The sequence below is a fragment of the Salarias fasciatus genome, chromosome 18 (assembly GCF_902148845.1).
Source record: "Salarias fasciatus chromosome 18, fSalaFa1.1, whole genome shotgun sequence".
Lineage (NCBI taxonomy): Eukaryota > Metazoa > Chordata > Actinopteri > Blenniiformes > Blenniidae > Salarias > Salarias fasciatus.
In genome coordinates this window covers 12,233,512-12,377,690 of record NC_043762.1, presented here as the reverse complement: position 1 = coordinate 12,377,690, position 144,179 = coordinate 12,233,512, and the positions used below count along the sequence as shown (strand labels likewise).

At 43.3% G+C, this 144,179-nt stretch overlaps 1 protein-coding gene across 1 annotated transcript; it reads right to left on the bottom strand.

Moving 5' to 3' along the window:
* Positions 1-32,367: 32,367 nt before the first annotated feature.
* cdh2 (cadherin 2, type 1, N-cadherin (neuronal)) lies at positions 32,368-113,340 on the bottom strand. Its single transcript, XM_030115289.1, has 16 exons — positions 113,240-113,340; positions 111,415-111,523; positions 61,018-61,229; positions 56,561-56,728; positions 55,193-55,348; positions 53,944-54,088; positions 52,878-53,050; positions 50,999-51,136; positions 50,486-50,671; positions 48,740-48,993; positions 47,770-47,912; positions 46,531-46,764; positions 44,611-44,844; positions 44,218-44,357; positions 37,895-38,059; positions 32,368-33,718 (listed from the first exon to the last, which is right to left on the bottom strand). The coding sequence occupies exons 1-16, from the start codon at positions 113,294-113,296 to the stop codon at positions 33,512-33,514; spliced, it is 2,721 nt and encodes a 906-aa protein (XP_029971149.1). The 5' UTR covers positions 113,297-113,340; the 3' UTR covers positions 32,368-33,511.
* Between the last annotated feature and the right edge of the window lie 30,839 nt (positions 113,341-144,179).

Below are 144,179 nucleotides of genomic sequence, written 5' to 3'. Positions count from 1 at the left end.
GACTCATCCGACTCTGAATCACGGAGCTAATGGAGAGATGGCCCAGCGGGATACGGAGGGGAGAGAATGTTGTTGGAGGTTACTGCGGCACCTGAACGCTGGGACGGGAAGCATAATGGCGGATTTATTTATGGTTTTAATGTATCGGAGAGCAGCTCATTTGTCTGTCAGCGTGTACACTTGACTGGAGAGGATGAAGATTAGCCCTGGAGCCAATGTGACCTTTCCGTCTGCCATTCCTCTTCCCTCCTGGCTCAATCTTACACTCGGCTTTGGTGATTTTTTTTCCCTCCTCAGACTGTGCACACAGTGACCATGAACTGGGATTAGTGAGGGTCTGAGGCAGCCTTGCTTCTTGATCTCGTGCCTTGGATTAGCACATTTGGAGTTTGTCTAAAGGAACATGCTCATAGCTGCTGTTTACTTCACCAAACTTGAAAAAAAAACAAACTTTTTTTTTTTTTTTTTTTTTTTTTAAATCAGGATATCACACATAAGAAAAAAAAACAACATGTAAGAAGCAACAACCTCTCCTCCTTCAGTATAATCCTATTGCTAACTTGGAGTAGCATTACTGTTTCTAACCTGAGATCACATTGTGAAAGATTTCACATGCATTAAAAAATAGAGCACACGAAAGAGGTTAGCTGCTGGCTTATGATTTCAAATGAACAATGGAAGTTTGCTCAGTATTAGCTTGAAGGTGAAAATAAACCAGTAATACTGTAATACTGGCTGTTGGCATCATGCAAAATGCATCAGTGTTTACACTTAAAGCTCGTGTCGGGAGTTTCCGTTCGTTTCCAACGTATGTATCATTTTTTTAACAGAGCTTAAATGTGTCAGTCTGGTTCTATACTATAATATAATATTAGCATAAAGCAATATAAAAAATTTGTTATGAGCCCCGCCTTCGTCTCATAGACCCCCATGTTATCCGAAAAAGCGCCGGTTAGTGTCAGCCAATAGATTTCGAGCTTCCGCCTTGTCGTGCCGTCAATCAACATGTGCACGCAGCCAGAGAGCACGCGCACTCGCCCAGGCAGAGGTGAGTTAGCTACGCAGCAGCCGCCCCGCTTACCTCGGATATATCCATGGTCTGCTGACCATCCACCGTAAACAGCTAAACATGTAGGATGCTGTAGGAGTCGGAGGCAGGTAATGCGCGTGCACAATTAAATGGGCGTGGCTTGGTTGCTCATGAAAGCAGAGGGAGGGCGGAACCTCGAGACATTGGATTAAAAAAAACGCTCTCTTTCAAAACTCCGGACAGGAGCTTTAAGTGAAGATCCCTAATAAATCAAAATGCTGCTCAGTGATTTATTGACAGCAAGATTAAAACTGACTTAAATTTTATTTCTGTCATGCCAAGTGCAGCAGTCATGTCAAGTAGTTTAAACAAAGAAAAAAACATCAATTCAATATGAGCAATAATAGTGGAAAAAAATTCCCTTTTAACAGGTAGAAACCTGCAGAACCAGTGGTTGAGACTTTCTGCAGAACCAGACTCAGAGGTGGAGACTTTCAGTTTTTCTGGATGGTGGTTAGATAATACAAAGAAAAATGGCACCGTCCTGTATTTTTTCTTGATTTTTACCTTTTACATGAACAATTTGGTTTTGCAATCAAAACTGATCAATGTCAAGTCAAAGGTCAATATACTAAAGCAAAAGAATGGCACACAAAAATGATAAAGTGCAAAGCACCCAAATGCATTGAAAATTATGTTTTTCTTTACCATTTGCTCTTAAATCTGGCTTACAGTCCCACCTGTTCAAATCCAGTTGTTCTTATATGACCACTTGAATAAAAGAGAGTGTCATCAGCATAAAGATGGATTTTTGCATTTGGGTCCTTCCCCTGGACTGTAAGGTGATGTAGTGGCTAGCACTCTCATGCCACTGTGCGAATTTTCACAGCTTGAATCGTTGAAAGAGGCTTCTCTGGGAAGAATTCCAATGTTCAAGAAAAACAAGGGTTGTGCCGATTGTTATCCAAAAGTATATTGTCAAGGGAAAGAATGCACAGTAGTTTTCTCTTTCTCGTTTTCTTTTCTTGAAATGCACAGCTCTCAATGTCTGAGTTAAAAAGGAAGTTTTCACAGCTTTTTTCAGAGTACTGCACACCAGAACTGCAGCCACAGTCAATGGTTTTTTTTATTGTTGATCCACTGCACGCGTGCTAACACACCAACACTCATGATGGAGCATTCAGTTCCATTCCTTGCTGTTCAGTCTGATAAATTCAACAGCGCTTCTGCAATAAAGTGTAAAAAAAAAACCCAACAAAGATGGTTTGAAGGAGCCTGACTCGCAAAACTGCAGCATTTGTGGCATTTCTGTGTGTTTCCCAAAATGGTTTTAAAACAGCACTGTCGGAATGCTGTGAAACCTTCCTGAAACAAAAAACAGAAAAATGCTGTTTCCATTCATAGCCTGTGATGGCAGGTCGGCCACTGTTTGTGCTTAAAAATACTTAAATTCGACTTAAATTATGATATGCTGAATTTGAAGGAATTTAAAAAAAAAAAAAAAACATTCACCGAGGTAAAAAAACAAAAAAAACAAAAAAACCCTGCAACTGTTAAATTTGAGGGGAAAGAACTTTAAGCAAAAGAAAGAATCTTCAAGAAGTGGATTGAGATTTTTTTCTTTTCATAACTTCTCAGTGAAATGAAGACAGAGATGACAGCATGTGGACGGCTGTAATCATCAGCAGTAATGAAATGTGTCCATCAAAGAAAGAACACAACAAAAATGTCCTCGACAATCCAATCCCCAAAAAATAAAGTAAATCTTTCATTAACACGGAGAGAGGAATCGGCTCTGATTGTCACATCAGACTACGGAATCTGTGAATCTACACCCAGACATCATCAGATCTGACAGAGCACCACTACATACATATTTTTATTGGTTATATCTTTTTTAGGTCAACTTTCACATCTTGTTTACATCATTTTTTTCTTTTTTCTAAGGGCATGCCAACCACTGATCCACCACGCCGCCCTCAATATATCAGTGTGTACATAATACTTTAGGAAGACTCTTTAAAAGATAAATATTTCATTAGTGCCTTGACAGGCATCACAATCAGGGGCCAAAACAAATTCAGAGCACAAAAACCTTCTTGACCAAATGTTTGTAAAGATTAGCCGCAGTCCAACCGGCGGATTAATTATTTTTGATTGCACATTTATTAGCAGTTCTGTCTCGCAGAAATTTTTGCCTCTTGTTTGGCGAACGAAGGCCCCCCCAAAACCACCCCATTGTTGATTTCCATTTTCTCCATGCTACCAGAGTTCAGGACAACACTGCTGGCACTGGAATGATTGGAGGGAAAAAAGCGAGCTGTGACAGGCTTGAGCAAACAATCTCAGCATGATCAAAGCTGCTGAGTGGAAGAGAACACTGTGTACAATGATCGGGGAGAAGAAGGAGGAGGAGGAGGAGGAGGAGGGCGCTGTAGTGAAACGGATCACCTCGACACAAAGTTTCTCTGACACTGCACTTCACGGGATGGAGTCGGGGGTGCAGTTACAATCCATTAATCATTACTGCTATACTAACGTCAGGCAATAGCTTTGTAGCCCATACACCGACTCGTAGTTGAACTTTACAGCCAGTGGAGATGTAATACTTGTTCCTATTAAACCCCAGCCTTCATTTCTTCGGTGATTGCGTCTGAGCCGCGATGCCCGGCAACTAAGAAAAACACCTGTCGGCGAGTGCGCGGTGCGGCCGCCGCCGTACGTCGTAATCAAACTGACAGGGTAAGTACCTCCACTCGGCATCACGTTCGCCATCTCCCTCTCTCCTGTACATAATTACCACATCTCTCCCCTGGAGTGAGCATTACCGGTAGGAGCTGCCTCCCCGTAGAGGGAGATCGACATGTGACACCAACCACCATCATTACGCACTGAGTGGAGGCAAAGATCAGCAGACGACTCCCACCTCATGGAAGCACATCGGGATGAAGAGTAAAACCCTTTAATGAAGGTGGTGGAATTAAACAGAGGCTGTGACTGGTTGTCAGATGCTCACTGTTGGATGATATAAGCATTCCTACTTATTATCGTTCAGTGTTATACTGTATATGTATGTGTTGGGTAAGTAAATAATAACTGATCAGTAAGTCAGTAGCAGTCATGAAAAATTCTCAGACTCGATAGCGCCTCATTAATTCAGATCCACTTGACTCCTGACAGCAATAAACATGTCCGATTGTAAGTAACATGAACATGTTTTTGGTTTGGAGTAACTAGTGCAAACAGTTGTAACAATACCATTTTTCTTCTTACCTTCAGTAAGCCTGTTTATTTCACCTTATCAGTGATTGGCTGATGAAAATATCAATCATGTCTGGGTCACGCCCACTCCACATTGTGAAAATCTGCAGTGAAAAATACTTCAATGATTCCTTAAAAGAGAATAATTCATTTGATGGATATTTTGTGGAATTCTTTGCGAGCTGATTAAAAATGGATGCTAAAATGTCTTTAATGTAAATTCCTCTTGACGGTTAGTGTAATTAAAGTGGAGTAACTCATCTGGTTTGAACAGCCAAATAACACCAAGCTGCCAGCTCATTCTCCAACACGTGTAATTTTTTATTTCTCTCAGTTTTCAATATTTTTTTCATGACAGTACCGAGTATTTATCTGCCTGAAAACAGTCCATGAGAAAAAAAAAAGCTAGATTGCTAGCAAGTAATCAGGAATAAAGGCAAAATCTGAAATTTTCAGTGACTTGAAGGTCATGGGGGCTTGGGGCTTTTTGATGATGACAGCAGCCACCACTTCTATTCATTACATTTCTTCCTTATTCTAATTAGTTTCATTTCAGACAATGTTAAAAAAAATGTATTGAAAGAAAATACAGAAGCTTGGCAATGGATTACTTCACTCACATCGCTCCATATTAATCTTATTTCTTCCTAATCGTTTGTTTACATCAGCAGCAATTAGCAATGGATTAAAATCTGCTTATATTTTCTTTTGCAAAGTACAGAGGCAGCAAATACATCTTCAGATATCAGAGTGAGCCTCTGTGTGAGAAATGTATTTCAGATTTTATGATAGTGTAGACTGAACCTTTCAGATGAAACTTCTACACCATCAAAAGAAAAGAGAAATGCTGTGAAAGAAAACATCTGCTTTATTGTATTAAAAGGAATGTCCATTGCTACAATTCAAGAAATGTGTATTTCAGCAAATCACTTGCTACTTCTTACATTTCATAAAGTGTCATTTAATTGTGAGATTGAATATTTCTGTGGAAAAACATCTATTCGTATGATCCTATTCAGAGAAAAACAGAGAAACTACAAGATGAATGCAACAGTCACAAAATATATCAGATCTGCAGTTCTTCCTATTGGTGCCTCCTGCTTCTGGGCCGTTGTGGGTTTGCATTAAGTATCTACACAAATTCTAATTTGAATGTGCTGCTCGGTATTTGCATTCTTATTTAAAGTGTGTGTGTGTGTGTGTGCGTGTGTGTGTGTGTGTGTGTGTGTGTGTGTGTGTGTGAGTGTGCATATACACAAGTCTTCACATATACGTGGAGGTTAATATTATGTGGACACTTCTGGGTCAGATTCTAATGTGCTCCCTCTTTGTGCAATTAAGAGGAGATGCATGTATACTGCGTCCCAATTATATTCTTCCGAATGCTCCTTGAAACACTGCTCCAATCTAGCCCTGCAACTCCCCCCCCCCCCCCCCCCCCCCCAACTTTCTCCCCCCTCCTTCCATGTCTAAGTTTGGGCGACAGGCGTCTGAAATACCTTGTCTGTAGAGCTTCTCACAATGCCCCAGATCCATCATTGCAGGGCTATTGAGGCTCATTGTGCGCATCCATTAACTGTATCTATGGTGGAACCTTACAAAGGGGGCAGCTTGAAGAGGGTCATTGGTGCGTGGGCCCCAGCCATCATAAATCTGATGCAGTCCAGGCCTGAACCTCCCCTGTGTTCCAGTAATGGTGCTCTAATCACGGATGCCATTTCCTGGGTGGGATAGAGGATGTGTGTGTGTGTGTGTAAGTGTGTTTCTGTGTGTAATGGGGGGTTGGGGGTCTTTGAAAGGCACAGGGTGCATACAACATTATTCATTTGTTTTCAAGCTCAGACCAATGGGCTCTAACTAATCGCCCGGCTTTTTGTCTTTTCTACAAAAGTGTTTCTAAAGAGTGTAAATTAGCCAAGTGCTTTAGTACACTTCCTTTGTCAAGATATTGATATTAATCATCATCTCCAGAGCAGCGCAGCCTTAATATCCATATGAATAAAATATAGGCTGTGCACATGGGATGGCCAAATCCCTACCCTGGCTCGCTTTTGAATGGAATCTCATTGTTCCTCATTATTGAAGTGGGTCAGTGCCTCTTCACCCCTCTGCTCACCTGTAGAAAAACATAGGAGTTGAGTGGGAACTGAAATATTAATGCCCCCATAAAGCAGAAGAGACCTTTTCTGCAGCCATATATCACCGTCAATATAGGTTTGTTTTGTATGTCGACTGAAAACAAGCTCGACAAAAAACACTGCGGGCACTCATTGTTTCCTCTCGGGATTTGATGACACAAAGTCCAGAAAACAGGGGCGTTTGCGTTTGGTAGGTGTTTATTTTTTTTCCCCTTACCCAAAGGAGGTGCCTGTGCTTTTAGCTGATTATGTTGTTCTTTTAAAACCGTCAGACCGATTCCTCCAATGATTCCTCCAAAGATTCCTCCCACTTGGGTGTAATGGGTGTTGGACTGTTAGAAAACTGGTTTATGTCCCTTTTTAAAGGTGCCATATTTGTAAGGAACATCTATTTGTACCACAAGTAGCAAAGTTGAATAATGCGGGCTGCCTTGTTGAGTAATTTGGCAATTCTCTGGAAACACATTCTCTCTATGCCGATGACACAAGAAAATATTTACCTCTTAAGTTTGACAGTCACTCCAGCTTCAGATTGTTTTGTTTTTTTTTTTGTTTTTGTTGGCTGAGGACAAAACCTGGGCTGATCCCAAAGTAACAATACAGATTATGTATTATTATGACTGAATGAAAACACCCAGTCATTCACATTATAAGTTCAGACAACTTTGAGATGATATTTCAATATGCGGTGTTACACATTTTAATAGTTTCTCTTTTGTTTTTGTTTGGAACACCTCACATGATCGAAAAAAGCATGATTCATTCAAATCTGGCAAGATTTAAAAATAAATAGTCCACCTTTGCAAAGAAAAAAAAGAGAACAAAGGACCTTCTACTTTTTTGTGCATACTCAAATATAGAGAAGAACAAATAATGAGTCGTAGCGTTGAAGCATGCTTTTAGCTGTGAAACAAAGTGCATGTCCTTACTTTTTTCAGTGTTTACATGATGTGAATGTTTACAGTGTCCACAGTAATAAATTCAGTGAAATTATGCTGTTCTCTGTTGATATAAACATTCATTAAATTTGGCACTGATTGCTGCCAATTATCTCAGCACTAAAGTGTTTAAAAAAACAAAACAATATGGGCTATGTAGCAAAGTCATACCCAGCAGAAACGGATAATTAGAAAATATGTATGAATAAATTCATGTCGCGAACAAAGTTCAAGAGAAATTTCATCTTTTAAGGATTGTTTTTCTCTTTCACTTCGTCAAAGCTTAAAAACTGGCGTTCATACCAAAGTCACAAATTGTTACCTTGTTTAATGTGCTTCCCTGCGCTGTGAATGCTGAGCGGTATCCCTGTAAACATTGCCATGCAGGTACAAGTGTCCCACTAATTTGCCTGCAGGGCCCTGGGAACAGCTAATTCCCCTGTGCTCTTGAACAATGTCTAAATTAGGTTATTTTGAGGAAGCCGAGCAGGATATGGACGTATTCTTTAGCAGCCGGTATCTAACAGTTTGTCCTCTGAAGATTGGGAAAATAATTTACATTTTTCCTTTTCTTTTTTTTGCTCACCTCCTTCAGCTTTGTGGGCACCTCAGTCAGAACATCTCCCTCTGGAGTCTGTGGGTGTCCTCTGAAGTGAAGTAGAAAAAAAAAAAAATAGAAGAAGCTCCTATTGGTCTTCCTACTGCATGCATCCCACTCCCACACATGCAAAGGCTCTTCTCTATTATTCTCCAATCAGTCCCTGCAAAAACCTGGCAGTCATCACAGTGTCTCGAACACAAAAGGAACGTGTCTGCCTTAATACTGTCCCTGGGTGCCCGGCGATGCAGAGCCAGTGTTGGCAAAAACAGAAGAGTGCCTCCGCTTCAGGTCCCCCCCTCCTATTCACTCGGTCCCCCTTCGTTCCTTCATATGTTGGAGGATCAAACCTCAGAGGAAGCTCCAAGTCAAGTACAGTGACAACAATGGCTTTTTTTCCCTCGACCAAACGCTGCAGGGGCGACTGGTGGAAGGCAGCCAGTCCGATTCTCACATCAATTACAGTGTTTTAGATAATAGACTGTGTCCAGTGCTTGATTTGCTTTCATGCCTTTTCGTGAAGCTCTAAATTGTTTTGGTGCAAAAACCAATAAGTAAACTAAATAACAGATAATTTATGATAAACTGCAAATTGTTTCCCTGGCAAATTATGATAATGAAATGCAGTTTCATTTGTCCCCGGTGTTTCCCCCTCTTTCATTCCAGGTCACATTTCATTTCAACGTGTGACCCGGCCAGCTAAGGCGAGCATGCAGCCTTGTTGAGCTAATTAATAGAAGTTAGTTACTGTGTCTGTGTCCTCTGCTTATTTGCATGGGCTGTCTCCAGCCCGTTGATTCAGAGTTGCATTGGCACTGCGGCTGCTCTAGCCGGAGGCTAATTGGCTGTGTCTGGTAGCAGCTGAGTGGCAGGAACAAACAAGTTCAACAGTAGGATACCAGACATGCTGCCTCCGAGCTCATTGGCCTCCACACAAAACAAAAGTGCCACAACTCATGAAAATAAGTGGTTGGGTTTCCTTTTTTTTTTTTTTTTTTTTCAATCCTTACATTATGCTGGTTGGGACTCATCAATTACTGGTAATTTGATGCCGGAGGCCACCGATTGTGGTCAAATGCTGTGCTGTCAACTTTGACACAGAGGATGTTTGTCCGATTCAGTTTGTGTGAAAATTTCTTGTCAATGTGGAAATCCAAAAGACAATTTGTGTAACACTGCTGAGCTGCGCATGATAATGATAATAGTGGAGGGACAGAAGGTTTGCATTGGAGAAGGGAGTGTGGCAGTGGAGCAGGCCTCTGAGGTGGAGGGGGAGGGTCTTGACTATGGGGGCTTTTGTGGGTCTTTGGACTGGAGGTGTATGTGCATGTTTTGCACGACAGGAGTGAAATGATCACCAGAATGATAGTGTGTGAGGACGGCTACAGAGTTCTAGATAAACTGGAGTTTGTCAAGGACTTTTGAAGGTGAAGGGTGCAACTTATAAAAATGAAGTCTGCAGATGAGAGTCGCGGAGGGCCAGCTGAGGAAACGTCACTCATCACATATCAGTAGCACAACAGCTCTTCCACACCTGGAAACTTTTTCAGACATTGTATATCAATCTATAGCATAGACTGCACCCAGTCCAAGATTTCATGTTCATGAAGGTGAATGAGCTAAATCAGTCATCTGACAGATTCAGTGTTCCAATTTTATTGTTTAGCTTCCTTGTGCGTGTCTTTTTATTTCTGCATTGCATTTGGATATGAATAAGCATGGCTTATGTGATCCTCACACAATAATTAACCATGTTTTTAATTCAACAGTTTAGTAAATCTGCAACAGGTACTCCTATATTGTTTGCATGACATTACAAATAACTGCATATGGAAAATAATTAGTTGCACAGGAGGGTAACTCTTGTTTCACAAATTTCATTACTGTTTTAGCTTTTTTTTAGCCAATTTTAATCTTTTTAGCTGGATTTGACTGATTCTGTTTGAATCATTTTGACTTCTTTTCCATTATCTTCCAGTCATGTCAGCTACTTTAACTGTTTGACCTGTTTTTGCTCCATTCTTGACAGTTACAAAGATTTGGGCGACATTCTTTTTAAGCCAATCCTTCTAATAAGCTGTTTTAGCAGTTTTTTGCCTTGTTTTTTCTAAATAGCATTTTTTTTGCAATTTTAGACAGTGTAATCATTTAAGCTAGAAGTTTTTTGAAAATAGGACAAGTATGCAAAAAAAAAAAGTGTGATAAATATGTTTTTCAGAAAACTCCAGAGTCGGTATAGACAAACACGTTTCCCTCAAGCTCACAGGTTACAGACCCCTATTCTGCCGCCTGATGTTAGCTGGGAAATCACTGAAGTTGTTGCAGTGAGGACTTCAGGACTAATGAGGCTCCTCTTTATTAATCAAGATTTAAAATATTACGGCAACCGCCTTGGCCAGTGGTGCTGTTGGTGGGCATGACCATGAGTGTAACTATGCATTTATTATTTCACAAGAGTAATCAGTTCCCTACTGAATGAAGCAGTGTTCAATCCTGTGACCCAAAGTTAAACTGCACAAAGTATTAAAATGCTTTGAATTCAAAATGAAGGCGTATATTCCAACTGTAACCACAAGTCTTCACTCAGGACTGAAACTGTAGATCATGCTAAAGCTCAATGAGCAAGAAGGAGACAGAGAGAGAGAGAGAGAGAGGGAGAGGGAGAGAACTGCTGTAGGAGTTACTGTAACAGTGATCACACCCTACTATTCCACGACTAACATCTTACTGCCAGAAGTCATTCCAGCGTCACATTATTCTCCACAGCGGTTGTCTTTTGTGCCGATACTAATTTAATTGTGAGCTCCATACCTGCTTTAGTAGATATATGACTTGTCCTTTGTGGTAAAATGTCACTCCGCATACATGAAGGGTAAAAAAAAAAAAAAAAAAAATCACATTTTCAACAGCAAAACCAAAGAAAAGGCCATTTTAGTGAGCATCACTATATCCTCTTACTATTCAGCTGAGTGTAAGTCTGTGGAAAAAATAAACCTCATATATATTGGCTTTCTTGCTTGAACAATGTCTGTATTCTTTGGAGAAATGACTCCACTTGTTTCATATGTTGAGCACACAAACGTGTATATTAGGTTATATGTAGTGTATTTAACATCGAAAGAGATACTGAAAAGGGATTATGGGTATAATCTCTTTTGACAAAATCTCTACCAGCTCAGAAATGAGCTATTGTACAACACCGTGGATAATCTTATCTCAAACAGTGTGCACACGGTGAAATTCCTCTAACTGCACTGCAGGAATTCCATTTAATAAAACACATTGTATGCATGAGTGATCCTGAAATCATTACAAGCCAACAACCAACAGGTAGCCGTGAACATCCGTCCTTTTTATTTATTTGCTGGCCGGCTTGTTTGCATATGTATTTGGTATTTTGGTGGAGCGTTTCGTCCTGGCTCACAGAGGGGGAAGCGGGACCTGGGCTGAATGTTAATCCCAGAGGGCCGACGTGCACGTTCGGAGGAGCGCTGAATAACACTCGGGCGGATCACCGGCCATCTATCACTGTTGTGGGACTGTTGGGCACAACCTTATCAAGGACAACAGTCATGTTTACACATTGGAAATTACCTCAGATGAATATCTGATGGCTCTCTCCGGTGTGTTATGCCACACGCCTCACTGATAATAAAGTGTGTCCGCGATATATATTACACCTGACAAAATAGTTTCTTCGTCACGAGGTGACGGCACGAGGAGATGCCAACATCAGGCTGCATTAGAAATGTTCTGAGATGTGTCAGCAGTCCCTAGCAAATATGTATTCTGACTCCGACGTCCCTTCATAACTCCAAATCAATGAACTGGACTTTACATACGTTGCACAGTTCCTACAGGTTGATACAATTAAAAGGACTTCACAGGCGATAAGAGGATGAAACAAGTGAGAACAAGAGGAAACAGAAAGTTTTCCAATTAACCTGATCCACCTGAACACGCTCAGTCAAGTCCTTATCAGACGTGTCAGGGAGTACCATCCATAGGGAAAATCTCACTTTCAGGTGAGAAACAACCACCAGCCTTGTGTTTACAGGACGACCTGCTCTCACAACAACCTCCCCATGGGCCCGAGTTACTACGATCCTGAATAAAATGGGCCGAGTTGCACTCAAGCAAACAGATCAGGTGCTTCTTCCGATTGATCAATTGAGATTAACACGAGGAGTAAACATGTAAACAGGAGTGTTTTAAATGAAGGTGTTAACTGCATAGGCTGCTCACACAAAGCCATCTGCTGGACATGGTGTCGTTTCTGTGTTTGCTTGCTTATGTATACCTTTGACGAGCATAAAATCAAACATTACAAGTTGAATGTGAGAGTTATCAAACATAGTGTTACAACAAATAATTTTCAATCTGGCTTTAAAAAAAAATGAGAGAAGAGAAATTTAATTTTGGGAGATGGTCTAACACAAAAACCTGAAAAACCCAAGAAGGGCTACAACAAATAAGAAAGTCTTTATATAAAAGTTGTGGGGAGCCAGGTGAGGAAATGCTGGTCATCTTGACTAAAAGCTGAACTGAGTTGCACCTCATGGATTAAAACCATTAAAAAAAAAACAACCCTCACAGGGTGTTATTTTGCACAAAATCCTCACTGAATCCATGTGTATGGAAACAGGAAACAAGAATTAGTGATAACAACATGTTAGCTTGCATAGCTTGCGGCATGTTTTCCAGCACGACTGAGGAAAAAATAGCACACATACTCAGATTCCCTCACTTTGACACTTGTGCTCATTTGCCCTTCCTGTTGTGTTGTATTCTGCTGAAATGTCTGTTCGCGGATGTGTATGTTGGAACTTTATCTCAGTTGTTGCATCTCATTAATCCTGAACTAACTCCGTCTTCCTGAGAGCTGCATCGGAAGACGCCACACCGTAAGTAACATCAGTATTGTATCACTGCAGTCATAGAGTTCTACAGATTAAGACAGGACATGCTGAATATTGAAAGGCGTGCCAAAAGTTATTGTTCCAACAGTCTATTTACTTTTTATTCCAAACAACTAGTAGCGTGCTTCCAATACTTATAAAGATGTGTTCAGTGACTGAGAAGCGAGCCCTCATTTCCAGTGGCCTGTACAGCGCTGCTGATTTCTGAAAGCCTCGGCCGAGTGATGAAACTGTTCAATTATTTCTACGCGTCAGGACGGAGATATGAAGAGTTGCTCAGGTGAAGCAGATTCGAGGTCATGCTGTCACGTCATTGTACGATACTTTTCTCCCGCCTCTGAATAAACTCTAAATTTGTACTTTTTCTCTATCAATTCCCATTCAGTGTTGCTTGATAACGGCGAGCTCTTCTGGAGAGGCTGCTTTGCATATGAATGCTTAATGACTCGAGCCCACCCAGCTACAGCCCAGGCATTATTGGCTTTGCATAGCCAATTCATGACTAATGTGTCTTAATGACATCTCTATGGTTCCCATTTAGGACACTAATGGGCAGTAACAGATTTCAAACTGTGGTGTGTTATATTAAATTAATTATTGATCCCGGTCTCAGTGCAATTCATGTCTCCGTCCTTGGATACCTTGTTATCGATGGATTTTCAGTGATGCTGGAAAGTGTGTCTGAAGATGAAATGCATCAGACTGCGGCGCTTCAAGCCGACTCGCAAACCCGACGCGCCAACACGCTTTTATCTGTAATGATGCAATTTGTTGTCCATATTGAAATGAGGGAGATCAATGAGAAGCACACAAAGAGCTGCATTTATAATGAGTCGGCCCATTGCACGAGCACGGAAAACTCGCGTTCCATTCAGTATGAATGGTCAGCAGATTTTACAGCAGGAGGAAATTGCTCCAACAACCTCGACTGATACAAGAAAAAGTAAAGGAATTCATGATGTCTTTAAACAGGCAAAACAGTGGGCTTCACATTGGATTCAAACAGGTAAAATGCTTAATTTTTTCACCCATTTACCAGAGGTGCTCCAGGGTTTCAGTGTCTTCCTACATTCTGTCTCTTTTTTTCTCTTTCTATTCCCTCACCTCAACCGGAACAGCAGAAAGTTTCCACTCTTGAGTCTGGTTCTGCAGGTTTCTTCCTGTTTAAAGGAAGTTTTTCCCTTTCCACCATGGCATGACTCCCAGTCCGTATTCTCCTGGGACTCGGTAGTTTTATACTTGAGAATCACCACTAACTTTGAATATCTGTGTTGTCGCCATTGTTCATATTTCCAGTGCATGTGTTTTGCAGTGACATTCTAAAAACAAACAGCATATTTCTGTGTGAACTGACATCTTCTTCAAAAGGTCACCTCTTCTACATGAAACTTTCCTGAAACAAAAATACAAAAAATAACGTCTTATCACACTGAAACATTGTGTAAACTCGGCCTGAGACATGTTCACATCATTACCGGCTGCTAACAGCCATGGCTCGGACTGAGAGAGCCACTCGGGTTAATCTCACAGGAAGTATCTGGATCTCTATCAGATGGGAGTCTTGTTTCTGCGTCTGACCGGAGCCGCTTGCAGACGCCTCTACATAAAGATAATAAAGTGGTTTTGGAGTTGTGAGCTCTGTGTCTGGGCCTCCAAAGCTGTGAAGGTGATTTATCCATCCTGGCAGGCGTGCATTTCTGCTTGTTTATAAACTGAGGAGTTTATGAGGCTCTTAGTTTTGGCACTGCTGTCTTCATCTGTCTTGTACTACTACTTTTCTTGTACAGATGAAACAGTTTCTATGCGGCAGGAGATAGCAGAGCGTCTAAACATTGCATTTTTTACAGCCCGAACTCGCAGAGGGAATTTATAATACGGCGGGGAAGATAATAAAATGTATAGAAATTCAGATAACTCAGGCTAATCTTGACACTGAACCGGGTAAGTGTGGTGGCATCCTGGATTTTCATGTCGGTTTCAGTATGATGACGCGCCGCTCTGCAGGACCGGGCAGCATCTGGCCCCTCTGTCTGTTTGTTTCCTCATAATGCAATTTCTCCTGCTATAAACAAGTGGATTTGTGAGTGTGAGTGAGAGAGCGAGAGAGAGAGAGTGTGTGTGTGTGTGTGTGTGTGTGTGTGTGTGTGTGCTAAAAACACTGACGTGAACAAACACAAAAGGAGAGGAGAGAGAATATACAGTATATTCTCGAGATGACAATGTTTTGAATTGTTTGAAACTGTGGAGCTACCACAGCGTTGTGTCTCCTCCTCTCCTTCACTTAACAAGGTGCGATTACAGATAAACAGCGTGGAAAAACTTCTATTTTCATGGATGCATATGGAAAAGCAAAGCATAAACAGGGACTTGTGGATTGCAAGAGGTGTGCATTTGAGGGATCAAGAGCCGATTATAAGAAACATGCATGTGAAAAATCTGCTGTTTTCAATGTAAAATAATTGATTGCTTAATTAATTAATTTTATTCACAGATTTCCGAAAAATCTAAATATATGACCGAGAAGCAGTGTTACATGGAAAACGCAATCCACAAAGCACTCATTCTTGTAACACTCACACACTCGTTTTTGTAAAGCTCAGCACTGGTGCTGCGGTGGGTCGAGTCTGAGACTGAATGTGGGGAACTCAGAAGAGCATCTGGTTTCAAAACTCAACAAAGTCAAGTTAGTGTGACTTTGAATTCTAAATAACTGACGTTACCTCAACATTATTATTTAGCATCTGTGGAATTTAATTGTCTTTCCACCAGATCAGCTGGGTTTGAGTCCTTTCGAAGGTTTTATTCTCATGCAGACCTCCACACGAACACACTGAACCTGAGCTTCAAGCTGCTCTTTACATGGCCGGTGTTGTCATGTGTTGAACAATCTTGATGAGCAAATATTTCTGCACCTGCACAAGTAGATGGGCAATAGTAACAATATTTGCCTCCAGAGTGTCATGACTCCCAGTCCACATTCTCCTGGGACCTGGTAGTTTCTAGTTGAGAGTCAATTAAAATCCAACTTGGTCGTCCATCCAAATCAAAATGTGTGTACTCGCCTTTTTGATGCTTGTAGCCTATTGTTCTCTGAAATGTTTCCAGCGTTTGTGCTATTTGTTTCTTTTCAAAACACTGCCATGTAAACATGAATCTTTCTTGACACAAAAATGTAAAAAAATAATGTGTTTTCACTTGAAGCATTGTCATGTAGGTAGTATCTAAGAACCTGTTCGATGAAAGGTTATATAAAAACATGTACAGATATATTTTTAACACTCTCGTGTGGAAGCTGATGTACTGACATGTGCCGTGAAAAACACCTGATAAACACACAAAACATCACACAATATGGTGAAAATCACAGAAAGCAAACTCGTAAACAATACAGATTATTTTCATGTAAACAGTGGTGAAAATCCAAACTGAAATACTCCCATGAGCGTGGCGTTTTCCTCAGTCGATAACCTGCAAAACGCACGTAAAACAGAGCCAGAGCCAGAGCCAGAGCCAGAGCCTGCAATGCAGCAGGTTTTATTCAGCATGGTAGTAAATCTGGCCCCAAACTGTGTGTAGATACAGTAGGAGTGTGTGTGTGTGCTCTCACACCCCCGTCCATGTGAAAATTATGAAGAACTTATTATAGCTGCAATAAAACGTCTGCAGCTTTGTAAGCCATTTAGCTCGATAATGTATAAAATGGGCTCTGTGAAGATTCCGTAATAACTCGATGTATGTTTTTTTGTATTTTTTTCTTTTCTTTATATTGCTTCCCTCCACAGGAGACATGCAAATGAGTGAAGGACTCCAGGTTAGCAATAAGCCTCAATGTGACACTTGTGAAATCTCCCTCGGGTAAAATTGCAGCTCGGACTTCAGGCTTCTAAAGGACACACCGCTTTGTAAAAAAAAAAAAAAAAAAAAAAAGGAAAAAAAGATGCTTTCCTCTGTAAGCCGCACTGCTTTTGAAGCTCCTCTCCACTCAGAATTGAGGCTAAAGGGTCAAATCAAAGGAAGGAGGCATTTGTAAAAATCAGGATGGCCTGAAGAGAAATTAACCAGCGCCGGGTGAAAACTCATTTACCACCATGCAAATCTGTTTTACACCTTCTGAGAGCTGCCGAGGCTGCGTCACGCAACCATGAAATACCACTTTCAGCTGTTTATTATATCACAGGGATTTTGTCAATTGAATTTAAGGAAGTTTTTTTTTTTTTTTTTAAAGAGAGTTTTATTCCACTTTTTAGCCAATCACAGTGGAGTGACTTCCTTATTGTAATAGGAGACATGAAACTCGTGTCAAACAAATAAAAAGCTGATTAAAACATGCTCGAATTGACTGTGGCGCGCACTCCGGCGTTCCTCTGAATAAATAGCGGTGTTGGGTGGATGGACCCCGGCTCGGGAGGCTTTTGTAGACGGCTCGTCGCTCTCGCTCTCGGCTATCCGCTCCACAATGGAGTCAGCAGACGGGAAACTCTGGCCTTCCCAGTGGCCTCCTTTCTCCTCCATGTACACAATAATGAAACGACCCCCGCTGCACAATCAGCCGCACATTGATCTCGGGGCTGTCTGCCCTTCAGCATGTTTATGTCCCACTCCGCTCTCGGAAATATAGAACCAAACCAGAAGGGGAGCGGATTCAGTTCAGCACCATGGGCTGATTAATCAGCTTCTTTATTCCCAACCGTTTCTGACTTTATGTGTTAAAAAAAAAATAAAAAAATCAAGTCATCAGAACATATTTAATTAAACCGCACGTTTTACACGAATAAAAAAACTTTGTTTCCTGATTTTCCAGATTATGGTCACAGTTTCAAGTACAGGATACAGAACATTGTGACAACATTGGATTAAAATTAATGAACTGATTTACACAAAACGAAACACTCATGCCTGTTAAAAGATTATAAATGACTGTATAGTGGTGTAGTGGTTTGCACAGGGAAAAACCTCTGTGACTCTAAGTGCCTGTGGGTGTAAATACGAGTGTTTCTGTCTCTGGTTGACCTGTCCAGGGTGTAAGCTGCGGTCAGATCAGGAACATTTGCAACACATTAGTCGTTTTGAGGCTAAACTTCTTCGAGCTGTTTTGAAAAAAAAAAAAAAAAAACATGTTACATAATGCAAATTTATATCGAGATTGGACATAAACTCCATGGATGAACTCACAATTGTCGACTGACACTGGATATAAAGTTCAGAGGTATTACATTCGAGCAGGGTCAGTTCACCAAAGGCAAGTCAAATCAAGCAGCAGTAACAGGATCAGCAGGCAAAAAGTCATAAGAAGAAAATCTACAGAAGGTCAAAAATCACAAGAATCAAGAAACCAGAATGATAATAAAGCAATATTTAGACAATGGGATATTCATTAGTATTGTAATTAATACAAGTCTTTATATGAATCTTGTGGTTTTTCTTAAAGATAACATTTCCACTATTATTCACATTTAGCTCCTCCTCCTTAGGAAAGAAAGCTGAGAATCGACCTGCTAACCGGTCACAGAGTCATCAAAATCAAAGCAGACTGTTTGCTGTAGGATCTTAAAAATGTCTCATTGGTTTTTGTTTCAGGCGCAAATTAATTTCAACAACGTCTGAGCAGAGAAAGACTTGAGTCCTTCTTTTGAGTTCTGACGTCCCCCCACGGGGATCCCAGACCCCATGTTGGAAACCACTGCTGCGTTCCATAATCATTACTGCATCCAGTTAAAAAAAAAAAAAAGTGCTGAATTCAGCTTTAAACTGCACAGCTTCCTGTTTATGATGGTGATTTTATCGACATATTAAGAAGAGGCAGGTAGCTGGGTGTGTGTGTGTGTGTGTGTGTGTGTGTGTGTGTGTGTGTGTGTGTGTGTGTGTGTGTGTGTGTGAGATGTGTGTGTATATGTGTGATATGTGTGTGGGTGTGTGTGAGATTGAAATTATAAAGAGCTCTGAGACCACTAAGGTGAAAATACACTGTGTAAGTGCGGTCCATTTACCATTTGCGACATTACAGGACTCAGAACTATATATTTATTTAATTGGGCGCTGAAGGTGCTGGAATTAGTTCGGCCAAAGTAAAGTATTTGTTCTTTATTGGAGGGAATTATCCAGTTATTGTGCCGGTGTGACCGAGGGACCCGGAGCCTTAATGACAAGAGGGTGATGGAGTGTCAAATGTTTAAAAGCATGAATAAATCTAAAGCTCTCGAGGGATTCACTGTTTCCCGCCTTATGCTGTTCTTTTTTTTTTATTATTATGATTTCTTCCTCCCTCTTGCATATTATATTTCACAAGAGAGTAAAAAATATCAAAAAGTATTTCTCTGGAGTGAGTCGCTGCTTAATGTAATTGCTTTTCTTGAGTCATGGTGAGGTTTGTGATAAAGATGGCTGGTGTGTGTGCGCGCGCGCGTGTGCGTGTGTGAGTGTCTTTTAATGTGTGCACACTTCATGATTATTTGTGGTGCCCATCAGCGGCGAGGCGACGAGGAAGTGACACTGAGCGCTCGTGCACAGACGAGGGGGGGGGGGGGGGGGGGGGGGGGGGGGGGGGTGGTGGTCTCATGCTCGGCCGATACGCATCGCGGGAGAGAAACGGCGTCCATCATATTTGTCTCGGCGCGGCTTCCCCCACCTCCTCCCAATCCTGCGACCACAGTGTCACCGCCGTGTGCACGGACGGAGAGTGATGGCAGGCCGCGGCCTGATAAATGAGAGCTGATAAATCAGCATCGCCAACACGGGCCCCAACAATATCTGCTGAAACAGAGGGCGAGGCGTCGGAGAGATATCTGCCTGCAGTCAGCGGGAACGCAGGGGGCTGTACATCACAGGGCTGCACGTCGCTGCAAAATAAGGAAAGAGAAAGACCCGGGGAGAGCGGGGCGGCTCTCCACTGCTGAGCCAAACACAAACAAACTGATCTAATATCACAGTTTGGAGGACGAGCGTTGCTGATTGATTCCACACAAAGCCACTGGCTCGGCCCACAAATGCATTAAAGACTGCGGGGGAACTGTCCGTCATCGGCCGGCCCGCTCGCTTACTTATTCATTCCAAGGTGGCGTGCACTTGGGGGTGGCTGGCTGGAAAACCGTAAGAAATATGCTCTGCCTGCTCCGGGCCAGAAATTTCTATCGATATCCTGGATAACATCCATCTTCCCAAAGTCCACCAAAGGTCAGGAACGGCATAACTTAGAAGCTGGTTTGCATTGGATCCTGGTCTGTATTCTGCATGTTTACTGACAGCACCCCCACCGAGGCCGGATGGCTCGGTGACACTTCCACAGTCACACACACGCATTCACACACACACACACACACAAGCTGAGGATGGCTGTCTTGTAAATCTGCTGTGGTGAGGGGGTGTTGGTGAGAGCATTGTTTCACAGTCAATAAAAGTGGCCCTGGGGTGCTTGTAAGAACAGCAATCTGCAGCCATTTTCCAAGGAGAACATCTTGGGAGTCCTGGGAGGCGGGGGTTATAAGTCGAGTTCCTCCTCGGATTTGCTGTTAATATTTAAAAAAAAAAAAAAAAAATCCTAAAATAATAATCTGTCCAGCACATATTGCAGCATCTAATGGGAAAAAGATATGGAGTCAGTGGAATGCAATACGCACACACGAGCCAGATTTCACTCCAGGAGAGACAACAAAGCCCACAGTACCAGCCAACAACTGATAGCACATTCATTATTTATTTATCATTTTGTATTCCTGAGGTGTTTGCCTTCTTTCTTTCTCTATTTTTTTTTTTTTTTTTATTTGTCCATGTGCGTTTTGTACGTCAAAGACATTCACATAAAACTGGCACAAGAAACCAGTGTCATTCCCTTCCAGCTTAATTAGCTTTCGCAAATAATATCCCGCACATTTAGATTACATTACTATTTTTATCGGCTTGTCAAGCGAGCTAAAATGTGCAAATGAGATACTGTTTGGAGCAATTATTTCACCCAACCTTTTCCGGACCATATGGCAAATAAATGATGAAAATATGGCTCCTCACACAATAGTTAGTCTAATTACTGCTCAGTCAGTCAATGTCAGTGATTATGAGCCTTGAAAGACTGCGTGTTGTGCTGTAACATATTCCTGCAGCTCTCTGACAGAAGCCTTTCCACTGCATTATTCCTCCGTCTCTAACAGTACATGTCTATAAATGGCAGCTGTATGTTTTTGCTGTGGATATTGAAGGTGCTGTGCAGCAGCTGCCTTTATGTCCTGGGCTCTCTTAGATTGCCAGCGTACCTTCGGGGATAATCCATGTTGTGAAATTGAAGTGCAGCACTGGAATATCAATTCTTTTTTCTTTCTTTCTTTTTTTTTTCATTTTTTTTTTTCATTCGCCTTGCTGAGGGTTGAAAAATGAAACAGGACTTGACTGCTTGGTGGAGATGAACCCGTTGGAGCAATCTGAACATCAAGATAACAATCCAGCAGGGTGGGAGATCCTGTAGAGGAACAGAGCAGCACGCAGCCACGACCCGGACGGATATTCATCTGCTGTGCGGATCCGAGGAAAGAAGTGTGTCTTCCAGTGGAGAGAACAGGGCGAAGCTGAAGGCAGAGGGAGGCTCAGGTTAGCATGAAAAGGGCAGATGAGCTTTGTCAACCTCACAAGCTAATGAAGCTAATTCATCAACAGGGTGATGCAGGGTGCACACACACATGCACGCACACACACAGAGCAAGACCTCTGTATGGCTCTGCCCCCCCCCCCCCCCCCCACCCCCCCCCCCCCCCCCCCCCCCCCCCCCCCCCCCCCCCGCCCACACACACACACACACACACACATACACACAGATAAGGCATGTAAACACACACAGGTAATGCAAACACAGACACACACAGATAACATGTACATATACTCACATGCAGTGACATTCACTCAAAGGTACATACTCAGCCATCAAAATGTCTAAAGACATCTTCAGATGTCTTAATACCCGAAATCAAGACGTCTCAAGACATTTTTGTACATCAAGACATCTTAAGACATCTTAAGACAAAAATTTGAAGATGTCTTAAGACATGCCAAAGCAGAATATGAGATGCACCCAGACAGATTTTTGTGTCTTGAAGACACTGAGTGTCTTGAGACATCTTAAGACATATTTCCTATGTCTTAAGACATTCTCATCTTAAGATGGCTTCAGACATGGCATGTGTGTCTCAAAGACATGGTCAAGCTGTCTCGTTTCAACTGGAGCAGTATGATGATAATATTATGATAATGGTCTATTTATATTTTACTGTAAAATCTTATAACATTGTTGGAGTGTTAAATGATAATTACTTATTTTTTTTCAATCTGTATTTTGAATTATTTTTAATTTCCCAGAGAGCTCTGCATAATGGGATCAATAAGGTAAAAACAAATAATAACTTAAGTTAAAATTGTAAAACATTGCTTCAGATGATTTTTCGTGATTTTTTTTGTAACAAATATTTGAAACACGTTTTCAACAGAAGATGAGCATAAACATGAGGTGAAATTAAATTTACAAAATGTTTATTTAATAAATTATTGAATTAAATAAAGATCACAGAAAAATTTCATAGAACTCAATTTTAAATACACTACAAGACAAGTTCAATGATCTATGCAACAATATGTAGTAAAGAATATAATATTTTATCATTTAAATGAATAAATATGAATTTAAATGAATTAGGGAATGACCTAACCTTGATGTTAAGTTTCCCAGTCTGGACAGAGGCATTTTCACTCGTATGATTTAAAGCCCACTCTCCTCGGACACAGCGATTGCTTCGTGGGCTTTTGCACTTGCCAACTCAGCTCGCGCTCAACAGTGGTTGGAAAAGACGGCGCGTGCCAACTCGGTACGCGACAGTGAAGCGCACATCAAGCCCAACTGCAACAGTGTAGCAGCAGCCTGACACTATCGTGTGTACTTCGTCCTATAAATGTATCGAATTCGCTCCAACAATGTCAACCCTCATCCCATGAGAGTCAGGGAAGATGCAGAAGGTAAGTTGTATCTATCTGTCTATCTTATTTAGTTATGAGGCAAGCGGATTGTAAGAAATATTAGGATGTCTTCGGATGTCTTAAGACAAGTCAGCGTTAGCATCTAACCTTAGAACAGGGGTGTCCAACCTTTTTTGACCCAAGATCTACTTTTCAAATCGCGAATCCCTCAGGATGTACGTCGTCGGGGTGGTGGTGGTGGTGGGACAGTACAAGGGAGGAAAAAAAAAAAGACACACACACACACACACACACACACACACACACACACACAGGTACCAGGCCTAACGTTATGAGATACTCTTGTGCTGACCGTGTTGCTGGCCATCAACAACCTTGAAATCATCACAAAAATGCAAACTGCTCAGCGGCAGAATAAAAACACATGTTGAACTCATGTCTATTAGTGATGGCATCATATGATACAGCTATGTAAAACTGATATTTCTGTACAATTCAGCAGTTGATAGATTATGTTTACTGACTGCATGGCGGTAAAATAACAATCTAGCGTGTTTTTACCTTGTGCTGCAGCCTGCGGTCATACTCTCCAAATGCGCTTTTGCGCTCTTGGCCGGGCAGTTCCCACTACTAATGTGTCACGGTCAAAATAACTGACTCTCAGACCTGATTCTTTGTAGTGAATCAGAAATTGGCAATAAGATTAATTTTATGACAAAATGAATGCATAAAAATTGGCAATTATGGTGATTTTCATAAAAACACTAAACTTAAGCTATTAAGTTTTACAACCTTAAGGTAACAATGAAGAGTCGTCCGGGAGTCGAAAGAGTCAGTTCTTATCTGGGAGTTGCACTGAAAAAGCCGACTCTCTGACAAGAGCCTAACTTCCATCACTGCAAGAGCCGCTAGTGTAAGCGCAACATCACCCTTTGTCAAAATGCAGAACGCAGATTAATTTTATTGAATTTATCTTCAAGCTGTCATCAAATTGAATTTAATGGGGGAACATGGCTAAATTAATTATTTATAAAATAAAAATAGGCAATGTAGTTTTCAATTATGGAAGTTTATGGAAGTCAGATATGTGACCATCACAGACTATTTGAGAGGGTAATTTTGCACAACCATGTTATTTTTTCTTCAATGCTGCTACTGTATGTTTACACATTTAAGAACTTTTTGTTTTGTTAAGATATGGAAGGCAGAGGTGGCAAACCGGCCCAACAGCCATTGTGGCTATCATACTGGCAAGCAAATAGAGATGCTGGGCCACCCCATGATTGGTGACTGCAACCGCTTTGGGCAATACCACCACAGGGTCAAGGATATTGGTAAGTAAATTTCCCAGACATTTTATTTGCTAGGCCCCACAGATGCTTGAAGCTCACTGTTTTGATATGCATGTTGTACTTCAGTTATCGCTCACAAGAATGGTGTCAGTATCGAGAAAACAATGGTGAAGAGGGTTGCAGTGCTGGATGCCCTTTGCACACTGTCAACACCAAATGATGAAGCAGCAAACAATGCATGTGTCCATGGGCTTCCAGGCTACGCCCCTGTTTACAGGCCATCAGGATCGGTCACATTGATATCTGCTGCTGAACTTCGGCAAAGATGTGGGCTTGGTAGGATAATCTATTTCAAAATATGTTGCTAAAATATATTACTGAAATAACTGTATTGCTTGTCAACCCCCTGGGTCTCTAGGTTTCGTTATATTTAAGTGAGTGAAAAAATCTCCAGCCTCTGATTGTTTTTTAAATTGAAAATCAGTCACTTAAATTGATAACCATTTTTTTTCCACCAAATCAGTTTCATCTCTTATAAAAAAAAGGCATTTCAATGGTTAAAATCCAAAATTTTTAAGATTTTTAAATGGTATTGATCAGGGCTGAACTTGATGCAGAGATCTGAGTAAAAACAAATTAAAAAACATATTGGGTTATGTTTTTACAACAGCTCAAGCTGTGGCTTTTAAAAAGCCAAAACAGGACTTATGGATGTGTTTTAACACAGTAGTCAAGGGTTAACATATTCCTGCATGTTAGTTCAACCAACAATGTCTAAAATGATGGTAACAACATTCTTCATTTTATTCTAACTTATTTCTTTACAGGGTTACAGCTTGGAAACCAAATGCCAGAGCTATGCCGTCTGAAAGTGGCAAAAATGATGCGGCAGCCGGACCTCATGGAGAGGATGGAGGATAGAGTCCTGGCAGGGGAATAGATCTTCCTTGGACCTAAGGTATGATCCCTGTAGTTGATCATTCTCAGTCCAATACAGAAAATGCGTATTAATAAATCAGTACAATCTTTTTGTATGGAAGCATTTTTTGCTGTTATTTCCTAGGTTTGGATAAGGGGGAAGCCTGTCATCACCATCATTGACAACCCTCTTTCTGGGCAACTGGAAAGATGCACAAAACACCAGAGTGCTACACTGTCCCCACAAGAATACAAGTATGTTATCAATGTGTTTAATAGCGGAAGCAATGTATTTAATTGGGAAACCTGTATTCAGTGCATTATAGAACTGCATTTGTACCAACAACACAATAGGATTGCATATAATTTCCCAGATGCTGTGCATCCTAGATTAGGCCCTTAGACATTTATCTAAAGACATGGAATACCCCTTTTTTAATTCATCTTTTTAGCAAACCAAAGTGTGTTTAACTTGTATCATTTCATTTGCAGATTTGATATAAAGACTATAAAAGTTGGCTCATTTGTGGAGACAGCTCCCCTCAACCAAATCCATATGAATGACAGGCAACCAGTGAAAATCACCACCATATGGGCTACCATCTCAGGTAAAGTAGTTAAAAGATCGTGAATAAAATATGTAAGGAAGATTACAGAGGAACCAGGCTGTATGAACCGATAACATAATGCTTAATGCTATCGTGTTAGGTTAAATGTTTTAGTTAAAGATATTGATGTAACCCATAGCTAAATGCATGATGTTTTTTTCCCCAGATAATCCACTGGTCCTGTTTGAGGGCACCATCTTCCTGCCTCAACACAGAGAAGATCCCCTGACAGGCTGCAAAGAATTCCAAGAAGGAGGAAAACTCCTCTTCCCAACGGCAGTCATCACTGACACCCTCATCTTCCTCCACCACAAATGCTTCTGGGAACCAAATCGTCGACTAGGAATCAGGAAAAAGTCCACTGCCACCAATGAACAGTACTGTCAAATAGTTGACAAAAAAATCATCCACAATTCCAGGAACAAACAATACCTGAAGAACACATTCCTCCACTCTCATATAGAGTAAACACTCAATCAGTTCTTTGTGCTGCTAAAGCCTTGGACTGGTGCCAGTCCAAAATACAGATGTTTTTGTTGTGTCTGAATGAAGCAGTCTTTAATGTGTGCAATGTGATTTTGAGATGTATGCCCTATATGATAGGGGCTGGAATGATCGGGGGTGGAAGGGTACCAATATAAATATAATCAGTTTGTAAACATAATCATTCTGTAAATACTATGTTTTACTATTAAATGCTGAGTATGTCATACAATTTTTCATTCTTCTTTGACATTAGTAATGAAAGTTTAACTGAAAAAAAAGATAAAATGTTAAAGTCAACTGACGGAAAAGGAATAGTGAAAAGGTATACCTTAAAGGGATAGTTTTTTTGAAGTGGGTTTGTATGAGCTCCATATGGCCACAAAATACATTAGATGCAGTAAAAAGTTTAGTTTTTTCCTCTGCATTTAATGGACTTAGTGGCTGTATGGAGCTCATACAGTCGTACTTCAAAAAACTGAACTATCCCTATGGACTCTGTGCACAACTTCACCACTTCCTGAACTTCAGGAGGCTCCTTGTTTCCTGTCTTTCATGATAGGACGAGCTGATTAATGCAGGTGTGTCTGACCTCTGTAACAACTTCAGACACACCTGCATTAATCAGCTCGTCCTATCATGAAAGACAGGAAACAAGGAGCCTCCTGAAGTTCAGGAAGTGGTTGAGTTGTGAATAGAGCCTACAAGACATCTTGAGACAGAACTATTTCTAAGACATCTTGAGACATCTTAAGACATCTTCATATTTCCAAGACATCTTAAGACATCTTAAGACATCTCAAGACATCTTAAGACATCTTAAGACCCATGTCTATAGACGCGTCTTATAGACACGTCTTGACTTACCAAGACATCTCAAGACATCTCAACAAATGCGTCTTATGACACATCTTAAGACATCTTGAGACCCTTTGATGGCTCGGTATGTAATACAAACACAGACATAAATGCACCGACACACACACCTGCACATGCACATACATATACATACATACAAAGAAACACACAATCTACCATTAATCAGGCATTGTGGGAGAAAACTGGAGTACATACAAGGTGCACAAGAATAGCTTTGTTAACGTCTCTCTGTGATGTGTTTAGATAGTGTGTGGTGTTTTAGTAATGTATGTTATTATGAACAATTCTCAGAAGATAAAAATAAAGTGATTCAATCACAGCACTCTTCAAACTCATCAAAACACTGATGGACCTTTAATCATGAGTTTTTTGTTGACCAAGATAAGCAGCCACATTTCCAACCGATGAGATCAATCAGGATAATCTTGTGTTCCATCTCAGGAAACTGATGGAACCAGGTCCAGGGAAGGCTCAACCTCACTCCTTTAAAGGTGGTAAATCTCCTGAAAGTCTGTCCCTGCTTGGATGCTCAGCCCAGGCCCGTCGGAACCATAAAAAGGATTTGATGAAGCTCCTTTAAGACGTTGAGTCACTAACCACAGCTGTGCCTGCTCCGAGATCAAAGCACAGCCGGTAGTTAGCCAAAGGTTTAAGTGGCGTAAGTCCCTCTATCAGGGAAGCAGAAACTAAAGCAAACACGCTGAATGCAGACGTCTGGCTTGAGAGGCTTGCCGTGCCGAGGAAGCGATTTGGTAAAGCACGTCTAATTCAGCTGAAGCAACACTTGGAAGGTCAAACACTACGCTGGCTAACATTTTGTCCTGAAACTGTGTGTTGCTCCTGGCAAACGAAGCGCAGGCCTACTCCGAGATAAGTGATATGCAGCAGACAAGGTCTTTTCAGGAGGAGTAACTCCTCGGCTCGTGATCCAAAGTGTGTGTTCTTAAGAAATACAGGATGTGGAACTGATTAACAGGGACCAGCTCACTGATTATACCAGCTGAAAAACAGGAGGCGAGCACGGTTCGCTGCTTATTCTCTAATAGACATTCAGCGCGTTTTGTTTGACGACGACAAAGCCAAACTTGCTCCTGTCTCATTTTCTTTAATTAATAAGGCATGTCCGCACCTATTCAGCATCGTAAACATTGTCTCTGTGAGCTGCAGGTCAGAACCAAGGCTAAACGCTTTCTGACGCTCATTAACCAATGACGCTAATGTGCAAGGCAGCTGAACACACACTCACATACACAACATAACATTGGCTTATGTTTAATTCCAGCTAACTCGCTCAGAACTCAACTCTCTCTCTCTCACACGCACAAAATGTAGACTTTACATTGAGTTACATTCAATTCCAGCTCATGGACTCTAAACTCAAATGTATCAGCAATCTGCCAAATCTTAACCTCACTTTAAAACAAGTGCCCATCAAACAATGTCAACTTTTTTCCAAGCGGAGACGACATGAGCCACATGTTGATGTGTCTTGTAAGTACGCTGAATTGAATTCCATTATTCTCCAGCCATACCACTCTAAACTCGTCATGGCTTCCCTCATGGGGACGATTTGTTTGCATGAGTCTTCATTAGCATAGTACAGCAATAATTCTCCTGTTTGTGTTTCAATGCCTTCCAGTGACATTTTATTGACTTTCTTTCTTTTCCTGCTGAGTTACTCTCACCTCAGCTTACCCCGTAAATGTCTGACTCGTATTTTTGCCACCAGATAAAAGGAAAGTCACCATGTGAAGTCCCATCTACATGTGTAAGCAGATTTGAGCGACCTTGATAGTGAAACACAGATTTTGTTAAATGCCGTGGACATTGCATTTACTTAAATTCTCACTCTTCTAGTTCACTCTGAGCTCAACTAGCAGTGCAGCCTTCCAAGTCTTTATCAACAAGATTTGTTTTCTTCTTCTTGGGGACTTTCTGTCTGACCTTGCTGTAACCAGAAAGCACATCTTACTTAAAACTGATTTTCTCCTGGGTACGTTGCGTTTTCACTGATTCTGAGCACCGTTATCTTGGAAATGAACCTCTAAAACGCTATGAAACTTTTTTGTTTTCACTTTAAAATTGTATTTTTGTGTAAATGGGGATTCAGTGTAACCCAGAAAATATGTCTGCCATGTGGAAAGACTGTCCTCACAAATACTGCCAACACCTTCAAAACACACAAATGTGCTTGGTTCCTTCAGGGGGTTATTGTGTTGACTTCATTTGTTTTTTGCTAACTCTCTCTAAACTCAGCTGTCACTGTTATCCTAACAATGTTACCCTAAAACATGTTTTCACCTAAAAAAACTTATGATTGCTCTCATGGGGGCTCTTACAGTGAGTCTGAAGAACAAGAAGTCACTTACATTTATGCTTTAATGTCTTTCGGAGACATTGTATTGACTTGTCTCTAAAGCCGGCTGAACCACAACTTTCTTCGAAATGGGAATTTAATGATTATCCTCATGAGGACCACAATTTCTCTCCCCACGGTAAAATGAATCCCCATGTGTTAAGGTGCCATTAGGCTAGCCTAGAAGAACCACAGCACTCATACTGTTTTTTTTTTTTTTTTAATCCTGCATCCTTGCATGTGTCCTCGTGTAGAGTCGATGTACATCAACTCAAAGACAACAAGCTCTTATAATGTAAGGACATAAACATGTATTGTTCCCCTCAGCAGAAATAATTACACATGTACACATATTGATACAGTGTACTACCACCAAAGAAACTAAATAAAAGCCTAACCTTGAGCAAAATGTCGGCCCACGTGATAGGTCATATTGTATTGACTTCCATTGATTTCAAGTTGACTTATAGTAAATATATAGCTGCAACCTCAGTCTAAATTTAAGCCCCCTCCAAAAAAAAAAAAACACATTGACTCAAAATTTTATGGTTTTCTTTTGCTTTTCGTCCCTACAATGAGACCGTGTAAGGAGATTTGGGTCCCTGCGTCACGTACTCAACAAAACTGTTGTTGTTTTCCTCCTTTCCAGGGTCTCAGGAGACCAGATATGCAGCGAAATCCCCAGACGCACAACACACTTTTTTTTTGTTGTTGTTGTTTTTCATGCCTTCCAGGGACAATACGTTGACTTACATGGATTTGTTGATGACCTACTCTGAAAGTCATCTTTAACGGTTACGTGCCCAATCGTGAGCCTCACCATGCCCTAAGCCTAACCTTGGTTACCAATCGAAGTAGTTGCGTTTTTATTTCTAGTAGCACTGCTATATTTGAAGATGTGACTGCAGACAAGTGCTAATGCTAATGCAAATGCTAATGGTACTGTGACAGGATATGTTTTATGTTGCTATAACCAGAAGTTATTAATATTAACTAGCTATTAAACTGGTTTAGTAATTTATCTAGGTAGTTAAATAGTGTCGTCTTGCAAGCTTGAACACAACTGAAAACTCTGGTTTCTCAGTTTCCTAGGTTCCTCACTGTGACACGACAGTCCATCAGGATAGAACATACACTCACATACACTCAAGGTGTGTTTTCATGCCTTTTGGGGACATTTTATTGACTTTCATTCAATTCAGGGTCACAGGGTCATGGAGTCGATCCCAGGTGACTGCTGGAGAGTGAAGGCAGGTCACACTCTGGTCAGGTGACGACTACATCAAGCACGCACACACTCACAGGCAATTTAAAGTCACCAATTAGCCTCAAGGGCATGTTTAGTTTTTTGGTTTTTTTTAACTATGGAAGAAAAGCTGAGGGGAAAACAACCCTTTCATTGAAGTACCATCAAACTCAGCCTTGAACTTGAACCGGGGATACTTTTTTACTTGGAGAATCCGCTCATTTTTGAGTCCGGCTTTTAGAAGTGTATGAAGCTGGAAACACTGGTTCAGTATCTTTTGCTTTCAAATGAAAACTTTTGTTCTCCCCGTGTGTGCGTGGGTTCTCTCTGGGTACTCCGGCTTCCTCCCACGGTCCAAAAACATGCATGCCAGGTTAATTGGTCACCCTAAATTGTCCCGAGGTGTGAATGTGTGAGTGAATGGTTGTATGTCTCTCTCTCTCTCTCTCTCTATATATATATATATATGTCAGCCCTGCGACAGACTGGCGGCCTGTCCAGGGTCTACCCCGCCTTCGCCCACTACAGCTGGGATCGGCTCCGGCCACCCGCGACCCTGAAAGGGAGAAGCTGTAGATAATGAATGAATGAATGAATGAAAACTTTTGGACGTCTGTTCAAATGACAACAGTGCACGGTGTCACTGAAAACACAACCTCTCAAAAATAGTTTCCATGGAAACGACGGAAATCACAGCCACTGCACATGTAGACTACAGCCGAATAGTGAATTGCTGCTCAGCAGATGGACAAAAAAAAAAAAAAAAAAAAAACAATTGCAGCCTCCAGAGTGACATGAATTCGTGGCGGTACAGTTGAGGGTAGTCGAAGACTTTTTGTGAACTCATTTCCTCTCGGTGTGAATGAGGTCGTAGCCTCACCCAGAACCCTTTGCTTATTTGTACCCATACGGATGAAAACTCATGTTAATATAAGCGTATAAACAGATTTTCGTCAACCCAGCATCTCTGAATGCATACAGTCATGGTTGTTTTCATCCTTCCTGAAGCCTCGGGAGAGCAGATACTCACCGAGTCTCCAGACGCAGCTTTTTCTTCATTTCGAGGTCAGTTGAAGCCTGACCCGCCGTACTGGAGCGCACAGTGCCGCGATAGCAGACAGGTGTTGGACGGATCCGGTTTTGACCTTGACTCGGCTTTGGGACACGTAGATAGGTGACAAAATGAGCTTATTGTTTCGTCCATGTTCCCTCCAGCCACAATACATAAGCCTCCGGCTTTTACACAACGCGAGCGAACAACATGGCCTCAATGATTTATTCTCTCTTCTGGTAAAATACTGTACACCAAACTTTTTTGTTTTAAAAGCCCGGGTCCTTTGAGATAGATTACACAATTCGAAATCTAATTAAGCCTCTGCAACAATGCTGAGTTTGAGAAAAACAAAGAGGCAGTTTTAGCTCCAAAATTAGCATTTTATTTGGATGGTCGGGGTCAGAGATGTATAATTTGTGTTCCAGTACACATAGTTATCCACAAGGCTTCTAAGTCCAAAACCTTTTTTTCCAGTCTTAAAGCTGATTCGGAAAAAAAATTAGTGCCGACGTCCCCCCTGCCGCCGCCAGCCCCCCCTCCCAACCCCAACACCCCATTTTTTTTGGTACAAATTCAACAGTTGTGCTGACAAGATCACTACTTTTTTTTTTTTTTTTTTTAAATCAACGCATTTTTTCCTCCATTTTTATACAAAAAAAACTCTTAACTTCTACACATGTAATGTCACCCAGATTTTTATTTTTTTTCACTTTGTAAATAAATTTGGGAAACAACATTTCTTCTTTTTTTTTTTTGTCCTCTTCGTTGTCATGAAAAGATAAAAACATGCAAAAAACTTGAATTTGCCGTCCAAATTATACATTTACAAGTTTGGAACTTTTTGCACTTCTTCATATACTACATCAAAAAGAAAAAAAAAATATAAAGGAAAAAAAAACATTATGTACACACATCTTTTTACAGTGAAGTAAAACTTAGAAATATCAGATGACTAAGGCAAATGAAGTGTACATAGATTAGACCAAAACAGATTTTTTTGTTGTTTTTTTTTGTAAAATACTACATCACCTCAAAGAAAAAAAGAAATAAAGAAAACAAAATCTGCTACAAAAGAATGATTCATAACTCCCTTTATTTGCAACCAGCTGCATAATTTTAAATTTTTTAGTGAGAAAGTCTAGAAGTCTAGCATACTGTACAGTGCTGCTCGTAATTGTTTCTCTTCCCATCCAAGCTAACAGATGATCCTTCATTTCTTTGTGGTTTATTTAAATAATCTTTAACAAACAGGAGCATTGTGTAACCAAAAAGAAAAAAAAAAAGAAAAAAACAAAAGAAAAAAAAAACAAAAAGCATGTCGAAGCATACCAGAGTGTAACATACTTTGTCTGAAATCACTCCAAAAGTCAGTACCATTAAAGCCTTGAACATAAAACTAATCATTTAGATCCAAAAAAATGTACAAAAAGGCACATTATATCCCAGTGCTTCTGTACTGTGAAATTCAAGTGTAACTGAGCGCATTCAATACCAACAATCTGAGTGACGACAGTCCACCAAGAGTTCCCTCCCACATCCTGCAGAACCGGACATCAGCCTATGGCCTAAGCTTTCAACAAGCATATGTATGCGGAGACTACAACAATAAGCCAAGGTTGGTTGGAATTTTTTTTTTGTTTGTTTGTTTTTTTCTTTTTTTGGAAAAAAATTCGGAATCAAATGTGTTTTTCTCTTTTTTTTTTCTCTCTGTCACAGTTTCTATCACTCTCTCAGGGAATATCAGAAGCTGTCCGTGTTCGTCAACAGGAAAAAAACATCTTTCCTTCATTTATTTATTTTTTTCTCGGCGTCGTGCGTGGTGTTACAATCCGTCTGTCCCCGGTTAGTCGTCGCTCCCGCCGTACATATCCGCCAGTTTCCTGAAGCGAGGGCCCCAGTCGTTGAGGTAATCGTAGTCCTGGTCGCCCCCGCTGCTGGAGGAGTTGAGGGAGCTTAGGGAGCCGGCCGTGGATCCGCTGCCCTCGTAGTCGAACACTAGCAGGGAGTCGTAGGGAGGCGCAGTGGGGTCGTTGTCTGCTGCTTTCAGCCCCTGTGTCCAGAAAAAGACAGACAGAGAGAGAGAGAAAGAGAGAGAGAGAGGTTCAGTTAGGCTGCACAGAACAGGAAATCTTTGACGAGATGCTATTTAAAAAGAAAAAAAATATCACATCTGAGCTTTTAGGCACGGATTCTGCACAGATTGGAGCGCTTAGAGGGAGATTATTTACACGACTACTACTAGAAATCCTTTAAAGACCCCATCAAGTAGAACACAACATCTCTGTCTCAATGTAAGACAAATGCTTGTCTTGAATTTTTTTTTTTTTTTTAATTCTTTTTATTTTAATTGGGATCTGAAATCTGCTACCTCTAGTCCACAGAAAGGGAAGCACTGGCTGTTCTTGTTGAGGGTTTAAGGCCTCGTTTCCATGGCGACATTTCAGGCGAAAATGCAGTTTTGCTTCAGAAAAGTCTTGCGTTTGCTTGGCAACGTTGCGAAAACGATACCCGTTTGCATGGAAATGGCAGGAACAGCGAGTCAGTGCCGGGTCATGAGTTGTCGCAGTCGTTGCTGAGTGCAAAAAATGATATGTATGTATGTCCTGAAAAAGTACATATTTAAAGAAAACTTGGGGAAAAAAAAAAAAAAAAAACAAAACTTAAAATTCCTTGAAAAATCGTGAAGGATAAATTTTGTGGTGCTTTTAGGAATCATTGGGGGAAGTGTTGAGTTTAGAAACAAGAAATCTAAATTGGCAGAATGTTTCAAAAGTGTAGCTGTAATGCCTCGAGGCGTTTCACATCCTCGCAGACCTCCTCCTCTTGTAATGTGTGTAATCAGGGGAAGCAGAGTGCTGCTCATGCCCACCACAGTTGCAGTGAATTGGAGTGTGTTTGTGCTGCTCACTCTTTTGTATTTAACAGCACTTCTCCAGTAAAATGTACATGCAGCACACCATCATCTGCGTAGGTGGAGACATTTCTTTCAGACACTATTTTTTAAACAGATGCAACAACTAATTGAGCTGATGGGGATGGAAGACGGCCAACTAGTGGCCAAGTATGGAAACTACAGAGATCCTGTGTGTACGGCGATCGTTGTCATACGAACGGGGAAAGCAGTTTTTCCTTCACCCACCCGAGAGAACTCTGCATTGACAATAACAGACGGAGCCTCTGCCACCTACTGCTCCACACAAACAGGCTAATCTATCCTCAAACCAGTCAGTGTTCAGGAAATCAGGTTCTCGCCCCAATTAATCACTCTCTAATGTTCCTGTTAGCCCCGTCTCTGCTTCAGCCTCGATTCTTCTGATGTTTCCCCGAATGCTGGATTATCCTCCGTTTGATGAAAAGCCAAGACTGAGCATGACCAGCGGCAGCCTCAGATGAGGGGGAATCACCGCCCCCTTCTACCCCCCCACTGACCCCTCCGCCGCCCCCGCCTGCCTGACACACAGACGGCACAGCTTGGGCTCTGACACTGCGTCATCTATCATCTGGACTGCATATCTTTAATATTTCACATTTATCTAAGCAGTGCAAGTAAGCCGAGCCGAGGCCGCTATGAGTCTGTGTGTGTGTGTGTGTGTGAGTGCGTGTGTCTTTCTCGACTTGCTATCTCCAGTCTCTTACTGCTGCTGGGGGGGTGGATCTATTTTCAAGATTGTGCTTGACATTCCCAGAAATCCTCAGCGCGTCATGAGAGGTCCTTATGGATTGTTATTGATTTCCAGGCTCATTCCCTAACGGGGCTCAGGAGACTTGATGGATTGCTAATCTAGAAGTTGAGATGTGCTTTGGCCATGAACCACTTTGGATCCGCGCCTGGTTTCTCCCTCTTATCGCCACAACTGAGGACACCCGACAAATAATAAATGAATTAAAAAAAAAGAAGAAGAAGAAGAAGTGGAGCAACATAACATAGAAACAAGACCTCAGCTCATTGGAAACTTGTCAAAGATTTATAGTTTCCTCTGCGCCGCCATTATAGTGCTGAAATGCTCTCAAATAAAAAGATGGATTGAATTAAAGTGTCTGGGCACTAAGCGATTATTTTCCACTTGTTAGCTTTTGTTAAGTATTTGCTCTGGGCCGGAGTGCTGATAATTTTGTGGGAAATATGACAGATGGATCGTTCACATTACAATTACAACCATAATCGCGCTGTGGGTTATTACCCCCCTTCATCTCCGACCGGAAACCCCCCACTGGCACTTTCATAAGGTTAGTCTATCACAGGATCCAGCCTGGTAATTTGGTTATGAGCGAGGCACGGATCGAACCGCAGACAGCCGTGACTCTGTGTGAAATAAAGTCCTCACTTTTTTTCGGAGTCGCTCTGCCCTGCAGATGATAAAGAGGAGCGTAATCCAGCCCGCCGCTATCTGCGCTCGCACAACACAACTGGAAACGCGGCGAAACAATGAGCGCGGTATCTCCGGCGGCAGCGGGCCGACGTGGGTGCGGATGCGTTTCATGCGTCCGTGGGAACAGAGCAGGGGCTGACTGATGGCCGCTCCGACTGCGGGGGTTAAAGTCCTCACTCCAAACTCCAAACCCGCGCTTCATTTTCAATCCTCGTGTTTTAATTAAAAGCCCCCAAAGCTCCCGGGGCATGTACCCAACTCAGACAGCGCCCGCCCCCGCCCTCTTCTCGCTTCCCCGTCTCCCCACTCCTCTGGCTGAAGCGACTGAAACTTCCAGGCTATAAACAGACCCGACGCCGGCTGGGTGCTGCGAGCGCTTTTTCTGGGTCAGGATGCTTGGAAAATGTCTCAAAGGTCTTTCGGGAGCGCTAAAACAGGCCTGCAAAGTTTGTGTAGCCACAGATGAAGGTTCACCGTGTTACGGGAACTATTAAATCTCTCAGAGAAAAGTTAGCATGTGAGTCGAGGTACACTCGCTTCACACCTACAGGCGTCGGCACAAGCAGAGCTCTGCTCAGGAAAATCTCTGGAAATAAAGATAAATACAAGATAAACACTGTTTTTTTCCCCGATCATCTCACAGTTGGAGCGGCCATTATGAAAAACCCAAAGCTGTCCAATATCGCTTTTTACAGCAACTGTGTAATTGTAGCCGAACGTCACCATCAATTACCATGAGTCTGTTAAATCTACCACATATTCCAGGCAAGGTGTTGTCTGGGCTTCTTTTGTCTGCAGGATGACTTTGTAAATATGACCATTTTTGCAATTAAAAAAAAAATATGATTCTTGAGTTTTCTAAAGCAGTTGTCGAATCACAACAATATATACAAGAACTGACCAGAGGATGGCAGCAACACCCATTCACCCACCCGTTCAATAAATATGAACATTTTCAGAGGTTACTTGTATTTTTTGGAGTAAAACCGATATAATTTGAACTGGCTAGCCTTTTGACGCAGCTGATGATGTTAGAGCGCCATCGCTGCTGACTGTCCTGAACATCCTTGCTAGCTGTTGAAATCTGCGGTTTTAATGTGTCGGAGCGGGCTCCGTGCTGAATTTCTCCGGGCAGCAGCTGTTAGGACGAGCGCATCGAGGTGTATTCATGACTCACGGCGAGACAGAAAATGAGCGGCGCCTCGCCGAAAGGATCTGAGAGATGGATGTTCTGGGGAGCCGAGCTGAAAGAGCGAGTTCTAATCTAAAAACATGGGCGCCATCCAAAAAACTAGTGAGGACTCCATTTGTAATGCTGGTGAAACTCTTGTCTGTTGGAGCTTGTGAAAAATATATGACTGCTCTTTTCATTTTACATTCTCCCTTCATGCTGGAGTCAATGATGGCCTCAGGCAAACGAGGGCACTCCGATAGAAAGCCAATGTATTGCTCCTCTCATCTCCCATTTCTGCGCCGACACATCTATAACTTTGCTTTGGCGGAAAGTGAGGAGAAAAACAATTACATCCAAGTGAGTTAGAGTCATGTACTTTAAGGGTATTATACATGTCGGGGCTGATCTATGTGAAATGAGAAAAGTTCTCACTTTCTGTCGGGAAAAGATGAAAACAGTTTTAATAACAATTGATTCGATTTAACGTCTTTTTCTCGCACTGCGAGGCGGCGTTGTGGTGCTCAGTCATATGAGCCAAATTGTTTATTTAAGGTACAAGTTTATTATAAGAAAAAGTGTTCGGCTTGGAAATGAAACTCAAGCTACGCGGCACCATTGATCCTTTAATTTTATGAAAAAAAAAAAAAAGGAAATAAAAACAACATTTTCTCCAAGTTCCTACCTCATTGATGAAGTCTCCGATGTCTCCGGGGTGGGGGGCCGCTGACCTCATGGGGTACTGCGGCTCGGGGTGGAGGGGTCTCTCGTCTAGACGGCGGATTCCCACCGGCTTGATGGCATCGGGCTCTATCGTGTCCGGCTGCTGGAGCTGACTCAGGTCGTAATCCTGCGGAGGAACAGACAGATGGGACTTTAGCTCAGGGTGGCGTGACCAGACACCCCCCTCCCCCTCCTCAAACTGGCTGCAGTTATTCAAGAAGGTAAACACCCCCGCGTGCCGCGGACCAGCAGGAAGAAGCTCCACCGAGTTGGAGGGGAAAGATTTTTCAAAGTTGCGGCGAGGGAGAGCCGAGCGAACACGAGGGGAACTTTAATCTTCTTGTCTGTGAAGCACAAGCCCAGGGACGATTTGACACATAAAAAGAGGCGGCACCGGGGGGGTCCGAGATGAGGACCACATCACAGGCTGCTGAGTGTTTGTACTTGTGCCGTGTGTGCTGCAGGAAGGATGTGCAGGCGACTGTTTTTTTTTTGCTCTAATCAATGCCCAGACACGGGATGGTGGATATGCATAAGCCATTGCTAATCCTATTAACATTACCGAGGCAACCTGAATGGCTCGCAGTTTGTGCAAAGTCATGGGCAGGGAGGACGGAGGAGGTGGAGGAGGAAGAGAAAAAGGGAAGAGGGCGCAGCGGAGAACAGTGCTGGAGGAGGACTGGATGCTATCCGGGCTGCAGTCGCAGATATGATAGAAGAAAACGCCACTGGAGAATCACTTTGTGCCTAATAAGCGTGCATGATGGATTGTCCCTCTTTAGCAGATTTTCAGTAATCCATCCATCTCTAATGCACCCCCACCCTTTCAAAACTGTCTTTGCTCAGTTGCACAGATACCTACACACAGACGGTCGCAGGAAGAAAAAAAAAAAAAAAAAGCTGCGCATGATCCAGAGTAAAAATAAACATGTGAATTCACTTCCAACAAACGCCCTGAAAACAACTTCAATCCACATGAATCACAATCTGCAATGTGCACTGATTAGTAATTACATTACTCTCAATAAGCATTCAGGGACGAATAGAAGCTACACTCCACAATAATGCGCACGCTAACATGCTTTTAATCCACTTTTTATCCAACAATCATCTGTGAAGCCGTTTGAATTGTACAAACCTGAATGGAAGCTGCTACACAAATACCGTTTGATTGACTGCAATCAACGCAGTTCCCCCCCCCCCCGATATCGGCTTTAAAATTAAATATCTGAATCGGCACGAAAATGAAAATCTCTGCTAATATGACAGGCTGATAAAAATCCGGCGTTAATTATGCATAAACGCTCAAGAAGTAGGTCAAAATCTGCTGCGTAGACTCTTTGAAAAGCATTCCCAAGACTGGGTCTTCAGGAGAGACTTGACTTTCTCGGCGTGTTGACACAAATCTGCTCAGATACCAGCGTCAGTCGCAGATTTCCTGAGCATCGAATCGTAATGGTTTAAGAAGTTGAGCTGCACGACATCAGGTGGACATGTCAAATAAATCTGGTTGAGTATCACCAAAAAAAATACAGAAACAAACATGTATCCATTTCCTTTAAAAATAAAAGCGCATCATTTGTTTCTCATCTGAACACTGCCACCTAACAGCTAATGCTGGTACTGCAGTTTTGGTCCAAATCACAATCGGTTTACATAATAGTGCACCTTTTTGGAAACGCCTCGCAAGTCTCCATGGAAACGCTTTCTTAAACGCTGCTAACTGGATACGGCGCAGGGATAATAATATAGTTCTTCTGCACAAGAGATGGACAGAAACAACGATGGCAGCCTCTAGAGAGCCTCCAAAATGCAAAACTGATTTGTTTTCTCTTGAAGAGATGCCTAAACGGGCCATACGTCTCCAGGAAATGGACCTTAATAAAGAGTAAACGCAGAGTACAGACAGAGATTTGTGCGTATCTGTATTTGGAATGCTTCATAACGGTCATTATTCAGCTGCTGCTAAGTGGCTACAGACACAAGCAGCATCATTTCTCTTTCGGCTCATTTCAGCAATGTAATGATTTAATATTAGGTTACCAACTCACATTTGTATCAGAGAAAAGATGTCTTAATCATTGCTAGCACAAAGTGCTTCTGAAAACAAACTTTTTTTCTTTTCGGACCCTTTTTTCATTCCAAGTGAAACATAAAGCAGAGCATTCTTTCAAGAGCCAACTCCTAATATCTCCATCCATCTTGGTAAATAATCTAGTTCGTGCCACCAGGCCAGGACCAATTAATCTGGGAACAGCTTCAGCTTGAAGGCCTGTCCGGGTTGTACAGATTAAATGTGTTTGCATCAAAAGTGTGAAACATAAAACGCGTTTCCTTTCCTCCTAGTCATCACAATTCAGCGTTTTCCCACTACTAAAAGCACATGCTGGCATCACGATGATGATAACGACCAGGTTACTTGGTCTGCACCCGCCGCCTTCTCAAATCCAAACCAAATATATTGATTTTTCATTCGATTTCATGGGGAATGACGAAAGCCCCCCCCCAGGCTAGCTGGAGGAGAACGATAATCATCGCGCTTCATGCAATCACGGCTTCTTTCATCTTCGCTTGGTTTCAGCGTGACTCACATTTCACCTTGTCTCAGGTCGCAGCCGAGAGGGGTCAGGAGTCGGTGACAGTAATTGCAACAGAGCCCGATAATGGCTGAACTAAGCAGGAAGGTCTAATGACACACCGGCTCCCTTCAGGGAATCGACTCCTCACACGTTTACCGCGGCCTGGTGAAATGGCCGCCCCTGGCACTCATGACCCACATTCAAACGCGGGAGGCTGAACACGGCTTAGCCTCGCACACTTTATCTGCTGCGAGACATTCAAAGTGGAACTGAGTTTATCAGCGCGCATACGGAGAGCTACAAGGCCAAACGCACCCTCTGTGCGATGAAAGGGGATGGCTGGAGGATTAGAGCCTGTGACTGAATCAAATGTTTCATAATGCTCAACCAGACCAGATTAAGTGTGGTCTGGCATGATGTGCGGAGCTAGCACGAGCACATGTTTAGCTTAGCATGAAGACGGGAAAATGAGGGTCTTATGGGTAATTTTTATGCTTTATGACAAATGGAAGTGAGATCTAAAGCATGATGTTACTCTTCTGCTTCTTCCAAAGACAACTAAGTACTGACTCTGTGCTCTCATCTGTTTCATCATTTTACCCATGGGGGGGGGGAGTTTGGACGTATCTCACTGACTGCTCTCTGCTGGAATCGACGTATCGTAACATTTTACGCAAATAAATGCGTTATATTTTTACATGCCAGCACTAAACTTTTCCAACTTCACCCGACAAAGTTCCTTTCAGTTGATAAAGTGACGCAGACCAGGTGTCAGGCGTCGAGGCAACTCAGCATGGCCGCCATATTGGATGAGGATCCGTTTCACCTCAAACAACTCACTGATCACTATATGGCCAGTAGAGGTTAGATCAGTTTTACTGAGACATTTCTCCACCTCAGAGTTGGAAATGCTCCAGCTGTCATCGAGGAGTCTCGTTACATTCGTTCATGATCGGGATGAACTGGAAAGAACTTTCACAGACGAACTGAGGAAAGTTTTTGGAATGAAGTGCAAAGAACATTGTTTTTAATGTTATCAATTAATTGAAAATAACTCATTAAAGTAGAGTCATACAATAGAGTTTATACATTCCCTTCCTTTCTATCCTTATATAGCCTTTTGTCGTTTCTACCAGTGCTCTATAAGAGGTTAAACTGCCCCTGGAGCAAAAACAAAACTCTGTTATTAAGAGAAATCAGAGATTAAATAGTTCCTCTAAAACAAAACTTTTTTTTTTTTTTAATCTGTTTTGACGAAAGCAGGGTGCAGTTATCTGAATAACAGGGCGGGTTGTTCTCTTTCACTTATAATTTCAGATAAAAAAAAAAAGACGAAGAAAACAAATCAAAAGTGTGTCCAAGGCCTGCCTGCAGAGCTGAAGGTTAATGCGAATGAAATTATTGGGTGGTCATTTTAGAGATGACTCATCTCTACCTGTGAGCGCGTTGCGCCTTCTCAATTTGCTTTTTTTGATTTCAGCCTTTTTAAAAAGAATCTTTTTTTTTTTTTTTTTTTTTATTATTCCGCTTCTGTGTCCGGGGGAGCCCGATCAGCTGTCCGCCTGTGATGAAATGAGTGCTTCGCAAACCGGCGCGAGAGGCAGGCGCGACGAAAATCATATACTCTGAGAGCACCCAATGGTCTGACACTTCAATTTCCTCCCCCAGCAGGAGATAGGGAGGAGAACAGAGGTAGGCATTATAAAGACCACATGGCAGGGGGAGGGGGGAGGAGGAAGGGGGGTCAATTTTTTTTTTTAAAACTCCGACGCTGATGAACCCATTTTCCCCTGGCGTCCTGCCCCTTCTCAGAATGCAAGCTTGTTTTCCCCTCGATAAATCGCTGCTGCCGCTCGTTTGCCTTTCGTTATATCGCGCCACAGTTTCGTGCAACTTTGTGCATCCCGGGCGCGCACGTGTGGGCGCACTCCCCGCTGCCTAATCACTGGCAGATGTGTAATGGCTTCGCAGTCGTATTGTTACCTTAGACAGGCCTTCATTATAGCGCCACAGCAGATGCCTGTCTCTAAATGACATCGGCTCACCAATTACAAGTCTCCCAGGCTAATTTGGCAACAGCGCTGGGTCAGACCGAGGTCTCTGCTCTACCTGAGCCTGCGAAGCACTTCAGCCAGCCTGCCTGCTTTATTACAGAGCCTCTTTTTAAAAAAAAATAAAAGAAAAAAAGAAAAAAAAAAGAAATGATTTTGTTCTGCTAACAAGGGGTCATTAGGATGATTGAATTTGTGTCTGTGTGGCAGATCGGTGCAGGAGGACGCTGAGATGCGACTCCTCTGATGCCCGTGGCGTTTCCACGTGTTCGAGGGAGGGGGGGGGAACCATCTTCAATATTTCCAGAACCAATCCGATCAAAATGTGTTTGCCTTATTGATCGCAGCTTTTGGATTCCGGGCTCCTGTCTAGATTACAAAAAAAAAAAAAAAAAAAAAAAAAAAAAAAAAAAAGTCCTCTCCTCCTCCTCGTGACTAAACTTAATGCTTCAAACAAAGAAAGCAAAATGTAGAAAGATTCGAGGTGGTCCTCTTTGTCCTCGCGCCGCTCCTTCTCTGCATCGCTGTGACCTGAATCTTCGTCTCCGACAAAGACCACACACACACTCGCCTTCTGCCACCCTTTCAAGGGCAACTGTATGGCTTCATGATTTGTACGGCTGACTGTGTTCTCTTGCATTGTTCTGCATTCATGCGCGAGGAAAAAAAAAAAAAAAAAAAAAAAAAAAAACTCAAAGTTTTTCCACGAAAACAAACTAAGCCTCACCGCAAGGATTAACAAAACTGTTACCTCCCATAAATAACTTTACAAGCCAAATTCCTCACGGGGAGATGTGGAACTCCAGCAGCCTGGCAGAAATCTGTGACTTCAATTAAAAAAAGAAGTTTTTCCAGTCCTGAACCCTTTTTTCAGGAAACTTTCAACATTTCTTCCTGTGACTTTAAAACTAACGATATTACTTTAATTGAAGCAGTGCTGGATGCATTTGCATTGTGAAAACTGCTCAACTCTTCAATTTGACGCCATATTTGAAGAAACTAGTGGAAGTTACAGTTTGCTTGTTATTCAAACATGAATATTTGGCCTTTTTCTTTCAAAAAAACAAATTCACGAATGAACGGACGGTTTCATTCTGGTCACGGTTCGACACATACTGCGGGATCCGTCCACTCTGCACCACATCCGATGTCTCCAAGTTCTACAAAATATTAATACATTTGAAGTGGGAAAAGTTAAGTTCAGAAGTTTTTCAATCGTTTTCGTGTGAGGGTCGTGTGAAGGGTGAAGTATTAAATTTTGAAATTTCATTCACAATAAAGCAATAAAGCTGTTAAATTCATACCCAAAAGCACAAGGTCAAGTTTCGCGGTAAATTCATACAAATTCATAAAAATGACCTTTACTCTTATTTAATGTTTATAATTAACTTTTTAATAAGTTTTAATAGATTGGGTTGAATTAAGTATTGTATAAATAAATGATATACATTTCTATTATGTAGATTTCTATTGAAATGAAAGATGTTGTAGAACTTTCTTTTTCCAGTTATGGTTAAGTTATTGGCGTCACAGCGACGTCTTGTTTCATAACGTTAAGAAGCGGCGTTAACTGAAGTTCCTTTGTGCTTAAACAAAAGATTCTTTGTGCACTCGGGACATGATGTCCACACCAGACCGTGCTTCCCGATTCCTACCTGATCCTCCTCGCCGCCTCCCTCCTCGTCATACTTGAGGATGTTGTCTCGCACGTCGTCCTCCGGGTCGATGAGGAGCTGCTTGGCCTGACGCTCTTTATCGCGGCGCTTCATCCACACCACGAACATCAGCACGAGGACTGAACGAGAGATATGGAGGGGGAGGGAGAGAGAGAGAGAAAGAGAGAGAGTGAGTTTGTATCAGGAAATAAAAAAATAAATCTAATAACTCGCATATTTTCATTGGAGTGTAATCGGATCTGATGTTTTAGAGCTTGGGTGTGTTCCTGATCAAGGCTATCTTTCGTGGTAATCCGGCAGTAATCTAGTGATATCTCAGATCATGTTCAGCTGTCTTCATAATCCCTCTGTGCGCTGTGTGGCGACACTCACCGAGGAGGAGGATGATGCAGAGGAGGATGGAGATGATGGCGCCCGTGCCCAGGCCGGCGGCGATGATGTGCTGCTGGTCGGTGCAGTCGCCGTTGATGTCGCACTGGCACACCTTCACCCGCAGGTACGACGTGTTGGACATGGGCAGGTTGCCCGAGTCGGTGATGATGATGGGGAGCTCGTAGATGCCGCTCTCCAGGAAGCCGATCTTGAGGCTCACCTGAGCGTAGTCACCTGAGAGACGGGGGGGGAAACGGGAAGAGTCAGCGAGCCGCCGCCGGCTCCGAGTCGGAGGAGACGCTCGTCGAGGGGAGGTTACAGATTAAACAGCCGTGTGTTTGAATGTCAAATAACACCCCATTCCTGAAGCAGGCGCGTCTTTGAGAAGGGATTAAAAGCGAAGTCTGAACAGTGGTTTTTTTTTTGTATAAACCATCTTCACAGTGCGATTACACTCCTATTACCACCAGTGTGCTGCGTAAAGTCATACCTGGAAGTTGCATCAGCATATCTAATCCAAAACATGGTCAGGATTTGGATTTCGGAGCTTAGAAATGTACCGAATACCTTGTGATAATGCTGCTTAGGCTAAATTCCCAGCTGTGATAATCCAAACGCTGTTATCCTATTAAGATATATTCAGTGCGTTGCAACTCTAGCTAACAGCAAATGCACCAAACAAATGAGTTCTTCCGCTTCTGTCCCCCCCCCCCCTTCCTCACAAATTAGCATAAACAATTAATGACTGTTTGGTGAGGTTAATATATTATAATGTTGTTGGTCTCAGCTCTGACACTTCCGCCGTGTGCAAATTACACACTTCAGGAGTGCTCACAGATCAAAGACTTCAGCTTTAATTACTAAACTGTTGAATGTGAGTTTGTAGACTAACGAGGTTTGACAAGACGAGCGACTTGAAAAGAAAAAGTTTGAAACGCCTGCGATCGGTCTGTTGACACGTACGGTTCATGTTCGTGCCGGATTCTGTCATTTGAGATGACGTCCGCGGCGGTTCTTTGAAGGATTATGCAAGGAAATGTCAATTGGCGTAAATACCGACATACATATAGGCACAAGAAACTGCTCAAAGAGCAAAAACTGAATATTCTCAATAAAAAAAAAAAAAAAAAAAAAAACCCTGGCAAGGCATTACGGGTACATTATCAGCTTGGACGAGTAAGCTGGTAGCTTATAGAGTTTCAATGGATAAACACACCTGGGTCATAAGCAGGTTTATCTAGTAATGCTCCGCAGAAGAAAATATACCTGCGCTGCAAGTACCGAGCAAATCCCAACCCATCACATCATGGAGTTTAAGGGACACTGCTTTTCTAAATAAAGCAAGAAAGATGCACATTAAACTGGATCTGGGTGGGATGGAGGAGGCCGCATGCATGAGGAAGATTTCACTGAATTTATGGCCGTCACCACCTTTACTGGTACAGCAGACAGTTTTCACATCTGAATAAGGTTATTCAAACACATGTCAAAGGAAACATTAACCAAGTTTTCTGCAGGTGTGTATAGAAATGTAATACTGTAAACATGGCGTATAGTAAAACGAATCTTAAATCCATCAGACGCAGTTTGTTAAATGCTTTCTGAAGCTTTTTGGACTTCCCGTTCTACCGACTGAGCACGTTAAGAAAAGACGGTATCATCAGCATGTAAAGGTACAGTTCTGTAGATATTTTCTGATTGGTTGTTATTCTTTTAAAGTTGGGTTCAATTATCTTCTTATAGACCGCTTCATCATGAGTTCTGAGAAGCTGTGGGCCTTGTTTCAACCCCTTACTCTTTTTTCCCTAAAACAAAAAATGAGGAGAAACCATCTCCCGTGTTTTAGACCGCTATTTTTTTTCTAGATGTTCTGATATGAATGTAACTTTTCGAGCTGTGAAGGTATCTCAAGCTTCCTACCGCTGATTCTCGTAATGGTCCAGTTCCTCCGGACGTCGGAGGGCCTGTGGGCGAGCTCGAAGGCGAACGGCCCGGCGTTGGGGTTCAGGTCTCCGTCCAGCGCGGTGATGTTGATGGCGTTGGGCTCGGGCTTCTCACATATCTCCGCCTCCTGGGGGAACACCTTGGGCGCATTGTCGTTGATATCCAGAAGGTAGATCTGGAGAGTGCCTGTGCCGCTTGCTGGCGGCACACCTGTGTGAGCCAAGAAAAGACACGCACACACTCAGCGCATACATATTTATGAGAGAGAAGGACTTCAGAAAAATTTACATATGGAAAGGAATATATGTGGCTGAGACGGCGTCATTATACAGTCGGCAGAGAGAGTTAAGAAGTTTACTCTTTGGGCATCTCGCTATAATAAGACACTCTAAGCAGCTATTTACTCTGGTGGGAGACGACACATACAAACTGCATACTGATCTCGGAGTCTAATCGCAAGTGAGGACAGAAAGAGTTGGATACGGAGACGATCGGTGGGTGTGGGGAGCGTCTTCCTGACGAAGGACACGGGATGGGAATACTAAAGCTAACAAACAGAGCCCACTGTCGCTCCTCTCAGGCTCCTCTATGTATTCACCCAGCTAAGAGGCTTTTTTACCATTCAGGCCACGCTCAAAGGAGCTAGTCATCCAATCCTGACCCATTAATGCTGAGAAACCTCTTTATTGGTGGGGTTTTTAAGCCTATTGGCCTAAGCTATGCTCCGTGGAACAGGGTAAACCTGAACAGAGGTAAATCCCACCCGCGCAGACAAGAGGTGAATGCATCCACATGCTGGACGGTTCTGCCACCGCTCGCACATTAACCTTCGACCGGGGCGGCCGGCGCTTCAGACGTGCCAAGTGGCCGCGACAAGGTTGACCTTCAGGCAGGAAGGACGTCTTTGTGGCTCTGAGTAAGATGGATTTTTCCAACAGATAGAGTGCTTTTGCGGCCTGACTGGAGGCGAAAAACAGCACGCAGGTAGTCTAAGCAACGCCGGGTGCAAGGCTGACCTTTGAGCAAGGCTACGTTTGACATGAAAATTTAGAAAAAAAAAAAAAAAAAAAGAAAAGGCGACATTATCTCCTCCTGAATGCTCTCACAATCACTGGATGCTTGTGTAACAACCTGGAGAAAGCATTCAGACCGTGTAACACAGGAGCTCTGCGTAGTATTTTTAGCCACTGCAGTAGCAGTCAAACGGTTACATACCGCTGTCAGAAGCCAGGAATGTGGCATTGTACAAACTGTTCTTCACATAGGGCGACTCTCGGTCCAAAATGGCAATTGTTGTAATCCGACCAGTGTTGGGGTCGATTCTCAGCCAGTTGGCCGGATCTGAGAGTCTGGAGTATCTGAAAAGGGGGGGAAAAAAAATAGAAGAGATTCACATTTTCAAGTAAAGAGATAGAGAGAGGGAAAGTGGAAAGAAAATCCTCCCAATTTCAAGTTGGGCATTTGTTTACAACGAATCAAGATTTCAGACATTGTGCATCATTCTTCTAACGTTGCAGAGCCGCCTCACACGGGAGACCAAACTGGCTCGCTGTTATCGACAGCTCAAACTAATTTGTAGGACAAACCGTGGAATTACAAAGCTAGCTTATTTCTCATGGACTGTTTTCAGGCAGATAAACACTCGGCACCGCCAAAAAACTGTGATGAAAATGAGAGGAATGAAAAATAGGACTTGCTGGAGAACGCGCTGGCAGCTTGGTGTTATTTGACTGTTCAGACCAGACGAGTTGCTCCACTTTTATTGCACTAACTGTCGAGTGGAATTTACATTAAAGGCATTTAGACATCCATTTTTAATCAGCTAGCAAAGAATCCCTCTAAAAATATCTGTAAAATGAGTGCAAATCTCAAATTATTCTCTTTTAAAGGATCCCTGAAGTATTCCGCTGCAGATCTTAACAATGTGGAGGGGGAGGGATCCAGATACGAATGACTGTCATGTCAGCCAGTCACTGATAAGGTGCAACGAAACACAATGAATTTGAGCCAATGTCCGAATACAGTTTGGATGAATGACATCAGTCAGTGGGAGGAAGATGCTCTATAGGACTTTAGTGAAATACAGTACATACAGTCAGCAGAAAAAACACTTTTTCACACAAACAAATACAAGAGAAATATATACTGTATATATATTTTAAGTGAGTTCTCAGTTGTTCTGTACCGGATGGTCTGCTGCATGAAGCGATCGGGGTCCTGCGCCGTGAAGGTGGTGAGCGTGGACTCGGGCAGCATCCCCTCCTCCAGCTTGATGAGTTTGGGGTTGGGCTCGAAGTAGGGACTCTCGTTGACGTCGATGACCCTGATGGAGACGGTGGCGGTGGACTGGCGGGGGGAGTGGATGCCTCTGGCCAGAGGAACCTCGTTCCTCGCCTCCACCGTCAGCACGTACGTCCGACTGATCTCGTAGTCGATGGGCTGGAAAACAGGGAGGGAGTAAATTGAACCACGAGAACATCCTCTGCTTACACTGATCTAAAGGTTTTTATTCCTGCGATTAAATAAAACATCCCTTTGTTGTCAGTTCAAGAGCTGTGCAAGCACTCCATTTGAAACGTGGTTTAGATTTAATTAGATTTTTTTTTTTTTTTTTTCAAGTTTTGGACCAACTTTGAGCTGCGTCCAAGCTTCCCGCCACGGAAATCATCTGTGCAGAAGTAATCAGAGTATACGGAGGCAAACAGCCGCACTGATTGGCACTTTTATCTGCATTAAAGACAAAAAAAAAAGCTGCTTCACATTTAAGTGATTTGGTCTCTCCATTTACAGGAAGTAATATGACATTTAAAATCAGCTTTTCCTGCTGTCAAAGTCATTGCACTTCACATAATCACTGTGAAAATGTAACAGAAATTACTTTCTGTGCCTTTTTAAGGGCGTCCCTGAGCATGAAAATCACACATTTCATGTCTTATATTCTAAAAATGTCTCCAATGTCACAATCAGAGGATATACACTTCCTTTTCCACATTTGATAAACAACCGACGCTGTCATCCTGCGATATAATGTGCTAGTTAAAAAAAACAATAACTACTCAAAACTGGTGTCAAAGAGGAAAAAATCCAGTTTACAAATAAAATCATGATACATTGTGCCCCATGAGATAATGCTGTTTAACATTACATTCAAACACAGAAGTACACAGTTTTCATCTCTTGGTGCTGATGTGTTTAGCAACAGTGAAAATTTTCCTCATTTTTTTAACTAACCACACAATTTCTGTAAATTAGTAATGATTATTTAAAAAAAAATAATTCATTTTGAATTTCTAGAGCATTAAAATCAAGTACATGCACTATTGAGCACGACTTAAACCTATTGTATCATGTGATTAAGGGCTGTATGATACATTAAAAAATTATTGTAATGTCAACATACGCAGGACTGAATGAACTGTGATAAATTCTGCTTGAATGAGCATTCATGGACTGCGAAATCAAAATGACAGAAGTTCAAATGTGAAAGAAAAGTGTGATAATTAAAATGTATTCGATCAACAGTTGTAAATATTCAGGTGGCCACAGGGCAGAAACCAGAAAAGGAAAAATAAACAACAAAAATAAACTTTTAGAAATACTTCATCTCCTTCACAGCTGGTGTAAATCAAATGCAAGAGAAAGAATATTGTGTATTGTGCAACAAACACATAAATATCATCTGCATAGAGGTTTGTATTCACCACACTCCACAAAACTACTGCATGTTTTTGTCAATATTTAACTAAATGCTCCCAAAGCAGAGAGAAATGATGAACCAAACACACATTTCCTGACATTTTGAAGCTTTAAAAGATGTTTGAACGGCGTCTTTTCAACATGCGTACATGTATGCATGCATGCATACCTGCACATGCTTGCATTATGCATCTCAGTAGGATTAAAGGCCGAGTGTGGAGAGAGCCAACCTCACCTTGACAACCGTCACCAGGCCCTCGTTAGTGGTGGGATCAGTGGGCACCGAGAACCTGCCGGTGGGGTCGCCCCCGGTGATTTTGTAGACGGCGTTCCAGGCCGGCGTGTTGGGCTGGTCCTTGTCAGTCACCGTCAGATTCGCCACGATGACGTTCACGCGGTTCTCGGGCACCTCGCCGAAAAACTGCATGAATAAAGCATGAGGCGTGTTAGCGATACTGCCGCAGCAGCAGGAATGAAACCCTCCCCGCCCCCACCCCTCCGCCCCTCGTCTTGTGTAAATAGACATCTACGGTAAGTTATCGTGTCCTCATGGTCGTCTCATTCCGAGTCCATCGAGTGCAGTAAGTGCTTCTTTCGGATGCATGTGTCAACATTTGGAGAAGGGCGTTACACCGCCAACACATCAGCTAAGTGACAGGCCAGTTATTCACGTCGGGGTGAATCGGGGGTCCTGGCTCTGCTCTGCGATCGCCGTGTCAACGCCTCGAAGGCTGGCTCGGTTCCTTACCGTCTCCGCGGTGAACTCGGGCGGATTGTCGTTGACGTCGGTGACTCTGATGACGGCCGTGGCGGTGTTGGAGAGGCCGTACATGGGGTTGCCCTCCATGTCAGTGGCCTGGATGATCAGCGTGTACTGAGGCACTTTCTAGAAAAGGGAAGAAGAAGAAGAAAAAAACTATTACATTTCTCTTTCCCACTTCTTAAAAACTAAAACCTTCAAGTTTTCCACCTTGAGTGGTTTTTCATTTGTTTTCTACTAGCAGGCTCTATAATAATAAATAAAGGTTTCAATCAGTGGTGTCAAACATGAGTCTTGTGGTCCTAAAGAGGCCTCCAATTCATCTACTGGAGGATGCCGTTTCTGTAACACTGCAGGCTCGAAAGTAATGCGAGAGCAGCAGATACACACAGAGCTGTGAGTCAGTTTAAAGCTCATGAATTAACATTATTAGCAAATTATTTGTTCTGCTTGCTCTCCAACCAACTAAAATATGAAACTGTTTTCTATTCCCTTCTCTTGAAGGCCACAAGGAATGCTAGCAAATAAAAAACTACTTCATCTTGCAGCCAATACATTAACATCAAAGACTAGTACAGAATACTATGACAACGGCACAAAAGATAAATGGCTTGATTTTGAATATGAAGTACTATTTACCCAAAGTATGCAAATGTGCATGATATCAATTTGTATGTATATTTCTATAGACCATTTAGCAAACAGAAAACACGAAGGTAGCACTGAAATAGAAGCCAGGAGAAATTCGAGCAGATACTAAATTTGCATATTTTGGCCATCAACAGTGGAGCTGTCACAGCACAACTAAGACACATACTTCAGTTTTGGGAAGCTAACTACAAAAACAGGTGACGGTACTTAAAAACAAATGCTAAAATGCACTTTTCCCCTTCAAAACAGCTGGCTCATGCTAAAAACTTAACCTAACTAGTAAAAACAAATCATTAGAGGCTTCCTCAGGCTGCAGGGGACTTTACAACCGCCTTTAATAAGGTAGCAACACATTGTCCGTCATAATTAACACGCTAAAGTAAAAATGAAACAAATCCGAGTTGGATACCTTTGCAATTGCAGAGATCAATGGTTGTTTTTATATTTGTATGTATAAATACACATATAAATCAGATTGATTCCCTCGGAGGTGATGTGGGTTTACATGTACATCTCCACCGTGAGCGCCTTGGTGCAGCTAACAAATGGCTCTATTCACATTAAAAACCACTCAGGTGATGGACCAGTTGCTAGGTAATGAGAGTGGGGCAAATTACTTTCACGGTGGCAACTGGCGGACGTAAAAACGGCCGCCCCGGGGCGGGCGTGATTGAGCGGCCACCTCGGCCAGATTGGCCTCACTAGGTTTGCGCCAACTGGCTCCAGCTGTATGTATTATTTTATTCATTTCCCCATCAAAGAAGCGCGCAGCTTCCAATTAAGTTGCAGGGTTGGGGAAGAGGAAGAAAGGAAACGCAGTTTTTAAGTGGAGAAAGAGGCAGGAGAATGAGGGAAGGGAAACATTTAGCCACTCAGTGATGCAAGGCGCCTTCTTGTACGAGTAAATCAGTGTGAAACAGTCCACTTCTACTTCTCATTTAGTTGGTAATAAGCTAAAATTTACTCTGGCTCATTAGTTCTCATATAGTCTGGATATTAGCTGTGTTTTGTCATTGTATAAAAAATAAATAAAAAAATGTATGCAAACAGAGAATATGTTGATGTACATTTCCAGCAAGAAGGCGATGAAAAACCACCCGTACAACCAACGTCCTTGCTAATGAGAGCATATTTCACGTCCATTAGGGCTGCATGCCTGCTCATGATTCACACAAGAGAAAGGATGACACAGAAAAAGCCCCAAACGGCGGAATACCTCGCGGTCCAGGCCGGCCGCCACCGTGATGATGCCGCCGGTTTTATTGTTGATGGTGAACATGTTGGACGTGGGACTCTCGGGGTTCTGGGACAGGATCTTGTAGCGCAGCATCCCGTTAGCCGTTTTGGGGTCGTCTTTGTCCACAGACGTTACGGTCATGACGAATGTTCCTGTGAGACAGAGCAGCAGAGACAAAACACACTTATTTCCTCATCAGCACACAATTCCCTCCCATTTAGGTCTGTAAAATATTTTTTGTCAATATTTTTTTTTCAATATTTGATCAATTTGACAATAAATTTAAGTAAGTTGGCCACACACTGTCTGATACTTCTGTCTAATCACGTAATGTATTATTTGTGGCATTAAAGCTACTTCCAGCAGTGACTAGTGGTTTTAGTCACCTGAGTTGGGTTTTAGCTAATTAAAAAAATTCTGTAGTGAGAGACTTAACAACCTTTGCTATTTTACCAGTTTTGTGTTTTAACAGTTTTAACTACCTCTGCTGTTTGAGTCATTAATTTCAACTTTTATTTAACAGATGAGTCAACATCTCTTTTTCAGAGAAGCCCAGGCCAAGATGGCAGCAGCAGCAGCAATTACATTTAACAACCATTAAAAGACACATACATTATAAAACTTATACATAATATAAAAAAAACACATACATTATGAAACACATGCATTATGAAACCCATACCTTATAAAATATACAGTGATAATTTCTCATAGGAGGGCCCAAGCATCAGAAGTAGGCAGGGAAGGAAAGCAGTTGCACACTATAATAGAATTTGCCTCTATATCGTTCACCACAATTTAAAAATTACTAATTGGAGGCAGTTTTTAACCAATTTTCAAGCCACAACTTAGACAGTTTTCGCAATGCTAGCCGTTTAAGCAATTTCCGTTTTCAAGTTCATTGTACTACCTGCAGAGGGCGCAAGTTCATTAAATGTGTCCATCACACATTTTAAAAGCCACGAGTCGCTTGATAAAAGGTTAAAATGCAGCAGACTCTTCAGGCCCCGGTCGATGCCGTTTGACATGCTGAAAATCGCGTTACCTGGCTTAGAACCCTCCGGAACAGTGCCGTTCCAGATCTGGTGGGTGAACTCCGGCCTGTTGTCGTTCATGTCGATCACATTGATCACGATGTCGATGGGGTTTTCCACCTGGTTGCCGTTCAGGTCCACCGCGTGGGCTCGTAGCTGGAAGAAAGCGCAAACACGGTGAGCCGGCGCTTCTTAAACTGTATGACGAAATCACTGTAAGCTTTCATGCCTAAAATGGCTAAACTGTCAACGATTCGTAATTTTAGTTTCCATATTCATCAAGTTTACAATCACCAGAGCTAGATAGACACAAGGTTTGGCTTGAAACTTTTCATTTGAAATTAATGCTTTCATTCGTCAAATTGGACTTAAAATTCTTGGCTTTTTCTTCCTCCTCCTGTAAAAACCTGTAAAAACGCAGGTTTGAAAAGAGTGTTTTGTGAAGAGACGCACATTTCGTTTCCAGAGCAACTGGCGATGCAGCGGGTGGGCTCATCACGAGGAGAGGGGAGAAAAAAAAAACCCCACCACCCTTCTCCCATCGCTCACGATTCAGCTCAAAGCCGGAGAAGATTGCACGTCTTAACTGTGAAAACTGGCTTTACGCTCAATAGAAAAAGCCGACAATAAAAACCAGAATAGAAAAAGGAGTCCGATTTGTCTGCTGGGATTTAAACGGACCGCCTCATTTTCGGTTGACTGCAGCTCTGATATAAGAATATAAAAGCACGAGCCACACCGGTCTGGTTTCACCTGCGGTTTACCGGCATGATCAAAGCAAAACGGGGCAATGCAGGAATCATGAAAGGTAAAAATAATTTAAAAATCAATTCACTGAACAACTTCCTGTTTTAGTTTAGAAGCAAAAACTGACCTTTAAACAATCTTCTGTAACATATTTAATCCACCACCTCACTGTAAGCCTCCCACTTTGGCCTGAGACGCTTTCTTTGAATCTCATCTTAACTTGTAAAGAGAAAAATGTTCATAGCGAATCTGACACACACTCACAGGCCTTCAAATTCTCAGACGGATAAGTCAGATTTCCTGGGAGACCCCCCCTGTTTTTATTGAGTCTGAGGAGACTGTTGCGGCGCCACGTGACCCTGAAGCACATGCCTGCCGACAGCCCCCCCGCCACCAAGCGTCTCCTGATGAAGCCCCGAGGAAATCAAAACATGTCTGAATCACAGCGAGATTATTGGGAGAGAGGATTTTTTATTTATTTATTTATTTTTTTTTCGGTTTTGTTTGACTCACATGGAAGTTGGAGATGTGCTCTCGATCCAGCGGCTTGTTGACGGAGAGCTCTCCGGAGATCGGGTCGATGATGAAGATGCCAGTGGGAGGCTGGTCGGCCCCGGGGCCCGTTACGCTGTACCTCAGCGAGCGGTTTTTGTCGTGGTCCGATCGGATCTGTGGGTGGGAAGACTCGTTAGCGACAGCATCCAAACATCACCCGCCTTCCATTTATTAGTAACACCTTTCTTTCCCCTCTCCCCGGCCATCTGTTAGTACTGTCATTATCAATTAGTTAAATAATTAGCTAAAATACGGCACCAAATATGGCAACAAGTTCATTAAATAGTTAGTGAAAGTACTTAGCAAGCCAAGTTGTTTAGGTAAAATCACCAAAATAAGCAGTATGTATGTGTTTATATGTTGAGAATCATGTTTGACTGATGTTGTCCTTTCATTAGAAAAGCTGCTCAAAGGATCAACACATCAAAATACATGAGGTAACGAGTCAACAATACTCCAATGATAAAAAATGTGGTTGCCAGACACAATCACCTCCATCCACAAAGGTCGCCTTCACCTCAAAATCTAATAATATCCACAGAAACGGAAATCTCAACATCTGAGAGTCCATACTCGGCAAGTCTTCCATTTCTGAAAAACTGCCGATAATTCCCCATGTAGATTCACTTCCTCATTGACAAACCAATCACAGCATTAGTCTAAAAATACGGTTGCTGGCTGAGTAAACATGAGCTTACAATGAGAGCCTACATGATATTGAAATTCTGTCTATCCTGTTTGCCGTGTAAGCCGAGAGCCGCTGTGCCTGCAGCCTCCATCCGTTTTCAGAGCCTCTCCTCTTCCTGATATCAAGCTCTAAACCCCAGAAACATCCCGGATTAAAAATAAAACATACATATAGCATGTACGGGACTCAACACTCGGGCACCGCTTGTTGCTTTCCTCTGGAACCGAGCCCTGACCAGAGAATAGCTGTGAAAGAATTATCTGTCCTTGAGTCATGAAAAAACGAAGTACAATAACACCGGTAGTCGACGACTGCACCTGCAAGTACTTGGGATTTCTCTCTGCTTGTGAATAATACCTGGTTCTCCTGGTGCACACTGCCCCCAAAACAAAGGATAAATAATAGAGGAGGAAGGGAAAGCCGTGACCTTTAGCAAAGTGCTGTAAATATGAAGCGTTTTGTTGAGGGCTGATGTCTACGACCCTTTGAGTGCTACCTGAGGGCACAGAGGGAACCTGCAAGGTTGTCATATCAAGCAAAAGCATTTACTTTGAAGTTGGGAGAGTGCGTGTGCGTGCGTGTGTGTGTGTGTGTGTGTGTGTGTGCGTGTGCGTGTGTGTGTGTTTGTGGTACGTTACCCGAACGAGCTCCTGTGGGAACGGGCCTCGAGAGTTCTCGGGGACGTTGATTGGGGGGATGACCCAGTCTCTCTTCATTCGTTTCAGTGGGCTGTCCGCGTTCCGAGATGGAAACGTTATTTCCTTCAAACCCTCGGACATGACCGGAGGGACGAGAGCTTCCTGGACCTGACGGGGGGGGAAAAGCGATTCAGTCATCAGACGCAGTCAAGCCGAGGTACGTACATTTTTAGCCACGCTAGAGGCGCGGCTTCACGAAAGGCGAGGTCGACTTCTAGGTCGATGCGACGAAGACTGAAATGTTTCAACTGTTATCCAGATCTGGAGGAACATTGATATTCAGTCATCCTTGACACCCGGTGACTTTGAGGTAAAGTCAAAGAATTACCAAACACTACAACCTATAGCTGCCTTTCAAACAATGAAACTTTCTCCAGCGCATTAAGCTTGTGTTTAGATTATCTGAAGTATGGTTGCAACAGGTTCTGGGTTAATTTTTTTTATTTTAAACCCACCAAAAAAGTTTCTCTTCGAACCTGTTTGTAAGAGGTCAAATATATAAATATATATGATGTGTTCCGGTCACAGTGGCCTTACTGTGAGCGGTTTTAACGCTAAAGGTCATGTTTATATGCAGTAGAGATTTTCCTTGTCTTGTTAGTATCATTACTGAGTGTATGTTGGCATGTTTGCGTGTGGAATGTACCTGAAATATTGTTATATTCAAAATACTGACCCTTTAAACAGCTTGTTAGCATAGATGCTAGCATGTCAGCATGCTAAATCTAGTATTCACCAATTGGAGAGACATTAACTTCAGTCTAACCCCCACCACCTAAAGAAGTAGCTCATTAACAGTGTGTACACATCAAATATTTACACATGCATTCGCTTACAGGAGTAACTGTTCAAGCTTGGTGCTAAAATACAGTCTGGTCAATCACATGTTAGCATTAACAAACCACAGAAACATTTAAGAATGAAACTGTGACCTTACTGCAAAAAAAAAAAAAAACACCCAAAGGCATTCAGAGCGATGTTCACTGACACGTTACTAACAAAGGAGGCTACAGTGGAGTAAAAGGAAACACTGGTATTTTCTACAAGCTTCTCCAAATGTCAGTCAATACCAGTTTTCCAATGCATGTTCGATCAAACGCTCCGTTCTACTGCGACTGGCTTTGTAGCTTGAAATATAAACAGCACTACATGTGATGATGAGCCTTCAGACTCGTCGGTATCGCTGCCGCGGCAGGCGCGCACCTCCAGCGCCGGTTTGAGTTGAAATGGCAGACCTCTTCTTATGTCCTGATAAAATGCACCCACACAGATAGACCGGCTTCCATAATGGATCTGCCATCCTCCCTCGGCTGTAATGAATGAGGTTTGAAACAAAGGAGGATGGTACCTGAAAGCCAGACACTAAACACACAGATGGCTCAAATTGCCTCAGCAGCTCCAGAGACCGAGGAGACTGAAGTAGTGCCAGAGAAACTTAAAATAACCTTCAACAAAACGAGGCAGGAAGGGAAACAGAAAAACAATATGTAAAATGTGCCAATGTCAATAAATGATAGCCTGGATTTGAACAAAGCTGCGGCGTGCCTCCGAGTGCGGTTCCCTCTGTTATCTGAGATTATTCTGGATTACTTGGAAGGTAAACAGGCGAAATGCCACAAAGTAAGGCTGCATGAAATGTGTTCAACCTGCGAGAATTGATAGTCTCGAGTATCTTGACATGACTCAAAATAAAGGTTACTGCTGCACAGCCAGTCGCGAGTTCAGGACTGTCATTGCACGACATTGGGTGAGCAGGCGACAGCTGCTGAGCAGGACGATAGATGGGATATATACATAGACGATGATGCTGTCTATGTCACTATGTTCAAGCTGGCTACAGCTAACCTGTAACGATTACCCATGATCTTTTTACAATACTGGGCAACTTAACCTCTGCAGTGCAGCGTTCAGAAGCACAAACATCATGGAACTGATCGCTTTTTGGTGATCGCGTGTGTCGTGAATGTCGATATCACAATGAATTTGCTAAATATCAGAAGTGCCTGACATGAGGAATTAATTACCGCTTCCTCACCTCGTAGCACGACCCACATCCCACCATCCCGTCTCCTCTAACATCTGGGGAGCTGTCGCAGACGTCCCACTAATCATGTTTGAAATCCGATTATTCTGCTTTGAAAATGCAGAGAGAGGCGTGTGGACAGATAGTGAAGGAGCACGCCTCAGAAATATCTATTACCCTATTAAAACGGGCGCGAGCCGGAGCGGTAATTATTCGCGACTTGCGTCGGGAGTGATGGATGGCGCGGTGGGCTATGAGGATCTATCTGCGGCGCGCTGGAGGTCCGCGCCCACCCGACGCTCTCCATCTTCCCACCACTTCCGAGTCCAGGAGAGCTTTAGCCTGAGTGATGGTGTGTGTGTGTGTGTGTGTGTGAGTGAGTGTGTATGTGAGTAGCGTCAGAATCTCATAGGACCGACTGCGACACATCCAGAACCTCCGACGGTGGCGGTAGCGGCAGCGATGGCGGGCACGGAAGCGCTCCCGGTAACGAGGACGCCGTTTGCTTGTCATTGATTAAAATGTTTCTCAGCGGCTGCAGCATTCATGCCGCTAATAATGAAAAACAGAAGAAGATATTTAATCGTTGATGTGATTAACAGATGCATGATGATTCATGACAATAATTGTTCTGGGGGACGATAACCGCTCGTGACCTCATAAACATGGAAGATACGGGAAAGTCAATCCCTGATTTCATTACCGTCAATTTAGGGCAACAGATACAGATCGGATCGCAGCTCCAGATAATACAACTTCACGTCCAGCCCGTGTGAGATTGTGACTTTAAATACATACTTATCTGCGCTCCGCAAACACACCAGCACTGTTCCTTATATTTACCTTTGACCACCTGACAACGGTGAAGAATGGGATCATTAAAATCACATATACCTGCAGGAGTCCCAATGGTAAATGACTGTCAGCGGCTAACGGCGTGTTTTGGAAACGCCTTGGAATCATTACCCACTAAGTTTAATTTGGTGCGAGCAGACCACTGCGCCTGCAGCGCCGACGCTCGCCACACATAACTGTCAGAGTTAACGTTAGGAAAAACAACAACACGCTGCTCATCGGCTGCACATTTTTCTTCTTTAGAAGAGAAAAGATCCTTGTAAATGGTTGGTTTTAACAGAGAAGCTACTCAGCTATGATGCTAGCAGTTGCTAACATGTGAACTTTTCACCCTGCAGAAAGAGTGGGTGGGAAAATGAACCATGCTTTTACTAAAAGGGGTTTTTTTTTCCACCTATCAAACACAAATGTATGCTCAGATAAGAGTTTTATTTTATTTGATTTCATTCAAATTAATTCCATTGGATTATTTTTAGACAATTTCACTCATTTCTCATTTTATTCTGAGCTTATTTGCTCTCGCTTTCCTTTCAGTGATAATGATTTTTTAAAAACATTTTTAAATATTAATTTTTTTACTGATAAGTTTTTAATTTAACATTTTCATTGTTTATTTTTACTCTTGATTTATTATATATTTTTGACTCTACAACACTATTTTATTTATTTTTTCAATTTTTGTTGTCTGCATTCTTGGACTTAATTTTTTCCTCCTCTTGTTTTTACAAATATTTTTGCCATTTTAAACTGTTTTCAAAACTTGATTTTTTTTTTTTTATCAGTTACTTGTTGGTATTTTATTTGAATGTTACACGTTGCTTATGCTTTTTTTTTGTCTGTGAACTTTGTTTTTAAAGGTGCTCCATACATGAGGGTGTTACGAATGTTATTAAAACAAGAGTTAAAGACTCATGTGAGGTTGAAGCAGCAGATAACATCGACTTTAGTAGGATAACTTAATCCGATCTTTAGTGGAAGCTGAAACTTGTACAACAACACGGCCTGCAGAGCTTCTTTTCATTTCCTGTTTGAAATCCTAACAGTTATTACATGCTCTGCTTTCACTCCCTTATTTCTGCACTTTCCTCTGATCCTGATCCGATGTTGACATAAGACCGCGCTGCTATTCCGGCTAATTGCAGCCGACTGTGAAACACATGCGGTCGAGCCGCTCGGGCAGATGCTTCCCATCTTCCAAAGCGCTGACAGAGGTGCGTCCCCCCTCCCGTTTTTGGATGATAAGGCAATAACTTCTCGGCGAGATCGGCTTTATGGCAAGCTATTCTGCATCTGCTCCCGCTATCCACTGACCATGTTGAGTATATGTTTGTGCGCCTGCTAAATCGACACATTAAGTTTTAATTTGCGAGCATCCATCCAGTCTCCGAGAACACCTGCTGTGGTGTAAAGAGCGAGTCGTCTGCGAATGTGATGAGCCATCCGAGGGCATAGCGGGTCGTTCCACCTTGTTCTGAGGCGGCGGCAGCATCAGCTGGAGGGTGTTCGGAGGTGAACTCACCTGTTGGTTGGAGGATGTCAGCACGGCTTGAGTCACCCACTGCTGCTGAGTGGCGGCGTCACGGGCCGTGATGAGCAGAGGCGACGCCGGGAGCGCGGTGCGCCGCAGGGTCTTGGCGGCGTAAACGCTGCCATCGGCTTCTATCCGGAAGTCGGACGGGTTGCTGCACTCGAACAGAAGCTCGCCGCCTCGGCCACAGCTGAGGAACCGCACTGTGGGAGACAAAGAAGGAGAACTTGAGCTTCAAAAATACACCGGCAGCAACTGACGGCTCTCAACTCTTTACCGGGAAAGTCAACGTGTAGCTTGCAGTAATGGCCTATAATTCAATTACAGGATGATTTTAATAACATGACCTCAAACTCGTGCTTCTGGACTGTCCCGGTAAGAAAGTCCAACCCAGACAAGCGGAGGTCACTGTTTTTCAAACTTTGAAAAAAAAAAAAAAAAAACTTGATGGGAATAGTTTTGTGACTTCTTTTGAGAGTTAAACTTTATGTTGCATAATTGAAGTCCTTCAGTGCCCGTATGGATATATACGTATAGAAAAACTGAGGGGTACAGACAAAGCAGGAGGGAGACAGGCAGCCGAGTAGAAGGTCCACAAAGGTTTTCTGATTCTGGCTCATACATTATTCACATCAAGCTGTGCCCCAAAGGTATTGCTCAAAACAGGTGCAGTGGAGGAGAAAGATAGTGGGATGGAGGGGAAAAAAAAAAAAAAACAAAACAAGGGGGAAGTTTGCCCCTTAAGGGGTATTAAAGACAAAACGTGGAACCCAAAACAGGACATTAAGAACTGAGGAGTAAATGAGGCTTGTGTGGGCACTCGGCTGTGTGTGAGGCACGATCAGGATCACATGAGGGCTACAAAAGTGTTCAGCTCGGCGGGATAAGTCTCGTCTTATTCCCGGATTTCCAGCTCAGGCCATTGCATGCTAGCTTTGTCCCCCATGACACACGCAGACGCCTCCCTGACTACGATCCACCTCGGCTTGCATGAGAGGCAGATGTAAGCGAGCGTGATGTTTATTTCATAAGCAGCCGAAAACACACACCGAAACTGGAGCGTGTGCGCGGCCGACAGGTGGCCCGCGAGGAGGCGGGGGCTCCGGTCCCACAGGTGCCCCGGTGGCTGCGCTACAACATCGGTTCCTGTTACAAGTGAGTGGCAGTACAGCACAGCCCCGCACCCACACACCTCAACACCTTTATTGTGCAAACCTTTCGTGTGGATATGCCGTCCCGCCTCTACACACAGAAAAAGGCATAAAGTGGGGGATAAAAATTCCTCCAGGCCGCCGAGATCACAACGCTCCCGTACAGCGTTTGTGTGGAGGCTCTGTTGATGCCGTGTTGAATTATTAAAGCACATGTGGAATTGCTTAACAAAAAGCCTTGAAGCTCGGTACCTAATCCTCCTCCGTGCCGGTTCCTCGGGGACCCACCGCGGTCCACGGAGCATCACCGAGTTCCTCTGGGCTTTGGGAGGAGATGGAGCTGACCAGGATTTTTTTTTTTTTTTTTGGGTGGGGGTCCAGGAAAAAGTACCTCCCAAAAGCACTTGAAGGCCTTCACTGTTCAGAAATCTCCTCGTGACGACAGCTGTAAATTTCACACTTTTTAACTAACTTTCTATTTCATTTGATAAACTACAAAAAACAACTATTTGGAACAAAAAATCTGAAATCTCAGACTTCATGTCATTGATGTAAAAGTGAGTGTTGATTCACGTTGTCGGCACACTGCTCAAATTTGTCGCATGTCCACCTGATCTCGTTTGTGTCACCACAGACTTCTGCTTGCATCCAAATACTTCTCAACAGCAAACGGATCTGTCATAACACGACAGCCAGCAGTTCCAATAACGAAGAGGACAATGTCTGTCTTTCTATCCCTGAATGCAATTTATACTGCTCGTCTCCCCCCTGGTTTCTCTGTTCAATTATCCTTGACCAATTAGTTTTTTTTCCCCTCTTTGAACCAGACATCAGATAGATGACCTTTTCTCTCTGCAGGTTTCACCCTTAAAGCCAGGTGCCTGTAAACTCAAAGCCTTCAGGCAATCACCAGCCGTCCAAAGTCAGCAGATACCGGAGACGGCGGCAGAATACAAAGCCAGGGTCTGTCAAAGGAACTCACAATAAAGCAGAAGACAGTTCATAGAGTGAAGCCTCGCCACGTCCGCCGTTGGGGTGAAGTCTCAGTCCCTCTGCTCTCACTTAAACGCTGGCATCGGGAATGCGATATAAAGCCATTCAGCCAAGCTTCAAATAAGATGTTGATTAATCGGTTGAAGAAGCTTTATGACTGAAAAATTATTGAAGTCATTTTACGGCAGATTGATTGAGGGGGCAAAAAATGAAAAAAAAAAAAAAAACTCATTATCAACCATTTAAATTAGATGCAGTTAAAAGAAAAACGATGCATTCAGGTGCGAGCCTGGTTAGCACCCATTAATAATTAAAACTAATTGTTGGATATTTTGTCGGCCTCTGCAGTCTGGCGGGCCTCAGTTCTGCGGCTGCGGCCAGTTTCCGCCCCCCCAGTCAGATATACATCGTCGATAAGCAGCGACAGGGCGCCGCTAATGTAACATCGACTTGTCTGACCTTAAAAAGAAGACAATTAATGAAGAACAGATGCCCGTCTAGACTGATCGTTTCCGTCAGATATTTTTTAAGGCAGCTATCAAGTTGCTACGTTCCTCAAGTTTCAGCCGTCACTGAAGGAATCTAACTGTCCGTCGCTTAGTTAATGAGAGATTTTCCTCTGGAGCCTCTTTTTTCCCCCGTCTGGCTCACTTAGCAACAGCATTATCAGAAATTAATATTTCCAAGTGACTCTGTTACTATTTAACAAACTCCTGTTTACAAGAGACGTAAATCATCCTCATAAATCCTGAAAGAAAAACAGGGTTCGGCGCTCACATCCAGATTAAAGAGCACTTTTATTTGGAGTAACTGAGAAAGCAGCTTTGGTTTTGAAACAAAAAGTAACTAGTAACTGTGATCACTAATTTTGAGTAACAGTGGTATTATTGCAGTTGGGAACACTCAGTGTGAGCTTTTTAAGCCCCTTATTGTTGTGAGCTTCAGCTCTTTAACGCCGCCTGAATCCTGGCCATCAGGGCTCCTCTGAGAGGCCCTCCAGCCGTCGGGCCCCACAGCAATCGCTACACAAACTCCCAGCAGGCACAGCCATTCCCAATGATAATGAATGGGGAACATCCTGCATGTGTCTATTCATTTATCAGACAGACTCTGGTGGCTTATAAAAGCAAAGAAATGTGTAGCGCTGCACTGCTACGACTTATCTATATCTAGATGTATGAGCTCCCCGAGGTAGAGGGGTTAAAAAAAAAGAAGAAGAAGAAAGAAGGGAGCCGGGCTGCCACGCCCTGTCACACATGTCGTCATAGGCCGAACAATGAAGGTCTGAATTGGACAGAAATGCCGATGCAGCACTGGGGGTTGGGGGTTAAAAAAAGAGAGGCATGTCAGCAGAATGGCCTGTCGGACTAATGCCCTACACCGGGGCCCAAAATTACCTCCGATTCAATGATCCCATTCACAGCTCAGATACCCCCCCCCACCCCAACCCCCCCTGTTCTCAACAACACAAAAACCCCTGACTAACCTCTCCACAGTGCAAGAGTGCCTCTCTATTGTCTGCCGGGTCACGTGATTTCTCAAACTCAGACAGACACAGATAGTTGGAGAGAGGCAGGGAGATACATTCAGCTGGAAATGTGGAACGTGGACCCGGCGACTCCGCCGAGGCAACAAGGAAATGTTCCACGCTCTCATCTTTTATGTCCGTCTGCCAAATAGACCGGCTGCTAGCGAGCAGACTGCACGTCCCTCTAATGTGCCGTAAATGTGACAGGAACTGAAAGCTCTCAAGTGAGATCATCCCTGTACCGTCATTCATTTGTGGGGAGTGAAGTCGCCAACGCCCAAGAAATACTGGACGGTGGCGTTTCGGGAGTCACCTTCAGGGCTCTGACAGCTCGTGTGTGTGTGTTTGGCCCTCCTCAATACAATGCTTTCATCGCCACGTCCCCATTAATCCGTTAAACACTTCCTTGTTTTTATTTTCCTCTCATTTTAGCCTCCATCTTGCCTTCCTCCCATACAGTTTTCCTTCTACCCCACATTCCTTTGTTTATATCACTTTTTTCTGATTCTTCCACCTTCAAGCTTATCTCTTCTTTCCATTGTTTGCTCCTTTTCATCTTTCATTCCCAATTCCCCTTTCGTTCCTACGTATCTTCATTCCCTCATTCCCTTGATCCCATTCTTTATTTCCCTTCTGTCCCTTCCCTGCCATCTTTCCCCTTTATGTTTTCCTTCAATATTTTCTTCATTTCTCTTTTCATTCCAATCTCTCCATCAGGTCTTTCCTCCCATCTTTCATTTTCATCTTCACTTCAAATGCCTCCCTTGTTTCTGGTTTGTCCTCCTCCCCCGTCATATTTTTCCCATCCTCCCCATTTTCCTGTCCTACTTCCTTCAAACGGCCCCTTTTCTTTTCATGCGTCCACCCTATCATTCTTTTCTCCCTTCCTATCATTAGTACTTGCAGATCAACGCCTTCCCAAGCAAATGACCCAGTGGCAATCGCCCCCTCCCTCCCTCCCTCCCTCGCCCACTCTCCCCCTCCCTCCCTCGCCACTGACGAGATGCATTCTTCACAAATGAATGTGAGCAGCTTTAGCACCGAGTCGGGCCTGGCAGTGAGACAAAGCGATATGAAGCTCAGGCTCCAGCTGAATGTGCTGTGTGAGACATCTACGCCAGCACCACTGTTTATAAGATCCTGTTAAGCCCCACTGGAGCTCCCACTCTGGTCCCTCAATTCAAACTGCTGTGATATGAAATTCTCAACAAAAAACAAAAAAAACAAAAAAGCAAACCGAGAACACACTGAATTAAGGTCAGCACTGTCTCCAACAGTGTGCCCACCACAACAAAAAAAATAAAAACATCCTTCACAGCAATTTCTGTGACTGTCCAATTATTACATAAACTGCTAAGAGCACAATGCAACACCAAGGAAGATTGCTCCTTACCACGCATAATTGTCCATTTTTAAGCAATAATGTGGTTGTTATGAATGCATGTGCTACAGCTTCAAGGCTGGTGAATAAACAAACCCCATTGTGCAGTTTAACGCACCCTATTTATTACAATTATAGTTTCTTTCATAATGATGCCTCGACATGGATATTTCTGAGAAAGTCGTCAAGCGCGAAAACATTATTTAGCCGCTCTCTGGTTTCATTCTACTCAACTTTAGACGGAATGAAGGAATGAAGCTCCGTCAACCCGGAGGTGATTTATTATGAATGTACGTTGTGCAGCTTCAAGGCTGAAAAACAAAAGCCACTGTGCAGCTTAATGCATCCTATTCTTTGCACACACATCTCTAAAATTACAGTTATTTCACGGAGATGCCACAACATTTCAGACTATTTTTCATAAAGCCATCAAGAAGAATCTTAAACGCGATCCAACATTTAAATGCTTGATTTACATTACAAATACTTCCATAAAGAATGGCGATGATTCACATTTCTGCATGATAATAATGGGAAAAAAAAAAAAAAAAAAAAAACCTCAGAGCTGGGTCGTTTCTGATGCCCGACACTGGTTAGCTGTTTATTTACAGCAGCGGAGATGCAGAGACGAGAGACCGAGGTACATTTTTGTTTTGTTTTTTTTCTTTCTGGAAATAGGGTATTCTTCAGAGAAACTAAACTGTTTGTAGCTGGAGCTTGGATCTGGGGATGATGATACTGCCTTTTGCCAGACTAAGCCCTTGAAGGCGTTTTACTAATGCACCGCACTTCAAACGCGCAAAGCATTCCATGCATTTATAGCTGGGCCTAAAATATGTGAGGGATTTGCATGAGAAAAAAAAAAAAAAAAAAAAAATTGCAATGTTTGTACTCCGTTCAGTGTCTCTAGCAATTAAGAAAACTAAAGAGGAATTGCATCAGAGCATAAACACATTTAACAAGCAGCTGGCTGCTTCTCCTAGCATGATTGCAGAAAGCGCTCCCCCAGCCCTGGGTTGGTGGAGAGAGCTGCTGGTGTTTCCTCCATCCTGAACCTGCTGCAGAGAGATGACTGGGGGGGCTGGGGGAGGTGTGTGTGTGTGTGTGTGTGTGTGTGTGTGTGTGTGTGTGGGGGGGGGGGGGGGGGGGGGGGGGGGTTGCCCTGGCGCTTACCTCCACGCTGGCCCACATTAGCACACAGACTGAGGAAGCCTGAGCAGAACACTTATTTGAGTTCACTCAATCTCAAACACAGAGATGTTTAAGCCGCCTTGATCTGGCAAACTGGGCCCAAGGCGAGGGAAAGCATTTAAATTTGTTTTGATGTATTTCTTCTTTCCTTTTTTTACACTCTATATCACATTTGGTCATTTGTTCTCTCGGGCTACGACTGCCTCGGCTGACTCCACTGTATTCACAACGGTGGGGAAAGTAAACTCCTCCACTCATCCGCCATGACTGCCGGAACCAATATGGACTCATTTCTTCCTCTTCTCTTTCTTTATTCCTTTTTTTTGTATTATTTCACTTCCTTCCATTTTTTTCCATCTTTCAAACCCTCCACCCTCTCGTTTCTCCTTTCCTTCCTATTCTTGTCTTCTTACATCGCTTTTTCTTTTTATTCCTCTTTTTTCTCTTTTCCATTCGATCATCCTCCCTGTTTTGAACCATTCTTTCAATGTTTAATTATTAACTACCAGCTCCATCCTTCTATCTTAGCTTTCTTTTTCTATCGTTCCATCTATTATTGTTCTTTTCCTCTGTCCTTCTCTTTCTGTTCTTCGATATTCTTCTATTCAATACCTCTATATTTTCATCCTTGTTTCCATGATCTTTCTTTGTCCTTCCTGTTTTTCCATCCTTTCGTCCTATCAATCTCTCTCTTATTCTTTCCTAATTGTCCTTGCTATTCATTCCATCTTTCTTTACACCGTATCTTTCTTTTCTGTTTTTACCCTTTGCCGTCATCTTTCATATTTCTTATCCTCCCTTTCCTTCGCCCTATATTTTACTATTCTTTCTGGCCGATCTCTTTCTTTCTTATCGTTCTATAATTCATTAATTTATTCATTTCCATTTTCCCTCCCCCTCCTTTGATTCCTCCCTGTATTTCCTTCCCATCTTCTCGTCTTGGGTCATGAGAACTGAAAGCCCATCACGGTTTAAATCAGGTGAGAGACAGGAAATCCTGCAGTAATTAGGTAAAAGAAGAAGCCAACATTGGCTGTCTCCACAGGTTCACATCAGCTGCATGCTTGGTTGAAACCTGCTGAGTTCTGACTGAGCTAAAAGAGACCCAGCACCTCTAATCTTCCTAAAAGTATAACCAGTAATCCGCCTCTCATTCAAGGGAAAAAAAAAAAAAAAAGTTCCTTCAACTACGATAAAGTCATCCGAGGTGGTGATGTTTGTATATTGAAGCGTCTCTCCTGACTTGTTGTGTTGATGGAGACGGGAACGTCACAATAACTGGCAGGCCTTTGTTGGCTAAATGAACCGATTCTGTGTCTTCCAGTGCGACGACAGTGGAGCATTGTGTGGGATTAGCGTGCCACCGGAGCCAAGAACTGATAAGGCTAAGCTACATCCCTCTGCAGTTATCAGCGCACGGCGACTGGGATTTTCGTCTGCGAGTTATTGAGACGAGCGCTCCCGACACTCGGGCGTGTGCGCAGCATCCAACTGACCGCATTAGCATGACGAGAGAGGATACAGGTCAACTTTTCATCCAGGCGTGGAGGCGAATCAAACTGAGGTGATCAAATTACAGACGGGGAGACGTTTGGTTATTCCTTCAACTCCAGAGACAAAACAGGAAGGCTGATGCTTCTCCAAAAAGGAAACTTGTAATTACTCTTCACTCTGGGATTTTAAAGTTTATGCACAACATCAAACGCTGTGCACCTCCACCCCGATCTTAATTATCATGATTCCCCTGAATCAAATCCTTCAAAACCTTGTAGTTTTCCACATGAATGCCACTGAGATGCCACGTCTGACGCCACATTTAGCGCCGAGCCTCATTAACACGCCCGTCTCGCCCGGCAGAGAGAAGCGAAGCCTAACCAATGTTCTGGGGCTTTAAACATCTTTGCAATGTGACGATGCTTTGGTTGTGTTGGTATTTTAGCTGGTAAAAATAGAGTTTTTACTTCAGCTTTCACCCCGAAAACATACATTAGCGACCACTTTCTGGTAAATAACCCAGTGAGAAACCAGTCTCCATCTCCTTTACGAAGTTTTGCAACTGTTTAACAAGCTTAAAACAACTGCATTTCTTCAGAATGCCAAAGACAAATAACCTGATTTTAGGAGTTTAGCTGCCTAGTTAGCTAGCTATTAAAGAGTATTGACGAGTAGAATTGACGTCGAACAATAATAATGACTTTTAGAGCATTAGTTCATCTGAGTTGGCTGAAATGACCATTAATGTTTGTAATTTTTATGTAGTTGTGTGTGGGATTACAAGAGTATTGCTAATCAATTCCAAACTTAGCCAACTGCTTTATTTATGACCCATTTATCCTGTCTACAAAAATGCTGATGAGTAATGCGATTACAGTATGACTTCTGAATAAACTTTTATGCAGACGATGTTAATGTCTTTCAGCTTTGAGTTCTGTTCCTCCAAATAACAGCGGCATCTTTCTCTCGCCCCGGATTTGCTTTGGCCGTAGTTACCATAGTCTGCTACATTCTGCAATGTCTCATTAGCAGAAAAACCTTCACAATCAGGAGTAAGTTCTACAAAACGAGATGCCAAACTGCTAAACTTTAACTTCTTTGTATTTCTGATTGGTCATCACTTCAATATCCTCCACACAGCTGCAGAAACTCCTTATTTTCTGGCTTTAATGGGAGGGAAAGTAGTTAAAATAACCGGTATGTGGACGTAAACCTCATCCAAGGTAGGCTGAAACACTGAGATACCCATTTCTAAAATATCACATTGTAAATATTAGGCCATTTAAGGTGTTCACATGCATCACGTTTTATAGTTGTGGGTATTGCAGAGGTCATTCTGGAGTGGCAGTGCACCTCAGACATACACAGTAATACACATTTTGGGGGACGCTCTGCTGCACCGTGCATCCATCACCGCCGGCTGCTCGTTTCTGCTCCGCGGTGCTGCACCTCCGCCCGTTTCGGGTGGACAGAAAATTAACTCCTGCCTCAGGTCCCCCCCCCCCCCAGCTGGTGAGATAAAGCCATAAATATCAAACATCAAAAACTAACCTTCACTTTTTCTTTCATGCATCTGCCGCCACTGGAACAAAGAGGGCTATTTAAAGGAGTTGGAATAATACCATCCTTCAGCTTTAATCTGAAGACTGAAGTCATTTCTATGGGATAAATCATTTTCATGTATTTTTTTTTTTTTTTTTGCGAGTAATTTCGTCTCGCGAGGCGGCGTGAACGTCGGTGTGGCAGCCGCAATTAGGATACTGTAAAGACTTTGCTTAAATTAGATGAAAGAGCAGCAGGTATGCAGGTTAATTTCTATTTGGAGACTCACATTTGAAAGTAATGCTTCTAATGGCCATATCCGCTAATCACAGCGACGCCGCGTGCCTCTGGCTTCAAGCTGAGCTGATACTTTGTGAAGAGGCTGATCACGAGGGCCAGGCTCTAAAACTGCCTCGGTGCAACCTGTAATGTGACATTATTGGTGCCTTTTGATCTCAAAAGCACCGACTCAGAGCTATTTAGCTCCTCTCTTTGATCATTTGTGTCAAAATGCCGTCATAAAAATCAAAGAGACAAAAAGCAGAGGCAGTGTCCAGAGATGAGATAACCTCTGCCGGCGTGTTCGCCGGGTCCCTCTAAAGGCTTTTTAATCACACCAGCAGAGTAATTCCTGTCTCTGATTTGTTGCCGAGAGCGGGAAACGGACAGAAAATGACTGTAAGTCTGTGCCCAGAACTGTACCAATCATTGTTCCTCGGGAACAGTCATTATCCGGGGCAGAATAGGTGACTTTTACAATGATGTCAATGCCTCATGCTGCTTTAGCGGAGTGCACAAACACAAAAGTTGAACTCGTAAATAGGCCGGCTTTGCTCCTCCACTCCTTTCAAACGCGTCGCCTGCTTAGGCTGAACAGTTTGGGTTCTGGACAATAATGAGGTGAAAGAAAAATGTGTTCACATGATAAACGTCAGTAATTTAAAAAGTGCCAAAAAGAAAGTGACTGAACACACTGGACCAATCAGACGGAAGCTTACGCCCCGGACTGTGTCGACAACAGATCAGATTTTACTCTGGAATTCAACAGTTTATACTAAGGGGTGCAATTCACCACCAATTTGTGTTTAAAATTGTCTCCAAAAAGAGGAAGAGCACTATAATTTGAAAGTAGAAATCCTAGATATGTATGTAGATGTTAATCTCTCAAAAGTCGTATCGCTTTGCTTCAGCATTATGACTTGAGACTTTTTTTTTTTTTTTTTTTAAATCAACAGTTAAATAACATCAAATTTTGACATCGATTGTTTCTTAGTTAGTTTTGTTAGTATGATCGCACCTGGACTTCCTGCCTCGATCAGGCCAGACTACAACACTGCCCCCTTGTGGCCAGGCTGGGAAGAAATTCAATCGCAGAGAATTTGTCAGTGAATTCAATATTTCCCTTTCAAGGTTTACAAAGCAAAACGGCCCGCACTCAAAATGTGCTTTTCTTTTGGAAATATCTTCTGATGAAAATGGTAATAAAAGTGTCTGAAAAGTAAAATGTTTTAAATACTGTGAATTTACACTTGATGCTGGAGTAGCAGTTTCTCAAACACTTGTGTGGAACTGTGGGATGTTTGAAGCAGACATCAAAAAAAGAAGCATTTTTGCTGATTTAGCAGCTCAAACTAAGCATGCATTGGCATTTTTCTTCACACGTTTGTAAAATTCAGATGTTTGAGCGAAGATATAATCATTAGTGCAGAAAGTTTAAGTCAAGTTGATTAAAGAGCCCGGGCTTTAGCAAGTCAAACACTATTTATTGAACAAACGGCGGGTCAATCATTAGAAATCGGATATAACACGGACATGAAGCGGCTGCGTTTTGCATATGCGTGCAATAAACCGCACACTCACCGTTCCCGGACGGCGGGATGATTGGAAAGACATTTGTAGGGAGACAACAAACCGCCGCGTTAATTAAAACTTTGCTGTGCCCTGGACAAAGGTTGTGGAAATGAATGTCTGAGAAGACAGAGCCATTTCCCGGGAGATTGACCACCGGAGGAAGCCATTTGTACATTATCAGTTTTGATAAGATTAGCGCAGTTGTTTATTAGAATGTGATTAAATTCGGACAAATTGCCTCGCCCCTTGTGTCGCCACTCGACACGGAGTTCATTTAAACGAACGAGCGAAGCGGATCAGGCCACGGTAAACAAGGAGCGGAGAGGTGGGCGCCCGCTCTTCAGAATGCGACACGCCGCGCCACGTTTAAGCACATTTTAAACTTTCATTACATGGTGCCGGAGAAGCCGCTCAGATGACCGGCTCAGAGCAAACACAATGGGCGAGGACCGCTCGCCGCACTCGGGCCGGTGGAACGGAATAATATGAATAATATTCCGATTTACATGCACTACTCCCCGCTGTTTAGCCAGTCATATTCACACATTTTGCAAGTGAGTGGAAGTCAAGGCAGCCTATGAGAGCAAATGCAGGAGAAAGTGATGGCATTTTTATGTAGCTTTTTTTTTTTTTTCAAATGAAGCCAGTTTTATTTCAGTGTGCACAGTGTCCACATCCAGCAGAGCCGAGGCAATTTTTTTTTTTTTTTTTTTGGTCGCTTTCCCTTCCTTCTTTGAGCTTGATTGACGCATTTCTGACGCCAATATTTTTAGCCTTTCAATTCCTTTTCCGCAGGACTTCGACCTTTTCTGTTTTTTTTTTTTTTTTTTTTTTTTTTTTTTTTAATTTATCGAGACTCTGAACAGTTGGAATTCACCTGATCCACTGAGTGTTCCCACTTCGCATCCTGGGGCAGGATTTGACTTCGAAAGTATTATTTCATGTTTTATGCGATAAATGTTTTGTAGTTTAACTTGCAGATGATGTTATTGTCTTTGTGCTTTGAGATTTCCTCTTCTGAATAATCGTTTTCTTGCCTGCACAGAATTCATACCAGCTTGGACGAAGCCAATCAGTCAATTAAAACTTAAATTAAATCACTGACTTTTTGGAAAATAATTGCAATTTCTCCACAAATTTCTCTTCATTCTGGATGAAAGATGACTACAAACCACAAGGAAACACTTACTGGCGCTATCTCATTCACATAACCCCAAACGCTCTGGAGCTACAGGCTGTGTGTGAAAATCATTGACACAAACCGAATTTAAAGCAATTTCAAAAGCAGTGGCAGATAGAGGAGCAGCATGACACTGAGCAGTCACACAATATAGACGCACAGAGAGAAAAAGCAAAAAAAAAAGAAACGTCTCAGGAAAACCCTGCTCGGAGACACTGACATTCAGACTGTACCTGGTATTATATCAAAATCAGGGACCTAAAGTTACGGTGACAGAGAGGAATGTCAGTGAAACATAAATACTACTGTTAGGTCATTCTTCAAAACTATAGTAAGAACGGTTATCAAGAGGTTGCAGAGCTGAAAGACACACGGTGTCTGATTGTTGTTCTTAAGGACCTGGACATGAATGTACAGGAGCCACAGCAGAAACAAAGTGAGGTCTAATACAATCAAATACCCTGAGATGCTCTGATAAATGAGCCGTGTGTTAAAAATGACTAATGTAAATTAAATGTTTATAATTTCCTCAATACAAATGAGTGAGAAAGTGAGCGTTCAGGTGAAAGACCTGCTTTTTGCATCCTTCCTCACTGCCGCCACTTTGGATGGCTGTGGTCCGTATTTGATTCATATCTTTGCAATTTCTCCGTTTTTCAGATTATCGACTCTTCTTCTGAAGGATTCAGACCATTTTCTGAGTCCATTATGTTCAATAACTCACCTCAAGTGTCCACACGGACGGGCCGCGTCTGCAGATGATTGATGCAAACTGCATTTGTGCCGTTTTCTTAGCGGTGATGACTTAATACTAATTACCGAGGAAGTGAAAGGTAATGGAAAAGGCATGGTTTGTGCATCCTGCCTGCCTACACGGGGAATAAAGCCCCGACCTGCTTTGCATAGCTCTGTTGTCAATCAAACCAATGCAAATGACTGGCTCAGGTAAAGACTGTTACAGTCCACTGCATCCAATTACAAAGCTAACCACACACACAAACATGCTGTTTCTGTTCACTTTCTGCCCTTTTTTTCCCCTCTCTAAACACACACACACACACACTTTATCCTTTTAGGTGCTTAGAAAAAAAGAAAAAAAACCCAGTAATTTAATGCAGATTGAGAAACTAGGGACTTTATCTGACAAGTTAAACGTACGGACAATACAGGGACGCGATTTGCTCACCTACAGCGCGAGATGTTCAATAAAAGCTGCAGAGAATGAACGCGGATGAAGGGGGGAGCTGTTCTCGGGTTATTATGTCACGAGTTCCGGTGAATTCCTGCCTCTCGCTCCGGAGAAGTGGGCACACGAGGGGGGAAGAAACGGGTGGGGAAAAAAAAAAAAAAAAGGCACGTTGGCTGGGAGACAAAGAGACAGACAAAGGACGACGGAGGCGGACAGCCTCCGGAGGAGAGCATTATACTGTACGATCGGGGCGGTTTTCACGACTGCCGGCGAGAAAAACGATCTGCCGAGTCAGCCGCACACAAATATCACGTACAATACGGAGCGTAGACACTGCAGTCTGCTTCGCCGCTCAAACAACTCCCCACACGCACAATCACGCAATTTGTTTAGTTATATAGTCGCCGTTTCATACGTGAAGTGGTTCTCGAACTAACAGAGCTGCAGCAGAAGAACTCTGGGGTTCGGGGGATTGCCTTTTCCTCGCAGTTCTTTTCCTAAATTATCAATATCTTAGACAAAATCCTGAAAAAAGGTAAGTAATTGGATCGTAATCACAAAAGTCACGTATAAAGAACGTTTTATTTGTGCTCCATACACGGTGCAGTAAAATGTCATTAAAGTTCTGAGGCTGTGTTTTGAACTCTTTAATCAGTGCTGTTTTTTGCCCCTTTATTTTGAATAAGTGTTGCTTTGAGATCCACAAAATGGTTCAATGCAACTGAAAAACATGATTCTGTGGAATCTGATGTTAACAAATGATAATGAGGTCATTTCTGAAAGAAAACAATCTTACATTATTGATCTTTCGTATACTTTACACTCAAAAGCTGATTTTTTTCTGTAATAAAAATGTGCACCTCAATTATCCATGCATGATCCCATGCCACGCTGCATGGGGGCGGGGCTTATGAATGAGGACACACCCCTTCTGTACCTGATAAGTCAGATTTTTGAGTCTGTTTTATGGAAAAAGAAAATAATTTAACTTAGAAAAACCACAATAATCATGTTTTTGACAAATCTTTGTGACACAGGAAGAGTTAAATGAACAATTAGGACATAAACAAGATGGAACATGAAAAAAAAGGTACTTTTTTTATTCATTGCTTCTTTACGAAAGAGGAGAAAAAGAAGGGAAATAGAAGATAAAAGGCCACTCTGACATCAAAAAGGAGGGTTTTTTTTCCAGCTTAACAAAGCAAATGAGTCATCGTGGATAGCCAACCATTACGGCTCCCAACTATCATCCTCATTTCACCCACTTTCTTTTTTTCCCCCCCTGTGCCACTTATCAAGAGACGAAATGCTGCCTCTTTCAAATAAACACAAAACTAATGCATGCAAAATCTCAACGCTGCAGAGTTACCCAGTTTCAAAACCTGCATCCGTCCTGCCCGAGGTTGGAAAGAAACAAACAAAAAAATAAAAAAAAATCTTTTTTTTTTTTTTTTTTTTTTACAAAAGCAAATAAAGAAATCCATCGTCAAAACAATGACAGCAAGGAAGAAATAAGCTTCTTCAAAGAGAGGGATTAGAGCAGCTGCCAATACAGCCAGTGTGCACGTTTGCCACCGAACATTTGAATCAATACGTGTCAAATTCTGCCTGAAACACAATTAGCCCACGCTTAAAGGGGGAAAAAAAAAGCAGGAGGTGGAGGAAGATTAAAGATAAGCCCGACGTTTCCCGCTCCTCAGACACATGGCGGTTTGTGACGCGCCGCCGGGGGGGGGGGGGGGGGGGGAAACTCGTGCCTTCCTGCTGGCACCGACTTAACGTGCCGGGCGTTTTGTGCAGCGGCGGCTTCCCGCAGACACCGGCGCGTCGCGCCGCTGACTGGCTCTGACCCGTTTGACCCGATCCACCCCGACACGCCGTTTGCGCCGGGAGAGGATCAGCTAAGCGGAATTAAAAGAGCGGGGTGGAGAAGGAGGTTATGCCGTGGAGCGGCGCCGCAGCCTCAATCTCTGTGAGGCAATTAACGTGGCGGCGCGCTGAAATCCTGCCACAATGCAGATGCAGCTCCTGTCCTTCCAGTCCTGTTGTGTTTCTCAGCCTTTTTGAAGACAATTCAGAGCGGTTATTGATCGCTGTTGCGTTTTTATTTTTTATTTTAGGTCCTGAATGCAGAAGATCAGCGTCTGACACTCGATGCGGCATCAATTTGTAAAAGAGACACATCTTTCTATTAAGGCTGCTCTCTTTCATATGCACGACTTCTCCCTTTTTTTTTTTTTTTTCCTCCTATTCCTCAGCAGAAGCAATTTAACACAATCCGACCCGACAAATTGACGCAGTGCACCGGAGTCTCGACATAATTCAGTGCGAGGAAAAAAACAACCCTGAGAACTATTTGAGGATTTTAAAAGTTTATAATTTTCCAAACAATGCCTCCATTAGTCGTCCGCATTTATCCTTAACTGAGGTGAAGACTGACTGTTTTCTATGTAGAACCAGTGGTTTGCACTGTCGCCTCACACAGGGAGGTATCCTGGTTTGACTGCAAGGTGTGTGTTTTTGTTTTTGTTTTTTTCCACAAGTGGAAGGTGTTGTGCTGGTATGACAACATCTAAAAACATGTCATCTTTAACCTGATTTTCAGGATTAGTTGATTTTTTTTTTTTTTAGTTTCTTGTGACCTACTCAGATATAGTCTCTGGGTTAAAGGGAAATAAAGAGTGGCACGGTGGAGTAGTGGCCAGCTCCAGGCCAAGATCCAGGCTCCAGTCTTTTCTGTGTGGAGTTTGGAGTTTGCATGTTCTCCCTGTGCACACATTCCTCCCGCTAACAGTACCTCACATTGGGAAAATAACCAGGTGGGCTGGACCACAGGTAGCAGCTACATGTGCATCTTATACAGTGATGTTGGTCCAGTCCAGCTGGCAGGAGGATCAACTATTGTGCAGGCCCATTTCCAAACAGATGCTCATTCATTTTTCAACATCTTGTCTTGCCAAATATTCAAATTTTATGAATGCAACGCTAATTGAAAACACAGAACATAAAAGAAAACTAAATCTTGAATATTACTGTATTTTTTTTTTTTTTTTGGGAGGGGGATACGGTGTTAATAAAAACACGGCAAAATGCTGCGCTGTTACTTTAAGGCCGTGCAGCTCGCGGTCGCTCAGTGCGAATGCAGCATCAGGTGTGAACAATTAGTCCTGGCACGAGTCCAGCCGGATGAAGCGTCGCCACTCACACGCATTGTTGCGCGCCGAGGAAACAGTTGCGCGTCCGCGTGTCCGTGCAGCGCCGGACCGTGTGGGAAGAGAGCCCTCTTCCTCCCATGTAATCAGCTGGAGCGAGCGGGTTCGGAGCGGGATCCGTGCAGCTGTGCTTTATTACAGACACAATGACTCCCAGATTAGGGAGACTGCGAGGAGGGAGGGAGGGAGGGAGGAGAGGCGACGGCGGAGGAGGGGTGGGCTCCACACACATCTGTCCTCAGTTTGTCTGCAGCTCCAACACCAAACCACAAGCACGGCCGCGTACAAATCTGCCCGCCCGCGGAAATGTTTCCAGACCGGGGCTTTTAACACGGGGTGGGGGGGTGAGGGAAGGGGGGGGGGGGGCCCGTGGGAATACCGTGTCGCCTCGCGGTGATAGCGGCGCTCGTCAGGGTCACCCGAACATCGACAGCGGTGGCACAAACAAGCAGGTGGCGCAAGCGTGTGAATCGCTGCTGACAGCTCCTCGCGCCGCGGCGCCGCTCCCCCGCACGGAGCTCACACTGAACAGTGACCCCGACTGCTTTAACCACAAAAATCAGCCTGATCGGCCAAAAGCAAGAGGAGGAATCCTCCCCCGATTTTGCAATTTCCCTCATCTGTCTGTGCGTCTAATACCTCTGTGAAGTGGGGGTTTTGAAAAATGCATGCAATCGTGTCGTCTCCACCTGAGTCACCCGAGCCGACCCGCCGAGCGCGAGAGGCAGCAGACGAGAGGCGCGGAATTGAGATGCCGCGTTCGGCCGGCGCTGTCGCATCATTCCGCTCCAGTGGAAGCTCTCGAGCAAACACACAGGAAAAAAAAAAAAACACCAAAAAGAACAGGCCAGGTTCACACAGTGTTGTGCCAACAGAGGCGAGATTCACCGGGAAGATGTCCCGCTGCCATTAGAGCGCACAGAAAAGCCTTTATATCCCCCTCTGAACCGCTAACGCACAGGGGGTGATTAAACATCAAACCACACTGTTGCACCTCAAATCCGCGACACAGTCCCTTCTGTGTCTCCTTTTTGTTCTGCTTCCTTCCTATATGGGGAGAGGACACCTTCTTAAACACCATTTAAGAAACAACCTGCAGGATGAAGCAGGACGAAGCTGCAGATGATTTTTCTTCCTGCGTAATCTGAACTCCGTACCAGTGAATGCGTGCGTTTCTGCCAACAGAAGATTCTGGCTCTGCCGTGTTTTAAAAGCCAACCGGAACTAGAAATGCCTCGCAGGAACGGCGACACGTGAAGTTTAGTGAAAACGGCCGAAAGATGGTGATGAGAGCGTGTGGGAGGCAGAATACACTTTGGTGTAGAGAAAACGCAGAGTGCTGTCATACTGGGAATTCGCTCCGGGGAAAGTCAAAAGTCAAAAGTCTCCGAAGGTTTTAGGCTCTAATGGGAAGTCACTGAACGTTCAACATGGAAGAAAGAATTTCTTAGTAATGTCTCAGAGAATAGGCAAATATTACTGCAGTATAACTACCTGAAAAACAGCATTTTCTTCTTTCAATCTCTAAACGCATCATTTTACCAGCGATGATGGTGTGACTGCGCCAAACTTTCTCAGTTTCCAGCTGCTTAATTTGACCACAACATCCAAGTCTTCTGTACATTTTACTGGACCGACTTAACCAATCACACTAATGGACCTCACCACATTTATCCACGTTTTTTTTTGCCTGAAGACGGCCCAAAACTGCACATTACGCAACCGTTTTCTCCCGACTGAATCGATTCCTTTTTGTTAAATTCTCTCTTGTTCGCCACAGGCCGACATGTGACTTAACAAACCGGACACAATCCGGTTTCTGTGGACTCTGATCAGCTTTTTCATTACAGCGCAGAAAGCCAGAGTGTAAATAAATTGGCAGAAAGTGGTAAACAGACTCGTGACAAAGGCAGGAAAGAGTGCCGCTGCTTCTTTGTTGGAAATAGTAGCCGGGATTAAATTGTTCCAGGTGGGGTCCTATTTTCTTTAAAACCCCTCTGCTCGGCCTGCAGGTATAAAGAATACCAATCCTCGTGACTGAAAGTGATCCCTTTTTTTTTCTTCTCCTCCCCCCCCAAGCAGACGAATGAACCAGCAGGAGTGATGAGGGCCGTATCTGCTGGTCTGTTTCTCATCTTTAAGGCTGCTCTCCTCACTTATCCACATGCCTCAGACTCGCTGGAGTGGGCACAGGAATTAGGTTTTCTTTCCTCTCGCGAGCTTAATCACATTACTTGCGCCGGCTGTTAAAACCCGATGCGGAAAGTAAGCTTGTGATTTATTGTTTTGAGCAAAGCGTACCTGCGCCAGGTGTGTGTTTGAGGAACTGCGGCTCAGACGTGTGAAGGGATTGAGACGAGCAATCCAGAGGTGACGATAAAAATGAGCTTTTGTTTATTCGTTTATTTAATCGCTTCTGTGGTGGGCGTACACTGGAAAGAAAAAAAAAACAGATTTGAGGTTTTAAGTCATTCGCTGTGTATTTAAAAATATGAGTAAGAACACCTTTGTTAGCTTTAATCTTTATTTTTGTTGGTTTAACGAGTGGAAATTCTGTTTTTACAACTGGAAATGCCCTGTTTGTATCATTTAGTGTTTTCACGGCGGATACACTCCCTGCGGTTCTGTCCGTCTCAGGCTGAAGACGGACAGTCGTGACGTTATCTGTGATCTTGTGTCGCCCAGTGGGCCGGGCTCACCGACGGCTGATGTCTCGGTCACGAGCCGAGCTAATTTTGTGATAAAGGTGATGAAGTGATAAAGGTACGAGTCTGTAGAGGAAATTCCAACAAGGACGCTGAATCCAAGTCTTGGGCTCCAATTAGATGATTTTTCAAGTAAAAAGGCACAATTTTTTCGTTCAAGGAAGTCATTGTTGTTATTGTCCATGTATATGTGTAGAAGAAATGTTTACTGAGGCCGTGCCGTGCATCCGCTGTCTCAGGATTTTCAAAAAAACTGCATTTCCAGTGGCTCCTATCACCGCTCTCCTACAAACGTCATGTAAACAAGGCCTCGGTCCACGTCTGGATGTGTGAATGGTTCAAATGTCAGAGGCGAAGCGGTTCACACAGGTGGGACACGTACGTATAACCCGCCGAGGCACTCACACACTCAATAACGATTCAAGACCCTCATCCGTTTAACAGGAAACCAGTGCAAAGACGCAAGAGCAGGTGTGTCACACTCATGTTTTCTTGTATGCATTACAAAAAAAAAAAAAAAGGCAGGCGGAAGGATTTGGGACCAGCTGTAATCAGGATGTTAAAACAATCAGTCGGCGTGTTGCGGTAGTCCGGACACATGGTAATAAATGTATTCATGACTCCTTCCAGGTCTGGTAATGAGAAAAAGGCCCTCAGCTAAAAACCTGCAGCTGGGAAAAGTTAGCCGAACAACTCGTGAGTTGGGAAGAGATGCAGCGAAATAAGGAAGTTCCCAAATATGGTCATATAAGAAACTTTTATGTGACAACTGATGGAGGCTGTGTATTTTTTTTTTTTTTTTTTTTTTTTTACAGTGTGTGACCCAGCTGCTCAATATGGTCTCCTCCGCTGCTCCATTTTCTCCGGGAGCACACCGGACACACCGGGCAATATACATGGACACCGGAGATGTACGGCCTAATAACTCACATTATATGAATTCAATAACACGTGTCTATAGTGCTGCATGCTTGTTGATGGGAGCAGTAAAACAAACTTTAATATCCCAGTGTGTTAGAAGCGTTAATGACCGGCGCTGAGGGCAGCGGGGCTGTAACTCAGTGTCCGCGTCCGCCTCCCCGCCGACTGTAATTCTCATACCAACGCTGCCCCTCCAAAACAGGCAGACACAGCACCTTTAAATAACACCCGGCTGACATTTTTACAGGCTTACCAGCTCCGTGACGTCAGCGCTGAACTTATGGGGCCTTAAAACTCAACAAAAACGCCTCATTCGCCGTCTTCCTCTTTTTGTTTTTTTTTTTTTTTGTTTGTTAGTTTTCAGAAAACTTCATAAGGTTATTCATAAGCCTGCTATTTGGCATCCGAGGGAGAATAATTAGTCAGCAGAGGTAGGGCTTTTCGACGAGAGATGTTAAATCCAGCAAAAATATGGAGGAACATGTCATGCTATGAGATCACAGCCTGCCTGCCAGCTGTGGAAACCTTTCAAGCCCCTTCAGCATATGGTTCGAATCAGGCACATCAGAGGCACACTGGGTTTATAAGGGAAAATAAAACACACACACACACACACACACACAAGACGAGGACCCGTGTTTGCAAAAGCGGGATTAATTAAGGCCGTGAAAAACATATTCTGAAATGGATTCTGACATGCTGGCAAAGCCAACACTGCACTTATGCGACCACATAATTCAAGAGAAAAGACTTGTTTCGCTGCAACACAACAACTGTTTGGTATCAAAATCTAAACGGCGAGCATCGCGAGCTCCAGTACTCGGCCTTCCCGTGGTGGCTTCCACCGAATCACATTGTAATCTCTCTCATAATGACGCCCATCTTGTAATTAGAGGTGACAAATGTGATTATTTTCAAAGTTTCTTTTCCACTAAAATGCGACCACTCGTCGGGTCCTGACCCAAAGTTAACCATGGATGAACTCAGAAAGTGTGTGGGAAGAAACTTTTCCTCTGCACTTTTATCCAAGGTATAGAGAGTTCATTGAGTTTTTAATTTGTAGCGTAAAGAACTGCCACGACATTAAGTGCGATGTGCTTCGGGATTGGTAAATCCATATCCGCTGCTGTGTCTGCACGTCCTGTCTGGCTGTAAAGGACCTTAATTATAGTTGTTAAATATAATAAAGGCTACACGAGCTATAGTTTTGGTCTGTAAAGCACAACAACATTTAAGCTTAGAGGCCATTTTCTTTATTTTTAAAGTATATTCTATTTTTATTTTTGGGAAAAAAAAAAAGTGTTTTGGTTTCAAAGTGTGCTCACTCAGCTGCATCACAAAACAAAAAAAAGGATTCTGTAATTTGAAAAGAGCTTTTAGCATATTTCATTTTCAGCTCAGGTGAAACCAAATTGGCTTAAATCGCACAAAGAAACAGACATGACCCGTTTCTATCAAAGCAGGAAATGATTGTGTTTATGAACGCGCCGCCGCCCCCTCCTGCACACGCACAACAGCCGCCGATCACGCAGAGGTAAGACTTTATCGAGTGTGAAGGCCGTGCGCAATTCTATTCAGAAGCACATCACAAAATCGAGCTGAAGTCAACACCAAACCGGAAAAAAGGGGACGGAAAAAAAAAAAAAATACAATTCGGAGCACAGTGAGCCATTAAGTCCAGCTGTGTAACATCCATTACTGAGGTGTCAAACAGGGTGCTGTTATAGTCATTAACAATGCAAACAAAGGGCAGGATTTCCGTCTCTGCATAAAGCCGACGCAGCGACACGCAAAATAAATGTCAACGTGCTTTCCTTAGGAGCGCGTTAATCGCTGAAAAGTCACACCGATGCTCAAAAACTGCAGACGGCAACTCACATCAGCGTCTCACCTCTCCTCACATACATCATCACGTTTCAGTCAAACTGCCCACAACCTGCTGTGAGCAGTCAATTATGTCCGGCTATCATGAAAGTATGAACACACCGGCTCTATTTTAGCTTCACTTCACTGCCTGCTGCCATGTTTCACCAGTCTGTGTGGTAAATTAATGGATATATTTTGAATGTGTTTAATAAAAAGTTAAAAATAATAATATAAAGACTAAATTTGATTAAAACATTTTAGAAATAACTAAAATTAATTTCTTACTTTAACTTTCATAGATTTATTTATTTGTATTGCTTTATATTGTATATACATATTTGTGAAACAGGTGGAAAAAAAAGTTAATTTGCCACAAAAAGCTGTCAATTAAAATCCCACATTTCATCTTGTAAGGTGTCTTATTTTTTTAAAGAGGAAACAGGAAGCAGTTTTCAGATGAAGCCGCCTGAACTTGATGACTTTCTGCCTCGCTGACTCCCGCTCCACCATGACTCAGACTTCCAAACATGCAGCGCTCACAAAATCTGCTTGGTCTGCAGGTTTTCCCCACAATGCTGTTTTCCAAACTTACACAAAGCCACTTGCAATCTGCAGATCACAAACATATCAGATAGTTCTATTACTAACAAACACCCGCGAAGATGCACTGCAGCTTGCAGTCACTGCGACGATAACAAGTGGTATGCAAAGCACGGAGGAGTGGAGAGTCTGGAGAAACAACTGAAATTGAGTGAAAAACACACACAGACAGTGTGTTTGGTGTGAAATGTAAAACCTCAAAAGGTCAGAAGTGGCGAGCTGATACTCTCAGATACAGTCTGGGAAAGGGCGTTGTCCACGAACCTCAGTGTGTTGCTCCGGCTTGCGTTACACATCCCCCCATCCTTTGTGCACAGGGACAATAACAGCGTTTGAAGGGGAGGGTGGGAGTGTGTGTGTGTGTGTGTGTGTGGTTGGGGGGGGGGGGGGGGGGGGGGGGGGGTCTGGTTACCGTCGCAACCACTGCCTTAACAACACATGGAAGAAGAAGCTCGGTTACACTACAACAGGTCCATCCATCTCTCCTCGTGTTGCTGCCCATGCTGTGCGAATGCCTGAGGACGGCGACTGCCAGGCAGTAAACACTCCAGAAACGCGGCGCGACAACGATCCAACGTCCACTTTAGCGCCGAATCAGGACTGAACTCTTTATCAGGCTCGCACATAATCAAAGCACACATGTGCGCTCGCACTCGGTGGAAAGAAACAACGTTTCATCCCTCTCTTTTGTGCGCTCATTTGCATACCGTGGGCGTAGTGGGGGTCAAAGATCATCCCCATCGCAAATCCCTTTGAGTGAGCACTCACAATGGGCAGGAGCTGGATGCTTTTAGCCTAGCGGCAAAGGGGAGAGCAGCTCATCCCTGTGGTGCCGCGTTCCTCCATCCATACCGCTGCACCTCCACTCCATCCCCTTTATTCACAGAGTTTACCGTTTGAAAAGTATCTTACAGCCCTGCTCTGTAACCTGAAGCGCTCTCTGGCATATCGGGTTTTTTTTTCACCCAGTGAGGAGAGCCGTGGAGGAGCCAGAAGAAGGAATGAGTAAAAAGCACTGTGAAACAACAGCTAGAGAAAAAAAAGAAGGAGGGGTTAAAAAGGAAAGAGGGAAAGCTGCTGGCATTTTATTGTGTTCGGGTGCGCGGTGGAGAATGAGGGGCTCCTTTCAGCTGTCACGTTAAAAACACCCATCCGTCAGAAAGTGAGCCGAGTGAAGTCCCCGAAGACCGGCGAGGAGGGGACACTGGCCAACACGGCCGAACTCAGCCCGGGTAAATCACATTTTCATTGCCACTCGTTACGATCAGGAAAGGAAAACAATTAAATTAGAAGCCAGCTCGCGGGGAAGGATCCCCACGTACAAACAAGGCGTCGCTGTCCAGAGGATTTATTAGATTTTACCTTTAACAATAACCAAAGCATCGCTGCGAGGTAGCGTTATGCCTAATAGCGTGCAAAACCGAAGCAGCCGCGACTCTTTAACACACAGACTTTCAAAGCTTTGAAGGTTTGCTGGGAGACACAGAGGCCGGGAGGTGGAGGACTTTGCCGATCAGACTTGTAGAATGACTATCAATTACAAAGAGCAATTTGCAGTTTGGACGTGCTTTACATTCCCACTGACCAGTTTCCCTGCAAGATGCTCAACCCCTACCGTGACCAACGTCTGTCCAAGGACACTCTGACTCATGGCCGAGATGGTCGATCAAACAGATGATCTCGTGACAGGAAGTCAACCCAGTCTTCAAACCGAGCCAAGGATGAATAAGACGCTGGATTAGCTTCAGTTCTGAGGAATTCAGGGACCAGGTCAACACCTCAAACTGATCGATGTGTTCCAAAACCTTTCTTAAAGCATCAGCCTGCTGAAAGGCAACGTTTCCAGAGAACATTTGTTTTTTTGACTCCACTTACAAACATTTGGAGATTCAGCTGTTTTGGTAGTAAACTAATTCCTTCCAAGTCGACCTCAAGTTGTTTATTTGCCAGTAGGGACTTTGGTCTTTAGCAAGGCCGCTGAGTCGGAAGTTTAATGATTAAGTATACAAACTTTTGTCAAAAATGAGGGGAAAATATCTGAGAGCGTCTGCAGCTGTGACACGAGCCGACGGCCCGTCTCATTTCTGACCTGCGAGTTATGTGCAGGAAGGAGGGGTGGGGGGGGAGATAGCGTGACAGCTGGAGCGACCCGGGATAACGCCAAGACCTGGAAGCACAAACATTTGCCTTTCTGCCTTACTGGAATCCACATTAGGAGGTCACTGGCATTACAGAACGAGCCCCCCACCCCCCGCAGACGTGCCTCGGTGGCAGCTGTGCATCGAGGGGGCTTACAGCCCCAACACAAACAGGAGATAGGGTGTCTACGGGAAGGATGCGCGTTGCCATGCCTTTACTGGCGTGACGCTGTCACACTATGCCTCCTTGCTTGCCCGGAGTTAATTCAATTACCATCTCATGACAACCACTTTCATGGAACCAAGGACACATTTACATATATTTACTGAAAAGATGTTAATCAGGGTGAGAAATTTGAATAAAATATGAGAAAATGTATTTTTGGGTGCAGCGTTGGGGTCAGGCCTGAAAACCTTCTTGTCCCTTCCTGACTTCAGAAATTACATTACTGGCCAGCTGAATGTCGGATAACTTTGGAAAGAACAGAGAAATTCCTAAAATGTAATTAAAAACCTGCTCTCACCTCATAAGCAGCAAAACATTAAGTATTATTCTGATCTGATAACATAATTGAATACTTTATCAGTTGGTTAGAGTGGGCCTTCTTTCAATTGCAATGTTGCAGGTTCGATCCCAGATCTCCCTCTGTTCATGTAATGAACGAGACACAAAATCTGATATTGCCTTTGTACAAATCTACTTACCTACTAACTTCATGGCTATCTATCTAAACGCATGTAAACCTTTTGAAGACAAACCAACCGAACACAAAACAGAAACATCAACCAACGCATAAACAACTCACTGTCTTTCCTGACTCATCTGTCTGTCTGGATCTTATCTACATACAACCACATCAGAGTAAAGTGCTGCAATGTACAGCACCAGCGTTTGCATCAGTCATGAATAATGGAACAAAGAGTTGCATAATTAGTTAATAAAAATGTGAGCAATAAATACTTTCCACCCACTGGGCAAACGTCTGGTATGCCAGACAGTCGGTTCAACAGAGAATCAGCTCCGTTTCCAGAGAATAAGTCTGGGATTATAACGTTTCTGCGTGCCCAGTGCATGCGTAGTTATGTATGCATTGGATGTTTATGTTAGGAGGGCTGACATTTCAAAGATTCCACACAATGGGCACACAGTGAATTTTGACATTATAAAGATATCATTAATATTGGCTTGATGAACATGATTCAGGAGACTGCAGTTTGCAAGACGAGGAAGTGATAATACCGAAGATAGTCTTTGCTGACATATATATATATATATATATATATATATATATATATATATATATATATATATATATATATATATATATATTAGGTTAAAAACAATAAATGCTGTATCTGTGGTCAGCAGACGTCCACAACACCATTTCCTGCTTTACATCTGCAGGTAGACTTTTGAAATCGATCTCTGGGATCATGTGATTCCACATCAAACACCCCAGTGTTTGATGTTGTCCGTGCATATGTCGCACTCCATCAGCCCAAAGGTCTTCTGCTCGAGGAGACCAGTGGGACCTGGGCTTTTTAAGATCAATGTAACATATGGAACACACCAACCTCGGGAGGGAGTGGCGCCCAGGGCTTGGATTTAAACACGGACAGACAGCTGGTGCCATAAGCTACGACAGCAGAGAATTTGTATGGAATTCAATTCCTTTTTACAACTGACGACTTGCGAATAAACTGCGGAGCTTCTCTGGTAAGAACATTAAAGTGATTTTTTTTTTTTTTTTTACGAGTCTGCTTGCAGAGAGGATCCGGTCACTTTAACGAGGGGCAGCGTCTGTACCCATGCCCCACGTGTTGGACCCCTCAGCCACATCGGGGACATCTGGCCCCTCCATCAACAAACATGGCCTTTAATGGGCAATTACAAAACCCAGAGCCGGGGAATATGCTTGGATTTATAGTTCCAACATATCCCAACCTCGGATCCTGTCTATCATGGCCACATTAGGTTATATGAGACAGGAGGCCCATCAGACCTAATAAGCCTTATCCTTTCCAGAGGATGGCCATTAAACTCCTTCCTTCCATGCCAATGCAACCATCAGGTCCCCAGTCGAGTAAATTAAACAAATGAATGGCATTCTCAGTATTACAATTAAAGCATAAAATGACATGAAACTATGAAGCTCGTTAAAGTCCATCTACACTCGATGCGGAGCCTGAGAAAATTCAATTATAATTCATTTATAAAGGCAGATATCCAATGTGTGTATTTTGTTTCAGCCTCTTAGTGTCGGGCTCATATTCAGCCCTGCTACATGTCTGCATGGCAGCATTTGAAAAAGGAGGGGAGTTCCTTCTTTACGCGGAGCCCTTCCCGTTGCCCCTGACGATCGCTGGCTCTCGCCAAGTTGAGCCCTCTTCATTTAACTTACCCTGTTCCTCCCTTCTCTCTTCCCCAGCCGGGGCTCTCCTGCTTTTATTAAGTCCCCTCCCCCCTCTTCTTTCGTTACAAACACAACCACGTTATCCATGTCAAATCCATTGGAGACAGCCCGGGGAAGTCAATATGGAGCCAATAGATTATCTGCCTCCACTTGCACGACTCGGAGGCAAACGACGCCGAAAACCGGCACACGGAGCTTTAAAAAGTTTGTTTTTTTTAAGGCCAAAATAAACTTTATGTCACTTCTCTTCACATTCGGCTGTGATTTATTCAGGTGTGACAGTGGCGTTTCAACAAAACAATTCCCACCTCGCGATGTAGAGGCAGGGTGCTATTAGTGAGGAAAACTGAGGGGGATGTTCACAAGTGGGGCGGGGGTTGCGTTTCCCAGCATGCCGTCTTTCTTGTGTATTTTGAAAGCAAATCAGGATGAAAAGGAAAAAAAAGACAAAATAAGACTACATTAGTTTGACACTCCTGAAAACGTGTGTTTCAATAGAGCAGAGCAGCCTTTTATTGTCATTACACCAAGCATACAATTGGATTTGATGGAGGATGGGAGTTACAGGTGCGACGCTTTCAGACTGATCTGATCACCTACTATAGCTTCTATCGTAGGAGTGTGCCATTCAACCATAAGCCATGAATTTAGAACGAGTTTCAATTGAAATGTGGAAGAGTTGGCTCTGATTTACTGAGAATTCAAACTGAATTGCTTTGATGGGTTCGATACGGTTTGCTGAAGCTTTAATCAGAATTGGAGGGGGGGGGGGGGGGGGGGGGGGGGGTAATACCTCATGCCCCAATCTCCCCCTAAGCAAATCGCAGCTTGAGTATGAGTGGATGGGAAATATTGAGATAAAGAAAGCCTTTGAAATGGAAAATCTGGAAAACAGCGCTGCTACCTGCACTTTATGTACCGAGTCCCATCCAGACAGCCGACTGGAGAAGAAACTGTTACTGAATGCGAGAACAAAAGGAGGTATTGATTGGAGAAAGTGGAGGGACCGGTATTTCCGAAATTGCCTTCTTCCAGTAAAAATCAGGATAAATAGACATAATTAGTGTATTGCAGAAGTAATTATTTTGAAATTACCAATACGTTTTGAAAGTAAATATCTTGGATCAACAAGTCATTGCGACTTACATTTAGTTTTTTAGGTTATAAATCAAACTTAGAACCATCACTGGCATGAGATGCTAAGCCTCTGTTAACCGGACGGTGTTTTCAAATGAAAAGGGAAAACTTGTGTTGCATTTAGGGCATCTGTTTCCCCAACAAGGACGTTCTTAATGCAACTTTAAAAAAAAAATACTCTGACTCAATGTAGACAGTGGAAAACGCACTTTTCTGAAACGCTGCTACAATATTCTCCAGGGCTGCGATAGCTTTATAGCTGAGAGTGACCATGAGGGCAATAAAACTTGGGTCATCTGTCCACACAAACACCAGCGTACTCCCACTGTTCATGTTTTCTCTGCGTGCATGCGTGTGTGTTTTTTCACTGCAAAAACAAACAGCAGTGCTTGTGGACTGTCACGATAACTATCATTTTCTGCACTTCTGCCCATCTAATAACTGGAGCCTGGCTAGAAAAAATACACAAACCGCTTTGGTTTAGAGTCAAATGTGTGAGAATTGGTTTCCTTTTGTAAATAAGCCTAAAGCTGAGAATACCACTGTTTCCTGTGTTTGTTAGCTCAAGTCATTGAAAAGAGGATTTTAGTGATAATATATTGCTCTCTGCTGTGCCTGAGCAAACAGCAAATTCAAATAAACCCATACAAATAACAGGGAAAAAAAAACTATCCTCTTGTTTGGATGCTAAACCATCAGCAAAGCAATATTATTTTAGTGTGTGTGTGTTGTACAGTATCATGTCTTGTTGGCGGTTTTTTGTGTGCGTTTCAGCAATTATCACCTGCCAACAGCCTTTCGTCCTCCTGTCCTGAGCCGCAGGTGTGAGGAGGCTGACGTGCGACCTGACGAATAACACACCGCCAGCGTAGTGCCAAACAGTCATTTCCCCTCACTGATAGGCCATCCTTTATTTAGCGTAGCCTAAGGAGGTATGCTTAGACCTGACACACACCGGCACCCGCGCTAAAAATAAACCACCTCCACCACCAGCGTTAGCGCGGCGCCGGCTAGTCACATATTAACCACGGGAAACCAGCCCTCCTCCTTTGCCTGATGTGACAGTGGGGGGAGAGAAGGGGTGACGGGGGGTGAGGCTGGTATCACAGGTGAAGGCATGAATCACCACCTGTAACAGCACGGCACCCCCCCCCCCCTCCTCCGCCCGCCCCGATGGCCGGGGCTCTGGCAGTGACAGTGAATACTAACAATGCGGGCTGGTGTCTCCTGGGCCTCTGTACAGCAGGCGCGGCGCGGAATCCTAAATGAGCGACTTTGACAGAAAACACATAGGCTTATGGGGGGAAAAAACGGGGGTGAAGGATGAGCAGCAGAGGAGGCAATGAATTTAGAGGATGGGGGATTTTTGATATGACAGGAGGTAGTTATTTGCTGGCAGCAGCAAGCCCTTTACCAACAAAGGGCCTTTCATATTTCCTGTGAACAGAGACAGAGACTCCCATTAATCCCGAAGGGAGGGCTCATCTCGGGCTGCTCCTCCACACATAAATTACTCTGCTTATGCCCTTCCTCCCATTACTACTCAGTGTTTACAACGTAAAGAGCAAAGAGAGAAAATCGAGGAGTCAGCCACACATCTTTAATGTGTTAGGCCGCTCTTAAAACACGGTTATGTCGGCGCTAACTCGTAACACATGTCTCAACGTTTTGCCTTGCTCCAAAGCCGCAGTCAGGAAACCGTGGCTTCCCCGGTCTGTGATGTCACTGCGCCCGCTCCGTCTCTCCATGTCTCATTTCTGTCCGTCTGTCTCATAAGGGTGGAGCTAAAAAAAGGAAAAAGAAAAAAAAAAAAAAAAAAAAAAAACTCGACCCAGCTGTCGCTTTTTGGAGCAGATGAAAACCCGCTCCGAACATGCCAATCCCCACTTATCCTGCACAGAATGGAGTTTTAACTGCGGTGCACGGCCGCCCCCGTGCACGCGCCCAGACCCTCTAGGTGGTCCGACGGGGGAGAGGGACCGTCGTCTCCCAGTGTGTGGCGCGATGAAAACGGATTTGCGAGAAACTGACGAGCAGGAAAGAGGTGCAAAGGCGGGAAAAAAAAAGACAACCATTCATGCACGTGCCCAGAGTCTGCATCGCCTTATTTCAAACCGACACAAATCAATGGCGGAGCAATCGCATTTTCCAGGCACACTGCAGACAGTCCAATAAATGAAGGCCAGAGATCAGCAGATAGGCTAAGAAGAGGAGAGACTGCATTGTCTGCGGCCAACTTTTCTACAATACTGTTCCAGGTGTTATTAAGGTCCTAACACACACTACTGCACACACATACACACGTTGGGCTTTCATGCCTTGCAGGGACATTACATTGACTCACATTCATTTCCTGCAGGGGAACTCTAAACCCAAGAATAACTACTCTCGGCCTGACATGGAATCCGACTCCTCAATAAGTCTTCTCCTTGATAATGTTTTGTCTTTTTTTCTCATGCGAACACAATTAGTACCGAAGAACAAGAACACTGACAGACATTTTCCATACCTTCTAGGGACATTGCATTAACTCGGTCCTTGCTACTCTTTCTGTAATCCTAAATCTAAGTCTTCAACAACAGTTTTTATATTTACACAGGAATTCAATTTTGAGACATGAGACTTGAATAACACTGACTAGGATGTATTTTCATACTATCCAAGGACAGTCCATTCAATCGCACTGTATTAAACCATCCCGAATCCTAGCCATACTTCAAAACAAATCATCCAGAAATCATCCAATGAATTAAAAAAAAAAAAAAAAAACAGAAGAACAAAAACATTGCAGATCCAGTTTTCTGATGTTTTCTGGAGACATTATTCTGAATTACTGCGCGCTCACTCTGAACTCAGCAACCCTAGCCCTCAACTCGAACCACAGTCTGAATCATCGAGTCTTCACTTCCAACCCCAAGCTGCTTCTCTTGGGAACCTCGTTTTTCTACCTGCTGTTAAATGAGTCCTCATCGATGCAGAAGTTCCAGGGAGATGAAATTAACTCACAATTCCTTTTGCGCAGGCTTACTCTAAATCCGGCCATAACTACTAATTATCCCCCCCTAACACTAACCAGAGTCGGGCTTTAAAACGAGTCGTTGCAGACAAAGGGAACCCGCTGTTACACGAAGCCTCGTTAGTGCGCTATACTGTCTGCATGCATTCTTGAGTAATTTTCTGCAGAGGTACTCGAAGCTGGACAAGTAGTATTTACGACTGAAGTTAAACATTTAATCCTGACCTTAATCTTAGTAGCCTTCACGTGAAGAATGAGTGCAGGAGAACAGGTACACTGACACACACACACACACACACACACGTTTTCTTACATGTGTTTTCATCCCTGTTAAAATAACTAGCTGTCCAACTCTGGCAGTTTACCTTCATCTTACCTAAAATGTCCTCTCCTACATGTCTCTCATAATAAATCGATTTCGGTCCCCGCAACAGTAATAAAACTGTCTACTCACACACACGCACACACACACACACGCACACCTTTAAATGCCTGCAGAAGCCCTGTTCATAAGGCTCTCTTGTTATTAGTTTTACCCACCATTAACAGCAACAACAACAGCCCCATTGTTCCAGCGAGACTGCACTGATTATAGCGGCAAGTGGCTGAAAAATGTGGACGAGTTGTCTTTATAGTTTGGTGATTTGTTGACCTCATTAGTCAGGATATTCATTTAAGCAGGCGTACTTCAGTGCCGGCTTCTGGATCCAATGCTATAAATAATTAGTCTGAAATCTAAAGTCGTAAAAGGGAGGCAGCAGCGCTGCGTGTGCCAGCGCGTACCCTGAAATTGGAAAAACAAAAGTGGATTTCATTGTACTCCGTCTTGTATCATCAAATATCTATTACCGAAGAGCCACAGATCTGTGCCACATATCAATACGTAACCGACTGCGGTTCATGAGTCTGCTCTGTTTAGGCTGTTTTTTTTTTTTTTTTTTTTTTTAAAAGCCCACCATGCAAAACTTGAATATATTCTAATTTGGGCGGATGTGTGTGTGACTGTCTTGGCAGCCCAAATGAAATAAAACTGATATACAGCAGAGACGCTCATGAATAAATATTCTCTTTCAATCAACTTCCCAATCTTTCAACCAATGCGGAACAATGTGCACCAGTGTTGCCCACTGCAGTCACTCTGGTGCAGAATAAAGCCTGGTAGATGTGGAACAAAGCCTTGTTTGTGTCTTTTGACCTCCGCTCTCCCAGCACAACACATTCCTGGTAGGACAGAGGGGAAACATTCGAACGGGTTCGCTGCAGTTGGTTTTCCGCTATTTATCCAATAAGATCTCCTTGAAAGGGCAAAATGTGAGACAGCAGCTTTAAACAAACAAGTTACAAAAGGAATAACCTCAGCCGAGGTTTCCAGTTCGACGCTGCAGGATGTTAACAGGAGCGCTGAGTGAATGTCTAACATGTGAACACGGAATTCCCACCTTCAGGAACTTCTGCTCCTCAAATCCCAAATCATGATTGTAACTCTGACAACTTCAGTCAACAATTAAATGTTTAAATCAAACCAGTTCAAGGGATAGGTTCAAATTCCGGTCTTCAGGGGTTGAACGGTTTAGATTTTCTGCCAATAAATTCCAAATACAGCTGGGAATTCTGACTTCAGAAGATAATTGCAGAACAGACGAAAGTGGAGTCCTCATATTAAGGTTTTATTCTGATAGACAGCTTTAGTGGCCACTGATGGAAAACCTTAACTGGGCACTAAATCAGAGCAAAGCATAGCGAGTAGAAACTCCTAATGGGAGCAGGTCTTTCACAACTTGTAATAATTTACTTCAAAAACCGCTCTGCCTTTAGAATTTCTGTCTCTCAATTCCCCCCGAAACACTAATAATTCTGACTTCAAGCAGGGAAAAAGCCAGTCGGAAATCTTCTAGATTCCTAAAAACTGGGAATTACAAGGACAGCTGGAATCCATCCTGAAACATAAAGAGCGACTCCTCACGCTTCGCTTGTGATTGACGGCTCGTATTTTCCATTATACACCTCATCAAAACACTTCAGGAAAACACTCATCACATCACTAACAGCCGTAACCACGACAACAGTACCAATTTGGAAACACCAAACCCCCGAAGGCAGTTGTGTGAATTTTTTTTTTTTTTTTTTTTTTTTTTTTTGCGGCTTGATTGTTCCAGAGGTGTGATTTTGTCCATGTGGCTTTAATGTGCTTTTACCCCGCCACACATTTAGCACCTTTCAGGGAGCGTTTGGTGTAAAGTGCAGCATTTGGTCTCAGGCCACAAAAACGGGCCAAACTGAGCAGCTCCGGTGCAAAAGGCAGGAAGATGCCAGAACGTTACGTCGCGTTGTTATCACCCCGGGGCGGGGGGGAACCCCAACGCAAGTTTAACCGCGGAGAGAAATCCTCAAGGTTAATGTCTCCATTTTAATATTTAAGTATCGCTCCGACCGCTTTGATAAAAATAAATAGTGTCCGGCAACAACTGCATAAATTCTCCAAATCCTGGCAAAAAGCAGCTGCACAACATGTGTCTGAAGGACGGAGGGAGAAAATACCCGGCATATCTTCGAGGTTGGAAAATAACTTGCAGTCCGACGCCGTTTCAGTGCACATAGTGAAAAATTTAAATAAGCAGGCACTTTAAATTCCTGGCTTTCACTTCTGCTCATTTAGCATTCGCTGGTCATCCTCTTTTCTAACTGAACCGAGTGTGAACCTGAGATTTGGAGTGACAACCATATTTAGCTAGCCGCAGAGCGATCACAGCCTAAGAGCATGTTTTTACCCCCTCCACACACACACACATACACACACCTCCATCAACCAGCACCCACTTGTCCACAGTCCCAGCTCGAGGTATATGATTTTTTTTTTTTTTTTTTTTTTTTTTGCGATATGGAGCTTTTCAGGTACAAAATACTCTCCCACTCACATGCACCCCTGCGACCGGCAGACCGAGATAATTTCTCTTTTCCTCCCCCATTTTGTACATACTGTACATTTTGATAAGTAATCCATTTTGGCGAGCAAATAAGTCCCCCGCCGCCATCCACCCCCTCCGCCCGCTTCCTGTCCCTCAGCCCACCGACAGGCAACCAAACGACACACTCCAGCTCACAAAGCTCGACCGCATTAGTCCTTTTACCTCATCCTCCAGCTATCTCTCTGCAAATAAACAAACACTTGAAAAATTCAACAAGCCCCTCTAAATTAATACAACAGCGGGGCCGGCTGAGGTAGCGTCGATGGCTCTGTACCCCCGCCGCCCATCGCTCGCTAAATGCACAAACACAATATTAAAATCGCCCGCACGAATTCGGACATCGCTGGAAAAGTCCTCTGGTAACTCGCTTACGGCGCGAGTTCTGTTGTTTTCCGATCCGTGGCTTATTTCCACGGGGGATCTGACTGTGGTCCTGCAGACAAGCAATGCGCGAGGCGACGATATCTTCTCCGGAGTCAATAAAAATGGTTTTAGTCCAACTTCCCCAACATCCATAAGGGACTCGATGTGATTATGAACACAAGTGGAGGAGCTGGAAGAAATAACATCATAGCATGTTGATCCAATATAAATGCACGCCTCCCACCAGGTTTTACAGACCGGGGAGCGCCGAGGGAGGACAGCGCTGAGAATAACACGTGCTCAATCTTCTCTAGCCGGCGCATTCTTTACATGTCTTCTTTTATATTTCAGCTGCTTTTCCGCCTCTTTGGCGTGCCTCCATTGTCTGGTGATCCCCGTGTGCGAATGAATCACAAGAAAACACAGAAAAAAAAAAAAATAAATGAAAAGATTTGAGACTGAAATGAAACTCCTAAGCAGCTCAAATCTTCTTGATAAAAAATAAAAAAAAAAGCAGAACTTGCGAATCCTCAATCTGATAATAATGACCTCAGTTTAAGAAGAGCTGCTGTAATGCAGCTTTGCGTTAATCCTGCAGGCTGTTGGCACATTACCGTCTGATCTCGCCCGGGCATGCTGACGGCCCAGTGCGGCTCCATCTGCATGAGGTGTCGTCAACTTCTAATTTAGCCCGAGACGACCGGTCAAACAATGTGAAGCAGGGGCGTCAAACACTCAGCATGCGAGCTGCTGAATAAACACTTTCACTGTATTTCTAATTTCTAAACAGAGGATTAATTTATTTCAGATGATGAGACTCAAGAGGTAAGAGATGCAGCTGTAAAGCTAGCTACCATAGTGCTTAAAACATAGTATTAACACTAAATTTACATTTTGTTACGGGAATTATAAACACTGAATGATCTTTAAGCATCTCACAGAACTATTACCAATGAAATCAAGTTATTTCTGACAAAAATCGGGCTGTGAAGTCTTACAGAAGTAACGATATGATGTTTGATGAAGACTTATGCAGACGATGACATTGTCTATGTGGTTTAAGATTATCACCCGGGTTAATCTCATTGAGGCTGTTTGTTATTTTTTTTTTTGTTCTCTGGGTTTTTGTGCTTCTTCCTGTTAGCCATCAGATATGAAAATGTGGACTGCAAGAAAGGATAACCCATATTTAAGACAGACACTACATTGAAGAAAATTGGTCTTAAAATTAGTGAAGTTATCTGTCCTTGCAGCAAGTGAATTTTACTGAAAAAGAGGTCTTGATGTGAGAATTTTAAATCAAGTAAGTCTATCTTAAATTGATCTAAAATCAAGTGGGATGAAACATTTTGACTGACAAGATTAATGCGTTTGGTTTTTGCATTATGCGCATTGTTCTTTAGCTCACTGAAAGGAGAAAAAAAAATTCACACTTTTCTTTTATTGTAAAACATAACTGCACCCCGATCTGTTCTGCGATACGAATCAGTACCAATAAATCAGTAGAATATTGTGTAATAAGTGATGTGAACATGGGTTCTGGAGATTCTAATTTCAATTTACTTCATAGTTATGAAATTGCACTTAGTGCATTTAAAACATTGAAACTTTTTGGGGGGGTTACAAAAAGATATGTAACAAATACAAACATGACAATGATGCATGTGTGTCTGTAAGTACTAAAACTAAGAACCACATAGAGCTGGTGCTTTTATTCCATCACTTCGCTCATCCGGCCCAGTCCAGCTAGCTCCATCTATTTATGAAATGAGTTTGACACCTCTAGTGTAAAAGGAGGTGGGGAAAGAAAGAAAAAAAGCTTGGGGGAGTTAAGTTCCTCCCCCCTGGTCCGAGTCAAAGCCGAGCTCTCTTAATAAGACCAATTCATGTTTCCTCCTGGGTCTGGCTCCTTCTATCACCACTGACAGCCGTGAAAGGTCAATAACCTTGGCTCATAGCCCTCATATGGTTAGCAATGCCGTGAATTAACGGCTGAGGCTGTTATTCCGAACTCTTCAAGTCAGCCGAAGGAAGCTTATCTTCTGCAAAGGTCACGGTGCTTAGATCACTTAGTGTGAGAGAGCGAAGCGCTGACACACAGGACCTATAGAAAAAGATGGAGTACATTGTGCCGGGGTGAAATCAGATGAAATGTGGTCGGCCCGTCGGTCAATAACAGCAGATCACGGCCAGCCGGATCCTGCATAGAGTTGCGAGATGAAAATACAAAATTCAGCACGTACCGCTTTGGTATTTCTGTCAATAACATTTTAAGGCTTTATCAAGCGTTCTCCGATATTAAAGGGAAGCTAACCTTGAAAGTTTTGGTTGAGACTACTTTATTCTCCAGCAGGAATGTCCTGGAGGCTCGTTTGACCTTGAACACGTCATGATACTGAACTTTGCTTCAAGTGCTGCACCTGTGCTGAGTTGCAGTGTACTTTCAGCCGTCATCAACGTCTTAGACTTCATTATTTTACTCCCAAATAAAAGTGATACGGATTTCAATAGAATGGCTTCAGGTCAGAGCTCGGCTGCTTGAACACAATCAAAAGTAGCTTCTTTGTTCTTCTTGCAGGGTCGCTACGCATCTTGTTAGAAATGGCAGTGTGTTTGGATTGGCAGACGATCAGACGCACTGAGCCAAAGAAAGAGAAAAATCATCTTTGAGTAATAGATATATAGCTTAAAGATGGCTTAATTAGAAAAAAAAAAAAACTAAAACTGCATTTCCTACACCGACTTCCTCGTTTGAAATGTATTTGTTGAAAATAACAGTAACTCAGACAGAACAGGAACTATGATAAAGGTAAACCACAACCTGCATATTTCTAATCAGGTCACCTCTGGGTCACATCTCTTTCTACCACAGCTAGAAATGGCACAAGACTTGAAAAATAGATGAAAAAATGTCCTTTTGAAAGATGTCAATCATTATGCACGTTGTCTGTGGTAAGTTCTACACTTTATTGTGCCGAGCTCCTGCTAAAGTAATGAGAGAGTCATTAAAAACATAAATAAGGGAGAAAAAGTGGAAAGGAACTTTAACGAAAACAGATGATCAAATAATAGTGTTACATTTCTGTTTTTATTTCATTTGCCAATAACTGGCAGCAAAATATTCCAATTGGTCAGTTTTCCCCAAAGCTCTCTCTCTGATACATCACTTATCCCACTGTAATAAACGATTCCTCCATGCACTGTGCATGGAAACATGTTTGCACATACAGCGCTCCTAACATTATCTCATTTGTGCCTACTTTTTCCGTTTTCTTTTTTATATATATTTACAGTCATGTTCTCTAGCACAGCTGCTATTCTCAGTAGTAACCCTAAATCTTCCCATAATCCTACACAGTAACACATCGATACACAACAGTAAAGCCGTCTTCTACAGTACTAACCTGCGTTGTCCCATAATCCTCTGCAGTTCACTGTAAAATACTCTATATACTGCCTCAGAGCGGCTTTTTATTGCAGCAACCCAAATTCTTCCCATAATCCTGTTGATAAATACAGTAATATACTGGATGCACTGCAGCACAACTGTAATCTGCAGCAGTGATGCTGTTTTTACCCATGATCCTTTGTGGTTTACAGTGAAACTGTCTGCACTACATTATAGCTGCGGTAAACATAAGATTTTCCATAATCCTGTCTTATTGAGTGTACTTATTACTGTACAGTATTGAGATGTAAATCAACCTGTGATTAATAAAACAAACACTTTTGTTGACGATCTTTAACTGTGTGCGCAAGATTTAGCTCTTCTTTTTGATCATTTTTTTGTTATTTGAGCTTTTGAAGGAACGTTTGCCCTCTGACCCCCATTAAAACAGATAAAGCTCCTTGCGTCATCACATAATTTTGTAGCCCGATTACGATTTATCAGTTTTCTTTCATATTTAAAATTCTTTCATAGGCATGGAAATATACTTGACTGCACTTTTTTGTTTAGTCATCATTTTCTAAATATAAGGGCAGACAGTAACAATAAATATGAGCCCTAAAATTTGAAAGACTCTTGATTTAGCAGTTTGTGGCAGCTCCTACTCAGAGAAACAGTTGCCTGCGCTGAAACCCGAGGCTGAAAGTCGTTTACAAGAGGTGGAATTCAAATCAAAATCACATTAAAGCTGCTGCACCATATGTTTTTCTTCTTCGGTCCCCTAACTGTTGCATCTTTCATGTGACACTCTTGTCCAAATGAGCAGCTCTGGTTTCGCGTAGCGTTGGCTTCCTCCACCTCCTCCGGGCGCCGGTCCTGCTGAGGAGGCAGCGCAACAGGAAATAAAGCGGCGACATGCTGCACGCCCTTTAATGCCTCAGTAAATATCGACGGAGGAAGAGATAATATAAACTCAGACAACGAAGCGATACGTTGCTGGCTGCCATGGTGCGCGCTCCAATGGAGGCCAGAAATTGCTGCGGGTCAATCATAATATCCGCGGCGATGGCAGACACCGGTGTCAGCAAGGCCGAGAAACACTAGATCACTTGGGACAAGTAATATGGTGCGCTACATATGCTTATCTGATGAGCCGGCGGTTTAAAGTGTGAGGGTGGGGAGCAGAAATCCACACCGCCCATCAAAATCAGGACCAGAAGCCACCATGTGTTTACTATAAACCCCATGAACGACGCCTCTAAAAAAAAGAAAAAAAAAAAAAAAGGTGTGTGAGGATAAAGGAGAAAAGTCTGGAGGAACTATGAAAACCTCTGACGGCCATCAGTCAAAAATATTACCCACAGCACTAAAAGTCACAAATCACACTCATAACAGAAGCCGCGAAGCGAGCAAGGTCACTCCAAGAAACAAACTCACTTGTAGATGGGGAGAATAAATGCTACACTTCTGTCCTTGCATTACCCAATTAAGACACATCAATCATTGTGTGCAGAGCCGAGGGAGCTCCTCCATCTTAAAGCCGGCACGAGGGGGGAGGGAGGGAGAGAGGGTGAGAGAGCGAGAGAGAGAGGGCTGGATCCAAAAAAAAAAAAAAAAAAAACGATCTCTGCAGGAATGTCACGAGATGCAACCTAGCAAGTCATCGGAGGGCTACAGTCCAGAGAAGCGCTGGTGCGTTGAAATTGAAGCCAGCGCCGGGACACAATGGCCGGCGTGGCCTGCGGAGGGTCGACGCCTCTTCCCAGGCAGGATATCGGCCTTTGCCGACACGGTCACAGTATCTGGGTCAATTAGCGCCGTCCGAGCTTCATATTTCCCCTTTTGTTGTCAGAGGAATAATAACGTGCACCGTGCGCGCCGCCTCTCCAGCGCAGCATGCGAGCTCATATGTGTGTCAGAGAGGGCTAAACACTGCGCCCATTCCGCGCATTTTTTCCACACAAACTGTCTCATTAATGTTTTCGTTTGAGTATTGGCTTTCTTGTTTGACCCTGCACACAAAGACACTGTTGTCTGGATGCCGTCTGCGCACCCCCCCCCAAACCCAAACCCGCAAATACGTGAGACAGGTAAATCCTGCTGAGTCCACAACTGGGCAACTGGTGAATGCACTCCTGTCCCTGTGTGGGTGAGGGATGGAAAAGAAAAAAAAAAAAAAAAAAAAAAAGCTTAATGTATTGGACCAGCGAACAAAAGATTTGACAAGCGAGAGGGAGAGATGGGAGTGGCTTCCATTCACATGCCTGCCAATGCAAAGCGTGAGGGCACAACTCTCCGCGCTCTCGTCGAGCTCAACATAATGAGACCAAACAAGCCGAGAGAAACTGTGGGCAAAATCCAACACGGTTATTGCACAATAAACCGCTGGAGGAACGCTACAATCTGAGCCGTCTCCGCGGGGACAGGAACTGTGACAGAGATATGGGCTTGTTTGCTCTGTCAGACCCACTGAATATATTTAAACAAAACAAAAAAAAAAAAAAAACGGGTGTCCAAGGGAAGAAAAATGGCGTCAAAATCCACAAATCAGTCCTTGAAAAAGTAAACAATTCACTCCGCAGTGCTGATGTATCGTCCTCTAAGTGCAAGCTGGCATTTTCTCTTCTGCACTGGTTCCAGCATTGTGAAAAATAACACCAGCCTAGATATAAAGGAGGCATATATGCAGAAAGTCAGGTCAATACAGCTATTTATATACGACCTCATTACATAGTGGGGTCGTACTCTGCACCGACTGGGTGTTCTTCACATTAAATAAAAGCCATCAAAGCCACAGCACAAAGCACTGAGAGCCCACGCCTTCTTTAATATGCAGTTGACGACAGGGATATACGTGCATGTATTGTTGCGTTTAAATCCTTCCCGTGCATACGCGGTCAAAACACATAATACCTTTTCATGTCCTGAGCGGCTGTGTAGTGGAGAGATTGATTTCCGAGAATAAATAAATCTTTTTTTTTTTTTTCCTTTTCTTTTGACAGTCTTTTAGATGAAAGTGCAGACATCAAATTTAAAACCTCTGCAATACAGGGTCAGAGCTGGAGGAGCCCAGGTGTGCAGTAGAATCAAATAACCTATAAACCCCCTCTTAACCTTCACATGGCTGTGTGAAGGGGCAACACAGTGGGGGGGGGGGGGGGGTTGTTTTTCAAAGCTCTCCCGGTGGATCAGAGCAGACATTTTAATATGGAAAAAGAAAAACAAGCTACAAACAAGCACGCTAAATGCTAATCCTCGCCATCCATGTAGCATCAGTGAAATGGTAGTGCTAGTTTTCCAGTCTAATCCTGCGCTGACAGCCGTTGCGGCAACACAGATGTGGAGATCCGTCACCAGTAAATTTGCCCACCGCCATCAAAAGCTCTCCGAGATAGAAGCTAATTATAAGCCAAGGACAAACACCCCCACACAAAGACACACACACACACACACACACACACACACACACACACACACACACACATAGACACACACACCTTAACTATGGCCCGGAGTCACAGGCATGTGGTCAGGCGCCAGCAGCAGAGGGCAGGAGGCCTGCGGCTGATAACGGAGATAAGAGCATGAAGTGATGAGAAGCTACTAATGATGTGTTCCAGTCGCGTCGAAGCACCGTCAGCTGCTCAGAAAAAAAACACACTGTCACATTCGCCTTGATCAAACTCCTGCAAGTTTGGAAAACACCAGGTCTTTCTGAGTTTACAAATGAACATTAGACACTGTAATCTATTCACAGGATATTGTAACTTCATGAGCAAAGTCAACAGTATGCTTTCCAGCAGGCCTTGAGAGTATTATTTGTTTCTGTATCAGTCTGAATAATCACAATATTGTAAGTTAGAAACAAATATGGCTGCCTCCAGGAAATCTGTTTTGTAAACTTGGAGATTTGTTTTACAGTGTGGTGTTGCGCTTGTCTCCATACTTTATTTATGAGGCAGACCGCCATATCTTCAGAAAAGTTAGTTGTAGTCTTCCAGCTAATTATAACATTGCCTGTCCGACAATAATATGGCAGCCAACAGGGAAGATTTTCCAGTGCTAGCACTTCCCAAATAAAGATAAAAACAATGAATTTTCAACTGTATATATAAAAAGAATGGCATTACAACACTGCATGTGATTCCAGTGGATTCCAGTTGCCGTTGGAAATCAGAAATCCATCTTGTCTTGGAGATGTTTAATGCTACAATATTTTCTCAGAATTAAAAAGGATGTCCTTTCCTCTATGCATTTTTTTTTTTTAAGTCGCAGAGTTCCAATTATTCACAATATTGTTACAATCAAAAGACAACAGCCGGGACACTGAACTGACTCAAGTTCATTCAGGAGAAAGTCCTTGAATCTCTCTCGCATGCTGGACTACTTGAGAAGTGACTGAAGCCACATTCTCAAGGTCTTGGTTCCGACCCGGTCTGGTATGATCTGGTTTTGACCACAACACTAGCACCATGTTAGAAACCAGTGTAAAGAGACGACTGCAGAGACAGGTCTCACTCCTCAAACTGGATCACACTAATAGCACTTGTAGGAAAAAAAAAAAAAGCCTCTAAATATGCTGGGATAATATTCGGCCTGCCCCAGGTTTGGTTTAAAAGCCTAAAAAGGTCAGACACAAATAAAATATGTCCTGCACGGTCGTGCCGCCCCGGCAGGCTCGGAAAAGCACACACAATTTAACCACAGATGGGTGCACTCGCTGTAGTACGCTAACATTATTATTATTTCATTTTTACGATATATACCCTCAGGAGCTGCAACAGAGCGGCGACGACCCCCCCCGACAAACGGCTGGAGCGTTGTTACCAAACAGGACTCCCAGAATTCTGCTCCGACGCCACATCGTAGGCACCGCGGAAAAGGTTACAATCCATGCGAGATTCAATCCGTCGTCGCCACATGCGGCGGTTATCTAGGCCAGCGAAACAAGTGGAGTGAAAGTGAGATGAAAACAAATTTATGCCGGTTGGTAACAATAAAGAATAAAACAAATTCTAGTCGCTGCCAGTGAATCTTTAGCTGGGAATTGGAGCGCAGGCTTCATTACAACATATTGATCTCGGCAAACAAAGACCCTGAATTCATTGATCCACTTACAGAAAAAAAAAAAAAAAAAAGAGCGACGGAGGGAGGGGGCGGGCGGTCGTGGGGGGGGGGGGCAGACTGATCTTTCAAAGGAACCTACAGTAAAAGTGCTGCATCGGCTTTAAAAGCGGGGGAGTTTGAATTTCAGCTCAAGCAAACAGAAAGACGGTCACGGGGTTGCTGTTGAAGTCCCACAGCGACAAAGGGAATATGTGAAGCGCGCCGCAGCTGCCACGCCGTTATAAAGGCAGCTCTTCAAAGTGTCTCCTGTTTGTTAATTTTTTTTTTTCATCTAATGCACTCCTCCGTACGTATGGATATTTTTCTTTAGAGGGAATCCGAAAGTCGCCGTGTTTGACAATTGAATTATTCAAGCACAGGCACTGGAGTCAATGCACGTCTCATGTGAAGGAAAAAAATAAATAAAATAACGACGGTAACAGCAGGAACACGGTTGGCTTCAGGTCGGAAAACTGTCGCCGAGGCTGTTTTAACTAAACCATATGAAGTGTCCAACGTGTGGCTGGGAGGAGACGAAGCAAACAGCCCGACCGGCCCGGGCTTTGTTTGTTTTTCTAAGTGATGAGCGAGGTCAGGATAACAGAAGGTGAAGGTACCATGCATTTGTGGGCCCCCCTCCGGTGAGGGGTCGCGACCTCTCTGGCTGCTCTTTCATCCATGTGTACCTCACCAGAAACCCCCCCCCCCCCAACCAGAGCCACCAGCCTCGCTCCCAATCAGAGAGCGGAGGGAGGGGAGGGAAGGGATCCGGAGCGTGTTGCCGAGTCCTTAGCCTAGTTTACAGGAGAGGGTCGAGCAGGGTCACGGCTCGCCAAAACGCGGGGGCCCCTTAAACACATATGAGTGGCCCCAGCTGGATTCAAGAGCAACACGAACCTCAACAGAGCGCGGAGAAACAGAAAAACATCGGACTGCGTCGTGTCGGCGCAACACGTCGGGCTTCTGCGGTGTTATTCCTCGTCGGGGAGGTTGAACCTCGGTTTGTTTAAGGAGGTTTTCGCCCCGGCGATGACGGGTTATTACTCTTAATGACAGATTAGCTGCAAACTCCCGCGGTATTTTTAGACCGAGGCGGCCTCTCCACTGATGTTCTCGCTGCTGACGTTGACACTAATTGTTTCAATCACTTTATCAAACTGGTCAACTGTAAATCCCTCCCCCGAATCATCTGTGGAGCCGTCTCAGCCCCCTCCCACTCTCCACACTGTCTCCTTTAAAGCACTTGAACCGAGGCCGAGGCCGCCTATAAACATGCTTCTCTTTCATCACCGGGGCTCGCATAATTGTCTGGAAAATAAGTAAAAGTCTGGTCTGAGGGGTGCAGGGGAGAAAAAAGAAAGCAGGATTCAAGGTTGGGGGTAGGGACGGCAGAACAGCAGCATAAGAGAGTGTATTAAGCTCAATTAAGCTTTTGGGCTTTTCATTAACCCAGTTTTTAGGGAGGGGAAACCTCTGCTGAATAATGCTCTGACTGACTCACACTGCAACCCGGCTTTAAAGGCTGCATGAAGAGGGAGGAGGAAAAAAAAAAAAAAAAACCTGCACAATGTGTGTCAGCCCTCCAAAGCCACCAGAAATCCATTAGACACCCAGGGGCAAACCACCCGCAGCCGCAGCCCACCTGAAATTAAATGCAATTTCGTAAAACAAGTCACTTAATCAAACAGCTAAACAAGATAAGAGGAAGCCTCCAGGCCCAAATGTTTAAAGACTTCAGCAGCTTTCTTCCGTATGACGGCATGATAATAATGTTTGGTCATTTCTCTCCGCTCGCTATCAGGCCGGCGAGCAAATATTCCGGCTCGGAAAGCAATGTCACGGGGCCCCCGGGGACACTGGGTGACCTCCGCAGCCAGACGTGGTTTTTGCATCTGCAAACAATAAGCGTAACCTCTCCTCAATGGATCACTGGACAGGAGCCCCCTCACAGAACAATGATCGTCCTTCCTGGCTCTTCGCTGCGCGCAACTTTGAAGAAATTCATTTCAACAAATCTATTGGGACTCAATGGGGCGTCACTCGGGACGCCAACAGTTAAAATCTCGTTTAAGCCACTAAGAAGGCGATTAAATCTTACCGCTAACCAGCTAATGTTAACCGTCTGGCCACAATTACCATAATCAAATCCACAGGATGTCTTTAATTTGGGGTGCATACAATGTCAGCCGTTTACATGTGAACTGCCACCATTTCCAGGTTTTACGGGCCTCGGGATGCGGATTCTCTGCAATCAGCAACAAAAGCAACGCTGCAATTAGCTGTGAGAGGATATTTTAACGGCCCGCCCCCCGCTGCGCCAGACACATAACGGGGAGGGTTAAAATGCAATATAATAGGAGCTCAGGGGTCACATTACTGACACCTTACACAAACAGATGATAGCATTACACAGATCTGCTTTCATATCTGCAAACAAAGCCGAGAGAGAAGCAGTGATGAAGAGTTTGATGGAGATATATAGCCGGGGTGGGGAGATATGGGCGGAGAAAAAAAAAAAATTCAAAGGACATCAGATAAAAGAGCAACAGTAATTTAAACGGAAAGACATTTAAATTGCCGTTATTACTCTCATTGAGTGGATTTAGCAGCGCAACTGGGGACATAACCACACAACTCCAGCAGGAACCCTTCAGCATGTGCAGCAATGCTCAACAATCGCACAAGGCAGTGGAAATAATTTAACACACCAGCACAAAGCAGAGGATGTTTAATAGCATAGAGTAAGAACTTCTGCACCTTTTACCTTCAATCTTACTTGGTGTTTTTTTTTTTTTAATCATACTGTTGTTCCTTGTCCATGACTGGACAGTTGTATTACAGAATCAATATCAGAGCAAAACTCTTGTCTCTTGGTTGTTTTTAGAACCTTTAAGGCTCTGTTCACATGTTTTCAAGCAGAAATGCAAAACTTCCATTTCATTTTGGGTGTCTAGATGACAATGGTGACTGGTGCCAATGAAAACAACTTGTTAAAACCACCTCCCAAGGTGGTACTAGGGGTGTCATGATCTGATATCGATATCGGATATCGGTCCGATATCAACCAAAAAACGAGTATCGGATTTTATCGGATTGCATCTAAAATCTCTGAAATAAGCGCTCCGTTAAGCAGTCCATTTTCCGCTCCAGCACTTCTGACAGTAAAAAATAACTGAAGTGGACTTGAATTGAATTGTTTGCACTTTAAAAGCATAATTTGTTTTTATTGGAGTTATTTAGGTTATTTCTGAGCGTCTTCGAATTTATTTTTTTTAATTTTATTCAACTGTAGAGCACTCCAGGTATTATGTTGAAGGTTAAAATTTTTGCAACCAATTGGTTAATAATAAATGGGTCAATTTTTCTCATACCTACTGTTGCTGACTGTTGTTCTCTGTGTAACATCACTTGATCAAGCCTTTTCCAACATTCCACACTACAAAATAAGCAATGGAAGTATGTATGATTCGCGCTGATATCGTATCGGACCAATATCGGTATCGTATCGGAAGTGAAAAAGTTGTATTGGGACATCCGTAGGTGGTACTTCTAGAAAAACCATGCAAATGGCGAAAATGTATCTTTTCTGAAATGCTGCTGGTGCATATGTGCACAAAGGTCGTAGCAAAGGCTTGTTCTAGACCAGGACTACTCAAACCCAGGCCTACAAGGCCAGAGTCCTGCATCTTTCAGCTGCTTCAAAACACCTCACTCCAATACTGATGTCTTCATGGAGCTTGTAAAGAAGCCCAGTAACGAGATCCGTACTGTAATCAGGTGTGCAGCAACTGGGAGAGACATGGAGAACACCGGCCAACGAGGCCCGGATTTGAGTAACGCTGTTCTAGTTGCCCAACAACTATATTTGTCTCAAGAGCATCCTCATTTCCAATCCACATTCTCCTGGGACTCGGTAGTTTTACAGTTAAGAGTCACCATGTTAACAATCCAACTTGTTCATCTGTCCATACGAATGTTTGTTACTGCTTATAGTCTATTGTTTAGAGATAGACAGATATGGTTTTTTTCAGGGCAGATACCGATTATCGGTAGTCAGGGAGGCCGATAGCCAATATTTACAGCCGATATTCATTTGCAATAAAAGTGAAAATATTGGTGTCACAATTTTGAATAGGACAAAGACTACACTATCCACTATACAGCTCTGAGTATAAAGCCTGTCAGCCTTCCGTAGCTACTTCCTGTTTGTGTTTTGTAGGCTAACAGCAGAATTTTTAGAGTATTAAATTTTTTTTCACCGTGACGGAAATATATGTCTGTTAGTATTGAAATAATTAGCGTTTGTATTTTACAGTTAGTAAGTGAAACATTTCTCAGTTTAATTTGTTCTCGCAAGTTCTGTGCCTATTGTGCTAACTGTTAGCATGTCAATGAATTTTCCCAACCAAGTTAGCATGAAGCTAGCGGGACTTTTTCCATAATGCTGGTTTTGATTTACTGTGTTATGGGTCATCACATCCATGTGGAAAGCATAATTCAGCACTTGCATGATGAATCTGCCAGTCACTAGACTCATCTCTTCTTTCAGAGTCAATTTCACTGACAAAGTGTCTTCGCTCTTCTCTATGCAAATATATCTATGGCTCTGTATTTATCTATGTGCATGCACCTTTCACTCCTGATAGGTTGTTTGCCCTGTCGGCTCCGAGTGTAGCCAATCAGATGATGCTGTGGGCGGGACAATGCTGGAAGCAGAGCAGCAACTCCAGGCAGAGAGATGTTCCTGCATCGATATTGATCTCTTATCGGCCGTCAGATTTAAAAATGATCAGTCCCTAGTATTGTTCTCTGCTCACATGTGTGGTTTTACTACAGAAACGACCAACAGCACTCACTAGTGGCCCTACATGAAAACTATATGGTTTTCAACATTTCTGCCATTTCTGTGGAAACTTGCATCGCTTCAAAACGCTGTAGTGTAAACGTGAAATGCAAAAAACCTTGTCCACAGCTGGATGGCTGCACAGGAGCGAACATATTGAATAGTATGAGAGTGCAAAGCTGAATTTTGTTTTTGCTTTGTTCTTGTTTTTCAACCTTTCAGATATCATAAATGGTGTGGGAGTTCAGGGTAGGACAAGCATGCATGCCAAAACCTGTTAGCAGCAACAGGATATGAGCAAAACCGTCAATGCATATGTTTACAAATCCATCCATTTTTCAGCTGTTGTATTTTTTGCACCATTTAAACCCACAATCTTTTCTCGCTGTACAATGCAGAAGCAACAACAATAAAGGGACTTGGTGGCTGATTTGCTGCAGTGGTGACACTTCCACACTTTGCAGGCAGGCTTAAGGCTTCCCCACCTTTCAGAGACACAATTGGCAAAGTTAATGAAATGCAAGGAAATGCAAAGCACGAGCCTGCCGCATGCAGCTAAAGAAGCATCAGCTCAAAGCTTCTGGCTGGAAACAATCATCTGAACCAGCATGGTGAGAGCACAGAGTTGAGAAACTTCACTCTCCACACTGTGGGGGCTTTGTCTTTCAACACATGCCACAGGAGATTTTTTCATTAGAGAATGCAGTTTCATTAGCATCATCCCACGCTGCTGAGCTCGGCTGCATCACAATGACACCGGAGTGCCCCTTTCTGTCCAGGAACTCTCCAGAGCAAGAACTCACTGAGGAGAGGGGAGGGGCAAAATGGAGAGGAGGTGAAGGAGGACGGTGGGAGGAGGACGGTGGGAGAAGGGCGGGGGGGGGGGGGCCACAAAAGAGAACCTGATTACCCCCGGTCACGGCTCATCCACAAGCCAACAGAGGGAAATCCATCACCTGAGGGATCAAACGGAAACTTGTGCACAAGGTGGAGCCCAGTGAAATCTGCACCCTCCCATCTGAGCACTCTCTCCTTTGCTCTTGTCATTACCCACCGCCTCCTCCTCCTCCTCCTCTTCCTCCTCCTCCCAAACCAACGGCAGCGTGCAACTTTTAGGCGCACACTGTGAAATCCAACACAAGTGAGAATGTTTTCTGCTCGGAGTGACCTCCAGGCTCTAACCCTCTCTAATGGCACGCTGGTGATATATTCCACTTTTTATTACCGTCTGCAGACCTGCGTACCATTTCACGGTAGCTGCATCCTCATTTTTTTGCCAATATTAAACTCCAAAGAAGCCGCATTGGTCATGGCTGCTGCAAAGTAATGGACTACTGCTTAAAAAAAAAATGTTTCTCTCACGTTTTTTTGTTTGTTTTTTTTCCCATCCCATCACACCAACTTCAAACGTCGAAGAAAAATCTACAACAGTTTGGGTTCTAACAGAAGGACTATTGCGGCAACAAAACATTTGAAGAGATATTCAAATTGCAGTTATTACTCTCATTGAGAGGATTTAGCAGCGTAACACAGCAATTGGGAACATAACCACATAATTCCAGCAGGAACCTTTAGGCGTACAAGTGTTTTAAAGCAACAGGCAGAAATGTCTCATATCTCAAATCCGTGCAGTCAAACAACGGCACGAGATAATGGAAATAATTCAGCACGCTAGCACCAAGCACAGGATGTTAAATGGCACGATTATTTGCTCAATTTAAGATGCGCGAGTGTTCAAATCTCTGTGTAATTGATTTTTAGTCACTGCAACAAAATGCACAGTGCAATCACCAAAGTTTAGCTCCTTCTAACCAGTCCAGAGAAAACAGCGTCATCACAATCTGAGTATAGCAATCTGGAGAAAAGTCGGTCAAACTTTTCAGCCTGAGAGAAGGAAAAAAAAAAAAAAAAGCATGTAAGCAGAATGGACAGGAGCTGTGTAAAGCTGAACCACATTTCAGGGGGTTTACAAGGCGAACAACATGACTCACAATACCACACGACTGCACCGAAGCTAATTGTTTAAATATGTGGGCCTTGTTCCCATCCTTTCTGAAATGTAACACATGGAGGCAAGCACGCACAGCTGGCGTGCATGCACTGACCCCCCCCAACACACACACACACACACACACACACACACACAGACACACACTCAATCAAACACAGACATAACAGGCACCAAACAGCACTGCAAATATTTCAGCACTCACCGTTGAAAAGGGGCTGTCCTTTCTCTGTGATATCTGGCACCACAACCGTGTATACATCTTCAGAGAAGCCTGGCCTGCATGGCGGGGCGGCCCTGCCCTCTGCTGCAATCTGTGATGGGAAGAGGGGGGGGGACAATGAGTCATAAATCAACCTTCAAAATTCCACCCCTTACAAAAAAAACCTCTCTTGGTCACGTTCTGAAGTCCCCACAGTTGTACAAAAGCATCTGTTGTTTTTATAGCAGGCACCGCAATTAGGATAATGAGGCCAAAAGGGTTAAGCATTAGCCAAAAAGCACGGCTAGGCAAGAACAAGGTCCATTTGTCCCCCCCTTCCACTCCCCGGGCGAGGGAGGCCCATGCACAGGGGGGCAATGGCCAATGGTTTCGGCTCAAGCCCTCTGATCAACAGGACTGTGGACAAACACTCACTTTGAAGTGCAGGAACAAGGGAATAAAAAGTAAATGCCAACAATCCACAGTGGAGGGAATAAACATTTAGGTGTGAGCGTCTGAATAAACACCCCAAACACAACTGCATTTTCTCCAAGAGTCTGCAAGGCTGGCCCTGATCAATACCCCACTCCCTTTCCTTTCTCCTTGGTTTAGTGAAACTGTGCATAAAGGGTCAAGCAGCAATCTGTGCAGAGAGAGTGACTGGGAAGTTGCAAGGCAGTGACAAGAGCAGCATGAATCAGTGGGGCTGCTTCAAGCACAGCGAGGATTTACCAGAAAAGGAAGCAAACGCTGACAGTATGAAGAACAAAAACCACAAACAGGTCGTAACTCTAAAGGAAAATCAACCGAATGCTCTCCATCATCACACAGCCTCAGCATTGATCCACACGCAGGCCTGGCCCTCTTTATTTCTCTGCATGCACTCTCTTAAAGAGAATGTGAAAAAAAAAAAAAAAAAAAAAAAACCGGAGTGAGCCAGAGAGAAAGAAAGAGAGGAGTCCTGCTGAAAAAGAGCATTGTGAGTGTGTCCGTGCCACTTGCCATTCTTAATCAGAGGAATTTAAATGGAAAACTGCTTTGCAGAGTGGGGGGAGGGAGCAAAGCTGCAAGTCCTGCACACTCCAGCAGCAGGATGTGCATTTATGCATAAAACTGTTCACGCAAATACCAATCCACTATGCAGGAATAAAAAAAAAAACAGAAAAAAAAACAAGATTCATGAATAAAAAAAAAGCTCTTACAAAATGGGCTTGAACGAGCTGCAGGGCTGCAGCAACAAGGGACCGATTTTTATAAAGTGGCCATATAGTGAGGGAAATAAATTATATCCACACACACATTCACTCAAGGGTTTCCATCCTTTAAGACTCGGATCGCTCGTTGTAGTGAAGACAACCTCAATAGTGTTCTGAAGGCTACTTTTCACTGCATCATCCCTCATAAAGACTTTTTTTTCCAAAAAAAAATCAGAAGCAATTAAGTCGCCAGGAGGAGAGGACACGCTGCAGCAATCTACATACACACACAACTAAAGAGAACCAGGTGATAACTAGGTTAATGTGGGCCTGTGTCGCCCACAACTTGAACACAATGAAGATCCAGCAGCAGCGAGTCTTCGGAATCCGTTAATTAATTACTGTGCGTAAAGCTCGCGGTGCTCGGAAGCATTACGCACGCATGATTCGCTCGCTTTTTTTGTTGCTCGTTTTCAACCGATTTCACCCCCCCATCCACACGCACACACACACACGATCACGGCAGGAGACGATTTTTAGCTCCGGCTGGAAACAACGCAAAGTGTCCGGCGGTGGAGTGCGCTGGAAACGAACAAACGGGAGGAAAAAAAAAAAAAAAGACGCACAATTACCTGCAGTCCGGCCAGGACCACCAGCGGCAGCAGCAGACCCTCGTGCAGCGCGTACATGGCTACGACCGCTTTTAATCCCACCCGGAATCCGTTAGAAGGGAAGAAAGAACAACAACCAAAAAAAAAAAAAAAAATACAGAACCAGGGAATATCCTTGTGGGCGGATTAAGAGAAAGATCCGTGTGCGACACAGGCGGCGGTAGCGGCGGCGGCGGTGGTTGTGGTGGTCGCGGCGCGTCGCGGCGGCGGCAGCAGCAGCAGCCTCCTTCCTCCTCCTCCTTCTGTCTCTCTACCCGGTCCGTGCTGAGGGAGAGCTGCGCCTGGTACTGAGGCTGCTGCTCCCTCCCATCCAGTCCGACACACAAAAACAAAAAGAGCCCCGGCCGCCCGGTTACGCGCCGCCCCTCTCTCTGTCTCTCCCTACCGGCGGCGCGGGTAACTTCACCTCCGCGGGGACGCGCCGGGCCCAACCGCAGGGCGCATCTCCTCTGTTTTTTTTCACGCTTTTGGATCACAATTCACAAGATGCAGCATTTTTACACATATAAATCCTCCCTTAACCTTATCTTAAAGTATGATTATACAATCACATTTATTTTCTATTTTTTTCTCCTCGTGATGATCCATCTGCTGCATGCACACGTGAGAGCGACAGTACTTAGACTGAATTTCATTCAAGATTTCTTGATATTCTGATTGCTTTTGGTGTATTTAGCTTTACTTGTGTGTATGTCTGTGTTTTAGTGTATTTTAATGTATATTTCACTTTAATCCACACAAACCAAACAAAGAAACGTAATGTGTGTTTTGCTACTGTCAGTGTCTTTGACTATGTTTATTAACCTTTGTATAGATTTTTCTTACTTTTGACTTCTTTAACCTGGGCTATGTGTTCATATATGTTGTTAAATTGGTATTATATTTGTATTTTTGGTTGTTAATTTCATTGCAACCAGTATATATTACAATACATACATGTTGCTTCTTTAATGGACCCATGTTTTGTTGTGTGTTTATCTTCAAACTTTATTTATATGGACATCTCGGTGTGACCGTGTAGAGTATTTTTCATTTTAAGTTCTGTGTGTTTTTGATTGGCGCTCTTGCCTCACAGCAAGAAGGTCCTGGGTTCAGGTATCGGCCGGGTTTCTGGGGCCTTGGAGTTTGCATGTTCTCCCTGTGTGTGCGTGGGTTCCTTAATGTTCATTGTGACTTCTAGTTTAGTGAATTTTAGTAATATATTTCGTTATAAGATTTGTGCTCGTTTTGTGTATTTCATTTCAAGTTTTGAAAATATTTTTAGATTCAAGCTTTCATGGGAGCCGAAACGAGACAGCCAGCTATTGACAGAATTTAAAGCAGCTCAAATTTAAAGTGAATAAACAGTTAAATTAAAATGTCTCTTACATCTGAAGAGATCCTGGTTACATGCACCAATGTAAAGGCTGGATTCATCACTTAAGATTGTACTTGCGTGCTGAATGAAGTGGCTTTTTCTGTGTAAGGCCATTTACAAGTGCTTCGGTTTGGATCAAACACTTCAAACATCAATTTAAACCAACAAGGTTACGGCTCTCGAATCATCATGTACAGTATTAACATGCACAGATCTGCACTTCTTCTTGAGTCAACTTTAGGGGAAACTATTTTAAGAATAACTCCAAAACGTTTTAATATATTCAAAATTGAAGCACATCACAAGTTAAAGTCAAAAAGATAAAGCTGTTTAATGAGCGTTTTAAGATATTTAATGGATCTGTGACAGCTGTGTCGTGTACTAATCGAGAAAATAAAAGTTTCTCGAGTAGTTTGCAGGAGTTGAAGGTCACTTTGAGGTCACCGTGTTTTCTCTTATGCATGCAAAAGACAAACAAGGAGCTTCACTGAAGGAAAAAAATGAATTCCTATGCACGTCATGGCATATTTCAAGTGTAATCTGTTTTCGATCCGTCGTGTTAATATATGTTGCCTTAACATTCTGCTTGTTATTTCTGATTGGGATCGGCTTCATCTCATCCCCTCCATCCATATTGTTTTTCATTGAAATTCTCTGGTCATCGGCTCCAGACTCCTCAGAGAAAAATGCGTTTTGAATGTCATGGGCATCAGTACATCAGAATTCCGCCGGTTGTCTTGTCAGCCTGCATAAAGAGCAGCCCAGACTCTATTGATCATTAGGTGTGAGAATTCGGATCACACCAGCCCCTCAGATAATTGCTGTTTACTGCGTGTTTGATCTCAAGGATTATTAATTGTCAGTGATTCTGTGCTAAATCAGTTTCTTTCTCTCTCAGTCACACGCTCCGTTTTAATGAGCTCACTGTTTCACTAACGACTCAATCAGGTTTGGATTCTGATTTCTCTTCATTGCTCTTCTCTTAAGCCCAGAATTTGTCAGTAAAACCCCTTTTTTTTTCTCATGATCCACGAAAAGATGTGATGAATAATTCTCTTATATTAACGTCTCGTGTGTTGCAGCTTGATGAAGGTTAGATTACCTGGGTTGTGCCGCTGACGCCTTATTAAATATCACGTGGTGGGATAGATGCTTTGCTGAACTGTGCACAAAAAAATAATGAAAAAAAATCTTATTTGATCTTATTCAATCAATAACTATACCTGTGAGTCATCGGCATACAAGCGATTGGCAATACTGCGACTTTTAAAAGTTCGGCAAGGAAGCCTCCGCCGATAACGAAGGAAATGTGCAGAGGATGAACTTTGCCTGCTTTCCTTCTCTGTGGGTGTTTCTCTGAGTCTGCAGCTGTATTTAAACCACGGCCAGACAATCACTCATTGTCAGTTTGTTGCTGTGGTGCCCTGGTTATTTAATATAGACTCTGCTAAAACTCTGTTCTGGGGGAAAAAGTCTGCACATCTTGTTAAATCTCTTGTATCTCGCGCTCAGGAACCAATCGGCCTCATTTTCTGCTTATGCGAGTAATCCCAGCAGTTAGCTACTCAATCCACGACGATCACTGAGGAATCACAAATCCTCAACCTACCGACAGTCGTTTGGAAATAGAAACTGCTTCCTTCACTCCAGTCTGACGTTTCATTTGATCCACTGGCAAAACAGCTCGTGATGAAGTTGACTGCAAATTGTATGAGTAAAAAAATACTTGAGAATTCATCGTCGTCGTCATGAAAGATAGTCTTTCCTCGACTTTGTAGCTTCTCATTCCAACACCGGTTTACACTGATTCCAGGTGAGATGCTGAAGACAAGATTAAACAGAAGAAGGATGCAATATTTTTGCTAATTCTTGACACACACATTCACTGCTCTTCTCATCCTACAGGTGCATGTTTTTGTTTTTTTGTTTTTTTGTCAAATGTGAAACTATTTCTAAAGGAAAATCAAAATTACTGCTCAAGCCAACAGTTCATCACAGGACAAATCCAAAGAGAGGAACCCTAAAATTCACATCTGAGGCAAATTAGAGCCACCTGTCAACTTCTAAACTGAGGCCCCATTTACACGACAACGTTTCAACTGAAAATTCATCGCTTTTGCGTTTTAGTTTCAGGAAAGTTTCGTGTTTTCTACGGCAACGTTTTGATAGCAATGTCCGTAAATGGCAGTCAGCATGTCAGGGCATGAGTCAAGGCATGAGTCAGTGGTGCTGGTGTGTTCTGGTAAAGAAACCACACACACACACACACACACGCACGCATGCTGCGTAGAACAACACACTTTAAAGCATTAAACATTAAACTTGAGGCTTTTTGATTGTGAGGCCAGATGCTGAACCACTGAGGCGCAAGTCACAATCCAACAAACACTTTTCCATAGTTTCTGTGCCACACAGTGTTTCACCACGTCTTCCTATCGCTCGCAATAAACCAAAGCTGACTTTTGGTTCACCTCCTTCTGGGCTATCTGATGTTTTCCAACTTATTGGCGTTTTGAGGTGCGGGCGAATATGTGATGGGAGTAACAGTGCACTCATCCTCCCACAAATCAAACCGTCCGCTCCTGAGAGTCTGTTGTAATCCTTCACAAACAGTGAGCGCCATCCCAGCCCACTTACAGTCAACACACACACACACACACACACACACACACACACACACACACACACACACACACTCACACGAAGCTGGATAGTTTCTGAAAGCTCTCGGTTCGTGTAAAAAAAGAAAAAAAAAAAAAGGAAAAGGGAAATAATCGACTCTCGTCACTTCACACTCTTGTCATTGATTAGCATGCCTCATCGTTTTATGTTTAAAAATAATTAGTCTCTTTAGTGGGAATGAATGCAATCAAAAGGAGACGAGAGTACAACAGAATTAAGATAAGACACTCAGCTTGTTAAAGAAAGACTGCAGTGGCTGCAGTCACATTTTACTTCAACCCTTCATTAGAGACGACTCATTTTAGTACTTTTTCACTAAACACATCATTTACACTGAAAGACGTCTACATTTTCTTCTGTTTTACTTTACCGTCTCTTTTATTTCCATTTAAATAACCACAGTTTTTGCCTGAGTTCTCTTGATATTGAGGGTTGTAACACTGTTTTTTTTTTTAATGTCTTCAAAGAGATGAGTCAGCATTTCTTTGATTTATGTCGCAACACTACTGAGCATAATTCCATCAAAGAGAGATTTGGTACCAAGATGGCTTCATAGACACCAAAGCCATTGATACAGAATACATGAAAGAAATATTTCACACATAGAGTCTTTATGAGGTTCCTTCATTTATTTTTTGAACCTTTACATGGAGAGTTGGGGGATGGGGGTCGCATAAGTTCATGATGGTTAAAAAAAATTGGATCCCTTAAAGCAGAAAGTTGAGAACGACTGGCTTAATCCGTTACTGAAGAAGTGACCATATTTGATGACGATCATTTTCTGACATTCCTGCTAAACCTAACGAGTTACTGACGACCTCAGAATCAATGACCGAAGTGCTGTATTCTGGTGAGCTCCTTTAAACTTTGTCACAGTTTTTGCTAAATAAACAACAGTGAGTTCATGGCTTTGGGGAATTCAGAATGAACCATCCATGCCTAGATTAGTTTTTGATTGTTTAATTGTCAGTCAGTATTTGCCACAGGTGAGGGGCAGTTGGGATCAGATAATCACAAAAGCTCCGTTCCTCTGTTTCCTCGTAGTTTTTGAATTTTCTAGACGTACTCAGTTCGTCTATGAATGACGGCGAAGAGAAGCAGGCATGTGGAATTCTCTCAGCAGTGGCAGGATGTGAACTTCAGGGTTAAGTAATAGTTCTTTACATTGAGAATCAGTGCAGCTGAACTGTGTTTCTACAATATGGAAAATTCACATGGTGACGTCTCTTGATGTTGCTTTGCACTTTGATGATCATGCAAATACTGTTTTGTCGTTGTCACGATAATCTGAACTGTGAAGATAAAGAATTCTAATGAGTTTAAATTCATTCAGTTTGATTTGTATAGCGCCAATAGCAGCATTGTCATCTCAAGGTAGCTTCATGGACAATTACCCAACATGAGCAGGCATAGGCGATGGTGGAAAGAAAAAAAAAATCCCTTTTAACAGGAAGAAGCCTGCAGAGCCAGACTCAGACAACAGATTTCCCTCAGAAGGGAGATATTCCACTCACCTCGTTGGAAGTTGGAAGATTTATTTTAAAACAAGACTCTGTGTTTGTTTCTTGTGTCATATTAAGGTACTTTTTAGCTCCACTGAGTGGAAACCTACAATATAGAGCTCTAAGAGAGGCTTCCAGCGTCTCTCTGCTCTTTAAAGCCAAACAGCCCGTCCTGTATCGTATTCTGGCTTCCTTGACGAGGAAAATATAAGTAGATCGACGTGCTTTTGTCTTTGTCCACGTGAGCCATCTCAAATCAATCGCCACACTTTTGCCGCATCACTAATTAAAGATGTTTTTCTCCGTCCTCGGGTTGTTGTGGAGTTCAACACGATTTGGTTTAATCCGGCAATCAATCACTATTAGATCAGCGCTCCGCGGCGCCACGCAGCAGGCAGACGTGGCCGCCCCGCCGAAAACCACGATCCGTAAATCGGGGCAGACGCTCGCTTGAGTGACTCACGGAGACGCGTCTCACCACCCCCACGCGCCGACGGGAGGGGGGGGGGGGGGATGGCGGCGCCGGGCCGCCTCGCCGACGTGTCTTTTCACGAGAAATTACCCGGGAAAATCTCCGCGAGGGACGTTCCTGCATGTCTCTGTCGCCGCCTGTCACTTTTTGCATCTGCGCGAAACACAATCAAACCCTTTCCAAGGTTACGAAGAATTCAGTTAAGCGATCGAGCGGGATTCCTGTCGGCCCGGCGACCCCGCCATGAACTGGCTGGAGCAGTTCAATAAGATGCACAAGAGGGCAGGATGAAGATCGCCAAGGTGCACAAATGTGCATCTGCACAAACACACACACACATACACACACGCGCCACGTCTCTATTCGGGCCTGTTGTTCGAACGACATAAAGGACTGAATGAGCCGATTTGGCATGAGAGGAGAATAATCAGAGCAATACGGCGGTCCTCGGAGATCCTTTATTGAATGCATAACAATGAAGCTTGATTGAAATTGATAAAGGCTTTGAGGGCTGGGTTGCTCCTTTCCACTCACTAATTTGTTCCAAAGTAACCTTTGACATGCACGAGATTGCCAATGACAAGCTAATTAGCCAGCTGCTGAAAAGGGTTGAAATATGTGTTTTTTTTTTACACCCCAAAAAGAGAACAAATTGCCCCTGAATCCTCCTTCAAACTACTTCGATTCGTTTCAAAAAATACTGCATGTGTGACTCAATGCAATGAAAAAGAAACAGGTTGCACACGCAAGTGTGTGAGTGTGTGTGAGTGTGAGTGTGTGTGTGTGTGTGTGTGTGTGTGTGAGCTTTGAAAAGAAATCACTGAGCTCTCCACTCTCTGGTGTGTGGGAGCAGAGGGTCGAACTGTGTCATATTCCTGTATCAACACAAAGTCAGCATGAAGAAGTGCGAGCGGATGTGAGAGTGCTGCTGACCTCCTCCATTTTTCTTCAAGCGCCGTCAAGGCCGCCGCTCCCGCGCCGCGGCCGATTGTGCCGACTAAAAGGTGTGGAATGGAGGGCTCCGGCGGGGGCTAAGAGCCCGCCGACACCTGCGCTTATGAGAGTCGGCGTCGCCGGCGACATGCATCACCCGGCACCATCGCTCCAAAACAACACCATCCGTCCGCGGCCCGCAGGACGGATTATCCGCACGCCGTGCCGCGACCTTGCCGGGAAAATTTCTCGGCGGCCGCCGTTGTCGGGGGGTCTCGGGCCCGGGATTATGAATCACGCATCGTGATATCGTTTGATTGAAAGCACCGAGCCCAAATTGGATTCCTGTTAACGCCTCCGCCCTCCCTGCCCAGACAACTGCAGATGAAAGATAACCGCCTCTGCATTAATCAAAGAGATGAAGCATTTTGATCCCACTCGCAATTAGATTAGATTACATGAATTTGAACAATCTGAACAAAATGTGATATCAATTATCAGCAGGTCATCCGTCTTTCATCTCTTCGTCCAAATTCTGCCGGATGTTGGCGCTGTCCGTGGTAAAGACGACATTTCCAACAGCGAGGGGAGAATCTGACTGTGGGAAAAACAAAAGTCCAGCTTTGACAAACTGGTGGTGTTATTATTATTGGAATCTGTCGGTTCAGTTTGACCCTTTATGAGGAAAGTGGTCATAAATCAATCCACATTAATCTGTTTTTCTGATTGTTTCTTTAAAACTGATCATCAAAAAAATAAATTTTCTTCCACCCGTTTGTACCTCGAGCTGCTTTTCAAGACATCCAGTGAGAATTTTACACCATTTTTTTATCGATTTTTTCTCAACGGCAAGTTGAGGAATATGACATTATTTTGGCCCATTTTGTATTTTTCCAAAGATTTTTGTAATTATAAATGACATTTATGAACGTGTGTAGTGATGGTCTGCCGAGCGGTGGAGGCAGCGCACAGCGAGGCAGGAATGTTGTTTCAAAGGGGTTTTTATTCACAGTGCTCCCCAGAGGTTGTGAAAAGGATTCCAGCTGTTCTGCATGAGGAAAAAAACACCAAAATGATGAAGAAGAAGAAAAGATAACAAATGATAGCTACTCAAAAAAGTGGAAAGGGAACTCAGCTCCTAAAAATGGCCAGTAACAATAGAACAGTTCACACAACAGTTTTGCGTTTTAAAAACAAAGTCTGTTTACGTAGAAACCGGAGAAACGATGAAAAGAATGTAGTTAGTATGCCAGGCCACAGGTTGGCGCTGTTGGGTTTTTTTGCAATGAGACACATTAAAAAAGTTCCACCTTGAGAGCTGTTTTCAAAAAGTTGCATTTTCAGTGGCTCTGAGCTCCATTGTCATGTAATCGGACACTGAAAACATAACAAAACCTTTGTGCTTTCAGTAGAAATTGTTGTGTAAATGAATAATAACGATGAAAACGCAGTCAGCCCTCCTCTGGCAGGAAGTGCCGCCGTGTCTCTAACCATTTCTGAAATAATGAAGTGAACTACGATCCGCGTGAACATGCAACATGAGATATTGAGAAGTAGTAGTAGTGCTGTTTCTGTTGCTCAGAATTTACGAATTCATCACAACCTCACCAACTTTTCTATCATATTTGAAACTGTCATTCTGAATTTGCAGTTCATAACAGTAAAGTTTTGCGACTAGTATATTGAGATAAAATTGCGATATATAAATTGTGCAGCCTTACTCGAAGCATGCACAGTCAGAGAAAGCAAAGGATAAAACTCGTGTGCGATTTCATTACAAAACAACTCAGAGCTGAACATGAAAACTCCATCATTTCCTGCCGTGTGTGTGTTAACGGACATGGTTTTGAAGACGTAGCAGTGTAAATGCAAAACTTTTCTGAAATGAAAACACCTAAAACGACGGATTTTCACTTGAAATGTTGTGTCCTTAATCATATAAATAACAGCCGGTGCGTAATGAATCAACAGAAGCACAGAGCTGACGCAGGGAGACCGTCCTGCTCTGGAAATAAACCACAAATCAGCTTTCGCTGTGAATATTCCCAGATTGATATTTAAACAATCCGCCTGCGCCCCAACAGGGATTGTTTTGGGGGAGAATCCGCCTCCCTCCTTCACTCCTTCCCTCCCTTTTGGAGTCTCCGCCGAGTGGAAACGCTTCCTCCTGATCACTATCGACGTGGAGGTCCGTGCTGGTGACAGGCCTGATTTAGGAGGCGGATCAGAAGCCCGGATGGATTTTTTTTTACTGGGCCTCCAGCAGGAGAGACGCCTCTTCTGTTTTCCCCTTTTTTAAATTTAATCTGGAGCCATGTTCAGGTTTTTTTTTTATTTTTTTATTTTTGTAAACAGAAGCAATACTATTAGAGGTGACTTCAATAAATATTTAATTCTCTTTTTTTGGGGGGTTATCTTGATGTTTTCAGCTGGGAGAGTTTAGTTTTCACATTTGTCAGATTGCTTTCATGCTGGTGGAGGTGGCGGTGCTGGAGCCTGATTACAAGAACGTGTTAATAATTACTGTGGGCTTAAGAAGGTGGCGGAGGGCCGCTTCGCTCCCCCAGTTTGTCAGATCGCTTAAAGAGGTTCATTAAAATGATTAAAATCACCATGAAAAGTGGGATAAAAGCAAAGCCTGTGAATATACCATCAAATCGTAATACACCATAATAAATGAAACATGGAATATTAAGAAGCCTTGTAGTTTGAAGTCTGCTTCATCATATCTGCATGGAGTATATTGTGGCAAGCGTATAGCTATAATTAAAAAAAAAAGAAAAGAAAAGTACGTCATGTCACGACTGAATTGAGCAGATTTCGAATGTTACAGTCAACAATGTTGATTTGACATGTTCTACTGTGTAATAATGAGATTAAAATATGATCCTGATTCACAGTAATTGCCATAGTACCTATTCCAACACTCCCATGTGCCGGTGGGTATTACAGTCTATTCCCCCCCCCCCCCCCCCCCCAGTGCGAACAGGATTATTATCTGGTGCATAATGCTATCTCCACAGCTCATTAGCAGTCAGCAGGTTATCAAAAGATGCTGTTTTTCTTTCATTAACTCAGAAATAATGCCGCATTTCTCATCACAGTCAGATAATTACTCAAAAAAAAATACCGAACCTCTAAATGCTCTAAATGCGGCGTGTCGTCGACGGTGGCGACTTCCTCTGCATTGAGCCAGCGTGAGACCTTCCTCCGAGTCGCTTTCAATCAGCCCCTCGGGCTCGCCGAGCGGGAAAACGAACGGCGAGAACGTCGGCGGCGGGAGGGGGGTTTTGATGTGGAGTTTGAGGAGCGGTTTGTGGCCAGAGCGGCGGACGCGAGCGCCTCATTTGGCTCGGGAGGCCGTCGCGAGGCGCACCGCTTCATTTCTGCCCTCCACCGAGGCTCCATCCAGCGGGGAAACCAGCGGGGGGGGGGCTCCCGCTGGACGACTGCGAGGAAGGGTTCTTAACCGCGGCGTGCACAGCTGGAACCCACCGCTGGTTAAATCAGGGGAAGCTTCACCGTCTGATATTGAGCGCATCTTTAACGCAGCTTGGTACACATTCAAGTTATTTATGAAGTTGTTCATCCAGTATGAATGTGTGGGTCAAACATTAAGAACTAGTGAAATGGGTTTTGAAATGGACTCTTAAACCCTCCGTGAGCTCACGGAGAGGCTTTAACTCAGATGTGACGTGTTCACAAGCGAGACTCACTCCAGACTCGGTCGGGTCCCGCCTGGGAGCGGCGCCTCCTTTCAGGTGTGTCTTTTTTAATTTGAGGTTTTTGCTCTTTTTCAGTCTTCTGTCAGGAAGCCACAAAGATTTCCTCCCAGGTATTTTCGCACAAAGAAAGAAACGTTGATGTTCACTTTTTGCCTTTTTATTTTTTTTGTCCTGGGCCCGCCGTCGCTCCACTCCTCTCTCACCTTTCCTGGTATCTAATTGGGTTTCATTGATTTACTCCTTCATGATGCTGCCTCGGCCAACTCTGTGCTGACCCTGCAGAAAAATATCAGCCAGTCTGCCTAACAGGCGCGCCCGCACACACACACACACACACACACACACACACACACACACACATACTGCCTTATGTCCTCTTTGGGGGCGCACATCAAAATACCCTACTTTTGGGAACACCACTTTCTGAATGGTTTAGAGAGATGCCGGTAAGTGTAATGTATCACCGGGAACACCCAGATGATGAAAATCACCTGGGATTTTAGTTTAAAACAACTTTTGTCCAACTTGAATTTTTACCTTGAGATTGGGGACAAATAATTTTAATGTCCATTTTGAGGACTTCAACTGTACACAGATACACAAACTCATAAAAGTCACTTTTAGGTGCCTCAAATTCCTTTGGGGACAAAAGTCCATAAAAGTAATTCTAGCATGTATTTTTGTTATGCTTGAGTTATGAGAATATTCAACCATCAAATTCAGTCTCAACACTGCTCCTGAGTAGCTCTTGGCATCTACAGAAATGCACTAACTTTTTTCTTATTTAACTTTTCCAATAGAAACCAAAACAACTGAAGGACAATGGCTTAAGTAATGGCCAGTCCTTGCCATATTAGCAATTTTTATGTTGTAAGGACTATTAACAACAGTTGAGCCTCAGGTCATCTGATCGGAACCTTCTGAGAGTTCCCCATGCTTGTTTTAAAACCAGGGGTGAATACTCTTTTACATCCACTGTGCCGCGCCTCTGTAACGAGCTTCCTCCGGACCTGCTCCCTGGACTCAGTGGATGCTTTCAAGGAACTCTTAAAAACATATCTGTTTCAGAAGGCATTCTAGACCCCCGGTCAGCGCTGTCTCGGCAGTAACACATACTCTAATCTCCTTGTTTTTATGTACTGTGTAATGTCTTTGACCTCTTTGTGATTTTTACACTGTGAAGCACTTTGTGACGGATGATCTGTGAAAAGCGCCTTATAAATAAATTTTACTTACTGACTTACTTGAGATTCAATAAAATTCTACAGGAAACACTTTGTTCTAAATAAGATTTAGACTGAATATCTTAGCCACATTGGAACCAGAATTGTTTCAGAAGGCATTCTAGACCCCCGGTCAGCGCTGTCTCGGCAGTAACACATACTCTAATCTCCTTGTTTTTATGTACTGTGTAATGTCTTTGACCTCTTTGTGATTTTTACACTGTGAAGCACTTTGTGACGGATGATCTGTGAAAAGCGCCTTATAAATAAATTTTACTTACTGACTTACTTGAGATTCAATAAAATTCTACAGGAAACACTTTGTTCTAAATAAGATTTAGACTGAATATCTTAGCCACATTGGAACCAGAATCAAATTTGCATGAAAATAAACATCACCCAACAAACTAAGGTATGCTGTCAAAATGTGTTTTACTGAAACAATGTGTGAACATCAAAGCTCAGAACAACAATTTATGTGGTTCCAAACATATAGGTAGCGTGTAACAAGTCTATTTCTTCCAAAAGATAACGATGAGCTGATGAATTACTGAAAACTAACAAAAACTGGCTCTTATTTCTGTGGGTAGAAACATATAAGTAAGAGGTAAGAAGTCAATTTATTTCAAAAGAGAAAAGGATGATTTGATGAATGATCTGTAAAGTATCAAATACTGGCTCTTATTGTTTAGCACAAGCCTTTTTCTTCATAGCAGTGATTCGATTTTTTACACCAGTCCAGTTGCAGTCTCTCAGTGTGTCGGGCTCTGCCCTGATACACTGCAGACAGTCCATCTTGCGTGGTACCTTGCAAGTATGTATGGAGTCCATCATGTGTCTTTCCACAGCACGTACCTCAGTGTCATCCCACTTACGTTTAGAGTTGTCTCTTTTAAGATGGATCTGTGAAATCTCTATAAAGAAAAGTGAAAAGGTGATGTCAAGTTACAGAACAGGCTGTTTCTGAGCCTGCTTTCCGATATGCACTTGAATAGCAGGGTAAATCCGCTCATTTCACGATAAGCAGACCACACTCAAACTCAACCGTTTCAGAAGGCATTTTCTAAAAAAAATGTGATGTGGCAAGACAGGGAGGAAATGATTATACTTAAATAACCAAATACAGCATCAAGAGTATGTTACAGTTAAATGGCAGTGATGATGCATTTCTCATGAGATATTAGCCATGGCGTACATCTAACCTTAATTATACTAACATACACACATCCATACCTTCAGGGTCAATCTCAATGTCGTCAAGGGCCTGGCCTTTACACTGTGAGAGGGTCCCCTTCTCCACTGTCAAAAGCACTTTGCCCAGTTTGGCAAGCTGTTGTGTTCCCTGTGGCAGGCAGTAATACAAAGCAAACATGATATTCTCTTCAAGTACAATAACAAAACTTTCCGTAATGTTAAACAAATTATTAAAGGAATACTCTGAAGATTTTGGACCCACGCCCTATCCCGATCATTGACAAAGTGAGATAAGCTCATAAATACCTTTTTTGTGTCCGTTTGTCCAGTGCCTGGCTAACAGCTGTTAGCATCGTAGTTAACTTAGCTCAACTACGGCAGGTGAAGAGGAGACAGAGCCGGACTGAGAAAGTGGACAAAACCCTCCTTCCAGTGGTCCAGGGGACGGCGTATTAGCACGTGAAGTAAATCCGAATGGTTATAAAGCATTTTAAAAGATGTGCTTTTTTTTCAATTAGTTAAAATAATGTTTTGATCCACACAGACCTGCACATGCGCAGTGCTCTGCGGAAGGATATACCGGAGCACAGCAGTGGCAGCATAGACTCAGCCGCTGTGCGCCTGGTATATCCTTCCACAGCGCACTATGCTTGTGCAGATCTGTGTGTATCAAAACGCTATTTTAAGGGATTGAAAAGAAAACACGTCTTTTAAGAAGTTTTATAACCATTCGGATTTACTTCACGTGCTAATACGCCATCCCCTGGACCACCGGAAGGAGGATTTTGTCCACTTTCTCAGTCTGGCTCTGTCTCCTCTTCACCTGCCGTAGTTGAGCTAAGCTAACTACGATACTAACAGCTGTTAGCCATGCACTGGACGAACGGACACAAAAAAGGTATTTATGAGCTTATCTAACTCTGTAAATGATCGGGATAGGGCGTGGGTCCAAAATCTTCGGAGTATTCCTTTAAAAGTCTAAATTTTGATAATGCCCTACTCTAATGTGTAAAAGTCAGCAAGTCATAAAAGAAGGCACAGTATCCAGTCTCTTTTATTCTGTATTTCTATAGCTGATGTAGCTATAAACACACATTGCATGAAGTGAGGAAGCTGCATTGCATTTACAGCCTTGATTTTCAAAACCATGCATCTGCCAAAACACTTTGGTGGACACGTTATAATCTGCACATTCACTACGCTGTGAAATATTAATGCAAAATTACCAGATTGAGTTGTTTATGCGAAGATTGCTAAGACGGAACTACTTACTAAATATGGCATCTGGACACAGTGATTTCAAAAGAAAAAGTAGTTCCCAGTATTTGCTTCAGTGTCGTAACGCTCCAATATCATTTGTGGGTGTTCCACAGCGTAGTGAATGTGCAGATTATAACGTGTCCACTAAAGTGTTTTGGGGTTGTTGGATTTTGTATTTGATGAGTTTGACGAGGGGAAGCAAAAATACCATTCACTTCCATTGTGTCCTTCCTGAAAACCCTCCCCGACTCACCTCTGAATAAACAATAGCTCGCCCTCACAAAAAAAGTAAGTATGCTGTTCAAAATGATGAAGGAATTGCGCTAAATGGGCCAATTTGCCAAAATGTTGAAGTATCCCTTTAACGTTTGAACTTAGGTGTGTGAGGATGAAGGCGGCTCCATTTTTGTCAAGTCTGGGAACATTTTACCTGCTCAGTGTTAACAGATGTTGAACCAAGTTAAATTTAGTTTCGTTGGTCAGTCTAACCATACTTTTGGGGTCGTTCAGAACACACACACACTTGCAACCCAAACCTAATTGGGGAAGGCTGTTAGATGAAACCTTTAGACACCAGTTTGAGAGTCGAGCTATACTTTTGGGGTCGTTCATAGCACACACACACACTTGCTACTCTAACCTAATTGGGGACGTCCCGTTAAATGAAACCTTAACACACCAGTTTGTCAGTCCAACCAAACTTGTAGTGTGGTAACTAACAGACAGAGTGATCACAACAGCAGACATGAGAAGTACTTATACACACAGCCTACTTGGACTGAATTAAGACTGTGCTGGGAGGTCATTTATACTCACTGACCCACTATATACATAACACAGACAACCAATATTGTCCAATCTCTAAGAGATTAAGTCATGTATTATAATCTAGGTCCTACCTGAGATCTGTCACTCTCATCCACAGTCTGCTCGCTGACTTCAGGTGATGACATCTGCTGGAAACAGAAACAAGACACAATTTAAGAAACCAAAAACACTTAACGCTTGTACTTAGGTGTGTGAGGATGGAGGCGTCTCCATTTATGTCAAGCCTGGGAACATTTTACCTGCTCAGTGTTAACAGATGTTGAACCAAGTTAAACTTAGTTTCGTTGGTCAGTCTAACCATACTTTTGGGGTCATTAAGAACACACACACACTTGCTACCCAAAGCTAATTGGGGACGGCTGTTAGATGAAACCTTTAGACTCCAGTTTGAGAGTCGAGCTATACTTTTGGGGTCGTTCATAGCACACACACACACTTGCTACTTGAACCTAATTGGGGACGTCCCGTTAGATGAAACCTTTACACACCAGTTTGTCACTCCAACCAAACTTGTAGTGTGGTAACTAACAGACAGAGTGATCACAACAGCAGACATGAGAAGTACTTATACACACAGCCTACTTGGACTGAATTAAGACTGTGCTGGGAGGTCATTTATACTCACTGACCCACTGTATACATAACACAGACAACCAATATTGTCCAATCTCTAAGAGATTAAGTCATGTATTATAATCTGGCTCCTACCTGAGATTTGTCACTCTCATCCACAGTCTGCTCGCTGACTTCAGGTGATGACTTCTGCTGGAAACAGAAACAAGACACAATTTAAGAAACCAAAAACACTTAATGTTTGTACTTAGGTGTGTGAGGATGGAGGCGGCTCCATTTATGTCAAGCCTGGGAACATTTTACCTGCTCAGTGTTAACAGATGTTGAACCAAGTTAAACTTAGTTTCGTTGGTCAGTCTAACCATACTTTTGGGGTCATTAAGAACACACACACACTTGCTACCCAAAGCTAATTGGGGACGGCTGTTAGATGAAACTTTTAGACACCAGTTTGAGAGTCGAGCTATACTTTTGGGGTCGTTCATTGCACACACACACACTTGCTACTTGAACCTAATTGGGGACGTCCCGTTAGATGAAACCTTAACACACCAGTTTGTCAGTCCAACCAAACTTGTAGTGTGGTAACTAATAGACAGAGTGATCACAACAGCAGACATGAGAAGTACTTGTAGACATAGCCGACTTGGACTGATTTAAGACTGTGCTGGGAGGTCATTTATACTCACTGACCCACTATATACATAACACAGACAACCAATATTGTCCAATCTCTAAGAGATTAAAGGATAAGTTTGGTTTAAACAGTTTTCACGTTGTTGATGGAATGAAGTACAACAATATACTCACTCAGAAGTCTTTTCTGATCCCAACAGTGCTTTGGGAGAAAGTTAGATCCAAAATCGAGCGGCGCACATCCCTATACTGTTAGCAGGTAGAGCATGTGTAGCGCCGCTCACTAAACAACTTCAATAATCCAAAAACTCTTTAGTTTCACCAATATTTCATCATGGTCCGCTCACGCCACTCCTCCATGACAGCCTGGTGTTGCCAGATATGTCATATATGCAGATATATGTTCGATTTGAATGTACTACTTGGCGTCCACGTGTATCTAGACACCTACATCTAGATATCTATGTCTATATGTCTTGGCGGTAGTGTGAGGAGAGCTACGGAAGCCGCAGTGTTGTTGTATGTGTGTTTTTTCGACTGCCAGTGCTAATGCTGCTTTTGCTTAAGAGAAAATCATTCAAAGTTCTCGTCCACAACAACTTCATCCGACAGATATTCATCCATTTTACACTACACTGGAAAAAAAGCACCGCGTGCAGCCTCAGGTTGCCCCGGAAACAATGAGTCGTACTACACATGCGTGCGGTGCCGTAAACAAAGCTTTCAGTTCAGAGGTCAACAAAACAACAAAAACATTAATCTTTGTAATATGCTTGAAAGAAGTCCAGAGTTGTTTGGCAGCGTGAGGATGTATATTCCAAGAGCACGGATCAGAAACATGCGTTCGGATCGGCAGTCGAAAAAACACACACAAAACAAAACTGGGGCTTCCGTAGCTCTTACACTACCGCCTAGACATATACACATAGATATCTAGCTGTAGGTGTATAGATACACGTGGACACCTAGTAGTACATTCAAATCAAACATATCTGCATATATGACATATCTCGCGACACCGGGCTGTCATGGAGAAGAGGCTGAGTGGACCATGATGAAATATTGGTGAAACTAACAAGTTTTTGGATGATTAAAGCCATTTTGCTAGCGGCACAATACATGCCCCATCTGCTAACAGTATAGGGATGTGCACTGCTCGATTTTGGATCTAACTTTCTCCCAAAGCACTGCTTGGATCAGAAAAGCCTTCTGGGTGAGAATATTGTTGTACTTCATTCCATGAACAACATGCAAACTGTTCAAACCGAACCTATCCTTTAAGTCATGTATTATAATCTGGCTCCTACCTGAGATCTGTCACTCTCATCCACAGTCTGCTCACTGATTTCAGGTGATGACATTTGCTAGAAACAGAAACAAGACACAATTTAAGAAACCAACAACACTTAACGTTTGTACTTAGGTGTGTGAGGATGGAGGTGGCTCCGTTTATGCCAAGCCAATCTCTGAGAGATTAAGTCGTGTATTATAATCTGGCTCCTACCTGAGATCTGTCACTCTCATCCACAGTCTGCTCGCTGACTTCAGGTGATGACATCTGCTGGAAACAGAAACAAGACACAGTTTAAAAAACCAACAAGACTTAAAGGGAACATATTGTGCTATTTGTCAGTCACGTCATATTGGTCTTAGAAGCCCAAAAACATAGTATTTAATTTTGTTCGCCCCAAATTCATCCTTTGTTCGGAGTTTGAGCAGTCTAAAAAGTCGCTCTGATGAGCCCTCCTCAGAACAGGCTCTTTCTCAGCCTGCTTCCCGGTATGCACTTGAACGCATCTGTCCACGCCCACTCTCACACACATGCATGGTGGGGGCACAGTCAGGAGGAGGAGTTAAATCTCCTTATTTAATGGCCGAGTTTGAGTTTGGTTAGTTTATCCTGAAATAAGTAAATGAATGTTTTCATTTATAGATCCTCTTCAAAATCTGATGATGTGCAGTCCTGGAACACAATTTTTAATTTAATGTTTTGAACAATGTGTTTTCATTACAATACACTAAACACATTATCTTATATCAAAGTTTAAACTTTAACTGATTGAAAATCTCAGTGCAAATCTCAGTGTCAATGCAATCAGCAAAATCTACTCATTCTTCAATGAGTCATCCCCTTCTTCAAAGACTATCATTAGTTTTTATCATAAATTGTAAAGGCATTCACAAAAAAAAGTTCACCAAGACCTGGGCTAATCTGTGTAGCGCACCCCTCAACTCACCTGCCCCCAAAACTAATTAGCAGAGGTGGGACCAAGTCACTGATTTGCAAGTCACAAGTCAGTCTCAAGTCTTTTCAATCAAGTCCCGAGTCAAGTCTCAAGTCGAGACTAATAAGTCTCAAGTCAAGTCACAAGTCTTATACTTTCAGTTTCGAGTCTTCTCAAGTGATTTAAACAACAAAGCAATGACGCATCGAATGTAGACAGTTTATATATACTTTTAAAATCTATAATCATTAAAACAAACTCATTGTGTGTATGTGTTTGAGAGAGTGAAAGTGTGTGTATGTGTTTGAGAGAGTGAAAGTGTGTGTATGTGTTTGAGAGAGTGAAAGTGTGTGTATGTGTTTGAGAGAGTGAAACAGTACATGAACAGGGTTGTGTATTTTCTGTTATTTAAGGTAAATATGAAGTTTAATGAAACTTCTCAACCATGGGCGGTTTTTGCTGTGGGGCATGTGAGCAACTGCTCAGAACATTCAATGAATCAGGTGCAGGATGGGACTTGGGGGAGCTCCAGCTGTATAGACAGGTTCACTATATGTTGTCCTACAGCAGGGGTGTCCAACCTTTTTTGGGCCAAGAGCTACTTTTCAAGTAGTACCAGAAGGTAACGCGATACTTGTTCTAAAATAAGTGATTCCAAAATAAAATCTGTATTGTGTTTTTTCCGTAATATTCTATTTTCTTTACTTCCTCTGGTAGAAAACAGAACAAACAACGTGATGTAGTGATTATATGCATTAGAAGAATGAACAGTTTTGTACTTTGTCACTGCAGGAAAGTCAAACGGCTCCAAAATTAAATGAAACAGCTCTATGAACGGAGGGGCTCTGTGTTCTCAAATTGGGCAGGTTTTTGCCAAGTCAAGCTTCTTTTTTGAACATGTTGGACGGGTTGATGAAATGATTGTGTTTATGACGTGTTCTTTTATTACACAAGTACAGTTTTAATATGCATTTCTTAACCGAGATGGCCGTTTGGGCTGCTTTCTATTGAGTTAAACGGGTTTCATATTGTTTACAGGGGAGAGCGACAGATCTGTCAACCTCCTCCAGCGGACTGCAGAGACACTGCAGGCGGTGATGCGGTGATTCTGTTCCGTAGGTGGAACGCAGCCGTTTCGCAGCCGGACCCCATCCAGTGTGCATCAGGCATGATTGTCATTCATGGAGAGTGCTGCATGCGCACACACGCACTCGTTCGCTAACGTGTGCACACACTTGTTGCTTTCTTTTTTTTAACCGCACAAACTTTTTTTGTTCGCGGTCTACCTGGGGACACTCGATCGCGATCTACGATCTACTGGTTGGGCACCCCTGTCCTACAGTATACAGTGCCCACAGGGGGGGGGGAAGCACTGCTGCATAGAGCACAATCCGTGTCAGTGGCCACGGTTACATGGAAGTTCAGAATTATTTAATTCCAAATTACATTTATTAGCTTGGCGTTTACATGGGAAAGACAAAGGATTAAATCCACTTTAATGCCGAGGGTTGAAGCGATCTGCCTGGACAGTGGGCGGATGTGACATACCCCCATCTACCCATCTCAAACAACAAGTTTTGTTTATGATCATCAAACGTTGTTTGTGTGTGCGTTTGATAGCCTCTTCCAGTTGCCTTATATCGCTGTTAAATCGTGGGTGCTCGTTGGTGATTCTAATCTGGCTTGTATTTACGCTAATAAAGATAAGTGTCACTGAGGTGTTCTATGTGTTCGTTTTTTCTGCATCAAAATTACTAAATCGCTCAACAGAGTCATTTGATCCCAAGCAGTGCTTTGCACGGTTTGAAAATTGACTAAAGGATGGTCCATGCTTCACATGTACGCGTTTCTGCGTCCGCTTTGGAAGGTCCGCGCACCACTGATGTGGACACGCTTTCTCCCATGCTACATTTTGAGCTCAGCTGTGCGCGTCTCATGCAGGCGCGGTGATCCACGCAGCCTCGACAAGCTTTTCCGGCTCTACAGACTGTTTATCTGCTCCTTTATTACGGATTATTTAGAGAAAATTAAGCACATACATTGCCAGTACATTATCTTTAAATAGTAAAGTTTATTTAGCCTTTTTTTTTCTGTTTCTGAATCGCGGGGGCGGCGCCGGAGCGATTACTTACTTTTTCACTTCTGTCTGCGGACCTTCTCCTCCCTCCAGACAGTCTCTCTCTCTTTCCACGAGTTTTTCACTTTTTCGGTGTCTTTAAGTGGAGCCATCAGGCTGGAGCTCCGTCTACTTTCACTTTTACCGTCATGTTTTGTTTGCTATGGCGCTCTGGCACAGGCGCACACTTCCGCGACCTGCGCGCACTGCGCAACGCGGTCTCAAATTCTGGCTGCTGCGCGGACGTCCGCGGATCGGTCCGCACGGACCCTAGCGGACAGGAATTCATGACGATTTTTACGTCACGCGGACCAACGCACAACGCGCACCCACGCGGACATGTGAAGCATGGACGGGCCTTAAAGGGCTATCACAGTGTCAAAATCAGCTTACTTCACCTGCCACAAACTGATTCATGCCTCTAGTATTATACATAGAGGGATATTTTGCCCCAAAATAAGTTAATATAACACAGCAGAGTCAGATTTACCACATTTGAACACAACCAGTACTTTTTACTACTGGGAACATGACTAAAGGGCCATCACAGTGTAAAAATCTGCTTTTTTGCTTACCAAAAAATTATTCATGTCTCTAGTATTGTATGTAGATGGATATTTTGCTAATTACATGTATTGATGGCATGATACCAAGTCATTTTTTGCAAAGAATATGCAGGTCTGTGAAGTAAAAGGGGGATGAAACACCAACAAGCCTATTTGACAGCGAGATAAGGCAACTGTACAGACAGGAGGTTATCAAACACACACACAAATAAACATCATTCAATGATCATAAACAAACTGGTTGTTTGAGACTGATGAAGACTTTCACAGAGTCACAGAAGCTGCACTTTTCAGCTGTGTGCGCTCCTGCGGACCAGAAATCAGTTTCTGGCAGAAATCAACACTTGTCTTATCGGCACTGAGGAGCAGCGTCTCGCCCTGCCGTCACTCTGCGTCCCCACCGCCCGACCTGGGCTACGGCGAGCGGTGGGGTTTAATGTTAGCTCAATGTAAAGTGCATGCTGTACATAATAAACCACTTTATTGCAGAATGCAGTACGTCCAGTCGTGTCATGCATGCAGGCGCACATCACATACACACGTTCTCAGAGAGAGAGAGAGAGAGAGAGAGAGAGAGAGAGAGAGAGAGAGCGCGAGAGCCAGCACTGCAGAGCGTCAATTAGCATACCTTTTTTTAAAAAAAAAAATCTGTTTGGTTGAAAGCAGAAAGTCAGATCAACTCAGAAGGCTCAAGCCCAAGTAAAGACTCGAGTCTCAAGTGGAAGTCGAGTCAGACTGAGTCCACATCTCTGCTAATTAGTGCACCTGCGTCTGTCACTCACGTTAGCCTCGTTAGCATCAGGGCTAAAAGGTCCGACCATCTGCACCAATTCATCAGAAACCCGGAAGCGGCACGTTTTCACTACACAACTGGATGTTGGCACACAGCACAAAACCCTGCTATTCCAATAAAAAGTTTTGCCTACCTTTAAAGGTGACTCCATCAGGCGTCCTGCTGTCGTTCCCTCCAACACTGACTGACGCGCATGCGCAGAGCTGCCAGGAAGACACGCTTCCTGTCGGGAGTGGGGGATGGGCTGTGGTGCCCGATTAAATGAGTGTTTCACACTTTAGTCAATGGTGACTATTATTTATTGTGCAAGTCACCTGAGTACACACCTTGTAATAATTAATTGCTTAATAAAACAATTATTATTAGAAATAGGTAGCAGCAGTATTAATTTCAACTACATTCACAAATACTGTTCACCTAAAATGCAGTATTGTTTACAATTTTCATAATACTGAAACTGATCCAGCAGTGCTATATACACTGTATGGCATGTTGATAATTAGTTCCTAAGTTGTTTATTAGAACAGTGATCAAAGCAGTTGGCTAGATTTGTAATATAGAGGTCAATAAAAATGTGTCTCACTTCCATTAACCTTTGGTTAAATCAAGATTAGAGTAATTCTGCTGAGGAAAGACAAAAACGAAGGATGCATGGTTTGAAAACTTATTACCTCTATCCCAGAACATTTTGATCCATGTGAATCTCTCCAAACCTTAGTGACCTGTTTCACATCAACAACAGCTTTTTTTTTTCCCACATCAACCACAGCTTTTTTTTTTCCCACATCAACCACAGCGAATAAGCTCTTCACATTTAGGTATAAAATGATCTATTTCTATACACTACATCTAGATTGAGTTTTTTGAGTTTTGAGGCTTTATTGCTGTCAGTCATACAGTGTGCATCTTTAATTTTTTGGTTCCCTCAAATTAATACTACTGACATATGACGTGTTTCCACCTACCCCACTCTACTAGACTCGACTCTGCCCCGCTGTACTTGACTCGGTTTTGTGGTGTCTCCACTGGCCTTGTTTGTCTCCATGGATACTGTTCTCAGTGGGCGGGGAAATCAGATGGTAAACATTCCGCCCCTCAGCAGACATAAACAAGCTGAACGAAGGACATAGGCCGTCATGTTTCTTTCTGCTGTTTTGGCGCTTTTCATTGTAAGAAGAGAGTCATAAAATGTTACAAACAGTGAGAAATAATGTGAAAGAAAAGTAGGGAAGAGTCTGGGAGGCCCTGCAGCGGAATCAAGCTGAAGATGAGATGTTAAGAGCTGTGAGGAGATGACTGCTCAGGGTGAGTTACCAATCTGCAACTGCAGTTATTAAGACAAGTTTGTGATTTAAATTGTTTTATTTGCGTTATTCTAGCGATCAGGTCACAATATGCAAACAGTCCTTAAAGCAACACAGTCAGTGATTAACATTAGATTCAGTAATTAAAGTGCATTTCTGTTCTGTACTTTTGTCGGCAGCTCAGAGGAGTTTTAAGGGAACATATTTTTCAGTCACGTCATATAGGTCTCAGAAGCCCAAAAACATAGTATTTAAGTTTGTTCACCCCAAATTCATCCTTTGTTCGGAGTTTCAGTGGTCTAAAAAGTGGCTCTGAGGAGCCCTCCTCAGAACAGGCTGTTTCTGAGCCTGCCTCCAGGTATGCACTTGAACGTGTCTGTCCAGGCCTACTCTCACACACACACACACACATGGTGCGGGCACAGTCAGGGGGAGGAGTTGAATCTGCTTATTTCAGGATAAGCGGACCAAACTCAAACTTGACCATTTCAGCTTCCGTTTCATTTTCACAAAATGTGGTGCAGCAACACACGGTGGAAACAGACACTTTTCACATTTGAACGTCATAATGAGGCTACGGCGACACATAATACTATAAGAAACTCTTCACAAAGTGAAAAAAGCGTATGCCCCCTTTAAATGCCGAGATCAAATTTCAGATCCACGGTTGAACATCTATTTAGTGCAAACAACAACCCCAGGAAAAGTAATAAGAATTTGAAACGACACTCACGGAGTGACGTCGTTGAAGCTGAAAATGCGTGTCCAGACCACGCCACGGATTCCAATTGACTTTCAGTGGAGACTGAAAGTCTCCACACGCAATTTCAGCATATTGCGTGACAGGAGCACGTAATCTGGGACCCTCTGGTACTAACAATGCATGCTCATTTCATGCATTTCTGTGGGATCAGTTTGGAAAACACAGAGGTGAGGTGAGGTAACCCTAATCGGGATTCCCCCAGAGGATGAAAACAACGCATTGAGTTAGAGACAGAAAACTTCAGATTATATCTTGGGAATGCCGCCCCATCCCCCGTGTGAAATATCAGCCCTCTGGGACCCCCCCCCCCGGGTTGTGCCGAGACCAAAGGTCAAAGGTCATAGGTCAACCTCAACAGGACTCTGCCACACTTTCGGCGAGGGAGATGAAACGCTAGATCCTGCATGGGGGCTGCCAGGACATCCACTGTGTGAATTTCAGCTCTCTAGAAGATTTTACTGAAAAAATCCATCAGTTTCCACTTGCACAGTGAGAGGCCCGAACTGCAGCCTGATAGACAGGAGAATGCCTCAACGCTTTGAGCTAGGGAGCTGAAAATCTAGATCCTGAATGAGGGCTGCCAGGACATCCATTGTGTGTATCAGCCCTCTGGGACCCTCCTAACCCCAAAGGTCAAAGGTCAACGTGGCGAGAATTCCCTCAACGCTTTGAGCTAGAGACATGAAACTTAAGATTATGCCTCGGGAATGCCACCCCATCCCCTGTGTGAAATCACAGTCCTCCAGCCCCACCGGAAGCCTTTCTAGGGAGCTGGAAGGAGCAGATTTCAAAAACACCTTAACGGAGTATATTTTGTGCGCCGTTTTTGAAATACTCCGCCAAACGAGCTCAAAACAGCATGAAATCACCCTCTCCACACCGCGCTCATGTGTGCCGGCTGTGGTGGTTACAGCTCAAACGGAAGTACCCATAAAAAGCAAATTTCGATATTTTGCGTTTTCACGTTTTTATTTTCTAAAAAAAAATGGTGATAGGTGGGGGGCTGAAACCTTCAGGGATTCCTTGTTGTCCCATCACACATCTATGGTGCGATTTTCAGCCCTCCGGGACATGTAGAAATATGCAAATGAGGCAAATGCTAGCATTTTGTGGCTAAAAAAGAAGCTAATTTAGCTGTTTCCATTAATCGCTCCCAAACAGTGATAGCTAGCTGGCTCAAACCTTCACACCTGGTCTGTGGAGACCTTACACATCCGTGGGCATGGGTCAGCCCCGCCCACCTTGTAGAAATACTGCACAAAGTGGGCGTGAGCTGTGATTAGCTGTTCGCTGCTAATCCCAACTTCCAGCTTGAATAACTCCTAAACGGTTGAGGCTTGGGAGATGGGGGTTGGATGTGTGTGTCCCTGAGGGGGTCCCTGACATCTCTGTGAGAGGCAATCCCCCTAGCACCTGAGGAACATGTGCAGTTAATGGATTTAGCCGTTAGCTGCCGTTACCGACTTCGGCGGTGAATAACTCTGAAAGGGGCGGGGCTAGGGAGATGGGGGTGCAATATGTGTCTCCCGGGGTGGGGGGTCCTTGACACCTGTGTGCGATCTCATCCCTCTAGCACCTGCGGACCGTTGCCCTTTGACCTACGCCGCACGTTTCATTGAATAGCTCTGAAAGTGGCGGTGAATAACTCTGAAAGGGACTTGGATGAGGCTTCAAGATGTGTCTCCTGCCCAAAGGGTCCCACCACAGCTTGCACACACAAATGGGGTGTAGAGACAGTGATTCCCTTCTGCTTTGAGCTATCTTGGTGCAGTATTTTAAAAGTTATGAGCAAAAGATGCTCCGTTAAGCAATTTTTGGAATTTCCCGTGAGAACGGACTCAGAAGACCCCCCGAAAGGGATCCACTGGGGCTAGACGGCAGCAATTTGACAGAGGGAATATGGACACATGTAAAACTAACAAAATGTGAATTTCACCTTCCTAGGTGAAAGTGTGGAGGAGTTTTGATGAGGTTGACCTTTGACCTGTGGCCTTAGCATCATTCCAGTGTGTCCCAGAGGGCTGAAATTACACAAAGAGGATGTACCAGTAGCCATGAAACATAATCTAGAGCTCCAAGCGTGGAAGAGTTTCCCTGTAATAAGAGTACAGAATGGGAAAGCAAATTCACAAGTGGAAACAACTGAACTTTTTCAGAAAAAAAACATCAGAAGGAGCTGAAATTTCAGATGTAGTAGTAGCTCTGAAACATAATCTAGAGTTTGAAGATCCCAGACGGAGGTGTTCCCCCTTTTTTCACAGCTCGATGCCTTGACCTCTGTCTGAGGACCCCGTTTCAGCGTCCTTCAACCTGCCGTAATTCGGCAACGGAAGCCCAGAGGAAAGGCAGGGTCAACGGTGTTGTGCAGGGCAGGAGGGGCTCTACCGGGCGGTGTGGAAACTCGGTCTTGGGTCGGGACCCCCCAGGCCCAAAAAAGGGGGGCGTGAGGTGAAACCCTTTCACCCACTTGATTTCCTGAGCCGGGGTCAGACACCGGTTTTAAATTTTGGAGCCACGCCCTAAAAAAGAGCACTGTTAGAAAAGCTCGGGTCACCCTGAACGAGAATCCACCCGACTCGGCCCCGTGGGGCATAAGGGGGTGGAGCTAGAGGGACGTAAATTTTGGGAAAAGGTCTTACGTTTGGGACCGTAGCTCCGTCCCCTACTTTTCAAACACAAAATGTAGCCCAAAATAAAGACTTCAATTTCAGGACTTCCCCATCTCTGCCTCTCCCCCTCTTATGCTCCTGACATGAATGCACATAAGGATGAGCGTCTGAACATATCCTTTTTGGTCCTGTGTCAACCATGTCGAATTAAAAAAAAAAACTGTTGTTTCTCTATCGGTGTTGGCATCATCGCTCTCCCATAGCTAACTTCTTTTATCTACTCTACTTCCCCACACCCTCTTCAAGTGCAGGGATGCAAACCCCCAGTACCTCTCGTCAGTGACTGGCTGGTTGTTGCAGCCTCGGCTGTTCAAACAGACTGAATTTTTTCAGAGCATATTCAGAGGACAGTCAGCTAGCAGATTGTAAGATGTTTGCTGTAGGTGACCAGCTTAGAAACTGCATGACAGGACTTAGAATACCTTCAATTTTGGGAAGGTTATAGATAGGCACAGGTTCGTGATGGAGGGGTAATGCAAATAAACAAGATGATGTATCAGTCAGGACACAGTGAAGGGGAGATGAGGATGGTGTACTGAATTTGTTGAGATTATCACAAGGGGGGTCACAGCAAGGCTACGAAACAAAGGAAGGAACAAAACAAGGAAATATGATGAAGTCTTTGGCTAATGAAGACAGATTGTGGTGTGCTGTGTGTCTCAAAAGTCAAAATATTAGATTCTGACAGTGTGAGGTAGAATAAGTAGACATCTGAGACATAAAAAAGAGCCTGTTGATATTTGAGAGAAATAATTGTTGTGTACAAGTAAATTTACCAAATTAATCATAAAAGGTTTACAGTTTGCAAAGAAAATTGTTCTTTAAGTTTTTTTTTAGTTGCGATGTCACACTGAAGTTGCAGTTCTGTATTGGTGAGACAATGTTTACGAAACAAGTCTTAAGACGTTTTCAAGAAGAAGATGTGTATATGCATTCACAAGGGTGGTGGGGCTTGAAAATATTTTTAACTACAAAGGGGGGGCCACAAGAAAAAGTTTAGGAACCACTGACATAGCTAATGTTGCCAAACCGGCTTCAAGTGATTGCAACTTGAAAGTTTGCAAAAAGAATCAGGTTTCTCAATATTACAAAGTGTGACTCACAACTGTACTTAAAGGTATACTGGTGGATTCTCTGCCGATTTCGTACAACATGGCCGATTTGCCATTTTTGGAGCACTGCGCATGCGAGGCTCCCTCCGCATGAGGACTGTGGGAGCGCGCACGTCAGCCGCATGTCAGTTTGTTTACATCTGCGCGGCTGGAGCATCGTCTTTCCGCATAGGATTAAAACACATTTGTAATCATGTCGGACTCTTCTTCAAATCATACATAAGAATACGATCCGTAAAGTAGTGTCTTACGTGTTTATGCAACAGAAACACATTTGAATGGGATAATAAGCATGTTACCTGTCCAGCAGAAACTTCCCCATGTCGTGATCAGTCCTAAATCCTGTTTGTGCTTTGAATGTCCGCCACCTCGTAAAGGAATCTCCGAGTAAAACACGCGTTTTGTCCTTCTTTTCTATGGCCTTTCTTCTATCCTCTGCCATCTCAAACAATGTTCTTTTTTGTGGCTGGCCATCTTCGGAGGTGTTCGCGGGAGGAACAAGCCGCTTCTGCGACTTCTGCTTCTGCGATGGTCGCTCCCGCTGCATGCCACTTCCTAAACAATGCTCTGTGCATGCGCGGCTCGAAACAAGAGCGCACACAGAGGAGGCGACTCGCCATGATACGTCATCACGCAAACGCGTTCCCACATTGATTGGCATTATGACTGTCCAATCATAAGTTGGAACCATACAATTCTGATTGTTCTAAGGATCCTCCAGTATACCTTTAACTTTAAGCAAGTTAGGTTTATTTAAAGTTAAGCAAATCCATTGACTTGAGCAGATAGCACTGGTATACGCATGCTACTGCAGTGCCAGCTACATTTCTAGCTATGGATAGCAGTAGATGAAAATGTATTATTTAAATATATATATATATATATATATATATATATATATATATATATATATATATATATATATATATATATATCAGTCAGACTTTATTTTTGCTAAATTATCATTAACTGTGTATCCGTTCTATTACCCTACCTTTGGGGTCGTGCAGTACCACACACATCCATTAGGGGCAATGTAGAGTTATACACAGATTGGGGGGGGGGGTCCACACACACACACAAAATATCTGAAAAAAACTATTTTTGGGGACAATGGAGATTTTAAGGAAGAAACCCATTTTAGAGCATGCTGAATGCAACTACAATGCAATCTAATTGGGGACCGTGGTTTTGGTCCCCAAAGGCAATGGTGTCCCCAATCAACTGGTGTGTGAGCTGATGAAAATCCCCAATTTGGACATAAGTAAGAACACACACACACACACACACACACACACACACACACACACACACACACACACAGATTTCCATGCTTTTCGAGGACATTGCATTTTCTTCCATTCATTTCCTTCTGTCACCTTTGTAATGAAGGTCTTCAACATGTTTTCCTCTAAACGTCTTCATGATTTGAATCTCTTGTCCTGTTTTCATGGCGTTACGATTCCCCATCAATGCAGAACAAGTCGTCATTCACACACACACACGCTGTGCTATCATCCCTCTGGGGACGTTTCATTGACTTACACTCATTTCCTGCACTTAAACTACAACTCAGCCTTAATCTAATCGTGACCAACTCTTTAGCTTATAATTATTTTCCCGATTTTCAACCCGTCCTGCATGTCCATGCACACACACACACACACACACACACACACATCCACAGATTTGGGGCAGTATCTTTCTGCTGCATTTCTGGGGTGTCTCAACCTTAAAAGTCGATGTTTCTCTTCAGTATAGGAGGAGGAGAAGCACATCTTGAGTTCATCGCGGTGATATTTCATTGATTTGCATGACGACTGACTTTTAGCTGAGGCCTCGTTTACGAGACGCTTTCAAGTGAAAACGGAAAACTTTTGCTGTGTTTTGGTGTCTGTTTACATGACAACGGTACTGGGAACCACCGACAATAGAACCTTTTGAAAATAGTTCCAAATGAAGCACTTTTTGAAAATGCTACGACTCTGTCTTCTTGGCCATAGTAAATAGTTCTTCTGCACGTGGACGGGTGGATGGACAATAGCACCATGTTAGCGTCCAGAGTGTTGTTTCTCTCGGCTCATTTTCTAATGGGACTTGTTAGTTTCAGAGCTGACAGTCACTGCAGTGGCGATCCGACTGAGTTGCCTGCCGATACAGATATCTGTGTAACCACCGTTATTAACGGTTACAGCGTCTTGTTTTCTGTGTGCATGTGTGTATGGTGTTAACATTTCTGCCATTTCTATGTAAACAGTGTTCTTGAAATGTTTAAATTTTCTGATACAAAAACACAAAAAAGTTGTTTTCTATTGAAACCTTGTTTAAAGGTTACTCTTACAATGGACAAACATTTAGGTTTAGTGAAGACAGCAAGGAAGGGAAATTCCTGTTAATGTGTGTGCAGAGCCACACACACACACACACACACACATGAGCAGTGAATGATGTGTCAGTGAAGTGGAAGTGAGTCAACCTGCCGCTCCTGTGGCCTCACAGCAGAACCATCAGAGATTAGCGTCACGTTGAAACAACAAAAGGCCTTGTGGAAGGGGAGAGCAAACAGCTCAGGGACTCAGAGTACAGTTGTAGAAAGCAGGGGGTGACGGAGGGTGGGGGCGAGGGGCCCGGGGACACAGCCCGAGCAGCCATGTGTCACCTTGAGCTCTCCGGAGGCGGCGAGCGGACACCAGCCTGCTGGGCCAGACGGCGTGCGAGCAAGGACAGGAAGGAGCTGCTCCTCCTCTCGGAGGGGGCCGCAGTGACGAGGATCACCACTCAAACATGGAGGGAGAAGTAAAGCCCGGTCTGCCTTTCTGCTTCCCCCCCACCCCTCCCGCCCCAATCCTGCACACAGTAATGGAGCGGATAAGAAGAAAAGGATATTATAGCGAAGGAGCTTTGATACCGACTGTGTCCTGGTTTCCTCCTCCTCGACTCCTGTCCCGCCGTCTGCCGCGCATTATAA

What these genes read in the sequence shown, in the direction of transcription:
- cdh2 (XM_030115289.1), bottom strand. Translation starts at nt 113,296, where the DNA reads ATGTACGCGCTGCACGAGGGTCTGCTGCTGCCGCTGGTGGTCCTGGCC. An exon ending in TCCGGAGGGTTCTAAGCCAG is followed by an intron (nt 53,051 to 53,943) that starts GTAACGCGATTT and finishes TCTGTCTCACAG; the next exon opens with GAACATTCGTCATGACCGTA. An exon ending in ATTCCTGGCTTCTGACAGCG is followed by an intron (nt 46,765 to 47,769) that starts GTATGTAACCGT and finishes TGGCTCACACAG; the next exon opens with GTGTGCCGCCAGCAAGCGGC.